General features: G+C 45.7%; 2 protein-coding genes across 4 annotated transcripts; both read right to left on the bottom strand.

Annotated features, from left to right (window-relative positions):
* Positions 1-23582: 23582 nt before the first annotated feature.
* On the bottom strand, positions 23583-113968 carry LOC139050598 (lipase member N-like). Of its 2 annotated transcripts, none has more exons than XM_070527167.1 (8): positions 86786-86878; positions 44888-45002; positions 43553-43703; positions 41688-41780; positions 39311-39463; positions 33358-33429; positions 31818-31886; positions 23583-23858 (listed from the first exon to the last, which is right to left on the bottom strand). In XM_070527167.1, the coding sequence occupies exons 2-8, from the start codon at positions 44962-44964 to the stop codon at positions 23604-23606; spliced, it is 870 nt and encodes a 289-aa protein (XP_070383268.1). In that variant the 5' UTR covers positions 44965-45002; positions 86786-86878; the 3' UTR covers positions 23583-23603. The 2 variants fall into 2 exon arrangements, with proteins under 2 accessions (XP_070383268.1, XP_070383267.1); XM_070527166.1 differs by lacking the exons at positions 23583-23858; positions 31818-31886; positions 33358-33429; ... (2 more) ...; positions 43553-43703; positions 44888-45002 and adding exons at positions 77264-79508; positions 88647-88739; positions 91109-91259; ... (2 more) ...; positions 103002-103117; positions 113518-113968 and having other exon boundaries at positions 86786-86938.
* Positions 113969-118958: 4990 nt separating this feature from the next.
* Positions 118959-129830, bottom strand: LOC139050976 (retinol dehydrogenase 7-like). 2 transcript variants are annotated; one of them, XM_070527897.1, is made up of 6 exons: positions 129634-129830; positions 128744-128956; positions 126463-126669; positions 123199-123381; positions 120572-120704; positions 118959-119632 (listed from the first exon to the last, which is right to left on the bottom strand). In XM_070527897.1, exons 2-6 carry the CDS (start codon positions 128946-128948, stop codon positions 119266-119268), a joined length of 1095 nt encoding a protein of 364 aa, XP_070383998.1. In that variant the 5' UTR covers positions 128949-128956; positions 129634-129830; the 3' UTR covers positions 118959-119265. The 2 variants fall into 2 exon arrangements, with proteins under 2 accessions (XP_070383998.1, XP_070383999.1); XM_070527898.1 differs by lacking the exon at positions 129634-129830 and adding an exon at positions 129316-129456.
* Positions 129831-144179: the final 14349 nt, after the last annotated feature.

Below are 144179 nucleotides of genomic sequence, written 5' to 3'. Positions count from 1 at the left end.
CTGTACCGTTGACTTTGACTTTATTGAAATTCAGACACCATACAATTGTCCAGGTGAAGAGGGCTAAACGTAACACGCGTGGTCACCTGACTAGGCCCTAGACACCCTGCATGAGACTCTCTTGCATAAGGCTCTCTGTGAAGCTCCTGTCTCATTGCACACTCGCCATTATCGTGTGCTTCGACAAGTAACTGACGTCACATACGACATCTAGCCGCAAGTCCCACTATGTTATCTACTACTTCGGCACAATATGTTCCATAGGTTCAAGGTCAAGCTATACCACCCTCCCTGTGTTTCCACTTCGAAGACGCACCGAGACGGTGCTCCTGCCACCGGTCTTGCGGTTACGTGAGTCGGCAATGAAATCGGTGTCTACCGAACGGAAAACTACACAGCCAGCGCCTTTGCACCTATTTGCTGGCCTCTGCATTGTGGCATAGTTTCGCTACCGTGCAGGCTTCCTTGTAAAAATATGAGTGGAAACAGTGCATCCTGCTGCCGATAATAATGACAGTGCGTTACAGATGTAACAGACATGAAGGACGACAAAATGACCTAGAAAGCAACATTTTTTTATGCTTTGGTTGCAGTTCTGCTCTTAATATATACGTATGTCGCATTGTATCACCATCGTTCCTTCCCAGAAATAAACCAGAAGACTACTCACTTTACTAGATAGGTGCCGCTTCTTAAAGCAGTCATGCTTGCAGTTCTGGCTGTGTTGGTGTGCAATATAGGGCTGATCTTTATGACACGATGCCTTTCACTCTTTCCTACACAGCTACGCTAAACTAAAGAACGAAGAATGGCAGAAGCCACTGCTGCCCAAACGAACGCTAACGCCCCTCGTCGAAGTGGTTGGATGCAGTACATTCCTTGCTCGACTACTGTTAATCATGTAAGTTTGCCAAAGCGATTCGTAATAAACATTTACCAGAATGGAAACTCAATGGCAGCTCAGTAAAGTTGTTCTAGGAACACGCTTCAGCATCCCAATTCTACAAATCATAAACTCTATCAAGTAAGTTCCCTATGCACACTTGCCGTGTGCGTTCAATGAACACGTTTAAGTGTTTATATATTTAAGTTACATTCGTTTGACATTAAGGGTTTCGGCCAATGCGCTTTCGAATGAGTTCGAGGGCAACATTATGCAAGATATCATTAGCCCTGTATCCAGTGGCGAAATCTAGGTGGCGGAAGGTCCGAACAGGAACCGCGTAGTTTAATATGACGTTCGAACCAAGAGCGGCAGCCATTGTCGACACGTCGGTTGCTCCAGCCAAGGTATCCCCGTGTGACCAAAACAAGGCCACCGGTAAACGTATGCGCTCCAGTGGGTACGGTGGGGCAGTTCTCTGCACATCAGAAGCAATACAACGAGAAGAACAAAACGACGTTTACATACTTTTCCCGTTCTTCTGATACATATGGTCGCCAAAGAAAAGGCGCTCAAACGCGTGCAATGTGGTGCCTTGCTGTGGCTCTTCGCAGTTTTTAGCAGAAATTACGATTGTGTCTGGCTCTCTCTCAATGTTAGCAAAGCATATCCCAAGTGCAATATAAGAGCAGCAGGAAGGAGAAGGGGGAGGGCTTGTGTTAATATATTGCCATTGCCATCAGCTTGAGTGCTTAAATGTCTGCAGGACAACAGTTTGTAAGAAGAATGTACTTTTGGGCTAGTTGGTTACAGGTGGTTATTTTTCGGTTGATTATGTTCGATTTTAATATTTTACTCCAACAATAAACAGCAGTCGACTGTCAGCACTTTGTCTTGTTCATTCGGTTGACCCGTATTTTCTGCGCCGGAAAGAAAGGCTATTACATATATCTTACGATGCATGAAATATTGGAACATATTAAGAAATAAGGATAACAGCCGATCACTACAGAAGTTATGTTGAGTAATGACATTACAGGCACTCCTTTTTGTCTCGGCAATACGTATCTGCACTGACACCTCTTCAGAGTCAAGTCTGCTGCGTAAAGTGAAAATTGTGAACGTTTGCTAAAAATCTTGGGTGTCATTTACCTGTCCATATCGACGAATATTCTCGGAGGGACCATGGTCGTACATGACGAAGTTCCTGGCTTTGTAAAGCTGAAATGAAGAATTCATTCTCTGAAGCACGACTGCCACATCATCCTATCTAGACTGAAGGTTTCAGTTTCAGTTTCAGTTTATTCTTCATTCAGGAAACAATGAGCAAATAACAAATAGTATTTCAAGTAGTACAAATAGTACAAATAGTAGTGTAGCCGCAGAAAGGATTTACAGATTCCGCTCAGCAGAGCTGTTGCTCTCTACTAAAGTGGACTAAACTGCGCCAATTGTATCAGCTTCGAATAGGATCTCAGGTAATAGGTATGCGCTGGCATTCGTTTTCCGCTCTTTCCAACGTGCCGCTTGTGCTTGAGGAGCACTTGCTTAAATATCTTTTGTTGTTTACTATGTTCGTTTCTTCTCAAAGATCGACCACCAGACGTGTAATGAAATAGCTCTTTGTGAGCAATGGATGTGGCGCCGAACCAATAGACGAGGTTTAGTAAACAAGGCATGCAAAGAAAGCTTCGCTTTCAACGATAGCCTTAATTGGCAGCGCTCAAGTGTCAACCACATGAACAAATGAATTTATATTGTTGCGTAGGTAGCCAAGACAGAATACGGTGCACGGAATTCGAGAGAATCAGTCCATTCGTTCTCTACGGTGATGGCAACCACTTGTGTTTCCTTAACTTTTTCACACATAAGTCTGTTTTTGGAGACATTCACCTCATGCTCATGATGAGACATTCATGCCGAACCATCCGAGTGCTTTGAAAGGGCATTGTAAAATATAACTCTACCACGTGTGGGTAGCAAACTGGATAAAGTCTATAGTTACCCACCCTGCCTTTTCTCTCTCGCTCTCTCTTTCTCTATAAGCAAATCAGCAAACTAGACTCGACGTTCCAAGGATATCTCTCATTCCTTTTACATTCAATTTCGGAAACCTGTGTTATCTGTCAACATGAAATTCGCATGAAGTAACCTTATCGTAACTTGTTCGCGTAAACAAAGCCATCTAAACCCTTGCACCACTCGAATAGAAAGCGAAAAAGATGTAATACCTGGTGGAAATGAAGAAGGTTTTGCACGGTTGTGCCCATCGGCATGTGACCCATGTATACTGGAACACGAGTCTGAAATCAAGCGAGGTTCACGAGAAGTAACCAGTGAAACGACCAAAATTGAACTATCAAGACTGCGTGCTCACATTAATTTTACATATGTGAAATGGAAATTTAGCCTCAACAATAACACTCAAGAAACCGAAATAAATTACCTTCTAATGATATATTGGTACGCATAAATGTTATATTGAGGCAGATTAAATTAATAACGCCGTATAGCTATAGAGTAGTTACATGAACTTGCATGACAAGTATAGCTAACTGAAATGCTGCATTGCTAGATGCGCTTTTAGAGAGCACCTGTGCTCTCTTCAACAAACAGGAATGTAGTCTATACCTTAAGTAAGCACAATTCATAGAACGGATGCAGCACTGATTTGCGTCAACAAATATGTTTGATGATAGAAGGTTGTTTGATCATTCACAGCATAAGCCGAACCGAGCATATTTACGAATCGTGTACGTTTCTCTCTTGTTGACACAATGCAGATGCGTCGATGTTAAAGTTCTAAGCAATTTACAGCGTAATCGCTCAGTTCTCGTCACCTTCTTTCACCTGCCTTTAACCTTCACTTTGAAGACTGACAAATAGTGCAGATAGAAAAACCGTGTCCGTGTCGTTTTGTTCATTCCGTTTCACGCATCATTATCACTGACTTGCCAGAGGCTACAAAAACATAAAGCAACGCCGGATTGTGACGCTAAACCTTGCACACCAAAAAGGAAAACACTGAAGTCTTGGCTCTCGAAAGCTGCATCAAACAGAAGAACTTACATTGGGTAGGGACCCATGGTTGAGGGGTTGGAGAATTACAAAGTGCTACCGAGTGTGATGACACTTAGTGTAGTGTCACATATTGTGTCACATTGTCACATTGTGTCACAATATGTGTCACATACATATTGTAGTAAGACATATTGAGGGTACTTCGCGCTTCTGCACACGTTCAAGCTGACTGGCGATTCGGTGCTCGTCTCAGCCCACCGGTCAGAGAGTTGCCACCAGACTCACTCTTGTTGACATCCGGACGTTCTTTCTTTCAGGTTTCTGATTTCCGACGGCCATGCGCCGCATGTAGAGCCCTCATAATGAGATGGACAACGCTGTGCTGGTGTTTTGCACGCTCCTGCAATCGTTTCTTGCAAGCGGCACTCTGTGACGGGCTGCGGCGAATCCTACAACTGCGATAATAAAGGCTATTTTGTTCACGCAACCGGCAGTCTTGACTGAATCGCAAGTTGCTTAATTGGTGCTCACCACGTTGAACTGTTCCGGGCTGCAAAAGTCGTTTAGCGTGAAGCCGAGAGCACAGAGTGCGCCTCCGCAGAGGGTACACGCCGCTGAGAAGAATGCCCTGAGGGTTTTAGAAGTACCAAGGTAACCTGCATCCGTGAACGGGTAGACAATTTTCTGCAAAGATCCATGAGGGGGTCGGCTTGATCACTTTGTCTTCCAAGAGGAGTCTACAAAATCTGTAACTGCAACCGTAGTTAAAGCCAAATTCCTTGCTGAAGCTGCCAAAATGTTAACATATGATTGGTAATGGTGGTTTGACATCTGAAGGTAGGCGCCTTCAAGAGTGCGTCTCCATAATTAAATATCATAACTAATAGTGAAAGCAGGAGGCACACATATGCCTGACTGATATACTTGCCTTACAACAGTTTTCCTCTTTGGTTAATGTTTTTTTCCTTCCCAAATACTTGAAACCTACATGCTGCCAATATTTTTTCCCCATGGAGTTTCTTATTGTAGCTAAAATATCCGCCTACTTCTTTTCTATCATGCAAAATCATGCTGCAAGTTATGTTGCGGGACCACCCAGTCCGATTTCAAGATCAACTAAATAAATGTGCACATAACTTAGAGGCGAAATACTACTTGTATGAACTGATTTAGTATGGTGCTTCTACTGTCCCACTAACTCCACCAAGGATACTATTTGATTCCTTGACAAAAACACATGACTTTATCGGAATGTTGGCACGCTACCACTGTTCCTCAGTTCTCTTTTCGATTCAACAAATCTGGACCATCATACATTGAAGCCAATCTTGCCTTATCGTCCTGGTGAACTGCTTGTTAGGTGACCTACGATTGGGCATGGTTAGCAGCTACCTTGGCTCGGGAGAGTGATTCGAAGGAAATACGATTAAATGTGCCAGTTCTTTAAATTTCTGCAAAGCTTCTCAAGGCTTAGACTAGCTTCAAGTAGCGACTGAATTCTTCAATAATTTTTGAGGTCTGATCACAGTGCAGCAAGTTCTTTCCCAGCACAAAAATGTAGCTGTAAGTTATAGCTACAAGTATGTTTCCTCTCTAGAAATCACTGCTTTATTTAAGGCGCAGTATTTGTCACAACTAAGAAAGGAGAACAAGTCAGTGCGTGCTAAGCCGTATCCGACTGCAATTATTCCATTAAATTACAAGTTCAATTGCCGTTGCTCGAAATACGTGCATATAAATTCGTTAACCATTGACGCATTTCATCTCCTTCGTTAAATGCGCTACTGCTTGGTATATAGTTTTTACTGTTATCACCCCGATCGCCGGCGGTTTCCAGCCTTGTGTTCATTGTGTCTGTTTGTGTTACAATGGCTTTACCAGGTATGAGAGAAGTAGTCTATGAAAAACTTATTTTGAGACACATTGCTCTACTTACAAGTAGTGCATTGCTGTACTTGTAAATCATGGTACCGTACTTAGTTAAAAAGCTCAAGTGCTAAATCTTTATTATACTTACGTGGTTTTACACTTGTATAAAAATAAAACAACTTGCCATGAGCGAAGGGACATGCGGTATTAGTAGTGAAGTTGGAGGCCCTATGTGGGTGAGATTTCCGACAGGACCATACGCCACGAGAAGGTCTACCTGCATGGGTCAAGTGGTTTTCTTGCATCTTTTCGATGTATTGGTCGCATACCATTGTAACAACAATATGCAAACTGTCTTTATGGTATCCAAATGGCGTCACTTATTTGCATGCGCTTTTTAATTTATTTCCCTCTAAGAACGTGCTATTGGATTTGCTGTAATATAACTGTTTATATCAAAGTCACCATAAAAGGCTGCTTGACTGCAGTTTTTGTTTAGTATTCTAAGTGTTTATTATATATCTGGTAAATTGTTGCCGGTAATACATGCTTACATTGTGTAAAGGGATGGCTCAACTTCTTGTTAGTCTTTTTTTCATCTTGGGCACCTTTGATATTATATATCGATTTTATAATATAGTCAAAATGCGTACTCGACATGCTCGAACACCACATCTTCACAAATTGGAAAGTCCAAACGCACAGGGAATTCTTTTCTTAGACCTTAAGCCAAAACGAATATCTACAATAATAAAGCGTGAGTTTGTTACCCCTCCTTTTGTTAACTTTTTAGCTGCTAACACGGGAGACATGAAGAGCTCAATGTACAAGCAGCCAATTTACTCGGATAGCAATGCTGAATTATCCTGTAGGATAACTCAACGCCGCTAACCAATAAATTGGCTGCATGTCACTTTCTACTTAGCACATGTATTCTGTTACACAAGTTCTACTTACTGCTATTAGAAGGCACAACTTTTGAATAGGAGGTGCATTTAGCAAGGAATGTCCTTCCAGGTAGGCGCCCGCTTTCGAGTTCACCTCCTGTCATCAGTGACACGAGGCGGATGCTTTTGCTGAGGTATAGCTGACGCACTTTCTCAGCGACGAAATAGCAATTTTGGCGTAGCAGTAATCTTTAAAAAAAGGGTTGTTAAAGTTTATTGATTGTACCGTCACTATATGCACTTTACTAATGGAATCATCAAACCTCCACCTTAATTGCGCACTGACGTCCGAGTTTTCTCGTATAAATATTGCAGACAAAGTACCTTCTTAGTTGCAGTGAGTACTCTGTGCATGTGTCGCGATGCACATTGAACGCACGTTGTCATATTTCTGTTTGTTCGTGTTTGTGTGTGTGTGCTTGTATGTGCTCGCATGTATGCGCGAAAACATAGCCGGAATAATTCACTGCGACCGTAGTCAACCGACGCCAACAAAATGTCGATCTGCGGTTTCTGACTCACGGAGGGTGGTTACACGTGACAGGGCACATCCATGCTTTAAATCCGACGCTCGCGGCCTGAGGTGCTTATCCTTACTGACTACGCATACCTGGGAGCGCCTTACCTTCGTGTTGTACTCTGGCCGTACAGAGTGCAGCACAAGGTTCGCCATTACACCCTGAGAGAGTGCCACTGTTGTAAGTTTGGGGGCGCCCGTGGCCTTAAGAACATGGTCGATGCAAGCAGCCAAGTCGTAGCGCCCTAATTCGTCGAAGCTGCAGCGATATTAAGCAATTAATGTCAAAAGAATATGCCATACGTTTCTGCTTTGCCTAGCTGCAAAGATACTGAGAAACGTGCGTGTTACCTCCATTGCCAGTGCTTAGGGTCCCTCTGCGAAAATCTCGTGCTGTTTGAGTAGGGCCTCGACTCCCTGTTACTCATGGCCCAGACGTCGAATCCGCTGTCGGCGAACAGAAAGCCTGGCAAGAAAAAAAATGGAGTACACCCCCATTAAATAGAAAAGTAAAAAGGAATGAATAATACACAAGAATAGGAAAATATAATGGGGCAGGTGGTAGTGATATATCTTCATCGGCTCGCATATTGTGGCAGCCATTTGTAGTCAGAACATTTCGGCGAAAGTGCAAGCGTTCGCAATCTACGGGCATTCCGAAGGAGAAATACGGATTCTGTTAAAATGGGTTGCTTGAACGGTCTCGTTAGAAATCACTTGCTGGTTATCAGAGGAACAGCTCGTATGAACAATTGGTACAGGCTCTCCTAAGCTTGTTGCTGCCACTGGAGAAAAGTGTACATTTGAATTATTTTGAGGGAAGTAGATCCCAGGGAGAGGCCTTCGTCCTGCAGTGGACATAAATAGGCTGATGATGATGATAACGATGATGATGATGAAGAACTTTCAAGACTTTCTAATCACTCAGATAAAGACATACGTCTAAGGTGTGCCGTGTGTCTCACCTAAGAATGCGGCACCTTATGCATGCATTATTTTACTGTGGTCTTCATTCCTCTTTTATTGTGATACACATAAGTGCTGAGCTTTAGCGTAAAACCCTGTCAAAAGCAAGAAACGTTGTCCGTGTGAGTGTCCATAGTTAAAAAGCCTCTGACAGTTGCACTGAACATTGAATAGCTGCATGCGGTTCACCTCAATAAAAATGGTAACTTGCAATAATATGTATTGCGTCGTTTCATACAGCTTCTTAACTCCCACTAAATGCATTGCGCCCTTACACTGTAGCCAACAGCAATAATCAACTGACGGCGAACAAACCATGTAGTTGGAAGCAACGTTTGGACAAGGGAACCTTTTCTTGTCAAGGGAAGTCCTGTTGTCCTAACGTTGACTTTATGCTGAAGTCTTTTTATTTGTCCACTGTTGATTGAGCGCTTTGTCTAGTTTGGACATGTGCAACAGTTATGCGATGAAAAGCGTCTGTGACGACGTAAATTCTTGGCGCCACATTATGTTCAACAAGCGACTCGGAAGTCTCTCTCAATTGTAATTTCAAGGAAAATCGGATGACAGCGATCTTAGTTGGTTTCTAATTTTTCATCCAGAATTGTCTGTACACACACTCCTGGACCCGTTATTGTCCTCTTGCCATCTAATGGCACTTGTAAAGCGTCGTCGAAATACTCGAATCAAAACCGGACTTCAAATAAACAAGATTCAACAAACATATGAAAAAAGCCACAGTTTCGCACGCAAGGCGTATCGTCGATTGCGATAGCAAATGCAGGGACACCTATATGAAGTAACGATACTAGTTATATCGGCCATATAAACTTGTAAATATAGGTATGCTAAATAAATCAACAAGCATGGGGTCACGCGCACACACGCCAACAAGGACACATCTCACTCGATGACAGCGGAAACTCGATGTCGCAATGGTGCAGTGAGGAAACGCAGCCGCAGCAGCGAGCGAATCGACTTTTCGTGCAGCCGCTCGCATCAACGCGAAGCACGCCACGATGACAGAGCACAGCGCGGACCCGGCCCCCGTCGCAGATGGCTTTCAATGCAGCCGGGAGCGCGCGACCACACGGGGCTGCATGTTTAAGCCGTAGGCCTTTAGTGGCTCATGAGTGTCCGGGCGCAGTCCGGGGTGGACGCACGAAAGCGGTGATCACCGGCGAGGGGAGCAAGGAGAGGAGGCGCCATGCCAGTAGCGCAGTGCAAGTGGACGCGTTGGGCTGCGTGCACATCGGCTCGACTCGACTACGCTCCGCAATGGCGGGACGCCTACGGACAAACGCGCAGAACACGCGCTAACAAACTCCTCCGTAATGCCTAGACTCTTAAGCAAATCTACACCCTTTGGGTCGTATCTTGCCACACAACGATAATCACCTTCTGTCTTGCTTGCGTTTCCTTTCTTGAAAACGCCGCGTTCACTACTTTCCTGGCGAGGATGCCATGTCATGGTGATAACGCGCATGCCGTTCGTGACTGCGAAGTACCGCGCTCGCAGCCTTAAAGGAAGGGAATGCGGGGAATACCGACGACGATTATCGTTGTGCGGCAAGATACGACCCAACGGGCGTAATTTTGTTTTAGAGCGTAGGCACAGTCATATATTCAAGGAGCATAAGCGCCCACGTTTTTCTCTGTCGCATCCGCTCTTACTCGCGCATGCGCGCGAACCTCCGGCGCCTCCGCAAGTGCCACGCCCCGCTGTACTTACTAGCAGTTGCAAAGTCGCGCCCGGGCCGCCCGCAGTAGAACGCGCCCTGCTTTTGTCCCCTCCCACCGAAGACATGCGCGACGGAAGGCAGTGCGCTTCATCCCCGCTTTTTGCCGTTACGTGCGCGAGATTGAGCACGCGAACGCCGGCTCACCCTCCCACCCGTTCACTCGCGCATACAGCTACGGCAAGCGGCGACAATTTTATCGCCCTTTCCCTTTACACGGAACCTCACGACGACGGCGACGTCCATGCCGACGGCAGGAATGCGCCTGAAGTGTCCATATAAGTGCTATCGCAATAAAAAGGAACTTCAATTTAGCGAACATAGTTCTGTCAGCGGAAAAGATAGTTGCCTAGACAGAGATAGATAGTTGCCTGGACTCTCCCAAGGGAAATTGATGAAGTAAACAGCGGACGTTTCGAGCAATGGTGGCACGAAGAGCACAGGATGTCGACGTGGTGTCTCGCTTCCTTGATCTGCGGCCCTTTGTCCGTCGGCGCGCATGCCGTGAGCGACCCTGATCACTTGGAGCATGTAGCCGTCGTCCGTGGTCGCGTAACTTGTCTCGCATGGGTAGCCACGGTACCTTATGAGCTCACACTGCGTCAGCGCAAACGTAAACGTAGGGCTATTGTCATCATCAGTCAGACTAAGCCCGCCTTGGCAAGACGAAAATCTCGCTGAAAGCCGAGATTTGAAATGTTCTACTTAACCTTCAAGCTTCACAAGTTTACTTCAGGGCTGAGGATATTAGCCTTTTGAGATCGAAAAAAACATACCTTCATTAGGCTTACATTTTTGCTACAGGGGCTGTTCTTCATTCGATAAACTTTTTTATCGAGGCAATGAAAAGGAGATTAGGCCGAAATAGGCCTCCAGTTACTCGGAGTCTGAGAAACCGTTATTATTGTGCACTTGTGCTCTTATGCCTTCTTTGTGCGCAAAGCTACTCCTAGCTAGCTACTAGTCTAGCTACTAACTAGACTAGCAACTCCTAGTCTCAAAAACAGCATTGTACACATTGGCTCTTATACGTACATAAACATAGCTTCGATGTCCTTGTACAGATACCCTATACATACAGTATATATTCTTATGATTTCAGTAAGAAGAACGCAGCGTTACAAATAAATTCTAGAAGTCACAGCATAGACAGAAACTACACTACCTCTTAACCTACAAGCGAGCGCAGAGTAGGGGCATGTACAAGACGCTTCTTTACTATTAGTTTTTACAAAACCACCTTAGCTGCACCATCTACCCATGGCATCTCAGAAATCGCTCAGCATTCCTTCATCGAAGCACATTCAGCACCGCAAGCACCATGCCACACCTGTCGTCATGGTCTTAAATAGTTAGTGTCTTCAAGTTGACTCACAATATTTAATGTTATCAGTACTGCAACAATTGTTAACTACAGTGACACCCTTTCGAACTCAGGCTGCCGAAAGAAGAGCGTAACAACTCCAACTCACGGGCGTCATGCTAGCCTCCAGTCTCATATCCTCTTTCCCGGTAATTACGGCAACGAAGGCCATGAGCCATGCTGCCGAAATCTGACGCAGGCCGTCCATGTTGAGGGATTGGTCGGTCGCTAGACAAATGCGAGAAACCTGGGGCGAGACTCGCATATAAAGATTCCTCATACGCGAACGCATCACTGGTTCGAGCACCAACGGTGCTTGAGATACGCGGTCGCATGGTGCACATCACCTCGCTTTCAAGCACTATGAGAAAGAAAGAACCTATTTGGTGACGTCAAACAACAGCATGGCGGCATCGTTGCCACGCGGAAATGTACGATGCCGCAGGGGGTATTTGTGTGGGCGTTTGCGAATATTTGCGAGTACTATCGTGCAGATACGCGCAACAGGTTGTTGCCGCAACGCAAGAAATCCGCGGGGTGATGCAGCCGCTGCACAAACGGTGCCCCCCTCCCTCCATAGTGCACGAGTTAATCAAAATCCCGTTCCCTGTATTTGACAACGTTTGTACAGCAGTCGTGGACAGACTGGCCAGGTTGCGTAACGTGGCCGCGAACAAGTTGGCTGATTTCAATCTTGTGGCTTGATTGAATGTCCTCGCCCAACGATGTTCGGTGGCCTGCTGTAGCGGATGGAGTCAGTGAAAAAAAAGGAAAGCTCGGCTTCAATAGAGGCTCACACGTGATAAGGCCACACGGGATATGTCATCCTGTCCGGCAACCTAGCAATGCTAAGTGAAAGCTGTGAAGTAACGATATTACTGTGTAGTATAGTAAGTGTAAGTGTTTTTATTTACAGTAAGCAGCATACAAAGCTCACTGCAGGGGCAGGGGCTAAAGGCAATCAAGCCTGACAAAGGTCCCTGTCCCTCCGCAGTTCATGGCAGCTCACACGCTTCGAGTTCAACAGAGTAAAAAAAAAAAGATTGCAGTACATCAGTTTCAGGAAAATGGACAACTAGCTACTTGCAAGAGTACACATAACAAATCACATGAACAAGAGAAAAATATACATAACATCTCTAAACAATCATACAGAAGAGGTCGCGCGCACGCCATAATATATAGCTACACAAAATAAATTCAAGAAATTTGAAACTAAGAATGCATGAGGATACGATGAAATTACATTATACATGGAAACACTCAAAATACTAATTCTTGAATGATTTAAGCATTGGTCGAGGCATGAAAATTCACAGGTTAATGATTATACTGTATACATGTGGTAATTAATAAGTTCTTTGCTTGTTTTTTAAATGCAGCACTACTGCCTGTAAAGTTCAATCTATCTGCAAGAATATTCAAAACATGATGTGTCTGGTAGGCAGCACTTTGTTTTCCGTAATTAGTTCTTACTTTAGGTGCTCGAATCCTTTGTTCTCGTAAACAGTAATATAGTTTTTCGGTGCGGCTTTGTTCATATAATTTATTTTGTTGAATTACTTGGAGCAATTTAAAATAGTATAACTGATCAACCCTGAGCATGGAATGTTTTATGAACAGTGGAGCAGTTGGCAGGTCTTGTAATTTTCCCCTGTACTTTTCGAAACAGCGCAATATTTTCTTCTGCATAGCTTGTATTCTGTATAGCTTGTATTACCCCAAAGAATGGAGTCTGTTGAAAGAGTTCTCTAATGTATGGTTGATCTGTTGTTCCTGTTCACACAATACATGGTTTCTAGAAACCATGTATTTGTACTAAGTGGGGTATTTTGCTAATTACACTTTTTAGCCTTAACTGAACCTTTCTGGACGAAACTGTTTTAAAGCGAAGCTTTCCTTCTCGACTTTCTAGAAGATTGGCTTGCTTAATTGACTGGTGGGGTTCTTGACAGGTAGGCTTAACGTAAGCTTAAAAGAAAATGCTTCTTAATATAAGAAAACGCCTGCGATCGCGGAATTCGAACTTGGACCTCTGCCACGATAGACCAATCTTCGACTCATACTAGGCCACAGACACAGGCTTCTAACGCAAGCGGCAGCTCTCCCTCTCTAAAATGTCTGAAACTCTCGTTGGCACTTACAAGCCAACGAAGTCGTCTAAATGCGTTATTTTTGGAATTAAATTTGGATTTGAAATGGTGCTCGCTACTGTCTTGTCGAGCAGACAACATGTATTTCTGGGCATGTGCCCAAATTGACCAATTGCTGCTAGAAGTCATGCTGCCCCAATGCAGTGCAGCGAATTGTCGGCTGCTTATAAGCACGTTGTGTTTGCAGCAGCACTGTAATTTATCGAAATTGACTGTAGCATCTAATCAGGTGTGGTGATCGAGCCGCCGTAAGTGATCCGGACTCACTCATGGTGCAGCTCCCACAAGACGCCAAGGCGGCGGGAGACCTTGCGTTCCTGCGTACATGTGGATTGAAGCTGCGACGCTGGCGCCCTGAAGCCTCTCTCGAGCACCCGCTGAGGTAGTGTGGTAGTATGGTATCTTGTTGGTGATGGCTAATGGACTAGCAGGGAACTTGGTTCATTGGATATGTGCCACTGAATATGTGCCGAAACAGACACGTTCGGCACAGCGTATGTGATATTGGCATGCGCCTATTTTTGGCCAATCCCCCAGAATGGATATGGCAATGTGACATAAGGGGTATGCTTCCATAAATATATTAACGCGATAGTACTAAATCCGTAAGAGACATCTCCGCGTAGAGTAGGCCATTTCATGGACAGCCACTGCAAACATGTTGCAGCCATGATGCTATGAACAAGGGAGAGTTGCTACGGTGTTTCAACTGGGGGGCAGTGGTTAGAAAAAAACTTACTGTGTCTTGGTAAGATTCAGCGTGCTGGTTAACCACAAGGTCTCCACTTCGTGTGTCTGCCGATGTATCCATAAGATTTCAAGATTAATGGACGGCATGGTGATAAAATATTCTTCATAGTAATCATCATAACATATAAAACATACCACCCAGCTAAAATTACAAATTCATCACAATAAAAGTTGCTGCAAGTTGCTGATCGCATTCTTGTCACCAATGATCTCCAAGCGAAGAATGCGCTGACACTTATTTCTAACGCGAAGCTGTTCTTGCAAACCCTGCCTCCTGAGTTGCACCACGCAGTAAAAAAAAGGGGTTACATACTTAATTAAGGGTTCGACACTGTGTTCCCCCAGCATAGCAGTTTGATGCTCAAGAAATTAGGTCACAATTGATGGTGAACTTACATTGCACCCACACTAACTAGCTCTTTCAGATGATCGGCACGTGTTGCGTGAACGAGAAGACATTCGCTCAAAAGAAGTTTGATTTGCGCCAAAGACGCAAGGATGAAATGCAAAAATTTATAAGCATTTGTATAATCACTTCAAAAAAAAAGAGAGACCATGGCTTCACATAGATTCGCAGACGTACGTTGGAACTGAGGAATTCTTTTGTGTACGTCGTCTTTCAGTTGTCCAAGTCCTATCTTCTCGCTTCCTGCTGTGTGGGAAAACTAAGCTCACCGAATGGACAATGCCTGCTTGTGACGGAAATGTGTGAGAAACTGCAGCACCATCTGCGCCCCACCACCGCACTTCGCTATAATAATTAAAGCCAGCTTTTGAACACTGCCTGTTCCTTTACCCACACCTTACTCTTTCCTACAGGCTCAGTGTCATTTCCTCTGGAATGAGAGGCAGCTGCTTAATAGTTGTCCTGGTAAGCAGTGCTTTTCCTAATGAAGACGAGTACGTTGCCTTTCTTGTCTGCCCCTGCGGTTTCTATAACAGTAACATGTATCAGTGATCAGCTTGAAGAAATGGGTACCAGCGAAACACAAAGGGACCCGCACACAAGGAAAAGGCGTTAGACACGGTTTCCTTGTGTGCGCATCGCCACTTTATGTTTCGCTGGTACCCCCTTTTTTTCAAGGTCATCATGCACCGACAGTCTCAAGAGCTTGCGCTAATGTGTTAGTGCCTTCGCTAAGCAAGGGACGAAAGAAACAAAGCATGGTCCCGTTTTGTAAACTACATTGTACAAACGCCGTTATCACCAATGCTGACATTGAGTTTGAAGGGAATGGTAAACTGACTTATGAAACGACCATTTCTTGCCGCTGTATACAAGGTACCCGCATTGAGAAACAACGCCCAGTGGAATAAAAAAATACCGTTTCACATTTCACAGACAAATTTAGAGACGGGCGCTGCGGACCCACAATTTCTGATACATTTTATGAAAGCACTGAGAGCGTTTGAGGGCACCATCGAATATTCTTCGCGAGTAATGAAGCAAGCGTACAGATACAGAATTTCAGTTCATTCACGTGCGTTCATTCATTGTGTTCGCGAATGCGCTCAATTTATGTGCTGCGGCTCATAATTTCAGTGCACTCAGTTACTAGGGGAGAAGTGGCTGGGTAGTGCTCTACGAGGCGCAATTGTTGAAACAGTTGCATATTTCCGAGCGCATCATCCAACAGTATAACCCAATTATTAAAACGAAAGCATATACTTACTCTTCATAACTACAATAATGTATTGGTATTCCTTATTAGATACTGCAGTGAATATCAATAAATTTCATTGTTGCTGTAACTACAACATCCTTATGAGCAGGTGGACAATTCGCTGGGCTGCATTAGTAACATGAGTTCAAAACATAAATTGTTAAGGTTGCATATACTTAGAAGAGTCATTAAAGGGCGGTAAGGACAACCAAGCAACATGAACATACTCTAAATATTTCCATTAATCTCAAAGCCTTAACTTGGTTGAAAACCACAATAAGGTCGCACTAATACTGAAAAAGTTAGCTTGTTTTCTTGTTTGGATGGGAAATCTGTACTAATTCTTTTTTTAATTGATGAGTGACAAAATTTATATCGTATAAGATATAGCAAGATTTGGAAAAAGGAAGGGGACGTGTTCTGGCACTGGTCTCGGACGAGAGAGAGACACGTTTATCCGTAAGGAAAAGCGAATCGCAACCATTATACAGACCCATCAGCGCAGCCTTTCAATAGGACGGTCGTATTGCACCCTGTGCTGTTCGGTAATTCATTAATTCACAATGGGACAGAGTGAATGCTCTGTTGTCGAGGCTTGCGTAAGGGCCCGCCTGCATTGCGGGTAACGTTAACGCGAAAGTCTACCCACCTGCGTCAACTCGTGCTCTTCGCAGGGACAAAAAGAGTTGACGCCACAGACTGTGCGCACAGGCAGGCAACAATTAGTGAGGAAATTCAGAGCCACCGCGACAGTCTGCTTGCATTATACTGATTGACGAGTTTGTTCGACAGGCACGCGAGGCCAGCTGTACGCGGGCGATAAAGTTACACCAGGCGGTGCCATCGAGATGAAACGCGCGAGTACAGTTGTGCTTAATTTATTGCTTTCTGTTTGAATCGCAGCTACCGCAGGCTCGTTTCTTTATGTTACCATTTTTCTTCGGAAGTGGGGAGGGGGCTAGGGGTGAAGGTCGCTATTGCACGTGAGAGAAACAATAAAATAGGTGTACCCTTTCTGCACTTACAAGCTGTGAAAATAAAATAGCTACTGCCGTCAGAGACTCCAGAAAAAATATGCACGTCCAACACACGTGTTGCAAATTATGCAAAGCGAACTTTTGACGACGCGGGTAGTTAGAGCTAAATTCGATTCGTGCAGTCGCATCCATTTTTCTTCTTAGGCAACGTGTAATCTCACGCAGTGTTTATCTTTATGCACAGGCAGAGGTCACAGCTTTTGTGCCGCCCAATTTTTATGCGCTACACCGTTCCCGAGCTGTAACGAAATGCAGATCTCTTCATGCGAATACAGTGTGGTATGTCGACGCAGTGATTTTACGATGACGAAGGCGATGTTTGATGCTTGATTATCAAAGAAAAGTCAGAAAGGGCACATTGCGGAAAGAAGTAGAAAGCTAAAGACTGCGTTGAGGTTGGCTACTAGTCTGTTTCATTCCATCGCGAACGTATGGAAACTAGTGTGCTGCGTGCATATGGAAAATAGCGTGCATGCTCCGCGATGTGATGAACGCGCAAATCATCTGAAAGAGCTACATGGGGTTGTCACGAGATCGGTAAGCACGCCATCACTTCATTTTATTACCTTAAAGGTCCCCAGGATTGGGAGTATTACATCAGGGGTGGGTAGCAAATAAAAGAAATTAAATACATAAGGAAAAGATGTTTAGGCACAAGTTTTCTCGTTATTCAATATGTTAATTATACAGTTCAAAAACGTGGATGGACAGGTGAATGTGGCGATTTCGTGTGCTCGTGGTCTAAGAGCAATTAAAGAAGAAAAAAAATTGTGGCCTATGGTTAATGGCCTCCGGCTCTTGTGATGCCGGGAGGTCAAGGTGCGATCTCAAAACCTGGCTCGTATTTTAGTTAGTCTTTGTACGTACACTATTCGGCAGGACAGCGGAAGGAGCAGCAGCCTTGGTAAGAACTCCTAAAGGCTCGATTTCGAAAGGTTCGCTTCAAAAATTTTATGGTGTGATTTTTGTCGCACCGAAACAACACTCGGACATTGAGGTGCGTTTTAGGGGGAGGACTGCAGATTTCTTTTCCACGTTTTGTGGTCTTTTAACGGGCACATAAAATCCATGTACGCGAGGGTTCTCGCATTCCATCTCCATTGGAATGCATCCGTCGGGGCATGGAATTGAACTCGCAACCAATCTCGCGGTCAACAACGCAAGACCGTGGTTACTTAGCTGCCGTGGTCGGTATATATCCAAGCTCTAGCACGCAGAAGAGTGCATAGGATTGGCATGCGGAATCTTGTTGCGCACCGACTGTTATGATAATGTTACGTGATTTTCAGGTGCAGCAAACGGTTCTACCCTTAATAACAAAGTAGTCCAACGGCCAGCACGGCGGAGAGGTGCTCAGTCTGGTCTAGCGGCAAATGCTAGAGCTGCGCTAATGCCAGGGACAACACACGAGCAAATAATTGAAATCATATTGCGCGCTAGGTCAGTTCACGTCACACCATGGCTTGCTTTGACTCGCTGGCTCCTTTAAGCCCTGTACTTGCACTTTAATACATAACCTTCAACCGAAAGGTTCCGAGACTGATTTAATAACGCGAACTCATTATATCTCCCATGAGGCAGAAAATACGGCGTGATCAAGCGATGGTTGCACAAATATGGCCGACGGCGCAAAGAGTACAAAGACGTCAAAGGAATGCGCCGAAGGGAAATTTGGTACAGTTAGGTCGGGGTCGAAATCAAACCTTCAGGTTGCCAGACGAGCGCGCTTCTGCGACGCCGCAGTGACTCCCCGGTTTTGGCTGACTAAAGGTGTACGTGCCTAGCGCGGGGGTCATTGCACATGTCCCGTCACAGGTATCTGACGGCGATGTTAGAATGAATGAAGGTGGGTACAATTTAGAGAAAGGTGGATTAGGGTTGATTAAAACGCATTCAGGTAGATTAAGATCGACACAAACTAGGGCAAGATAGATTGGGGTGCATTAAAAGGAATCAAGGTTCGTACAAATCAGAGCAAGCTGGATGAAGGTTGATTAACGTAAAGTTGTGAAGGACACGTGACAATTCATGGCGTCACGTGTCACGAGCGTAACCAATTCATTAGAGAAGTCATGATGATTTCGCATTTGAATCACGTAAGGATAGTTAAGTGACTGTAAAACTTTATCTCCTCAAGAACTGATCCCCCAAATTTTGTGCTGGTAAATCTGCGTAACGCCATACGCGCCGCGACAGCCATGAGGTCGACATTCTTTTCGAACAATATGTTAACATAAAATTCTTTGTGAAGCTACGCAGACGAACGAGTTGTTTCGTGACGCTTACGGCAACCGGACATTATCGCAGGCGTGGGTTGGAGTGGCCCAGGAGGTTCAGCTCTAGGACAACGTCACTGGAGGACCACACAATTCAGGGCTGTACTTTAAACTCACGGGAAGAAAATAACATGGATCGCTCAACAGACATCGTGCAGCAAGGTCACACTGCTAAAGTCCGAATGCCACCACCACATTTATGTAGTGGTGACAGTATGCTACCGCTCTTCGGGCGAGAACTTGGGGAAACGAAAGCTGAACGCCAGACTTCTTCACGGAGGACCAGAGAGACACGCGGTCGTCAGTTTGTGCTGATTTGCTCTCAAAGGCACAAGAAGGATGCTGCGTTCGTCGAGTGCATCCCTGTATATGTATGGACAGAATAGAAGTTGCGGCAACGCTGATGTGCGAGCATGTGATTGGCCTTGTTTGTGATGAATTTTCGCACCCTGCAGGCCGTGTTCGATTCACACTCAGACCCAAATGTTTCAAATTTTATCTTCAAAGCTGTTTATTCGTTTTGTTTACAGGACCTTCCATAAGACATTTGACACCAAACCGAGCACTTTTTACGTATTTTTACTCTTTTCGCCATCGGCCACATATTTCCAACCATCCCTTCATCAAGCCGGATTTTCTGCCTGACTGTATATACAGTGCTTTCGCAGTAATAATTCAAGCGAGGCAGGTAGAAGCGCATACGTTTACGAAAGACATATCCCTTGTGACGACCAGTCTGTCCTGCTGATTCACGCTGGTGCTATGCGTGTACAAGCACCCTGCACACGCGCGTAGTGCCTACGTGCACCAAAGAATGCCAATCAGACGAAACACTCAAGTTGCGCGGGTAGTCATAAGAGTCTTCTTCAAAGATTGCAGGAGAGAACTCTGCACTAGCGTGTAATCAAAATTCCATGATTGCTTAGAAATTTCTGAAGATAAAGCATAAAAATAGGCCTACAGGAATATCCCAACAGAAAAAGAGTATTTAAAAAATTCGTGTGCTACCTGTGAATTCCATCGTAGCTTGACGTTCACAATGCCCGTGTTTCATAGGGCACAATTCGGTGCCGTTTTATTGGTAGTTTCACGATCAAACGAAAGTAATGGATCTTCCTATTTTTTCGTGCACATGAGAAGGGCATTAGGTAACTGCATGATCTGCTTATATTTGTGGGCACAAAAAAGGTAAGGGGACGACAGCCGGCACATGGGTTAGTGATTTGTAAGTCCTGAGTCGGTTCCTTGGTTCATGACCTGAGCTGTTCTTATTAATTGCTTTGAGTTGAGTCAGCATACATAAAACAGCTTTCCTGCATGTGCAAGTACAAGATCAACGTTACTGTGACGCCACGCAGCGCACGGAATGGCATTCATTAAACTACCTAGGCTGAGCTTAGTTCAGCTGAACGGAGTGATCTGTTTCGGCTCTAGTCTAGTCATGATTTTCCACCTGTATTGAATGCACGCAGAGATATCTGTGGTAAAAAAAGAAAGCTGTACATCAAGAGATATATGTTTACTGGTCCTCAGTAAGCACCATATTGGTGGAAAGAAATAGTGTTCTAAACAGGGTGTTGAAGCTTAAAAACAAGTTAAGCGCCTGATTTTACCGAACATTCACAGAAATCAGTGAAGAACACAAATTAAATTGGACATTTAAGGTTATATTCTCCCCCCCCCCCCCTGAAAGAACCGACAGAGCAACACTATGCTACACTGCAACAAGCTCCTCTTTAGAGTCAGCAGCACCTGTAACATTCCGATAACTGTGCTCGAAACGTTGTCAAGCACAAGTGTACGTGGACGACATATGAGTTTGGGCGTCTGGAATGATACGCTTACATATGCGCGCAAGGTTCCAAAAAGCTACAACTCAGACTGATCTTTACTGCATAATGAAGGCTTGGCGATAGATGTGCACTTGTGGCATTTACGCGTAAGGCCATGATGCACTACAGTGTACTAATCAATGGCCAAATAATGCAATCTGTATGGTCATACAAATTCTTGGGTGTCATAATTGACACAGACGTCGCATGGAGGTCCCATGTAGTGTACATGAAAAAGCGGTTGACAAGGATCTGTCGCATTTTGAAGTTCTCCGCTGGGATGACCTGGGGAATGTCCACAAGCGCTATGCGCTATGCAGTATAGCTTGCCAGCATTGACTAACGCAAGTAAAACAAGCTTAGCAACTTCACTAAGTGGTCTGGCCCAGGCCTTCCGGATTTGTGTAGGTCTTCATCGAAGCACGTCTAAGGCGGCAAGTATTGCAATCGCTAGAGACCACCTTATCAAAACCCACATCGCAGTTAAAACGCTAAGAGTGCACGTGAGGCATCTTGCCCACTCTCTAAGCCAGCATCTAGCCTCTCTACCTGTAGAGAGACTTCGTACCTCACTCTGCCGGATGGTATCCACACATAGTGAGGCTATACCCCCTTGCTTCCCACCTGCCGCAATACCTGTGACTCCTCCTTGGTGCTTCACTCCACCAATGATCAATCTGACGATACCTGACGTCCGAAAAAAGGACATATGTCATCGACGGTTCCTAAATAGCTTACCTTACTCTTAATATATGAGAAGTACAGAAAAAACACCCCCTTATACACCAACCGCTGCGTCGTGCCGAGCAGCTCTACCTCAGTTGGCGTCATTCCAAAAACTTACTACTGTCACGTTGAAAACGTCTCACTTGACAACGTCGACGGCAGCGCAATTCGCAGTGCTTCGAATCGCACTAGACTATTTTAAAACAGACCAACACACAAGTGGTCGATTTTCCGCGACTCGAAGCCGGCACTCCAGTGTTTTGTCAGCCTTATGGCGCGGTCCGAATGAAGAAGTGGTTCCGCACAAAGCGTTGGCAGGCTAGTTGGTGGGGATCCATAAATACTTTGTTTAACGCAATACAACGGACCAAAGATTTTGCTTTCGTCTTTCTTGTGTATGTTGTATTGCACTAAACAAAGTATCTATGAACAGTTGGTATACGAAATGGCAGAGACCATACACCACTTGACTGAAAAAAAAGACATGAAATGTTTTTTCCACTGGCTACGATGCCACTGTGGTACCATCGGCAGTGAACGTGCCCACCAATCTGCTCGTTCAGCTCGTGAAGGCAACCCGTTATCAATCCCGATGTCTAAGACAGATGCTGCAAATATTATACGTGTACGTGCATGCCAGTGCACTCAATCAGAGTGCAATGAGCAACATTGTATACATGCCCGTTCGTACACCCTAGATCCAACCTTAAGCCTTCGACTTCCACCGAGGCTTCCCCGAAGGGATGCGACCTTTTTGTGCTGGCTATGGTTGGGCGTCGCCTTCACCAATGCCTACGCGTTCCTCATAGCGATGGCCGATACTGCAGCATGTGACGATTGCGGCGACGCGGAAACAATTCGGCATGTTCTGTGCGAGTGCCCTCAGCACAGTGTGCAGAGACAATCGCTTTCTGTAGTGCCCAACCAGCTGGACGACCAGCTTTGTCGGAAGAAAAAACTGTGCACCATCGACGCGACCTGAAATCGCATCAGAAAGGGGTGCAAGCGCTACTGCACTTCTTGAGAATAGTCGGTCTGTGTGAACGCCTGTGACTGGAAAACATTTTCTGTTACCTGTCCGTATTTCTCATTTTTCTTTCTCCCTTTCTTTGCCCTCCTACCAACCCCTACATCCCTCATTCCAGTGCAGGGCAGCAAACAAGTTTCTCGCCACTGGTTAACCTCGCTGCCTTTCCTCTCTCTCTTTTCAACTTTCCGAGCCGCTAAACAAGGGCATAACAAACCGGAGAAAAGCACGCCTGATTACTGTCACTTACATGAGCGATTGCACTGTTCTTCCATTCAAAGTACTGATGTTAGGGGACCGAATTGAGTCGATTCAAGGTCCTATTGCATCACGGCTGATGTCAAGGCGACTCTAGCAATAAACACCGAATCGGATTAAACTGAACAAGTACTCTCTCAAAGTTTTATTTCTCCTATTACTGTGGCAATCCAGTTACTACTAGAAGAGAAAACGGATGTCATAGTTTCGTTTTTACATTTGCCGCCGGAAGTCCAGCTCTGCTACGTCAGTTTGGCGTCTCGGAAGTGAAAGCATTCTCTCGTCTTTGGGCCGTAGTAGCTAAGTGAAAGTTATGCAAAACTGATAAATCAATTCTCTGACCCTTTTGAACCACAATGCAGCCTGTCCTTTTTCGTGATCAAAAGATAACCAGACTCAAACACACATAGAAAAATATGCGACGTCATGGCGGGCTGGTGCGAGAACTTCAAGAGGCGGCACCACAAGTTTCCCGTTTTTTAAGCGATTTCCGCATTGCTAAGCGCCTTCCCAAACTTTTTTTTGTAAAAGGGTTTAATGAACAGGCCCATTATATTTTCCTCTTGAGTGCCTCTTTAACGACCTTCAACGGCGTATTTCCGCATAAGCTCAATGGCAACGTGGTGCAGGATGTCGTTCGCCCTAATGCCGGTGGCGAAATCCAGGTGGCGGAAAGTGGGCACCGGAACCGCGTGCTCGAAGACGACGCTTTCGCCGAGCCTGTCAACCAGGTCTGAGACGTCAGCTGGGGTCGCCACCGTGTCTCCTGGTGCCGGGAACAAAGCGATTGGCACTCTTATGCGCTCCAACGGGTACGGCGGGGGCGTGTCCTGCGTGTTAGGATTTCGGATAGAAAAAAGTAAAACCATGCCAGCAAAAGCGGTCATGCACCCGAATGTACTCAAGGCTGCAGAGAAAGCCCATGCGTGTTCGTCAAAAACTTGTATAAGTTTCTGCTGAACTAGCTTGCCAAAAGCTGGTCTTCTACGTTAATCTAGCATACCAAGACAACAGTATTAAATATGACTAAGACGCACATGTCCATTTTATGAAAGGTAAAACTTGGATACAGTAGTTTGCACTTTTTTCCACGTACGCGATTAAGCGTAAAATGTTATGCAACCCAATTTTAAGGATTATCCTGCATATTACAATTTAAAACCAGAGGTTGATGTAATTCGTCAACATCGTCGACTAAGCCAGGTAAAATTATGAAGCCCTCACAAATGACGTTTCCTGCGTATTAAAGTTTAAATAGAAAAATTTGATCAAATTCTTCCATGTCATTCCGTTATGCGTCCTCATCTTGAACAAACAGATGCATATATTTTCCCTGGAATAGCTGGCAAGGCACAACAAAGGAGACAACCTTAAGGCTTCAAAGAAAAGAATCAAGCTCTCCAAGGATAAAGACAAAAATTTAGCATAGAAATTCAAGATATGGATTATGAACGATATGTTGGGAGGTCAACGGTACAAAATTATACACACAAATTAGAGATATCAGTTATGACATATCTTGAAAGTATCCTCAAATATAGGAGAGATAGGTGTCGCCGCAAAGCATGAATATCGTTTTGCATCGTTGGGTACAATATCGTGGAAGCTGTTGCTCAAAGGTTCACCATTTCATGTAGCACCGTCGAGCACCAGAAGATGATTACCTAGTATGTTAGGATATAATTTTGGCTCATGATATAAATGTGCGTTGCCACCTGGAAGGCAAGCTAGGTAAACTTTGACAGCACAGCGACCCTGACATTAAATTTGGCAAAATGGATCAGTTATACCAGAAAAAGAAAGAAACCGAACACAGCTTACATTTCCTACGTCGCAGTGACTAATACAGTGAGGCAAATCCTGGCTGCCAGTTCCATCACACCCTTTGCTGGACCTCTAGCTTTGCTTGGTATTCACGTGCACATAGGGGGGGGGGGGGGGGTTGAGGCGAGCGGATCAGAAAAGTTCTCGGATAATTCGTAGTGCTGAAGCTAAGCCCTACGTAAGCTGCGAACGTTTCTCATAGTGTCACCGTTTTCCTTTCTCGTGAGCGCAGCTGTCGCAATAGGAATGTCGTTCCAATGAACACTATGAGTTCTAATTATTTATTAGTGTAATAATGTTATGCAGATCCAACTCACAACTTGGAATATATTTAAAGTGTTACATTAATGCTATACAATTGATCATCTCCCGCAATGAATTTTGCAGCACAGTGTTTGCATGCCTGCTCTACAAAACCGCGCGAAGCAGTGACTTCCTTCGCGCGACTCAGGTGAGCCACGCGACCAGGAATCACACTGCCTCAGAGATCGGCCCCCCGCTTCATTGCACCATCTCCACAATCGGCTAAAATTTCCAATGCACTTTCACCGGCACCGGCCCGCTTGGCAAGAAGCCGACGGAGCCGACGCAACGAAATCCGACAACGATGGCATAAAACGATTCGCTTTAATCAAGGAATCAGGTGCTTAAATGCGTAAATTTTTTGTAGTAAGTTTCTTATGATGTATGATATTTTCAGTGGGTAATTCCGCTGAGAAAATAGCCGGCCACCAGAACAATTGCAGGAATGCTACACGTGGCTAAGACAAGGCGATTGCTTATACGAGTGCCATCCTGTGTGTGAACTACGCAGAAAATCAGCAGCACCACCACCCTGCAGGAACCACGGTCAGCAAAGCCCCGAGTGTTTAGAAAACAAAGCGTAGGTGTAAAACCTACGGTAATAGCCTTCGCGTGACAAGCTCCTTTATGGACAGCCTAGGCTCCATTGGGCACGAGATGAGTGAGGTACCACACATCGACAAAATTTCGGTGCGAAGCTAGGCAGAAAATTTTTCGCGTTAACATTCTCGGAATTCTGAAGGAGGAGGAGGATGAAAAGGAAAGAAGGAAAAGTAGGGAGGTTAACCAGATGCACGTCCGGTTTGCTACGCTACACAGGGGAAGAGGTTTAAAGGAAGAAAAGGAAGGAGAGGGAGGGAAGGTACTATCGGTGTGAATACGTGCGGATGTCCATAGCTTCACGCCTATAATCGCTCACTGAGGCCAGTCGCTTTCATGAAACGTAGCCCGCTTCGTTTTGAAAGCCTGCGACGCGTGGGGCTATGCTCCGAGAATCTTAGTCTCTTATCTAAGTGGTTTACCACCCTCTCGAGAACGTCCCGTTCGTTGTCATAGAGATTACAAAAACACAACACGTGCTCGATCGTCTCTTCACAGTTGCACGAGTCCCAGATCGGTGTGTCGGGCATTCCAATAAGGACTGAGTAGCCTTTCGTAAAAGCCCCCTCTAACCAGCGGCGGCACAGTAAAGTTGCATCAGGGCAGGAGAAGTTCGATGGAATCTGCAGCTTCAATGTAGGATCCAGATGGTGGAAACGCCAGTTGGAGAAAACCGGGGTGTTCCACAAAGTTTCAGTCTTGGTTTGAGCAAGTAAACGAAGACCCCACGCAGCATCTGTGCTTAATAAGGGTATATGAAACGTCAGGGTTTCTTTATGCGCTGACCAGGTGGCATCATCAGCAAGGTCATTTCTGACGAGGCCACAGTGCCCCGGAATCCATTGGAAGATGACGTCATGCCTGTTTATGAAAGCTTCATGGAGAACCTCTCTAGTCTCAAACACCAGTTGTTCAATGGCCTTGCGTCGTAAGGCCCATGAAGAGTCAGTAGACTCTGAAGGGCTGCCATGCAGTCTTAAAAAACAACCCACTTTCGAGGTTTGGCTTGTGCGATGTAATTAACAGCGGCAAATAGAGTGGCAAGTTCTGTTGCCATACAGGTTGTTATATGGGGCACTTTGAAAGTAATTGTAACTTGTAAGGCTGGGATGATAACAGCGCCTGTGGAGCTTGTGGCTGAGACAGATCCATCGGTGTAAATGTGCGTTCTTTGCTCGTATGCCTCGTTCAGTAATGACAATGTGAACTGACGTAGAGCCACTGTTGAATGACGGGTCTTCTTCATTATTCCAGGAATCGTGAGGCGTGCTTGTAGATCGTAGGAACCATAGGGGTAACGGTGGTCCTGCTGCTGGTGTAAAGCCCGAGGGAAGGTAGCCTTGATGTGTCGAAACAAGTCTGGAAAATATGGCTTGAGGTCTTTGTGCTGACAAAGCAGCAATTTAATGACTGGCACGCGGCACAGATGCCGAACGTGAGCGCTAAGGATGTCAAGCGGATATATATATATGTTGGAACCAAGTAGTCTCTAGCAATCATGATTGTTGCGTGAGTCGAAGTGCATCGTGGTAATCCAAGACATGTCCGTTAGCCTGGCCTTGCAAACTTTCGAGGGTACGAATGTTTGTTTTACATGTATTCGGAAAAAAAAAACGGCAAGCTGTTCCATAAAAAGCAAAGAAACAGTGATCTGTACAGCTGTAGCAAGGAGCGTACCGACGTGCCCAAGGTTTTTACGCACAGCAACCTCAGTAAATGTACCATCGAAATTAGTGTTCCCTTACGGTAGATGCTGGGGGCGGGGGGCTCCATGAAAGGTCCCTGTCAATAATCACACATAAGAAGTGGTGAGACTCCTGGTATTTGATAGCCTGGCCATTGAGAGAAACAGGGTATGGTGCCATGGGCTTGCGCGTAAACGCGTTTTACGCGCATTTTCGATGGACACTGTAAGACCTTGTTTACGGAGATACGAACAGGTTAGGGTGGTTGCCCACTGAATTCTTGCCCGCACTTGAAGACGAGTCACCACAGACGACCAAAGGCTAATATCAACGTACATTGATAGGTGCATTGTCTTGTGTAATATTTCAGCAAGGCCGACCATAGATAGGTTGAAGAGAATAGAGCTAAATACCCCGGCCTTTGGGACACCACCGTGTGCAAAATAGTTGGCAGTAGGGCCATCTTCGGTCAGCACAAGGAAGGGCGTTCTGCTAAAATAGCCGCGGATACAGAGAAACGTTCGGCCACCGATTCCAACAGCCTCCAATGACTCTGGGATCCCTTCATGTGTAACACTGTCGTGCGCCCCTTTCACGCCAAGAAAGAGCGCCATTGATATGCACTCGAGGCATTTTTGTTGCTGTATGAACGTTGTGAGGTTAATAACATTGCCTATTGATGACCTGCCTCGCTGAAATCCTTTCATGGAGTCAGGGTACACATTGTGGCGTTCAAGATACCATTCCAGGAGTGCAAGAATCCTCTTTTTCATTAATTTCCCAATACGGCTTGCCAGGGCAATAGGTCGATATGCCGTCAGGTCGAAAGGCGACTTTCCTTGTTTGAGTAGCGGTACGAGCCCACTAACCTTCCATTGCTTAGGAACGACGCCTTCAAAACTTGAGCGGTTGTAGCAATTTGACAGCTCTTGCCTGGCCTCTTGTCCAAGATGGGCAAGAGCTGCATAGGTGATACTGCCGGGCCCTGGTGAAGAGGAGCGTCAAGAAGCAGTCAAAGAGGCGTCCAGTTCTTCCATAGTAAATAGAATTTCCATTGCCGGCACGCGAGACACAGGGACAACACTGACGTCTTCGGCGCTGGGGGTGATAAAAACTCCAGCAATCCGCGCACAAAAATCATTCGCCACCTCAAGGTGTGTCTGGCCGTGATGTAGGGCTAAGGCCATGAAAGGATGTCGCTGTTGCGGAGACGAGCTCAGGCCACGAACAGTCCTCCAGATGTATGAAAGTGGTTTGCGAAGGTCCAATGCTTCACAAAAGGATTTTCAGAGTTCTTTCTGCAATTTCTCCAAACGGTGCTGGATTTTCTTCTCTGTTCTCCGTGCCCTTCTTAGCACAAACTGCCTTCGTGCGCTTGCATCTCCTTTCAGCTCGGCGTCGAAGTGCCGTTAGCTTCTCCACTGCTACGTCAAATTTGGAACAGTTTGCTGTCAACATTAGGAGGCATGAAGCTTTCTTCATTGTCTCTGTGATGGTATCCTCCAGGCTGCAGCCAAGGTCTTCTCTGCATGCTCTTCCATGCAGTCCATGGAATCCATGCTCTTCAGAAAACGTACATAGGACTCACACCTGCCACGGGATCGTCGTACGCGAGGAGACAATACGCGGGGGAGGCAAACCCCAAATTAGACAAAGAAATAACGTACGTGGAAGTGTATGAGGTGGCACAATCCGCAGCTAAAAACTCGGCACCGGGCCTAGACTCGATCACAAACGCAATGATTCGAAAGATGGATTCGGTAGCCCTAGCGAAAATAACAGATTTTTAATAGCGAATCCTGGGCCAAGGGAGACTTGCCCCAAAAGTGGAAATTGGCTAAAATAATCATGACCTCCAAACCAAAAAAGAAACCCTCGATTGATACACTACGCCCGGTGTTGCTCACGTCCTGCCTAGGTAAGCTCTATGAAAGGGTTATCCATAGCAGATTGCAGCGATACCTGGAAGAGCGGAGCTGGTTCCCGGACTCCATGATAGGATTTCACACGGGTTTATCTTGCCAGGACGCGTTCCTCCAAGTTAGAGACGAAATTCTTAATATACCGTACGGTCGCGAGAGACTAGTCCTAGCACTAGACCTCAAAAGAGCCTTCGACAACGTCTCTGACGCCGCAATATTGGAGGAACTCGAACTCGCGGGTTGTGGTGAGCGTACATACAATTACTTAAGAGCATTTCTTTCCAAACGCGAGGCGAGCATCAGTATTGGCCAAATGACTTCGGATTTATTTAAAATGCCAGACAAAGGAACACCTCAAGGAGCTATATTATCTCCTCTTCTCTTCAACATGGCAATGTGTTGCGTCGCGCGCGATCTGGATCAGATACCCGACCTAGGTTATACGCTCTACGCGAACGACATCACGCTGTGGACGAGCAGAGGTTCACTAATGGGTTAAGGAATACACGCTCCAAAACACAGTATTAGCGATGGAGAAATTTTCTACATGGAGTGGCCTGAAGTGCGCACCCGAAAAATCTGAGGTCATCCGGATACATGCGAAAGGCTACAAATCCAGAGGATGGATTAAAATCGTGGTTGAGGGCCAATTAGTCCGAGAGGTACCCACGATGCGAGTCCGGGGTTTGTGGCTTCAGAGCGACGGGAGAGCAGTACAGACCCTCAAGACCCTCAAATCCACAGCCCACAACATAGCCGAAATGATACGTCGCGTGACGTATCGAAAAGTGGGAATGCAAGAAGACGATACCTTAAGGCTCGTACAGGCCTTAGTGGTTAGTCGAATCACGTATGGCTTGCCGTACCAAATCCTGAACAGGGAGGAGGAAAAGCAGGCTAACACAATAATCCGAACCGCTTTCAAAGCTGCTCTGGGCCTGCCTAAATGTACTTCAACGGAGCGCATGTTAGCTTTCGGAGTGCACAATGCTTTCGACGAACTGAGGCAAGCCACCCTGATGCGACAGAGGGAGCGCCTCAGCTTCAGAAAAACTGGTAGGGCAGTATCGGCTAGACTGAATATCCCAGCATACCCCATTTATCTCACAGAGCAGGCCGTACCTCTCCCTCCTTCGATGAGATCCAAAATTACAGTAGTCCCAATTCCAAATAACATGCCACCTGAGCGCAACAAAGAAAGGCGCAAAGCACGCGCACAACACATTCAATCAGCGTACTCTAATAATCGTAGGTACAACACGTACTACACGGACGCAGCTGTGTATGAAGAGGCGACCGGGCAGCGCTACTAAAGGAGGTACGCCCTGGCAGTCGTACCTCAGTCGCGGAGCGTTCGCAAAGGGACTCGGTCGTGGTCACGAACTCCCAGGAGACATGTCGCATGTTTCTCAAGGGGCACGTCACAGCGGCTAGCCTCGCGATAATCCCCAAATCCTTCAACCACCATCATCGCCTACTCTGGTGCCCGGACCACGCGGGAGTACAGGAGATCGAAAATGCTAACGCGTTAGCTCGAGGGTTCACTAACCGAGTGACGGCGTCCTCTTTTAACCCCAACCACCCGCACTATCCCTCACAAAATTCCACCAATTTAAATGCCACAGACATCCTTGCTCAACAGCGCGGAGTCCGCAGAAAATACCCGCCGCCTCACTCACAACGTAGCGGCGAAGATGCCGCCGATTGGCGTAAAATACAGACCGGGGTATTCCCCGATTTAAAATTTCTAAATGCCATGTGTCCCACTCGTTATAGGGCCAACTGTCCTTGGTGCGGTGGCATACCTACCCTAATACATATAACCTGGGAGTGCACTAAGCACCCTCATAAGCCAAATACCAGTAACAGAATGGAGCAGTGGGAGGCACAGCTTGCCCACTCCGACCCGGCAGGACAAAAGTCCTTAATTAGCCAGGTCATGCAGGCGGCAGATGTCAGTGGGGCCCTGGACTGAGAGGCTCCGACCACCCCTCCTTCAAATCTTTTCCATTTCAATAAAGTTTCTATCTACCTCTACATGCATTTTCCATGTATAGCTTAAACTTAGTCCAGTCGATTCTTCATACTGCATACGACGAAGTAGAACTGTTTAGCCCCCTGATCCACAAATATGTAGGGATATGGTCAAAGCTTTGTGTTTCTATGACTGAAAACCACTGAACATATGAGCTTAAGTATCGTGATACCAAAGTCAAACCCAGGCAACTGCTGTACTTAAGACTTCGCAGGTATGTAGGACTGCCATCATTCATGACACAAAGGTCGAGATTAGAGGCGAACGACACCAGATTCATGCCTCTGGAATTGATTGCCGAGCTACCTCACAGTAAATTATGAGCGTTGAAATCTCCCGCTAGAGTCCTCGGAATTCTGAATGATGCTGGTCCGGTTATACAACTGGTCAAATAGGTTAAAAAATTGAACGTTTATTTACCTGGCCATATCGCTGACGATTTTCCAATTTTCCGTAGTCGTACATCACAAGGTTTTTCGCCTTGTAAATCTGTAAGAAACACTCTTTCTCATTTGAAACTCGTAGTACGTGAGGCAAAGTTAATATGTCCTCAGGAACATAGCCATTGCCTGCCAAAAAGCTGAACTTAAACCGAAATTAGGCATCTAAGATCAGTGTTATAACTACATGGGGCAGTGTCAGCCAAGAAGTTTCTGGACCAAGCGCACACATTTTTCTATTTGTTTGTTCAATATGTTTCCTAGAAAGGGGAAAAACGTTATCCGTTAATTATGTCAATGCAAACGTTCTTAAAAAGCTGCGCATCAGAATTATCCAGATGGAATATTTTGCAGTGATCAAAAATTATGTTTATACGGATTTGATTACATCGTTCCATCACATTACCATTAAAACGCAGAATAAACCTTATGGGAACACCAATTTACAGAACATATTGCAGGACGATGCTACTAAGTTGATGCTGGATCACAATTACCACATGCATTCTCCAGTAGGTGATCAAACTGACAATCGGTGTAAATGTGCCCGTTAGCGAACCCAGGTTGGAATATGTCGATAACTTATGCTCATTTCTTCAGGAACTAAATCCAATATGGATGTCTGAAATGTCTAGAGTTTAAGACTTTCTCTAAAATAATTACAACCTATGAGCGAGGAAAGTTGCACCTCGCCAGAAAGGCGAATCACTGACAGGTATTGCAAAGTGTTGGACAAACTTACAAATTAACGCTCGTATTCTTATAGGCCATATAAATCGCAGTGAAATTTCGCTTACTATCTATACAAACATGGTGTCAGGAGCGCACGGACAAACATGCACAGGTTTGCTTGGCGACCAGAACCACTCTCTGCTACAATGCTGGTGTGCTGGGGAACTCCGGCAGCGGGGAGTGCGAGTGCTCATTGTCTGGAAGTGAGCGTTTCTTGCTCTCGCTTGCTTCCCCCCTTAGGCTGCGCAGCGTTTCCTAAATGGAAATTATGCGACAACCACTAACAGGCACGTGGGAGGACAGCGCTCATGAGGTCACCAGCTATCTCGGCCGGCCCTTTCTTCTCTGGCTACCACAGCCGAAGCCCGATATACGGCGTGATATCCAGCGTTCAAATGTCTGAACAGGCCAGTAATGCTTTCAGTATTTATCCTTTAGGCTGGTATTCGCCATCTGCATTTTTGCCTTCATTGAAAAACACTACTTTCCAAGGCACGCTAGTGGTTTGTCGTAAACTGTGAATGAAGAGGATATTGTCAACACAGAAAAGGTGCGTGTCACTGAACAAATCAAATAATCATTTCAGTTGGCCACGCTATTAAGGACCATTAATGACCTGATTTCTATTGAAGTTCAGCGTATTGAAGGCAGAGATACCTTACAAGTTGTTATGCGAATGAGCTTCTCCTTTAATTAATTTCACGTGTATTTGTTCGCGGAATCTAGTGTTCAGCAGGCCTACACTGATGTCATCTAAAACGACGTCAGTTATAGAAGAGAACGTATACCTGATGGAGGTGCAGAAAGTTTTTATAGGTCGATCCGGTGGGAAAGTGTCCTACGTAGACAGGCAGTCTTGTCTGAAAGGAGGCGATACTTATTGTGACATCTTTGTGGGAGGAATCATCATACTATGCCGTGATGAGGGAAACAGAAAATGCATTCGTGGTGACAACAGTCCAGATATCTTCAACAGCGCAACTAAGAAACAGTATTTCGAGCAAAAAGTATCCTAATTTCGGTTTTACACAGCTACAGTAAACTAACCTAGGCCCGAATACACAAAAGCCCTTATAAACAACGATTGCTGACCGCTTAGGCAGTAATCTTAGCATAAACTTAGGCATAACTTAGGCATAACTTAGGCATAAACAGGAATTGTTCCTTGAAGAGTGATTGTGGCACGCTGCGAATTCTGAAAAAGAAACGCGATAAAGAATGCATTCATAACGTAGCGCTAGATTGCACGCTGTGTCCAGACTAGTTGTCATCTATCTATCTATCTATCTATCTATCTATCTATCTATCTATCTATCTATCTATCTATCTATCTATCTATCTATCTATCTATCTATCTATCTATCTATCTATCTATCTATCTATCTATCTATCTATCTATCTATCTATCTATCTATCTATCTATCTATCTATCTATCTATCTATCTATCTATCTATATCTATCTATATCTATCTATCTATCTATCTATCTATCTATCTATCTATCTATCTATCTATCTATCTATCTATCTATCTATCTATCTATCTATCTATCTATCTGTCTATATCTGTCTGTGTCTGTCTGTGTCTGTCTGTCTGTGTCTGTCTGTGTCTGTCTGTCTGTCCGTCCGTCCGTCCGTCCGTCCGTCTGTCTGTCTGTCTGTCTGTCTGTCTGTCTGTCTGTCTGTCTGTCTGTCTGTCTGTCTGTCTGTCTGTCTGTCTGTCTGTCTGTCTGTGCCTCTTTAGCCGACCCAGTGACCTAAGTGACCTGCAAACTTGGGCCACTAGGTATGTGGTCGTGGTGTCGCGATGCTATCGGGATCGTTTCATTGTCGTCATTCAAGCGTCCTCATGTCGCCGACGTCACGCCTTCTACGGCGACCCAGTGGCCCAAGTTGCCTAATAACCTGCACCACTATGTATCTACTCGTGATGCCGTCCAAGTCGCTGCGTCGTCGTCAATAAAACTTGGCAGTCCAACTCTCGTCATGCCATTGTCGTGGCGCTTTTGTCGTCTCAATCGGAATGCATGTATTCACAGTAACATCTTCGTCGTGACGCATTCGGGATCTTCCCGTCTTCGTTACTCTAGCTTCGTCAGTCGACTTTTGTCAAGCCGTCGCACTCGCGTCTACTGCCCTGACACAGTGGACCAAGTTGTCTACTTGCTTGGGCGACTATGTAAATTACCCTCGTGTTCCATTCAGGAGTGTTGCATCGTCGTCCTTCCAGCTTTGTCGTCTGACGCTTTTGATGCCGTCGTCGTCGCGCATCGTCGTGCAGTGGTCATGCCATCGTGGTGGGGCCATCATGATTGCTCCATTGTGGTCATTACAGTTTCTTCATGTGACTTTTTTGACATCACGAGTGCTTCGTGATCACTTTATTAGAGATCTTCGTCAACTTATCATCGTTATAAGTCTTTGTGACACAGTTGTGGTCTCACCATTGTGTTCATACATTTGTCTTCCCGCTCTCCTAATACGATTGTCATGTCATCGTCACCTGGCCTCGTCGTCCTGCGTTTTTGTCATACAATCGTAGTGGTGCCGTCGTCATCACGCATTCATCATTATACGATTATCATCATGCTATCGTCTTTACGCTCTTTCACCATGCTCAAAAATCTATAAACGTCATCTCACTGTTGCCATGTCATCATCGTCATAGAGCATTCGTCGGCCTATCGGCGTCATTCCATCGTTGTCACTCTGCCATTCTTATGCCGCCGTTGTTATGCTGTGGTCCTCAAACAGTCGCTGTCTTGCATCCAAAGTCCGAGCTTCGTCATCACGCTGTGGTCGTAATGTTGCCATCGTTGGTCGTAATGTTATACCATCGTTAGCATTTCGGAATTATCATCTAATGGGGATAATGCTGTCGTCGTTATACCGCCTTTGTCGTTGTATTGACATCATTCTTTTGTCACTATTCCCTCATTATCACTGCGTCGTCGTCGTCTCCTGAGTGACCTTGTCACGCGAGTGTCGGGAAAGTGGGCTAATGGCGAAGACAGTGCATGTCGCTCGTGGTTGATGAAGCCACAAATGAGCCACTACTGATTTTAATTAAACTTTACTAGAGCAATACGGACTTCCCTATCAGCTTACTGTCCGTTGCCCACAATGTATTTAGTAAGGTAATCGCAAATACAATCATGAACACCTTAGACTTCTGTCAACCAAGGGACCAGGCAGGATTCTGTAAAGGCTACTCAACAATAGACCATATTCACACTATCAATCAGGTGATAGAGAATTGTGTGGAATATAACCAACCCTTATATACAGCTTTTATTGATTATGACAAAGCGTTTGATTCAGTCAAAACCTCAGCAGTCACGGAGGCATTACGGAATCAGGGTGTAGACGAACCGCATGTAAAAATACCGAAAGATATCTATAGCGGCTCCACAGCCACCGTAGTCTTCCACAAAGACAGAAACAAAATCCCACTAAAGAAAAGCGTCAGACAGGGAGATACGATCTCTTCAATGCTATTCACAGCGTGTTTACAGGAAGTATTCAGAGACCTGGATTGCGAAGAATTGGGGATGAGTTAATGGAGAATACCTTAGCAACTTGGGATTCGCTGATGATATTGCCTTGCTTAGTAACTCCGGGGACCAGCTGCAATGCATGCTCACTGACCTCGACAGGCCAAGCTGAAGGGTGGGCCTAAGAGTAATCTGCAGAAAACTAATGTTTAACCGTCTCGGAAGAGAGCAGCAGTTTACGATAGATAGCGAGGCACTGGAAGTGGTAAGGGAATACATCTACATAGGGCACGCAGTGGCCGTGGATCCGGATCATGAGACAGAAATAATCAGAAGAATAAGAATGGGCAGGGGTGCGTTTGACAAGCATCCTCAGATGATGGACAGCAGGTTGCCATTATCCGTCAAGAGAAAAGTGTATAACAGCTCTGTCTTACCAGTACTCACGTACGGGCAGAAACCTGGAGGCTTAGGAAAAGGGTTCTACTTAAATTGAGGACGACGCAACGACCTACGGAAAGAAGTATGATGGGCGTAACGTTAAGGGGGATAAGAAGAGAACAGATTGGGTGAGGCACCAAACGCGAGTTACTGACATCTTACTGGAAATCAAGAAAAATAAATTGGCATATGCAGGGCATGTAACGAGGACGGAAGATAAACGATGGTCAATAAGGGTTACGGACTGGATTCCAAGAGAAGGAAAGAAATGACTGCTAATGACTACGAAAATACCAATATGTGTAACGACGGCTTGTAATGACCACAATTGATTAGAAATGACTAGAAATGTTTATTAATGAGTAGTTATAACTGAAATGACTACTAATGACTTGTAATGACTACTTATGACTACGAAATGACCAGTATGTGTAATCATGGCTTCCAATGACCACGTCTGATAACAAATGACTAAACATGCTTGCTAGTGAACAGTAATGACTAATAATGACTGATATGACTTGTAATGACTAGTAATTACTACTAAATGAATAATATGTCTAACGACGAATTATAACGACTGCAATTGATTAGAAATGACTACAATGCTTAGTAATGACCAGTAATAACTAATAATGACGGAAATGACTTGTAATGACTAATCATGACTATGATATGACCAACATGTGTAACAACGGCTTGTAATGACCCCTATTGATTAGAAATGAATAAAAATGCGAAGAGGCGAAGAGGCAAGGCAAAGAGAAGGAGGCGAATGATTAGAGGAGAAAGAGTAGGTTTTCACCGTTGACCGCCTAAGAGAGATCTTAAAAGACCCTGTAAATATATTTTGTGCATTATACTTGGACTATACAGGGTCTGTCCTGAAAGTAATGTCAGTAAGGCCATTGAAAATCATTGTTGGATTCATCGCTACAGGTGTTTAAAAATCTTCAAGATACTCTCCTTTTGGACCGATACATCGGCGTCAGCGAGACTTCGAGCTCTCTTCTTTTAGGTAGTGTGGTTAAGGGCGAAGCAGGGACAAGAGACGTAAGAAAAACGAGGACAAAAGCAACGATGCGCATGATCTTGATGTTTGATTTGCACATCCTGGCTTTCTTCTGGCGAGAGGACGAGTGCCCGTGCGACTCTGATGATTGTATTTTGGTCCCCGGGTCATATTCAGATACCCAAGTTTCGTCACTTGTAATGACGTTGTGCAAAAATGTTCGATCACGTTTGCACATGTCGAGGTTTTCTTGACACGTTTCAACGCGATGTGACCTTTGGTCGTCAGTGAGCACTTTTGGTACCATTTTTGCGCACACCTTCGGCATGCCGATATCGTTTGTAACGATTTCATGAACTTGACTTTTCGGAATGTTTAACATGCCGGCCACTAAGCGAAGACTTATTCGTCGGTCTGAGTTCAACAGTTCCCACCTTCGCGTCACATTGTCAGTCGTGGTGGTCGTGGTGGTCCTCGTCGTCGACCTCTTCGTGGCCCTCCATGAAAGCCTTGTGCTACCGAAACAGTTGGTCTGACAGACCATGTTCTTTGTGAGCGATCTTGAGCATAGTAACAGTTCCCGCAGCGGTCTTGCCAAGTTTCACCCAGAACTTGACCGCAAATCTTTGTTCTAACGAGTACTGCATTTTCATTTGCACAGGAATGAAAAACAACTCTCACGGACAGGCCCGTCCTGCACTCTCCGATAATCGGACGACAGTGAGCGACGGAGCGCTGCTTAGCTGGGTTCTCCCACTACTAGTTTCAACCAATAGACTGCGCTCCGACGTACAGTCGCGTCAAAATAAATTCACTGAGGTTACTTTCACGAGAGACCTTGTATTTTGCAATTCCAAGCCAGCACTTAAAGTGATCGATTAGGCCCTTAGACGAGGACCTTTCTATGTCCTTGCTCAAGGGGTGACCGAATCACACCATGTCACCCTAAGAGCTGGCCATTGCATAAGGTTTCAGTGGATTCCAGGACACTGGCTTACATGGAAATGAGCTTGCTTACGTGGAAGCAAAGATGGCGCACAGTAATGCCACGCCAGTGTCCATCCCATTTTCAGGACCAGACACTAATGCCCTAGTGTACAGATTTCTGCGCGATAATACAGCAGTATATTGGACCTCGCTAGCTCATGGTCATCGCCTCCTTAATGAACTCGACGCACAGATGAAAATGAGGATAGTCCGAATTGTGATGAATGCGGTATTCCTGAGACGACAGAACACCTCTTGTGCATCTGCCCGCGATTTGATGTACAGAGAAAATGACTGACACACATCTTGTATAAATTTGCCGTTGGACCATTAATTGAAAAGGTTTTATTGGGTCCTTTGCCTTAGCCTTGTCATCAGCCTGAGAGTCTGAAGGCTCTTAACAAATTTTTTCTATGGCAGTGGACTGGACAAGAGACTTTGAAGTGTCTTGGAGCGTGCAAGATTCTCACCACCATCTTCATCCTCATAAGCAACGTCATCTCTATTCTTTCTTTATACACCCTTCCCTCTTCCCCTAACGCCGAGTAGTAGGTCAGAAGATTGATTCAAGCCGACCTCTCCAGCTTTTCTATCATTATAAATATACATTTTTTTTCATGGTAAGAGGCAAATCTATATTCACACTCGACCTATGTCCCGGTTCATACGTTAGCTAGGTATACGAGACCGCCCTTCTCTGCCTGTCTATGTCCACGTCCCCTTAGTGGTATGCTCCAGCATATGTGCAGCTGCCGGTGTATGTTTCCAATGATCGCACGATCTCTCACGTGTTATTCTTCACTCTTACCTCGTTGAGTTGTTGCGGACTGGCAAATGCGGTTAGCGTGAAGGTAGCGACACAGAGGGGATTCGCGATTATTCTGCATACCGCCGAAATAAGCTCGTGCAGTCCTGAAGACAAACCCAGATAGCCGGCCTCGGTGAGCGGGTACAAAAGAACCTGCGCAGGGGACGTGAAATACTAAGAAAGCCGAAGCGTGTACGAATATGAACTACAATTTCTTCCGAAAAGAAAAAGAAACAAAATAACAGAAAGGTTAAAAGATCGATCTGGCTACAACACGCACAAAAGAAATACACCGAATCAAACACATCACATGGGCCCTAAGGAACAACGCTAAGACAGTCTGTATGAATAGGCTTTTAATGTGATAGCATTATTGGCTCATTGAGCGATTCCGCCGTCATCAGAAACTTGTGACAGAAAAACGGCCCAGAAATTACCTTATAATCATCTAACTAAAGAAATAACTGTAGTGGCCACGCTGAGGAGACGCGGGGCAGAGGAAGATCTGGCTTCAAAGAATCAGCCGGGCTGATTTAAACCATACACAATGGTCCTGGCTCTGTGAGGTAGGCCCGCTATTCTTCGCTCATCACTAATCTCATATGCTGCCACTTGTTGTATGCGGCTTCCTTAGTTTTTCGCTCTCCTAAGTGCCGCATGTTCGCAAATGCGTTTATTCGCAACTTTCGCACCGGAATTCAATCAATTCGTCGTTAAATGCACGTGCTTTTTGTTGACTCAGTCATACATTCGATGGCGTTCTCTTTGTTTGGCCTGAATGTATGCGAGCAGCACCTTTTGAGCGTATCGAGGTGCTTTACGAAGCGGTGACAGTCCGTAGGCAAACAGGTGGGCTGTTGAAGCTCCGATCAGTGTAAGCAGTTATCGCTCTTTAGCGCCTCATTCAACCACGTCGAATGATTATGAACCGTGACCAAACATATTCGGGCTATTAAAGCTCTCTGAGATGCCGAAAAAGAGTGCCGACTGCTGACATAGCTTCGCGCCTTGCGTTCTCGCCGCTTACTTAGCGTTGAAGAGAGACGCGCGGAGAAAGCGGAGAGCTTCTTTAGAGAGCGTCTGCCAGATCAGCACCGCGTAGGAGGAGCCAACACCGGCACAGGAGAAGGTAAGAGGAGGAGAGAGGAGATGGCGCTACATTTATTTCATTTAGCGGTTTTACTGTGGAAATTACTGCGGCGGGGGAGGTGGCGGCCACTCGTGTTTTTCGCGTTGTCGAGGGCCTGCAGATGCCGTCGCCGGAGCCCATGCACGACGACGAATAAATGCAACGTTCTTCAGACACCCATCGGGCGAGGACTACATCTCCCCGGGGTATGTGGTGGAGCTCACCTATGTACACGGATTGACCAAAGGAATGTAGGGCCAACACCGTGGTGCCACGTGGAATAGTACTGTCATCACTCGGATAAGTGGTGTCATCGTGCCAAAAGGTGGTGTAATCGAGAAAGAACACTCAATTCAATCTGCGTGGTACACTAATAGGAACTCCGTAAATAAAACTCAACTAAGAGATCGCAACATGCTGGCTTGTCGTCTTGCGTTGTTTTGACCTCCTAAGGAGCAACATTACACTCAGAAATGTAACGCAGCAGCACTGAACTCAGTAATATTTTGTCGCAACGCTAAACTCAGCAACCTAACTAAGCGACACACTCAGCGACAAGTAATGCTCCAGCATTTACACATCGCAAGAATTGCTTAGGTGCCCCCATACTTCTTCCTTCCTCTACGTTATCGATCCTTTTTGGCAAGTATATGACGTATCTCTGCCGATTCTTCTTCGCTGAGGATGCGTTTTAGCGGTATTTTTAACCTTCCATGGCGGAAGGGGGGGGGGGGGGCGTCACCAATCACCACAAGCTAAGCAAGGGGAAGCGGGGCAATTGCAGTCGCGGCTACAACCCTACTCATTCCGTTATCCACTTTCACTGCGCTATCTCGGACTCACCGAAGCACTGACCACTTGTGTGTGCACCTCGCCGCTAGTCCTCCACTCAGGTAAGAGAAACATGATAAGATATGAAAAGCTATTCATTTTGAAAACAAAGAGAAATGGCTTCCCGTGAAAGAGGAGACCATTTGATACAGGAGTTCTGATCACGCCGTGGGTGACCACCCAATATCTGCGTTGGCGGTTAAGTGATTTTGACGTCAGGAGATTGGAATAAAAACAGATCCGAGTAGTTTTGCGTTATCAGGCGCCAGCAACGTCAATGGTAACTGCCTGAGGCTCTTTAACGTTCAGCTAAATGTGAGCATATGTGTTATTTCAAAACTCTTTTTACACATAAGTGAAGTAGCACATTTTTTTTAACGGACGAGTAAACTACATTTAAAGAGTGAAGTGACTTACCTCAAGTTCCGGAATAATTGGCGCTATCCAACCCAATGGAGGCTTAATGTGGGTGATATTGGCCACAGGACCGTAGCCTACCAGAAGGTTGACCTGCAACGAGACTTACGGGAAAGATGTTGAGTCGCTTGAACAGGAGCTGTTGTCCTTAAACACTGTGTTGAAGGTATGACAATATATGCCTGTGACGATGTTGGGCTCTCTGGATTTATCTGAGGTCGACAGTTACCGCTACCTTGGCGTTATCATCAATAACAAAATAAATTGGTCGAACCACATTCAACAAACAACAGTCGATGCCTTAAGATCCCTTAACTATATCAAAAGATCCCTATCCTTGTCTCCTCCGTCGATTCGTAAACTAGGGTATGAAATTTTCATCCGTACCAAATTAGAATATGCGTCTACAATTTGGGATCCGCATCAAAAGTACTTGACACTTTAGAAGCTACTCAAAATCGTGCCTCCCGCTTCATCTTATCGAATTATGACAACACTATCAGCGTTACAAGCTTGAAGTTACCTTTGGTCTACCCCTTTTAGAACCAAGACGCAGGATTTCGCAACTCTGCCTATTCCATAAATTGTACTATATCTTTCCTGACCTTCGTTCCTCACTTTTATGTCCACCTGTGCGCTCATGACATCGTCTATTAAATTCTTTATGTATCCAACACCTTCATGGTTCTATAAGCGCTTTCAACAAATCCTTCCTTCCCTTTGCAATAGAAGGATGGAACTCGCTCCCTGAATCCATTGTTGTAGAGCGAAACCCTTCGAAATTTCGATTTACTAACCACCCATATTTGCAGCTAATTATGTAAAAACATGTTCTTTTTAGTGTCTTTTCAGTTGCCTTTTTTTGCTTTGTACATGACCATTCTTTCGATGTTTCTATTATTGTTTTGCCCCCCCCCCCCCTCCTTATCTAATACCCCACACGGGGCCCTTAAGGGAATAATGAATTAATGATGATGATGATGATGATGATGATGACGATGATCTAAGAAATATCGCAAACAAGCCTGCGTGCATGCTTTGGAGGAAATCGCGCAATACGCGAGTATGATTCCAGTCAGCAAGTCTGCTTACTTCTGAAGCCAGCAATTTTGCTGGAGATTCATTTTAAGCCTTTCAAATGCCGAGGTTGGAGTCCATCACGTGCGAGTTGCGAACGAGATTTTCTGCAGACTTTCGCTTCTTGGAATCTAGCTTTCCGCTGGAGATATACTACAAAAGAGGAGTACTAATACCTTGCTGGTGAAGCAGCGCACAGACACGGACACAGTGAACACAAACAGGAACAGACGACACTAGCTTTGTTTCGTTTGTCCGCAGCCAAGTTTCACAACGCAACCGTGGATAAATGATCCGGAACATGCTCTTTTTTCGCTTTTGATGTGTGTTTCTTCATACAAGCGCGCAAAAGGCCACGTTTGTCCGAACCTCACGCATGCGCATGAGGTTCGGGCAAATACGAAGACGAAGCTGTCGTCACCGCGGCGGCGTAGTTGCAATGGCGCTATGCTGCTGTGCACGAACTTCTGGGTTCGAATCCCGGCCGCAGCGTCCGCATTTTGGCTGAAGTGAAATGCAACAACACTCTCGTACCGTTCCTAGGGTGCTCGTTAAAGAATCCCAGCTGTTCCGAATTATTTCGGTGCCTTTCCACAGAGGCGTCCTCAATATGCAGTCTTGAATCTCGCAGCCATTAAAACCTTGATCGGATAGGTGTATACTCCCTTAATCATGCTATAGAGCGTGATAATTTATGAAGTTGAACCAATGAGACAAAGCGTTACTTTCCACACAACCTCGCATCAAGACGTCGCTGCTAACCATTTGAAGCGAAAAAAGTACCTTACCTTTTCGCTGTATTCGGGCCTGACTGAATGAAGAATGAGGTTTCCGAGGAATCCTTGGGAAAAGGCCACTACGGTTAGCTTGGTAGCACCGGTGGCGTTCAGAACGTGGTCGATGCAAGCAGGCATGTCGTAACGCCCCATTTCGTCAAAACTGCGTATAATCACATCATTGTGGCACCCTGCCGCTGCTTCATCGACTAGAACCGTGCGCACAAGCATAAAAATGACGATGCGTATATAAGTTCGATGATGTTGCATCTCAATGCCATGTATTTGAATAGTTAGTTGTGAGTGAGGAACGTGTACATTCGTTTTAACTTGTGGCCAACTTTATGGTGCGCTAAGGTACATCCATTATTCATGTATACTGTCGTCACTTCAGTGCACGCATTGCAATGCAAAGAGCTGGCACATGCAGGGTTATTATGGATGCCCATATATGGACGCCATAATGACTATGGCGGGAACTTTTTCAACATAAGAACTAAGCTCTTGTACGGCGGTCATTCATCATTACCTGCAGATTGAGTTAGCGGAATGACACAATGCTTGTTTTGAGCACTAGTCTCTTTTGGCCAAGTTTTGCGTATAATGTACTGCATTGATTAAAAATTCGGAGGCGTTTCGTGCAGGAAATACTTGTGAGCGCTGACGTGGAACTTTGACGCGCTGAGACCCACCACTGGCAGAGAGATAGCATTTAAATTTATCAAACACAATAAACGATAATTACGGCTCTCATAAAGCTGCGACTAGAAGGACTTGCGATAGCACGTAGCTGTCTTCCTTGCACACCGTGCTGCTGGTTTTTGTGCACTTGTTGTTTAATCGCCACTTAAGGTGCATGTTGACGAACTTGCGCTAGTAGAGTGCACATTGCTGTACCCGCTTTGATGAAGTCATTTGGTTTGGGATGGTATTTCGGCGCCATGAAGGAGGCACTCGGAAAATGAAGACGGTTGCCTGTGAGATTTCGGTGCACACTCTAGCCCTTTCTATTTCTCCTTATTTCGACAAATGACTCACAAGGGGCTTCGAACAAGCTGATAGGCAAGCACTAAGCATAACTTGATATCGCAGGTAATACGTTGTTAACTAGACATTTCGCAGGAACGTGTTACACAGAAGAGGCCTCAGACGTACGATGTGCTTCACGAACTTCACAAACATCGAGAAAAATTTCGCTATCGTAAGTAAAAGTTTAACTGTGAGGTTTTGAAATGTGTTGGCATTGGCAAGGCAAACCGTATGGCACAGCAGGCTGTCGTGATAGAGGAAAAGAATTTCACAAGCTTACTTACGCTATCAAGGAGAAAAGCGAAATTGACGCCTTACCTAAATCTCGAGAACTTCGGATCGTCTTGTGACAGCGTGATATGACTTGTGTACGGTCTGGCCTCTCTCGTGTTCATGGACCAGACGTCGAAACCATTGTCGGCGAACAAGAAGCCTGCGAACGTGAACGAAATGACAAGTTTTTCAGCCTACAACGGGGTTTGTCCAGATTCATCGAATATTATGGCAGGTCCTTTAATAATAATGGTGACTCATAGCAGCCTAAATTTTGCTCTAAATTCCATAGCGAAATGTTGCGGTGATAGATGTACCAGCCTGAATATCGGGAACGTGTTTACCCTAAAATATAAGAAACGCGGGAATGGTTGAACAAGGCTAAGTACAAGAAACAAGCGAAGGCGATACGTACTATTCAATGAGAGCAATTCATAAAGAAGTGTAGGGTTTAAAATCAATCTATCATATCCCTGTTGTACGGGACAGCTTTTCAGCCTCAACACCAATGCATCTCCAGAGGACTTGCTAATGCGATCCATGCGCCAGCGACCATTCTACTCTGATACATTGAATTTCCTGATCCTTTCGCAACGATGAAGTGCCGTAGGGGTGAATGACTGAGGTGTACTTGTGTTTTTTCTAGAGAACGTATACGTATTATAAACGCAAATTCATTGTCCTTTCACAAAAACAAACTCGTACACATGTAATAAATAATGGAGTGATATCAGCAGTATTTCTTAATCAGGAGGATGTTAACCGTTTACCAGACAGCAACCTAAAGTTACAAAGGCTGCTTCCAGCTTTCATTTAGAAATCCTCGAAGTTGGCAAAAAAAATCACTCAGAAACTCCCTTGGGCGTTGCCTAAGTATGCATAAGGATTGTGCCACCTGATCATCACCATGCAGCCCGGTGTCATTATCAATGTTATGAAACTTCATCCATCCACCAGGTAAATGCTTATCAACATCAGTCAACTTACCAGTCGCTATCAACTTATCGCTATCGTTATCGCAACAGTCGCTATCAACTTATCAGTCGCTATCAACTTTATCGCACTAGATCCAACCGTTATCGACCCCTATCGGTTCTCATCAACTTATCAGACTCGATCCTACTCTTAAAAACCCTTATCGGTTGGTATCAAACTCAACGCAACCGATCCGATCTTTATCAACCCTCACCTGTCCTTATCAATGTTGTCGGATATGATGCGACCCTATCAGCTCTTATCGGCCGTTATCAAATTTATCGGACTTGACCCGAAACTTATCAACCGTTATCGGTGCTTATTAACGTTAACAAAATTACAATCCCCTATCACTCTTTAGCACCATATCCAATCACGCTGGATCACTATCAACCTTGATGAGACCAATATAAGCCCTCATAACTCTTTATCAAGTCAATCACTGCTCATCTCTCTGTGTTATGGGACATGAAGCGCACGACACCTCATGGATCGGTGCCATCTTGGTCGGTGAAGGAAGGCCCAGCAGAAGGTGCATTCCGTGACTACCGAAATGCAACGCGTATGTGACGTGCTTGGCATTAGTCTTCCGCAAAATTAGATTTTTCCTGGTATCTACGTGTACAATGCACCATGTCGGGTCTACATGTGGTTCTTCAGATGGCTTTTATTCTACCATCCCCAACTATATCAACAAAGTCTTCATAGAAACATTCTTTTATACAATATTTTCTTTATAGTGGTTCGTCTTACGTGACCGACAGGTTTCCTTGTTGGGTAGGCATACAAATTGTAACGCGTTAAAGCAAAACAATGCAAAAACACGTTTGCCTGGTTTCAGATCACTAATTTGCCTATCGCAAATTCGACTTACGCAGAACTCTGTTCAATGCGCCTGCGCTTCGATATGGCAGATGCTCATTTCTCGACAGACCATCTGCTTTCAGCCAATTTTATTGTGGAACGCAGTGGTGCCTGCTTCGACCCCGGGTGCGCTATAACGGAAAGCTGCTCCAATTATTGTATATTTCATTTCCGCCATTATTCCTCCTTCATTGTTAAATAAATTTCGGGCCCCGCCACTTCGCCTGCCTGTCACGTGATGTTATGAAGCAGTGAAAACTCACTCTACCCAAAATAACGCCGGCACCCTGAACTTTCCCGATTATTTCAAAGAAAAAAAATCTTGACCATTCTACACCTTTGTCGCGATTAGCCTTCCGCTAGAGGCAAATTTTTTTTTCAGCCATGCCCACTGCACCCATTTATCACGCGACATCATAAGCCACGTAATCTCACCGCATAAAAACGAGGGGACGTACTGAAGGTGCATCATTATGCCGATCAAAACTGCAATTATTTTGGAACAGCCGGACAACGGCCAGTTCCGACAGGAATATAAGAGGGCTGCCCGCTCTGGTGTTGTCTGGTCAGTGCTACTGGTTAGAATGAAATTTTTTGTGTATAATATACCGTTGTAAGTGATAGCATAACACTGTCGATTCCTTTCGGCGCGTATCTGGCGTCGCTCTGCCAACACTTTATTTTTCGCTGCAGGTTTTGAACTGCAGCAAAAACTGCAGTTAGAATTGCAGGTTTAGCTGCAGTTCTAACTCGCCGTTGTGCGCCACCTCAATTTTCCACCAATCATTGAAAGCTAATCATGGAGAAGTGGACCGGTTGCAGACGTCGGCACCACTCTAATAATGCGCTTATTTATTCTCACCGCAGTACCCGGGGTACACCGAAATTCTCTCTCAACTTCTGCGCGCTCCTCACTTTTCTTTCAGGCAGTTGTGTAAGGACAATTTTTCAACGTAGGCAATGTTATTCGCTTAGAGAGAAAACGAAAATGACCTCTTAGAAACGAGGAGAGCGTTTCATTGCGCTGTTTGAACAACGTTGTGGGTCACCACCCGTACTTGCCTAGGCGGTGACGTGTATTTCACACGAGGAGACGGAAACAAAATCAGAATGAAAAGAAAAATCGCTGCCGAGCCCACGTCACGATTCCTGTCGACAGTAATGCGTTAGCATAAAATAATTACAACGACGCAACCTATTACGGCCGTCAAACCAGTTGCGCATGACACGTCTACTGCAGCGGGAGTCCTTTGTCGCGCTTCCCTGAGAACAGGTGGCGCCATGAGGTGGCGTTGCCATGAAATCTGCACGTGGCCTCAAAAATGCGCGGCGCACCGGTGCGCACGAACGCTGAGAATCGCGTAATGCTGCAACCTGGGTCCTCTCTCGGGCAACTTTTTCGACCTGCTGCGCCATCTAGTAGTACCGCCAAGAGGTTCAAGCGCGGAATGCGAGACGAGAGAATGCCTTCTTTACTAGATGCCCGCCGCGTTGCTCGCTTTCCCATTGTAGCGGCGGTTCCCTTAGTTGAAGTTAGTTCAGCATAAATTCAGTGAGGCGGCGCTCGTTGCCTTTTCAACTTCCGGCGGATGTGGCAGCGGCGGCTGAATGCATCCGCCGGAGCGTTATATGCGCGGGGGTCTGTTAGCAAGTGTTATCACGGGCCTCCGAGAATGTGATAGATGCCATGTTAATCTCAGAGGCCGCAGCACGTGATTGCAAGTTGCAGGCGTTCGCCAATGGAGGCGCTCATTGCCTTTTCGCGGAGGAGAGAAAAGGGAGAGGGCACGGAACTGAGCTACCGGACAACGCGGCAGGCATTTAGTAAAGGAGGCATTGGACGAGAACTGCGGTGCGTCGGTACCTGCGAACGCTGAGAATTGTTCCCTCACGTGCCACATACTCTTACTTTGTGGCACGTACTCAGTGAACCACGTTATCGCGACGTTCATTTAGGAGTGGCACATTTCCAGTGCCTTCGTGGTAAAGCTCTCTAAAGCATGTACGTAAGAGGCATTCATTAAAGCATGCGCGTACCCAGAGCATTTGTGGCGCACCCTGCGAATGCGTCAGGTTGATGTCCTTGACGAGCACTTGTGAGGTGGTTACGATTCCGCTCAGCATCGGAAAAAGAACTAAGGGATCCTTTTCGTCATTGTAGAGTAGCACATTTCCAGCGATACATACCTAGTTGCCTATATACTGTCGTGTAAGACATTCATTGAAGAGTGGCACACACTTACTGGCATATGCCCAGCGATCCAAGTTGACATCACAGAGAAGAGAGCGTAAACTTTTATTTTCAAATCAATAAGATCTGAGTCCAGTGTCTTTTTAGCACACGTCATATCGGTAACGGTATGAGAACATCGATATTCATGATTAGAGTGAATTTTGAGACAATATGTGAGGCTGATGCATGTTCTCTGCAGATGGAGTGACCACTTATTTTATTCTATTGATAAGGTTTCAATAAGGCTACTTTTGAAGGTGTCAGTGCCTAAGCGGATACCTAGATGGTGGACGGGATCTAGCATGTTTAGCACGCTCGAGGCAGCAGAGCTATATATGACGGCCCCATAGTCCAGTCATAATCGAATTAGGCTCTTCTAGACATTCCTTAAACACTTACTGTTGCTACCTCATGTTGTGTGCGATAGAATATTCAGTAAGTTAATTGTTTTTAGACATTTCTCTTTGCGATATTTTATGTGTGGAATGAAACTAAGCGTGGAGTCAAGTATAATACCTACTAATTTGTGATCTTTGCTGACAGGCCCTCATAGTTCTAAACAAGGTTCAATAACAAGGTCTCTCTTTCTGTCTCTATTTCTCTCTCTTTCCTTCTTGTAGAAAGAAGAAAAGAGCTTGTGTGGGAGTTAATCTTAAATCCATTTTTTGACTGCCCACTTATACAACTTGTTCAGCCCTGCAGTACCTGTTTCTCGCATACTGCGAGATTACAGGATTTGTAGCCTATTTGAATGTCGTCGATGTAGACAGAGTAATAATGGCCGCTGGTAATGAAGCACGGAGTGTGAACATTTTAACGATTAAGAGTGCAGCTTAGCATGCTTCCCTTTGGTACACCCCTTTCCTGTCTATATTAACGTGACAATACATTGTCGATTTTGACGCGGGATGTGCGATTGAACACAAAGCTTTCTGTTGGATCCCGACAAGTCTCTCAAGATTCTTTAGCGCCGCGTTGTGTCGTACGCCTTCTCCATGTCGAGGAATACGGATAACAAAAACTATGTGAGTACAACTGTGGACCTCCCTTCTCTGAAACTACACTAATAGTGATGATACATTTTGTTGAGTTCAAGGAAATGTATCAGTCGCCGTAGAATAATTTTTTTCAAACAGTTTACAAAGCAACTTGTGAGAGCTGTCGGGCGGTAACTTACCACTGAGGTAGAGTCTTTACGCTGCTTCAAAACAGGGACCACAATCGCTTCTTGCCATGCGGATTGAAGGCATCCGCCAGCCCAAATAGTATTTAAAAGGGCGAGTAGTGTAACTTGTGCCGAAGCGTGTAAGTTTCTGATCATGTCATGCATTACTCTGTCAGGTCTCAGTGCAGAGCTCTTGCATGCAATCAAGGTAGCTCTCAACTCGGCAAATCCGACAGTCTGGTCATACGGTTCGTTCTTTCTGCATTTACGTACGACTGGCTTGCATTCTTCTATTTGTTTGTATTTAAGGAAGGATTGAGAATAATGGATTGAGTTTGACACACGCACAAAGTGCTCCCTAAGAGAGTCTGCCTGGTCTTGCATGGTATTCCCTTGGTCGTTCACAAGAGGCAACAGATGGATTTATTGCGCTTTTTAGCTTTCTGAAGCCATTTCACTCTTTCGCATCCTGTGCGAGTGAATCTATATCCGAGAGGAACCTCACCCTGCATTCTCTCTTTGCCTGAAGGTATGTCCACGCTGTGATTTCATTTTTGAAATTGAATTAGATTTTCTGCAGTTGGCAATCCATGCAATATGCCCCATGCCTTATTCTGCCTCTTTCGCGCCTCTTTACAGTCTCCTTTTCACCAGGGAGCCCATCTTGTAAGTTTACCATCATTCGTTTGTGAGATAAAGTTTTCGGCTGCATCACTATAAATATGGTAAAATGTTTACAGCGCCATCTATATAAAAGCGTTTATAAAATCTCGCTGTAGATAAGTTTATCCTCAATAATTCTTCCACTTCGCCGATTATAATTTCCATCGAGGAATATGGGGAGGGTTTTCATGCAGAGTTATCACGTATACAGTTACAGCAAAGTGGTAACTTCCAAAAATTTATTGATGACGTTCCCAAAAGAGAAGTAGAGCCAATTGCTAAATCTATCGACGAATACATGTTGTGTTGGATGCTGTGTATGTCGGCTTGTTTTTATTAAACAAGCGGGTACTAGAGTTCAGAAGCAAATTTTCAATGAATCGACCTCGCGCGTCGTATCGCGAGTAGTCCCCACATCGTATCGTAGACATTAAAATTCTCCACGGTTCATTTATCAATCAGGTTATAGAAATCGCTTTTTCTGATATTACAGTTCCGGGCTATGTATAGAAAACACACAGTCACCGGTTTGTGAAAAAGGATTGCCAGAACTGATACTGCCTCAAGGGGCATCTGAACGGCAACGTGCTGACAAGCTACAGACTTGTCGGCAACTATTTCTACACTGCCGGCGGCGTTAAGCTCATCGGGGTCTCTCCGGAAGATGGTGAAATTGCGAATAAAGTTAGTGTTTATAGGTTTCAGATGTGTCTGTTGAACACACAACAACATTGGATTATGTCTGCGTAGTTCTCTAATATGGTAAAGGTTGTAAAGAAGTCCTCTAACCTTTCATTGTAGTATTGGTGTCTCCATTATGATGAATGTATTTTGTGTGGTCTGTTTAAAAGACGAATATGAGCTCACGGGCCCTTTTCAGGCGCTGTGACGCGAGGTATGCCTTTGATCGCGAGATTATCGCCGCGTCTTGGGCGTTGGCGGCGCCATCTGGCTGTACGTCCGGTCCATCGCCTCTTGCGAAGCGTTGGAGACGCACCCTTGTGAGCGCTATGCTTGACATGGAGGCCTCAACCCGCCAGACGACACCTTGAAAGCCACCGGCTCGGAGGTCGATGGCCCCCTTCTGCTGAGGTAGCGGATCAGTGCCAGCTGCAGCCGTGGGGGGAGGGGGGGGGGGCATATGACGTCACCGCCGGCTCACTGCGTTTGGGCCGAACAGCCGCCGGAAGCCGTTGTATCGCTGGCTCTTGCCGCGTCACATGAGCAAAAGTGTTCTTGGGCAGGTAGGATACCCGCCTGCGTGCCTTTTGAAGCTTATGTTTTCCTTTACTGAAATCGTTATAATTTAATTTTTGTTCCCGTGATGGGCACGACCGCGAGTATGCTGCCTTCTCCCCATCACAGTTTACACAGTGGAGACAGCTTTCACACAATTCAGGAGTGTACTCATGAGCACTGCATTTCGCACAGGTTTGGTGACCTCGACAGCTCTGTGAATTTCGTTCGAAGCGCTGCCATTTGAAACATTGGAGTGCATTTGGCAGGTATGGCCTATCACGAAGCTTGGTGTACTCGGCCTCGATGGAATCGGGCAGAACACTGAAGCAGAAGGGATCAGGTGCTTGGTCTGGATTTCCTTGCGGTCGCGGCTAATTTTAATTCGTTTAGAAATGATGACGTTCTGGCCCCTGAAGCCCTCCAGGAGTTGACCTCCAGGTAGCTCTAGCAGATCATCATCTGAGGCGACGCCATAGTGTGGTGAAGGGTTTTGGTTATTTTGCATCCCCAAATGATATAGATTGGGCAATTTTTCATATTGTTTCTGGTTGCGAAGCTTCAACAGGAGCCCATCATCCTTGCCCTCCTGGATGCTTTATAACCTGTGCTAAGAACTTCGGTAAAAGGCTTTGAAGCGTGGAATCGTGAGATTGTTTGCACTGGTTTGTCTGGCTTTGCAGAATGGAAACGGGGGAGGATTCCTTTGGACGACCAAGAAACTCAGGGAGTGATCAGGTAGCGGTGGGAAGGAACCAGCTACATGTGAGTGTGCTTTCCGGCAGTAACGCCAGCCACCCACCATCAAGCCCTACAAGGGGATGCTGCAGGACCTCCGAAGCAGGTCCTGCAAATTCCAGCTGTACGTTACCACTATAACCGAATATGACATAACCTAGGTGTGCTACTCACACAGGGTTAAGCCTTGCTGCCCAGAAAGCCGGAAGTAATGCAGAAGAGAGGAAAGAACAGGAAAGCTTATAATGTCGGAAAGAAATACAAAGATTCGAGAGGAGGATAGGAAGAGGCAACGACCAATTTGCCTCGGATGGGTGAGTCTGGAGGTGCCGCGTAGGTGAAGGGGCGTGTTGCCTCCGCTGAGGGTCCTTAAATGTCGAGGCACCCAGCATCAGCTCAACCCCCAGGATCCCCTTTGCCCCGGACACAGCTAAGCCGCGCAAGGTTAGAGGCTGGATGTTCGAACCCTCATGTACTCAGGTAGGTGGTGTCGCAACACGCCAAACGCCTGCAGACGCAGACGCCCTTGCGGGATGGAGCACTACGCATGTAACATCGTTGTGCGCCCATTGTTGCTCGATTCCCCAGAATGACTGTGCCAACAAGACACAAGGGGAATGCAGTGTTAAATACAAATGCAGTCCGCAACAGAAAACTCCGCCACAAGCGCGGAAACATGATGGGTACAGCAATTGCAACAAAGTTGCATTAAGGATATAAGCGATAGTGGGTGTCGCTACGGAGTTTAACTGGGTGGTACCGATTACAGCGAGGCATACCTAATCGTCGAATCATTTGGCATTGTGGTTGCCATTGATATTACCCCTTTCTTGTGTTGAGTGATGTGTCCATTGTGTCTGTAAGGTTTTGTGATTCACGGGCGGCATGGGTATGTCCATCAGGTTACAGAAGGCTAAAGCTTAATTTGACATCCATCTTCGATAATTTCTGCAACGATGTTCATATTATTCGCCTTCTGAGCTCGCGATTGCCCAAGCTTTATAGAGTTCTTTTTCCAGACCTCCGTGACATCTCCAGGTGCATTGTAACAGTTTACTTTATAGTGACACATTATTAAGCGGCTATTCTCTCCACCACGTTTGTCATTACAACATATTCACAGACTCAATATATACAAACCGGTACTTGCCTGGGCTTTGCCCCGGAAAGTTTAGGAAGAAAATGTCCGATGCGGTGAAGATAGCAGGCACTAACAGCACAGGCTGGCGTTTTGATGTCCTCTTTTCTCGGTCGGCGTTGGAGATGTCGTGGATTCCATAAGGAACCCTGTCCACTTGTATTATGTATCCATCCTCTGTGGTTACATGGGTGGTCTCGCAGGGGTAGCCGCGACGTTCTATCAACTCGCACTGCAGCATGGGAGATGTGATAATGAGCCGATTTCGTTCGTAATAGTACAGTAAAGATGTTTGTGCGAAGACTTGCGATTTCAAGGACATCCCTCTCTTTATGAGCTTTATTAGCCACCGTTCTTTAAGGGGCCTCTCACCAGGTCTTGCAATTTTGAGCTAACGAGTACCGCGCATACCATTCGTGCCAACGATCATGTCTGCGAGGTAATACACCCTTACTCACCACGGAAAGAGATGACATTGCAAACCGAAAGCCCTTTGCTTTTCTCCTTGTGGTCCACGCGTTCCCAGACGGGCTCAGAGTGCCTGCGTACTGGGAGCCCACCTACGTACTGGGAGCCCACTGCTGTGACGCCGCTCGTAGTGACACATGACTATGGTACATGACTAGTGACACAGACAACATATGGTATTTGTATAATCTGTTGCTTCAATGGGCAAATTGAACTTTAGCGAAATAATAAAACAAACACACCGAATGTCTGCACGTTCTTGTACTTCGCACCACGGAATGGGAAATATACTTCCGTTTTCTCTGCTTCATCCCACTTCGTGCACTCGCGCGCGCACACAACGAAAGTATGTCATCTTCTACGTGTTACAGCGCGCGACCATGCTTTATGACCCACTTAGGCCTGCCCCAGTTATTTGCGTAGCACTGATTTACACCGCTAGTCAGGCGGTCTCCTGCACAGCGCTTAAATTTGTGTGATGCGCAAAACGATACAAACACAACAGTTCGCGCGCGATGCCGTCAGCACAAGTGCGCCGCGTAACAAAAAAGCGACGAAAAAAAAATGAAGGCGGGGCCTGTGACGCTTGCGACATGCAATCCTCGCGCGGAGGACACGCAGCGCAAGAATTTCGCTTGCGGAGGCTAGATGGGACAAGAGGAGAGAGTTTCCCTCTTGGCAGCGACTCTCGCCTCCTCAAATCATGGGTTCGTGGCATTGGAATCTTTCCAGCTCGGCCATTAATGAATCAATTTTAACAATTCTTGCGGCAGAAGGCTCCCTAGAGGATACGTAACAATTTTCCGCATATAATCGAAATTTTCTATGTGCCCTGGCGAAGGGCCCTTTAAGGCCACTTCAGCACAAACTCGTTTGTGAAAGCGCTCCAGTAAGCTCTGTCATGGGATGATATCCTTGCTCTATTCCAGCCCATTCTGCATCGCGGTTCAAATCAATCCTCATCCTTAGCATACACTTGTGTTACCAGGTCTCCTTGTGTTACCAAACGCAGTGGAACCGGCTGCAAAGGCTACCTAAGTTAAGTCGCGATTGAACAGCGCAACTGCTGGCAGCTTTTCCAAGGCCAAGATCCGCCTACAGCTATGAACACTCCTGCTCTTCCTCTAAATTAGCATGATCTCCGGTCATTATGCCTTGCTTCATTGATTGCGTTTCCCTTCACTTCTTATCTGTTCTATTTCTATAAGCGACAACATCCTGTTTTTCTGAAGTAGATGAAAAAGGACGAATTGGGGAAAGGGACCAAAGGGAGCCTCGACGTCATTTCGAAAGGTGGGCCCATTCTTTGCTAAAGTGGCGACATTTTCTATAACGTGCTACCTTTATGTTCCTTACACTCTTAGGTTCAATCACGTTACGTGATGCCGCTAGGTGATTGCGTTAATGTAGCCCAGGCAGCTATGCCACTTGATGCATCTCCCCTAATCAGGTGAAGCAAAGCAGCCAAGAATAGCGAGACAACCTATGGCAAAAATAGATGGCCCTACTTTGAATAGGTTGGGCCAAATTCGCTATGTTAAATTAAATTGATTTTGGGTCAGTTGCCATGGATATATTGCCAACAATAAGTAAATCTACCCCAGTGCTCATTTTCCCGCATGTTTTGGCAACATTTAAGTGATCCTGAACGCCCCTGATTTAGCCCAGCGGAGCTCGGCTAGGTCAACGCAGTCGAAATTGAAGAGGACTCAAAGAGATGATACAGACACAGCCAGCAATATACAACTGAAAATCATAGCACAGGGCTACACGGGGCAAGAACCATAACGAAAGGCATTGTTACAACACACGGATGTCGCTCATCCTCTAAGCAGTTTTATTACAGCGAAGCTGTAATAGTTGGTCGGAATTTTCGTGTCCGTCAGCAAAGAAAAAAAGGAGAAAGAAAGCAAGAATATAATTGAACAATAAAATAGTACATATCTCCTTTGGAATCAGACATACAGCACATAGCTCCGTATTCATTAAAAAAAACAAAAGCACAAAACAAGTGCCGAAACCGCATGATGGATAATATGGCGTCTGTGAACAATACGAGGCACGTTTCTTGTCGCCGCGTGTGTTTCTAGGTAAAGATCACGGTTGCATAATCTGCTCCGATGGGAAAGGGGCAACAGCAGCATACAAATGAGTGAGTGACGTCACCCCACTTCATATATGAAAGGAAGACCTGCCCAGCTACACGTTCAGTTCATGCGCAGAGTGCGAAATCGTAATGCTCAACAACAGTGTCGTGCTAATACTGGGCAGAACAATAAAACATTTCATATCCCTATCGACGGCACATGAGTGTCTTTCTAAATGCTTCGCTGGCCATCCAATTTCGAAAGGTCAGGATGGCGAGTTCTTTTATCTATTTCGTAATAAGATGCAAAATTAAAAGAAATGAAATAACGACAAATTCGCTGTGTTTACACGCCTAAACAACGATTTGATTTTGAGGCACGCCGTAGTGGGATACTGCGAATTCATTTGGCCACCTGGGCTTCTTTAGCGTACCCATGAAGTAAGCGAGCATCATTTCTGCATTTCTTTCTCATTGAAATGCGGTTGCCATGCCGGATTCGGACCAGCTACCTCAGCTGGTACAGTGCAACTCCATTGGTACTGGGCAACCCTCGCAAGCGCAAAATGAAATTGGTGCGTGGCCCAATGAGGTTAGCTACTTGCACCATCTATGCGCATATATACCGTTACCGTTATTGTTTTCATGAAAATTTGTTCCCTAGGCTACACCACATTACAAGGCGTGGGCTTTCGTTAAAAAAACATAACCTCGCTTTCCCGTCACCCCTGAACACGACGGCAAGCACAAGCAAAGTTCCTCACCGGTGTTAGCCCAGCTTCTAACGCCAAGTCTTCACTCACTGGTGGAAGTAAGGCAGCTGCCAGGTTTACAAACACAAAGATCTACGTGAAAGTTCCGTGCGAACTCATGATTGCCGCTGGAGTAGTTTAAGATCCGCAACTTTAACGCGCATTCAGTCAATACTAACTTGCCTAGAGCTGATGTTTGACCGCGCGAATGAAACAGCGATGCGGCGTAACAAAAATCACAGACAAGTGCTGGCTGCCAAATGGAAGTTTATTTGAAGTGCGCCAGCCATTTTATACCTTTCCCTGTGTAAGCTTGCGTACGCGGGTCGCATATACACAAGCAAAGTCTGCAAAATTTCGCGCCGTTCAACCTCCTTTCATATTATGAGCCAATTAGCCCTCCTCAAAATCTCACCAACACATTCGTCCGTATTTTTTCAACTGCGAACTGAGTCGACGTTAGCAGCTGTGTAGCCTGCGCTGCTTTCTCTCACATGGCCATTTTCCTGTCGACCATCAGCGGCAAATATGTCGGCAATAAGCTTTCGCTGGCGGAAATGCAATAAAAGAAATCAATAAAAACCTATGAGTATAGTTTATATCACACGTGTCGATACGGGCTTTCATGTGGGTTTCCAGAGTTGCCGCTGGGTTTATAGCCCCCACTCTAGAAGAATCATGTACAGCTGGGCATACGCACACTAGCATTGCATACAGTTAGGGCTTCTCAAATACTACCTCTGTTCACGCCGCAGCCTAATAGATTGATAGCGTAACAACTGCGCCTTTCTTGACGTCCCATGAAAATTATAGTGGTGAGTGGTGGGAAACATCGGCTCTAAATAGAGATAGAGCGAAAACAAGATTCGAAAGACAGCGAGGTCAATCATATTAGGAGACTGCTTGGCTACTCTGCGGAGAGGGAAGGGATAAGGGCCGACATATGAGAAATTAAGACAGTGTAAAGAATAAAAAAAAACTACGTATTAGTACGCATACTCTGTAGGTTTCGATCTGCCCCTTTGCTTTAAAAAGCGCAGAAGAGCTTTTCAAGCGATTCGGGCATACTACTGCTTAATAATGCGTACTCCTACCTCATCGGATGGCCACATGTCTAGAATGTGAAGTTTGTGAGTAAAGAGAGACGATAACCCACCTTCTGTGTGATTATCGTCTTGTCAATTTACAACGAAACATTCTCAACAACAGGCCCGACAAGGTCGACAACAGTCTCCTAATGGAAGCCAGAATTCTCGGGCCCTAGTCCTAGCGTACGTCACGGCCAAGGTAACCCTGAAGCACACACGCGAGCAAGGATTTCACTAGAGCAGACGCTTCTGAACGCGTTTCATGTGAATAACCGCTGCGTCCACTATGATTCAATAGTTGAGTCGTTTCCTCTTGCTTTTGACGTGCATGTATTAGCTTTTGTTGCATCGTGTGAGCATTGGTTTGCTTCGACGAAAGACCTGAAGCTGGAAGCGCGTCTTTCCGGGGTAACTAACACTCACCGCTCACAACTGGCATGATAACTTTTTTTCTTTCTGAGATATTCCGTATTCACAATGTACTATCACGCTCACAACGAGCTACGACGCGCGTGCGCTTTGCCACGCGTTTTGCGTAGTTGCTCCTACGGAGCGCGATAGTACAGTCGAACGTTTCAAAAACGAATGCCTTAGCAACGGTTTGACCAGTACAACAAAGGATTTCGTATACGAATGCAAATGTTTCTCCCTCATTTGCGTTCGGAACGCGCCTACAGAGGAGACGACTACAGCGAATTTTCTTGCACAACGAAGGACTCGTCAAGTGAGTACTTAAGGTCACCTTTTGCCCAATCATCACGAAAGGCATGTGTTGTTAACAATAAACATAGGCATCCCCCACAGTTTATTTGTTGATTTACTAAGAGCGCAAGTTTCACCGCCGCCGCCACTTCCCCCGTGGCCACCACAGAGCTATGGTGCGCATAGGAAGGGCCGGTCGACGCCATCAACAAGGATCGCTTGGGAGGGTCCAGACACCACGTGCTAAACATTACATCGCTAAGCGCCACGGGAAGAGCTAAAATTTCAAACCGAACGCCGTTCGCTTTTTTCCCTGCGGCTGCCGCGTTCCCAGCCGGGCTGCCAGTGCGCCTACGTACTGGGAGCCCACTGCTGTGACGCCGCTGGTAGTGGCACGTGACTTCGGAAATCATTCAAGACAACATGTGGTGTTTGTATAATCTGTTGTTTCAATAGGCAAACTAAACTTTAGAGAAATAATAAAACGCACAGACCGAATGCCTGCGTGCTCTTGTTATACTTCGCACGGCTGCAAGAGAGATGTGCTTCCCTTTTCTATATGCTTGTTCCCGCTTCGTGCACACACGCGCCCAGGCCAGGAAAGTGTGTCATGTTCTACGTGTGAAAGCGCGCAACCGTGCTATATGACCCACTTATGCCGGCCCCAGTATTCGTGTAGCGCTGATCTATAACGACAGTCAGGTGTGTAACGACAATCGTGTGCTGCGCGAAACGAGACAAGCGAAGTAGCTCGCGCGCGACGCCTTCAGCACAAGTCACAAAAAATGGCTGTGGCTTAGCTAAGGTTAAGCCCAGGATGCGAAGCATACTAGCCTTCATTTTAGTTGTTGAACCACTGTTTAGCCTGGTGAACTGCTGTTGCTTGGCTATATTTGGTTCGGCTAGACGAAGAAACAACTCATGCAGGCGAGCGCACGAGCTGAGACCCGGCTATGTAGCTACGCGTCCGCAAGAGAGCGCGCGAGTTGAGCCTCCGCTTTTGCAGCTGTTATGCCGTCATATGGTAGCTACGCGGCCGCGCGCGGCGCAGCAAGGAAGAGCGTGGTTGTGCGGCTATGCTTCGCATAAAAGCCATCAGGTTATGTTAAACGAATGTTTTAATTTGCTGGACGTGATTAGCGTGCTCTGTGGTTAGCGGTATGCGGTGCGCGACATTTGCAGCGATGTTACCTGTATAACGAAAGATTTTATGGGTTCACAGGACTTCGTTGTAATCGCGTTGGAATCGCAGTTTCCCTTGTAACAGGTACCATCAAGTTTTCACAGCGAGTAAACCATCTAAACTTAATAATAAAGAAACGACTCGCCGTCGCTTTTTCAGTCGTGATTTGTCATCTTTAATAATAAATAACCCTCACCGATTTCGGTGCACAATAAATCCCAGCTACCACCCCAGTGTAACTCTTGCTAATAGCAATGGTTCTCCTGTTACTGAATCCTTATGTGCTAAGTTATTAAATGATTCATTTGAATCAGTTTTTACTCTTGAGGATATTACTATATGCCCTAACGTTGATGTTGCTTCCGGTATTAGTATGGCTGAAATAATGATTGATGAAGCTGGTATTTTATTTTTACTTCGAAAATTAAATATGGCTGTGGCTTAGCTAAGGTTAAGCCCAGGATGCGAAGCATACAAGCCTTTATTTTAACGCGACAGCGTTAAGGAGCTCGTGTCGCAGAAAAGCCGGTGTCATCGGCGTCGGCTCAGGCGTGCGGCGCTTGCTCAGGCGCACATTTCGTTGTCACGCCGAACGCTGCGTTGCTCGACGCTCACCGCGTCCGATGCGGGGGCCGACGCCGCGAGCGACGGCGCGAGTTGGAGCGCCGTTTCTCCGCTGTCGTGACGTCACGGTGTCACGTGGTATTGAAGGCGACACCGCCGCGCCTGAGGAGCTGGGTTGAGCTCTCGTAATATGCTTCGCATAAAAACTTCACCTGCATCTGATCGTAATGGCTTCAACAACAAAATACCTGAGCATATTTCTTCTGGTATCTATCGTTGCTTGGCAGCCATTTTTTCTCCATCATTATCATCAAGCACCATTCCTCAGGACTGGCTAAAAGCAAAAGTAGTGCCCATACTTAAAGGAGGGGATTGCTCCTCCCCGCTTAACTTCAGACCGACATCTTTAACTACTACAATCTTTAAACTCTTGGAACACATTATGCACTCACAAGTAAATACATATTTAGAGGAACACAATATCACCTTCAAGTACCAGCACGGTTTTCGCAAGGGCTTCTCATGCGAAACACAACTTGCAGGATTTACTGAGGATATACACTCATCATTGGACACCGGCATCCAAATTGACGCCATATTCCTTGGCTTCTTAAAAGCGTTCGATCGAGTTCCCCACCAGCGGCTCTTACTAAAACTTAGACACCCACTTGTTCTGGCGTGGGTACAATTAAGTCTTCCTCTCCAATAGACTGTGGTATAAACTTTTTTAAAACAGGGTTGAAGTGCCTAAACCGCTCCAATGTTATAGACATTTCTAAAACATTAAGTCAAAAAGAAATAGCCGTACTCAGCAAGGGCTTAAACTTTTGCCCCACGAACAACACAATAAATGAATTCGAGCTTCACAAGGACCTCTCAGAATTCTCCCGACGAATGCGTATCCGACACTTTTTTGCAGACACACCAGACACCGGGACGACACCACTTAGAGCCCAATCCACTTGGACTCCTGAATCAGAACAAGCCATAGAACTTGACATATACCTTAAAACTATCACTAAAGAAATTATAAGCCAATCCAAGACATCTAAGCGACCTAAAAACATAACTGCGTCGGAGAGTCATATCATTTCAAATCTGAGCTGCCGGAATGACATTGTTATTAAGGAAGCAGATAAGGGTGGAAGTATAGTTATTTGGCCAATAGAAAAATACAAGCACGAGGCTTACAGACAACTAAACAACCCAGAACATTACCGCAAACTAGATAACGATCCGACATTGTCCTATACAGTGACAATTACCAACAGGCTGAAATCACTTTTGGCTGATGAATTGATAACACCATCAGAATACAAATTTCTTAAACCAAGCAACAAAACTGCCGGACGTTTTTACCTCCTTCCGAAAATTCATAAAATTCCATCCGCTGAACTATACACTGCTATTATCCCAGGCCGTCCGATAGTATCAAACAACAACACCCCGACAGAGAGCATCTCCACATTCCTTAACCACTACCTTGGTAACTTGCCGAAAACACTTCCGTCATTTGTACAAGATACGCCCCACCTGCTGAGAATTATAGAAGACATTAATACTAAAGGCACACTACCCCACAACACAATTCTCGCAACACTAGACGTCACGGCGCTGTACACCAACATTCCAATCCCTGATGGTTTATCTTCGATAAAACAAACGTTGTCTAAACACAGTGCACAACACTCTACTGAAGTTTACCTGTCTCTCCTTGAATTAGTTCTCACACATAACTACTTCGAATTTGAAGAGAGTTACTACCTACAGATACATGGTACAAGCATGGGTACGCCTTTTGCACCAACCTACGCGAACATATTTATGGGGATTCTAGAAACAGATTTCCTATCGCGCTGCACTACCAAGCCCCACACATACCTACGATACATAGACGACATACTCATAATCTGGGGACATGGCCAAGACAGTCTAGATAAATATGTATCCTTTCTAAATTCAGTTCACCCAACAATAAAATTCACATCAGAATCCTCAACTGAGCGCATAAACTTTCTGGACACAACAATATACATTGACAATGGTGAACTAAAGACAACGCTGTATAGGAAACCTTTCGACAAACAACAGTACCTAGAATATACCAGCCACCATCCCAGACATTGCAAACAAGGCATCTTTAAAGGCCAAGCCACACGACTACGTCGCATTTGCGTTGAAAACCAAGACTACATAGATAGACTCGATCACCTTAAAGAAACGCTATCAAACAGGAACCACCCAAACAGTGACCTTCAAACAGCTTACATCGCTGCAACCAAACTTGATCGAGCCAAGGTCCTCAAGCCCCGCCCGAAGATCACAAGAACAACAACGCCTCTTCTTACTACTAAATTCTCAAACGCACTCCCAAACGTGAATAACATCCTAAGTAAATACTACCCGATTCTCACCAGCAACCAGAAACTTAAGAAGATTTTTCCCGACCCTCCCAGAGTAGCCTACAGACGCAACACTAATTTTAAAGATGTTCTTGTGCACGCCAAACTACAGAAAAAGAAGAAGTTGGGAACCAATCCCTGTGGTCGCCCCAGGTGCTCTACATGCAAACACATTCAATCCACTACTACAGTAAAAAGTACAGCGTCGAATTACACACACAAGGTAACTTCGGCTTTTACCTGCACATCAAGCAATGTAGTCTACTGTCTAGAATGCGCCGCTTGTAGCAAACAATACATAGGTGAGACCGGACAACAAATCAATACAAGACTCAATGGTCACCGCGCGGACACAAAACACAATTTACCCAAAGCAGTAGCCAGCCACTTTAATGAACATGGACATGTGTTTGACAAAGCAAGGCTCTATATACTACAAACAAATTTCCGTTCCCCTCGCGAAAGGAAGTACACGGAATCATACCTCATACACAAGTTTAATTGCCTACACCCGACAGGAATTAATTTGGCACGCGGCAACTTAGAATCTTTAAAAGCTGTAACTTAAATCTGAAGCTCTCATATCATCAACCAATACACAAAACACATTAGGCCACCAGCCAACTTTAATTCTTAACCTCACCTACTCTTTCATTTCGGAGGAAAGGGGGAGGGGAAAGGGAGAGGGAAAAAAAATTTCCTGCCTACTACTCAATTTAATGTACTCTTTCAGGATTTTACGTCTACACCAAGTGTACGATCCCCTTCTTCCATGTACACTTGTCCGCGCCCGCTTCTGCACGCGTCACCCTCCTGTTTGCTATACCGATTTCGCCCCCCCCCCTTCCCCCTGCCCCCTTTTTTAGTCCTTTTTTTTTTTTGAAATCCCCTCGACAACACATTCCGAAGTCAATATGCCTTTTTCGGCGCCTCAACCCGGAGTATCGCCTTCTGGATGCCGCCGTAACGACACCTACGTTAAGCGCGTGGGTCAGTGCCCCTTGAAAGACCATGCCGCTGCCTTTCAGCCACCCCCACACATTGCACCGCAGACTCCTCGCCGCCACCTTAACTATTTCAAAATTACTCGACCTATTGCTTGACCGGCCGTTCTAATGCCTCAAAAACATGCCGCCAACGACTCCCCTGAATACCTCCTAACCTTTCACGTCCCCAACACGCTCCCAAGCCCCCGTATTTCTTAAAAGAATTCATTTTTCTCTTTCTTTTTCTTCCACCCCCCCCCCCCCTTTGTTGTGTCTTGGTACGGCCATGGCTCCCCCCTGCTTTTTTTTTCCTTTTTCCCCCTTTTTCTGCTTCTATTTCTTTTCTTTCCTCCCCGCGTGCCCACTCTCACGCTCTTGTCCCTTCGTCTTGAGAATGAGGCTCACAGACGTCGGACGACAACGCCTTTTCCCTCTTGTAATCTCTCTCTTTAAAACCAGCCGCCAGCGACAACACCCGCACGTGACGTCACTGCACTAACCCTTTAAAACTAACACGCCGAGGATGACGAGGCCGCCTTTGACGAAGATAGGTCCACCTATCGAAACGTTGGCCAGCCTGTCTGAGGCACTTCAACCCTGTTTTAAAAAAGTTTATACCACAGTGTGCCATTCCATCTGCCAGCCCCTTTCTTGTTTTTGGATCTCCAATAGACTACAGTTCACGTCGGTCAATAACTTTCACTCTCCTTTCGTCCCAGTGTCATCTGGCGTTCCTCAGGGAAGTGTGCTTGGTCCATTGCTTTTCCTAATTTATACTAATGGCTTACACTCCTCCGTCAAATCCAAAGATAGGCTATTTGCTGATGATTGTGCTATTTACCGCAACATCTCTTCTGAAGCTGAGCGCCAATCTCTGCAAACTGAGCTTGACTCCTTAACTTCGTGATGAACAACCTGGCTAATGACACTAAATGCTTCAAAAAATAAGTTGGTGCCTTTCACTAAAGAAGCTTCTCGCATTACAACGTCTTATTTGCTGAATAATACTTCAGTGGAACTTACGACCATTTAGGAAAAATCTTGGAGTTAACTTTCAGTCTGACCTGTCCTGGCATTACCATATTAACGTCGCCCTTGCTTTAGCAAGCCGCTCCCTTGGGCTTCTTAAACATAACTTGAAACACACCCCATCGCACTTACGTAAACTGGCTTTATGCCTCAGCCATTTGAGATCCCGATCAAGACTGCATTATTAAATACGTCGAAGCCCTGCAGAACCTTGCTGTGCGTTTTATTTTTTCAAATTACTCGCGTAACACCACCGTCACTTCATTGAAGAATCGTGCTGAACTGCCACTGTTATTAGTCGCCGTAAAATCGCTCGCTTATCACTTCTTCATAAGCTCTACCATCACGCATCACTTCGCGAGGATTTCTTTAGGCCACCCCCTGCCATCTTTCCCCGCCGTGACCATCCTCGTAAGATCGAACGCTTTACGTGTCGCACACTAACTTACGCTAGATCATTCATACTGCGCGCAATAACCGAGTGGAATAACTTGGCATCAGACATCGCAACCATCACCGACATAAATGAGTTTCAGAAACTGCTAAACATGAATGAAAGCGCGTAAGCATTTTATGGTTCTTGTCTCCCCCTTTTTTTTTTACACTACAAATGGTGTTAAACACGTTCTTGACTTCTGTGCAACATGCATATTTTTATGGGTATTGCTCCTATGTTTATTGCGGTGACTTGCCTTTTCCTTTTCAATTCACGTGTTGTGTTGTTTTTCTGATTTGTTATACATTAGTGGATTTCGATTCATGTGTGCTTTCGATCAACCAGATTACCCTCCATTTTTGCGTGCGTGTGATTCGTATTGTTCAGGCCGTATTGTTCAGGTATTGATCGGGGTGAGCTCGGTTGAGTCAAGGCAGCCGAAATTGACGTAGACTCAAAGAGAAGATGCAAGTTCAGCCAGCGATGCACAACTGAAGATTACCTTGCCCAAAGCTACATTGGGCAAGAACCATAACAAAACCCGCCGTGGTTGCTCAGTGGCTATGGTGTTGGGCTGCTGAACACGAGGTCGCGGGATCGAATCCCGGCCACGGCGGCCGCATTTCGATGGGGGCGAAATGCGAAAAACACCCGTGTGCTTAGATTTAGGTGCACGTTAAAGAACCCCAGGTGGTCGAAATTTCCGGAGTCCTCCACTACGGCGTGCCTCATAATCAGAAAGTGGTTTTGGCACGTAAAACCCCAAATATTATTATTATTAACCATAACAAAGAGCATTGTTAAAAGGCAGGCACGCTGCTCATCCGTAAAGCATTTTATTTCTATTTCGTAATAATAAGGAATATCGAAATGTAAAATTAAGAATTATTCAGTGGTTTTACACGCCAGAACTACGATCCGATTGCGCGACCCGCCGCCGTGCGATACTACGAATTAATTTAGCCACTTGGGCTTCTTTACCGTATCCACTGGGTAAACGAGCGTTTCAGCATTTCTCCCCCATTGAAATGTGGCTGCCGCAATCGGATTTGAAGCAGCGATCTCGAGCTCAGCAGCACAATGCCAGACACTGTTCAACCATGGCCGGTGCAAAATTAAATCGGTGCGTGGCCCAATGAGGTGAGTTACTTGTACCACGCATAAGCGTATCTAGATGTACAATAATTGTTTTCAGGAAAATTTGTTGCCTAGGCTGCCACGTAACAAGGCGTGGGTCATCGCTTTGAAGAAAACGTTCCCTCCTCCCCCCCCTCCTCCCATCAATAGGGCGACAGGCTTAGGCTCTGAATGTTCTCACCGGTGTTAGCCGAGCTTCCAACTCTATGTCTTCACCCACGGCTGGAAGTAAGTGAGCGGTCAGGTTTACAAAGACAACGATCCACGTGAAAGTTCTGCACGATCTCATGATTGCCGCTAGAGTGGTTAAAGAGCCGCAACCCTACAGGCGCATTCAGTGAACACTAACTTTTCTGGATCTGAGGTTGGACAGCGTGTATAAAACAAAGACACGACAAACGAAACAGCAAGGACAAGGGGTCCCTGTCGACTAGATGCTTAGTTGAATTTCACCAGCCATTTCATACCATTCCCAGTACAGGCATGCATACATCAGTCACATATACACCGGCAAAATCAGCAAATTTTGCACTGTTCAACCTCATTTCATATTCTGAACGAAGAAGCACACATCGAGAGGTCACTAACTTATCTCTCTGCATTTTTCAACTGCTAACGCAGTAGACGTTAACAGCTGTGCAAGTTTCGCCAGTTTCTCTGTCATGGCCGTTTGTGTTTTAACATATAGCGGCACAGACTTCGGCAATAAAAGTTCACTGGCCAAAACGCAATAAAACATCAACAAAAAACGTTGGAGAATAATTTCGATCACACATGTCGAAGCGGGTTTTGATATGGCTATCGAGAGTAACTGCTGCGTTTACAGACCCCACTCCAGAAGAATGATGTGCAACGGCGCATACACACACTACCATTGCCTACAATTAGGGCTTGTCAAATATTACCTACGTTCATGCCCAGCCAAAGCAATTCATAGTGTAACAACTTGGCCTTTCTTTACGGTCACATAAAAATTGTAGTGATGAGTGGTGGGAAACATCGGTGCCAAATAGAGATAGAGGGAAAACAAGAGGTGAAAGGCAGCGAGGTCAACCAGATTAAGGGTCCGCTTGGCTACTTTGCAGAGAGGGACGGGAAGGGCCGAATAGATGAGAAAATAATAGAACATGAGCAATAAAATGAAAGAAAACGCTTGAGTTCAGATACTACATAGTCACTCGATCAGTCCCGTTTCTTTTAAAAAGCAGAAAAGTGCTTTTAAAGCGATTCGGACGTAGTAATACGCACTAATGCGCAGGAATGCGCACTCCTACCTCATCGTATGACCAGAAGTCCACAAAGTGAAGTTCATGTGTGATTGTCGTCGTTTCAATGTACAATAAAAAATTCCCAGCACCGCTCTTGGCGAGATTGACAACCGTCCCTTAACGGAAGGCAGAACGCTTCGACCCTCGTCCTAGGCGACGTTGGTGCCAAAGTAAATATGAAGCACACACACTAGCAAAAATTTCACTAGCGCACACGCTTCTGCACGCTTTTCGTTCAGGTCACCGATCCGGCCACCTTTATTCAATAGTTCAGTGGTTTCCTCTAGCTTTTGACGCGCATGTTAGGTTTAGTTGCATCGTGTGCGCATACGTTTGCTTCGACAGGAGACCTCAAGCTGGAAGTACGTCTTTCACCAGTGACTAACACTCATCACTCACAACAGGCATAATTTTTTCTTTTCTCAGACATTCTGCATTCATGATGTACAATCACTCTGAGAATTAACTGTGACGTGCGAGCGTTTTCCACGCGTTTTCGCGTTGCTGTTTGTACTGAGCGCGATAGTACAGTCGGACTCGTCGACAGCGAACGCTTCAGCAACAATATGACATGTACAATGAAAGACTTCGCATAAGAATGCAAACGCTTCTCCCTAATTTGTATAGGGAACGGGCTACAGCGACGAACGCTACAGCGAATTTTCTCGCACAACGAAGCAATCATCATGTGACAACTTAACGTCACCTTTTGTCCGAAGCATCATGAAGGCCATCTATTGTTTACCATAAATATAGGAATCTCCGATAATTTATGTGTTGGCTTACAAAAATGTACGCTGCGACACCACCAATTCCCCGCGTAGCCACCAAAGAGCAATGTTTTGCGTAGGAAGGGACCGTCGACATCATCATCGTTTGGGAGGGTCCTGACACCGCAGTAGACATATGGACACCAACACAACGCCTCCCCCTACTTTTCACCAATTAGATGATCTGCTCGGAAATGATGACTGACGACATGCTCGAGGCCATCCAGAATTAGGAAAGAATTTCGACGAGGCTGGCAAAAGCGCTATTTTGTCCCCTGTAGCTGCACCTTGTTCACTCTCCGGTTTGGTCACTGCGCGTGCCGTGAAGTTCCATTCCATAGCATCAACAGCTGTCACACAATCTGCCTGATAAATTGTGCAAAAAGAAAGAAGAGAGTCAACTCAAGAAGTACCTCATGATATTATGTTAAACAAAGGTTTCATTTTGCTGAACCTGCTTAGCGTGCTCTGCAGTTTGCGGCATCCAGTGTATGACTTTTACAGCAATCTTACTCATATAACGAAAGATTTTGTAGGTCCCAAGCGCTTCGTTATAATCGAGTTTGACTTGTGGTTTCCTTTCGAACAGGTACCATGAAGTTGCAACAGCGAGTAACCCACTTCCACAGGGCGCATACCGATGAAAAAGAGTTCTTACGAACGGAAGGCGTTCAGTGTTGGGCACGTGTTCCAGAAGAATATTGCCTCGCTCTTCGCTAGTTTTCGCTACGAATATTATCCTCATAACTACTGCAGGCACCATGATTCAGTAGTTAACTTCAGTGGTTTGCATAATCTTTCGAAGTGTATATCACTCACTCTTCAATCTGTTGCTGCTTCAAGTTCAATGCTGTGCTTTCCTGAAGTGCTTCTGACCATAAAGCCCGAGCGGACAGTCTGTACTTGTAGCGACCACGTGCACAGTGTGCACTGTTCAAGGTACTCCAGTGCCGTCTGCACAGTGGAGTGTGCAGGCAGCAAAATACTATGACACAGCTTTCGTGTGGTACAGGGCATTATCAAACCAACATAAAAAACACTCACTGGTTGTGAGCAACGTACAGCCCCGAGGGTGTATCACGGCCTACCGAAAAACACCTCAAGTGTGGGAAGGTTTGAACAAAGCGGACAACTTTCGGCTCCAGTGCTTCTGCAGCGGGAGATTCTCCGAGTCCACATGGACTCTGCTACCAGAATGCCGGGTCATCCGCTTGTTTCAGACAGCGGCCCTTTGTTGCGGGGCTTGCTATCGCTGCATTATGAAAGTTAATCTATGCTGACGGAACCGTGGCGGAAAATGTCTTCGTGGTCAGTTGTCCCTTTCGTACCTGGATTTAAGGGCAAGAGACATATACCCGGCTTGGCGCTGACATATTTTGCTCTAGAGCATGTCAACACTAACTACAGCCCTCGCCATCATATTTACATTGATGTTTTCGTCAGGCCTACCTTACTTGTCATTGGACAGTGGATTCCTTCATCGAGTGTTACCATCTCTTCCACTTAAGTCAACGCACATGAGCTACAGTGATCGAACTAACTACACTTCGGGAAGCTTTTAATAACATCACCGTCCAAACACCTGGGTTTTAGGCCATCTTCACCGACTCGAGAGTGGATCTGCCGTCCCTCAAGTCACCACATACGCAGGAACAACTTGTCATAGACATCAGCCGCCTATGAAATAAAGCCTGCAAAGTACATCACAGCGTTGTGCTGCAGCGATTACCAGCCTACTGGGGAATACAAGTCGACGTCCAGGCTGGCTGTGCTGCCAAACCTGGACATGACTCTCCGAGAAAAATAGGCCCGGCTACTTTCTCAGTACATGACACGGCGACAGTGGTGTGAGCAGACGTTTGGGGCCTTCAGCCATCTCTCTGGACAGATGCAAGCCACAAGTACGGAATCCTACATAACATAGATCCATCCTGTGATATTACTTGCCGCAAGGCCTCAACAGACGTGTTCAATCATGCCCACACAGCACGAGTCGCTAGGTCGCTTACACGAATTTTTCAGGTGCAAGATGCAACTGACGGACTCCTGAATTTGCTTTGAATGCAACGCCCCTACCAGTTTCAACGCATTCTGAGCAACTGCTGCCCCTATGAGTGAGAGAGACAGAGTTTGAAGGCAGCCCTACACGTTCAGCGGGTCTCGAGCTTGGAACCGCGTCACATGTCTGGCCCGTGGCAGAGCACCATATGTGTTTTAAGCGCCGCTATAGCGCTATATATATATATATATATATATATATATATATATATATATATATATATATATATATATATATATATATATATATATATATATATATATATATATATATATATATATATATATATATATATATATATATATATATATATATATATATATATATATGTATCATAGTCGTCACCCAGCGCCAGGAGTAACATGCCGGGTAAAACACCAAGCTAACATCTCCAGCCCATAATTAAAGCTTGTTTCTCTCACTCTCTCTAAAAATAACGCAGGTCGTCTCCAGGCTAATATTACTGAAGAGAAGGCAAGTAATTTCAAAGAACCTTCGACACGTAAAACTCCTCGACCCATGCACAACGTTTACTTTGCTCCTGAGCTCTATATTGGGTAAGACAGTTGGGTAAGTGAAACTTAGTAAGAGGCTTGCAAGAATAGTGCTTAGCAATTTACTTTTTCTTGCATCTTCCAAAAGCCAAACACACGATTTGAGCGCGCGAAGTATTAAGCGGATCAAGCGCTCGAGTTTTCGCATGATAAACTTCAAATGTTAATTGCGTAACGTGCTTCTGATAATGAACGTGCGACGTAATCCCGTTGAGTCGGGATATAACACGATGAACTAGAACGAGACACCGACCACGGAAAGTTTAGTAAGCTTAATGTAGCGGCTCCCACGTCGCAGCCTTATTCAGAAATGCGGTACTCTGCCATTATTGTTTATATTTGTTGTTTTGTTTTTTGTTCATATACTTATTTGTTGAAGTAGGAAAATACCAAAATTTTTGTTCTGATATCCAATCCGAGTCACTGTCATTGCCGTGAGGCTTGAGTCTGGTGTGCTATCTCAGGAGGTAAAGAAATCGGTGGCTTGCATGGCAAAATTTTTTTACGTGCAGGTCGCCGCCTATCGACATCTGTTGGTGATTTGCGAGGGAAATGCCTCCTAGCACTCCTCTCGCCCCAACCAGCCTTGGACACGACAGAAAGACACACATATGACGTAGATGGGCAGTGTGTTCCTTCATATTCAGTTCACTTGCGCTGCGCCAACTCAGTTTTCGAGAAAAATGAACCTACGACCCCGTGAACTGATTCTTTGGGCTACAGTGTGTGCCTGATCGAATTTCAAATGTACAGGACTGGACGAGTCACTTTGTTGTGTTGCTGTATTGTGGTTTTCTTGAGCAGCTGTAACCAGTGGGGCCCTAGAAGAGGAACTCCACCAACCATAACCAAACAACCTCTACTACAATAAACGTTTACTCTCTCTCTCTTCACATGGCGATTCACAGCAGTCTAAAAATTTCAAATAGGTCAGTTTGGGTAACTCTCGCCACGCGAAGCTCGACTCCAGAGTTTTAGCTAAGGAGCTGATGAAGATAACGTCGTGACCCTCGCGGTGACTGAGCGGGAAAAACTGAACCGAATGTCAGAAATTTTGTTGTATGGGGATCTGCATATCTGCATCTGTCGGAAACTTGTGAACGCTGCGGGACATATTCTCACGTGATCCAGAGACTTTCTTTCTGGCACCATATTGTGTGTGTTTTTTTTCGCACACGAAAGGAAACCCTCACGTGCAGGTCGTCGAACACCATCTCAATCTGAACCCTCTAACTGGCGAGATAAGAAAAACTTGGCGTGTAATTTTTATTGCTTTATTCTCTCATTATATTGCACAAATGCGTACGAAATGTAATATGAAAATGCCTCTTCAAAAAACTTGTCGTGATACAGTAGGGCCGAAAATATTCTTGAGCTACCGGTGAAAGGCAAATGTATGGTTAACGAGTGCAAATTTTTGGGCAGGTTGGTTTGTTGGATTATTGAGTTCATAGTGCTGGATTCACACAGATAAGAAAGACGACAGGGCGTGCACTGGATCGATTTTTGGTGCTTACTTTGCCAAAGTTAATGCATGTTCTTCAGATGCACTTCTATAGAGATAAAAAATAAGAGCTTGCTTAAGCAAAACAATTTGCGGAATCGTGAGAATATGATCACCAACAGCGCTAAAAACAGAATAACGAATGCGGCGAATTATATCGCCAAAACATTTGTTGCTGTTAATGAACGACAGTTTTGTGGCCATAACTGCTGAAGATATAAATCAATTCAGCTAAATTTAAAGGCACAAGCTAGCATTTCGCTTTGTCTAGGTTCTGTATACGTCTTTGTTTGGTCGACAAGAATTTGGAGGACACTTAAGCTTCGCCTTTAAGAGTGGAACGCGATAGCATTCAAAGGTCCCTGACAGCGTCTCATGATTACCGGCAACTGCAGCGTGTGTAACCGTAATGTCTTCCTGGAAATGCTGACGGCAAAAGCTATGCACAAAGCCCAGTTTTCTGGGGCGCGCCGCTCTACTAAGACAGACCACAAACGGCAGCTGAATAAGGGATTTGTGTTTGAGTTTCCGTGCAACAGAAGCATGTTGCCTCGTATATTAGATTTCAAGGCTGCGCTATCATGTCTTGAAGTTGTGTGTAAGCTGCACTTTACAAATTTTCTGACGCGTTTTAATGTGAGAAATTCCATTATTTCAGTAACACCTATGCGCCACGCGGAGGGTCCGCGTGGATGGAGATGCGTGGTTTGGGATGATTTTTCGGACACGGACAACGTCGACCGCCGCCGCCGCTGACGCTGGATTTCTGCGACACGGGGCCTTAACGCTTTCGCGTTAATATTGTTGAGCTTCCCGTAAAAGTTTTAAGCACTCTCTCTGCGCCTGTAAGCAGATGAGCAATCCTGGTGAGGAGTAACTTTGAGAAAACATTGTGTATCATCATATGTCTTGTTAGCTTGGCCTTTCCAACAAACGCAAATCGCTATAAAGTACTCTGCAATGAAGCTCTCTGCTCTATTTCTGGCCACCTGTAGTTCCTCGACGGGGACGCCCTTAATTTATGGGTGCGTATATTTTTGCATTATAATCATCCCGAGACCCTGAGTGCCTTTTCCTTCTTTATGTTATGCATGTTTATAACTTGCGTTGGCAAAAGTCAGTGTCCTTACATCTAGCGCGTGCCAAAACCTCAGACCTGTTCGCTCTCCCCCGAGGCTCAGCAGGTGGCTTGCGCAGTGCAATTTCCGCCAACGTCTTTCGCAAGCACCGAATCAAGGCTGTTCCACTGTCAGGAATATTGTTAACTATCTCCATTATGCAGCGCTTATCAATTTCTAAACCACGCATATAAAACAAATGCATTCTATACTTCCACGCGCCGCAGACGGTCAATACAACCACGAAAATTTCCTCGAGGCGTAACTACTCCTTATAGCCTAGTTTTTAAGAACTCTTGCTGCTTTATGTGTAGGCCTTTTTGGATTATAAACGCCACTACCAACAATCTGTCGGCACTTTGATAACATCGTAACCACCATCACGAGCCGCCAATAACTCTCCAAACAGACGAAGCAATAGCGTGCTTGGCTTATCCGCGGCGCCAAGGGATCCCAGTCGGGAAAGCCAGCCGTGTGAAGTCAGATGGTTCAGGCCGCCGCCCACGGTAGAGTCAAATACAAGGCCGATTTTTTTATTCAGATACCCTAAAGGCTCTTACGGGCATTGCATAGGGGGGTAACAACACAATATTTCAAACGCACTTTGGGGGCAAGGCAGCATAGAACTCGGTAGTATAGATCCCGGAATACAACAAGAAAATTTTTAAAAAAGCAGGAAAGAAAGAAATGCAGACGTGATGACACAACCACTTGGTACAATGCATGTAAATGCACTTACAATGCGTCAAAGGCACAAAATTCTGTGTTTACTCGACATGCGTATTTAAACTGCGCTTCAAGTGACTTGAAAATGAGTCATGATCATGTATAGAAGCGCTCGCAATAGAGAGATTGTCACTATTGTCCACCTTCATAGGAGTGTTACTGATAACATGGCCACCGCGATCGCTCGCAGTGTAACACAAAATGCAATAAATTACAAGTTATTCTAAAGCACATCCAGTGTCCATCTGGTACACTTTAAGATGATCATATACTACCATAAACTGCGTAATAATGTGCGCTAGAAAAAAAGATATACGCAGTTCTTCCCAAAAGGCCAAGCACCGATTGCGATAGCAAATTAGTAGATAGTTGTTTTATTGGCCACAGAAACTGGTAAACGTTCGCTTACTAACTTAACAATGACAGAATCTGTAAGCGTTACTCAACGAGGGTGTAGAAAGAAACAGACACGCAGGGTCTTTGTGTTTCTGCTTCGTTCTACGTCCATGTTCAGTCGCGCTTACACATTCTATCACTGATTTATACCAACTAGCCCGCCATCGGGTTTCAACCAAATTAATCAGCACAGTGTCACACGCGCACAGGTAAACATAAACACATCTCGCTCGATGTGCTGGAAACTCGATGTCAAAATTCTGGAGTGAGCAATCGTGGCAGCAGGAAGCGAATGGACCTTCATGCATCTCTCGCTTCAATGCGAACGAAACGTCGAAAGCACAGCGCACACGATGCTACCGGCACTACGCGCAGTTTGCAAACGTCGCAGGTCCCTTTGAAGGTGGGGCCCTTGCGGGCGCGCAATTTGGACACGTCGTAAATCGCTTTGAAGACAAACGAGCGCCGGCAACGCGTCCCTACGCGTCCCCCGAAGGCGTCTACTACGGCATCCACCCTGTCTGTACTTCGATGAAATTTGGGGCATGCTAGGGGTACTGTGATGGCAAGGTTTAAAGTGTATGGGTGCATTAGGTGACGCAGAAAAACATCTAAAGTGTCGTTTTCTGAATGTTTGTAAACGTCATACGAAACGCTTACAAAGCTTGTTCAACCCGCAGTGGTAGCAATGGCACTGCGATGGCGTTGGGCTTCTGGGTTCGAGGTGGCCGGATCAAACCGCGGTGGTGGTGTGTTGCATTTTGATGCAAGCGAAGTAAAAAACAACACCCATATACTTCGAGATTAGGTGCACGTTAGTCCTTTTTTGCATGAAGGGAAGTGGTGCATAAAAGCAGTATTCTTTCTTGATTTTCACATTTTGTGCGTTCAGAAGAAGCAAGAAATATTTTTTACTGGTGTCAAAACAACACTTCAAAGCGGACAACATGAATACAGACTACTAATACCCTGCTGATGCTGGCACATGTAAACTGACAAAAATTGCTATATGTGCAGCACACCACTCCTGCTTGTACAAGTACAAACACATGCACAAGTATATTTCGCACTTTCCGCATATGTACCTTGCCTTGCACCTGCACTGCAACATTTTACGCCTTTGTGACAAAGCCGCATACTCGCAGCAAAAATGATTGATCTGGTTGTAACTGATATCCTCACCAGCTAAGCTCGCTTTCAAAGGTGGTCTACGGTTTGCTGAAGGAGGAACTCCTGTGTGCTCCACAGACCCTTGAGCTTCTCTAGCGGTTGTCCTTACATCAGCACTGATCGGTCCTGTTAACAATGACAGCTTAAAAGTCTGAGACCACGAAGTCTGCGAAGTGGAAAATTACTCTTTTGTACCATTTTTTTGGTCTGCAAATGTATTGTGTAGAGTAAAAGGTGCATGCCACGCTTTTCCACGCCACCCATGTTGTCATCGGAAGTTGTAATGAGCGCAAGACATTAAACTTCGACCTGTTGCACGTTTTTTTCTGTCGTAGTGTTTCACCTTCACAAGTGCATAAATGCCGCGCGCATTGGATTCGGTTAATGACAAGCTTGCTATTATACCACTCGCACATAATGATGTTGTGTGCTTTGCCTACCTGGTAATCGAAAGAACCTCTGTCCTGTTGGTTCTATTTTTTTCTCTTACATCAGCGGGCATTTGGCTGTCCTATTGTCCATCATTCATGTGGCATGCAGACTTTCTCTTTAAGGCAAGTCGGAAGTTTTGCCGTTGCAAACTCATCGCCCAACAGAAATGCTGACAGGTACATTTCTGGGAAGACGCAGCACCACTCGACCCAACTAGCTTATTGTTTGCTGCGCTTCAGGTGGGTCAGTCCTCAAATTGCCACTTTTTTTTAAGACAGGCCAGGCCCGAAACAGACCATGTGGCACCATTTCTTGGGTTTCTTTGACATGTAGGCTTTGAAAGGGCGTTTCCCTTTGAATGGAAGTATTAGTTCCTCAACTGCCTGGAAAATCTCTAGCTAAGCCACACTTCTGAATGCTAAGTTTAGCTTTTCAATCACTGACCGAATCTTTTGAAGATGATTAAAGCCTTCATCACCCAGAGCGGAATAATTTAGGTGGAGGACAGATAGCATACTTTCCCAAAGATTTACAGTCATGGCATTAGCAATAGCAAGGTCTTGTGTTGGGTGGCCAATAAGTGTGCCTGAACGAGATTTCCACAACCAATATGTGCATTATCTGCCAAGAACACTTCCATACTGTCTTCATTTTTGGGCGACTCTGTGCGGTATCTGTTCGAATCAAACGTCAGTAGCTCGATAAGGTATTCACCAAACCTGATATGAAAAAGACTCAGAGGAGTTATTACGCTCATTACTGCAGCTGTAGGTGTAAGCCTATTGAGCACCTTCATGCAAGGAGGTGTGTCCCTACTGTGCAAGCACGATCTCTTTGGATTGCGTTATTGAATTCAGCCTTACTTTATCATGCCCTGTTAATTCACATCGTTTTCACTGCCACTGTCCCTCTTCGTATGGCTGTGCTTCGCGATATCACTCCATCCGTCTTAACAGCTTCATTACCATCATCCTCAGTCTGCAGTTGGTCATCATCACTGCTGGACGGTACACCTTCCTCATGAAACGCGTCTGTTGGAGCTTCCGAGAAAGGATTATGCAATAAACACCAATTTATGCCTTGTTCAACGTTTTATTTATAGTAGCTGGCGGCATTCTGGAACGAACACAGTATTTCTCTGTCAGAAAATGAAAGAAATAGAAATATTGCATGCGAAAGTAAAAGGACAGGCTGTAGTGTCCACTGCAGTGGACAAGTTACAAAATGCATCATGAAGACTGAGCTTAGCATTGCTTAATAACAAGAACTACAGTAATTGTTCGGGGAAGCCTCTTCTATCAGATTCAAGCAAACTTATCTACCAGGCTTGCTGCCACGCAAGTTATAAGCCGAAGTCTGGAGACAAATGTCACCTATATCTGCCGGAACACGAGCCTGCCATTTCTGAAGCGGTGTTGGGGGGACACGATTGGTGGCGCCATCTAGCACAGAGAATTGAAAGTTGTTTTGTCCACTGAAGTGGCCTTTATGCATATGGGCTTCCCTAACTGCAGGAAACTTGCCCCTAAAGTAGCAGGAATTTGCCAACTGTAGTGGGCAGCATGCAACAAAAAAGAACCCCAGGTTGAAAAAGTATTAATTCAGGGTCCCACAGTACGGCGTGCCTCCTCGCGCTTTCGCCACGTCAAACGCCATCATTCAGTCTATTTCTTTTTCATTGTTTTCCCTCTGAACAAGCAGAACTAAAAGTAGTATAAATATTATATTAACATGTAATGTGGTCCACAATACAGCACGCGTGCATCGAAAGTTAAGGCGTGCAGGTTAATTGCACCATTCTAGAAAATTACTTGCACAAGCACCCCAAAATTTAAAAGCGTATATTACAGGACGAACAGACAGCTTACCCGACGTTCTCAAAGCAAGAAAAACACTAAACATCGCAGAAAGTTGGATGGGCTAAATAGATCATCTCAAGCGTGATTTGTGCGCAACGTGTAAACATTGTAAGTTGACCACAGGCTCTGCAAATAATTATCAAGCAATTGTTCGAAACGGTCATACCGCCGTTACACCAGCTATGATTCCCAATGTTCCGGGAAAGCGGAACGACACACCTAGTTTGCGTTTAGTTGAAGTGCGTGCCATTTAGCTATAATGCGTGGCAAACATTTGGCGTTTTCAGCCTATTTGTTGCAAATGATTACTTAATTGTCGCTCTTTCTTCATTTTCGTGCGCTATATGAAATTTATAGCTGCTTCTGGCGATGTCCTCCGTAAACTGAAAAAACAGAGCACTTTCAATATATCGGTTGAAAATGTTTGAGACGTTATACGTGACGTGTAGACAAAGGTCGGAAGGCGTAGGCTAATTGCGGTTTTCGCAATAATCTGCGTGCGCCTGGTCAAAAAATAACCAGACTCGAACCAACGTATTAAAATTTGTGGCGTCGTGGTGGGCCCGTGCGAAAACTTCAAGAGGCGTCAGCGCAGGCTTTTCGTTTTTTGAAAAATTTCTGGGTTGCTGAGCTTCTTTTCAAATAACCTGTTTTTGTGTAAAAGGGTTCTAATAAACACGTGTAATATATTTTTTTCTGTTGAGCTCTCTTTAAAGACCTTCAAGGGCGTATTTTCGCATTAGCTCAATGGCGACGTTGTGCAAGATGTCGTTCGCCCTGTAACCGATGGCAAAATCCATGTGGTGGAAAGTAGGCACCGGAACCACGTGCTCGAAGATGACGTTTTTGCCGAGCGTGTCAACCAGGTCTGAGACGTCGGCTGGGGTCGCCACCGTGTCTCCTGGCGACGGGAACAAAGCAATTGGCACTCTTATGCGCTCCAACGAGTACGGTGGTGGCTTTGCCTGCGTATTAGATCACCGGATACAAAGAGTAGTACAATGAAAGGAAAAACTACGATGCACTCGAATTTACACAACGCTACAGAAAGCCCATGCGTGTTTGTCAAAAACCTGTATAAGTTTCTGCAGAACTATAACTTGCCAGAAACTGGTCTTCCACGTTAACATAGCATACTATGATAATAATGGGAAATCTAACTTGCTCGTTCATGCCAACTTCATGCAGATTCTGCAAAGTAGACCTTAGATAAAATATTTGGCAGATTCGTTCCAAGTAAGCGACTAAGCCTAAAAAGCCATGAAACCCAATTATAAAAATTGTACTGCTTATAGGATTTTAAAACCTGAAGTTCGCATAATTTGTCAGCGTCGCCGATCAATCCCATAGCGATATTATGAAGCCATCATCAATGGTTTTTTCTGCGCATGAAAGTTTGATCAGAAAAATTCGGTCATATTCTTCGACGTCTCTCAGATCTGCGTTCTAAACTTTAAAAAAAGGCAAGGCGTATATTTGCTCCGCAATAGCTGGCAAGGCCCCAGCAAGGAGACAGCCTCAAACCTTCACAAAAAAGAATGAAGCTGTCCTAGGACAAAGATACGGTATTATCAATCAATCAATCAATCAATCAATCAATCAATCATTTTATTTCCTTAAAGAAGGAGGAGTACAGGACTAAAAGCTTGGACAGCTTGACGAGGTCCCGACCCCTTGTAAGTTGGCATAACAGCAAGATGACAGCCAGTCATACACAAGAAATGAAAAAAAAAACATCACAATGTAACGGGTAATACAGAGTGAAACAAGACGGCAAGAAATAATCAACACTCATAAATAACAGTGGAAAACAAAATTAGGAGAAGGCAACGTCTAGTCTTGCAAATAAATAAGTTGACAAAAACGTTTAATGCGAGAGTTTCGGTTTCTGGAGGGATCAAAATTTTGTCGGTCTAATAGGTTTAAAAGCGAAGGTAATGTATAGGATAAAGATTGCTCATCATAAGAGGTTCTTGGGGTAGGTACGAACCACATTTCTTTATGTCGGGTCTGTAGAATATTTGTATTTTCCCGAAGTTTTGCCAGATGAATTGTATCATCAATGCCAAATTTTACGAAATCTTTGTAGCACAACATCAACCTATAATTGTAAAAACAAAATACAGGAAGAATTTCATATTTAGAAAAAAGTGATTTTGTGGAGTGCGTATAATGGACATCAGCTATGTAACGCACAACTCTTTTTTGTAGCAAATGTAGTTTGTGCAAGTTTGTCACACCAGTTGTACCCCACACCATGACGCAGTACTGCATGACAGATACCACCAGAGCATTGTACAGCATAATTTTTACCTTGGTCGGGAGTAAGCGACGCAGACGAGCAATAACACCAATGGCAGATGACAATTTAGATTGCAGATGATCAACATGCTCATTCCAGGTTAGGTGCTTTGTAAAACGCACCCCAAGGATATTAACGCAATCGACTATCTCTAACTGCTCACTGCCCAGACACAAATTCATATTAGTTGTCAACAACTTTCCTCTAGGCGCGTACAAGATAACTTTTGTTTACATACATACACATACATACACATTCAAGATATGGATTATAACCCATACGTTGGAGTTATTCTCTAGTGCAGTAGAGATCGCTGTCGCGACAACGGATGAATATCGTTTCGCACCGTTGTGAGCATTCTTGAAGAAGGTATTACTCAAAGGGCCACTATTTCAAATAGCATCGTGGAGTACCAAAAGACCGTCACTTAATATGTAAGGATGCGTTTTGGCTCATGGTATAAATGAGCGTTGCTACGTGAGTGCGCCCGAAAGGAAAACTAGGTAGACTCTGACAGCACGGTGACCCTGGCACTCAATCTGGCAACAAAGAACAGCTATACCAAAAAAAAAGAACTGAGAACAGCGCGCATTTCCTAGGTCTCAGTGGCTAGTACAGAGACGTGTCTCTGAGTGCCTGTTTCATCAAACGCATTGCTGGACCTCAAACGCATGCAAACGCATGCAAACGCATGCTCGCATCAAACGCATGCTTGGGACTCATGTGCACATGGGGAAGGGCGAGCGGGTCAGACGAGTTCTCGCATCATTCGTATTGCTGAAGCTAAGCCGTGAGTAAGCTGCGAATGTTCCTCGCAGTGTTACCGTGTGTCTTTCTGGTAAGCGCCATTGTCGTTCCAATGAACACTGTAAGATTTAATTATTTATTATTGTAGTAATTTTATGCAGATCCAACTCAAAACTTGGAATACGGGTGAATTGGCACATAAATGCTATACAACAGATCGTCTTCCACAATGAACGTTGCAGCATACTGTTTACGTGCCTGCTTTACAAGATGGGCCGAAGAAGTAACCGCCATCACGCGAATCGGGTGACCCACATGCCCAAGGATCTCACTGCTTACGACATCTGCTTCACTTTTCATGGCAACATCTCCAGATACGCCAAAATTTTTCTACTGCACTTACTCCGACATTGGCTCATTTCATACTTGGGAAGAAGCCGACGGAGCCGAGACACCAAACCAGAACCCGAGACCGGGAGTGGCGGTGGTGCGGCGGCGGATGGATGTATGGATGGATGTTATGAGTATCCCATTTGGGGCGCTGATCCAGCAGTAGCTGTAGCAGCAGCAGCGCAGGCAGCGGCTGCTGCTGCGGCGGCGGTGGTGGCAGCAGAAGCAGAAGCAGCAGCAGCAGCTGGCTTCTCCTCAAGAATTAGTAAAGCCCCGGGGGGCTCGTAAAGAGGGCATAGCTGGAAAATCCGCGGTAATAGCATTTACTTGACATCTGTCTTTATGGACAGCTTTCTACGGGCGCTCGGCGAGTGTGCTGCGGCACTACGACAAAATTTTGGTGGCAAGCCAGGCTGAAAATTTTTGCCGTTTAACATTCTCAGAATCGTGAATGATGCTGGTTCGGTTATAGGACTGCTGAAATGGGTAATAAAATTGAACGTTTATTACCTGGCCATATCGTCGACAATTTTCCGACTTTCCGTAGTCGTACATCATCAGGTTTTTCGCCTCATAAATCTGTAAAAAACACTCATTCTGATTGGAAACTCACAGTGGGTGAGGCGCACTTTAAATGTGCTCAGGAGCATAGCTTTGAATCATAGCCACATTGTTGAAATCGAACTTCACTTAAGCCGAATGTTGGCATCTGAAATGAGTGTTACTAATAAGTACATTGGGCAACCTCGGCCAAGAAATTAGTGGACGAAGCGCACACATATGCACCCGCGTGTGTTCAGTTCCATAAATTTGTTTCCTAAAAAGTGGAAGAACTGTAAGCGTTAATTATATGAATGTACACATTCTTAAAAAGCGGCACATCAGATTCATCAACGTATAGTATTCTGCAGTGGTCATGAATTAAAAATACACAGAGTTGAGTACATCTTTCCACAACAATATCTATAAAACAGAAGAATAAATCTTGTCGGAGAACCCATTTTCATAGCATATTGCATGACGATGACATTAAACTGATGCCCGATCGGGATTCCGACATGTGGTTTCGAGTAGGTGATCAAAACGGCAATCAATGAAAATGTGCCCATTAGCGAATTCCAGGTTGGAATATGTCGAGAACATATGCTTATTCTTTCAGGAACTAAAATCAACACGGAGCGTTTGAGCTGTGTAAAATTTATGATTTTCTTTAAAAAATAAAAGAAACATAAAGTGACAAAAGCTGCGTCTCAGTTCGAAAGACTAATCAGTGATAGCAATTGCAAAATAATAGGCAATATTACGAAAGAAGGCTCATATTTTATGGGCCCTGTAAATTTCAGTGAACTTTCACTTGCTAACTACACAAACGTGGTTTCAGGAGCGCACAGACAATCAATCATCAACAGGTCTCACTTGGCGACCAGAACCACGGTCTGCTACAACGCTGGTGTGTTGGGAAGCTCCGGCTGCGGGGAGTGCGAGTACCCAGTGTCTGAAAGTGAGCGTTTAGTGCTGTCGCTTGCTTTCCCACTTCGATTGCGCAGCGTCTCTTGAATTCACATTACGCGACCACAAGTAACAGGCAGGCGGGAAGACAGGGCCCACGAGGTCCCCAGCTATCTGGGCTCGCCATTTCTTCCCTGGCGCTCGCAACCGATGACCAACATGTGGCGCCAAGTCCTGCCTTTAAATGTGCGAAACAGGCCAGTAATGCTTTCAATGTTCATCCTTTAGGATGGTGTTCGCCATCTCCATTTTTGCCTTCATCGAAAAACACTACTTTCTAAGGCACACTAGTGGCTTGTCGCAAATTGTTAATGAAAAGGATATTGCCACCACAGCAAAGGTACATGTCCCTGAACAAATCAAAGTATCTTGACCTCAACTGTCCACGCTCGTAACAAACAGTTGTGACCTGCATTAAATTCAAGTTCAGGATGGAGTTCAAGGCATAAGTACCTTACATTATAGGTTGTTATGCGAATGGGATTCTTTTAACTTATTTCATGCGTAATTTGTTCACGGAATCTAGTATTCAGCAGATCGACACTGATGTCATTTAAAGGGTAGTCATTTATGAAAGAGAACGTATACCTTATGATAGTGCAGAAAGTTTTGAAAGGTCGATCCAATGGGAAGGTGACCTACGTAGACGGATTTGTCTGAAAGGAGAGGGTACTTATTGTGACTGCGTTGTTCTACAAGAAATCATCACACTAAGCCGTGATGAGGCAAACTGAAAGTGCATTCATGGTGACAAAAGTCCAGAGGTCGTCAACAACGCCAATAAGAAACAATAGTTCCAGCGAAAAACATCGTATTTTCTATTACACAGCGACAATAACACCAACTAGGCTAGCGATTTCTGACTGCTGAGCAATGATACTTCATATGTGGGCGACAACCTAAGTAAGAAACACCTATTCTTTGCAAAATGCTTGTTATCTTAAGGTTTCCATCGCAATAACGTAACTTAGACGCAAACACTAATGTCCCTTGTAGATTGACTGCGGCACGCTGCGAATTCCGAAAAAGAAACGCAACAAAGAATGCATTCGCAATGATCCGGTCGATTGCATGCTGTGTCTAGAATAGTCATATATTTATTTTGAAGAATGAGCCCTAATGCCTGAGATCGGCGGGACACTAAACTGCGCTTCATGAATCGCAACGAAGCACACGCCTAATGCGTTTCAAACTGACATATTTGCAGAAGCAGGTGCTTTTCGAGAAGTTGGTCTGATACTAACACATACAGTAAAGAGCGGAATATAAGGCTTATAACTTACTGAAACAGAAACTGAGTCACACCTCATTTTATGTAGCTATAATTTCCAGAATGTGAGTTACTGCCTCGCAACCTATGACGTGCATGTTGGTTACCGCGCAGGTAGCATGGCCGAAGCCACAGTCACATCGATATGCGATTGCTAAAATTTCGTTTCTTGTGGCTGTATTTTGTGTGCTTTTCTGATCGACCACGTGTGCGAATTGATGTTTGTTTTTCATGCAATTAGCATTCTTTGCCTATATACTTGAGCCTGTGCGTCCATCCGTCCATGAGTCGGTCTGTCTGTCTGTCTTTGTATCTATCTATTTTCAAAGAACACTACGTATGTGCTGGTGGTTGGGATGCCGTCGGGGTCTTTCCCTTGTTGTCATTCCCGCTTCGACACGCTGGTAGGCGTCACGCCATCAACGGCGACCCAGTGGCCCAAGTTGCCTAATAAACTACACCACTAATTACGCGCTCGTGCTTGTGATGCCGTCGAGGTCGCTGCATCTTCGTTAATAAAACTTTATCATCTGACTCTCCTCATACCCATGTCCCGACGCCATTTTCGTCGTATAGTCAGCATTCATTCGCGGTAATATCTGCGTCGTGACGCCTCCGAGATCTTCCAGTCGTCGTCACTGCAGCTTCGTCAGTGGGCCTTCGTCCCGCCGTCGCCCACACCTCTTCAGCGCTGACCCAGTGCCCCAAGTTGTCTAATATCTTGGGCGACTATGTTTATGATGCTTGTATTCCATTCATGAGTGTTCTATCGTCGTCCTTGCAGCTTTGTCATCCAAAGCTTGTCATGTCATCGTCGTCACGCATCGTCCTGCAGTCAGCATGCCATCGTCATAGGGCCATCGTTATCACGCCATTGTCGTCACTCCAGTTTCGTCTTGTGAATTTTTTTGACGTCACGAGGCAGTCGTCACCGCTCTACTAGTCGCATTCGTCAAGCCATCATTGTTATAGAGTCTTCGCTCACGGAATTCTCATACAATTGTCTTCCCTATCTCTTCATACCATTGCCATGTCATCGTCGTCATGGCTTAGTCGTCTTTCACTTCTTGTCATACCATCGTCGTGAGGCTGTCGATTTCGTTCTATCGCCGTCATTCTAACTTCAACATCAGACTCTCGTCATGCCGCATTCGTCGAACCGTCGTCGTCATGATGCCATTATCATAAGATTATCGTCATGCCCTCGTCTCTGTCTTTTTACCATGTTCATACATCTATAAACGTCATTTCATTGTGTCCTGTCATCGTCCTCCTACGGCCTTCGTCTTTCCATCGACGTCATTTCATCGCTATTTTATCGCAATCATGATGTCGTCATTAAGCCGTTCTTATGCCGCGGTTGACATGCCGTGATCCTAAGACTGTCGCTACAATGCATCCGTTCTCGCAACGTCCTCAATATGCCGTTGTGGCCATACCATCATCGTCGTCGTCGCATTGTAATCAGTAATCGTCACGCTGTCTTCGTTATACCATCGTTATAATTTCATAATTGTTATCGCATTTCGTCATGCTGTCGTAGTCATACCGGCTTTGCCGGTTTATGAACATCATTGCTTTGTCATCATTCCCTCGTTATCACTGCGCCGTCGTAATACAATCGTCGTTGTCGTCCCGTGGGTGACCTCTTCAAGTATCATTGAAAAGTGCGCCGATAGCGAAGGCAGTACATGTCACTGAAGCAGCCTGTCTCAAATCAGCCACTACTAATTTTAATTAAACTTTACTACAGCAATACGCCGTGTAGCTACTTTGCGTGAATGATAATCGCATTACTATTGTCACTCATTGCGAGATGTGTTCTGCAGTAATTTCTTTATCTATTTTTTGCTTCAAGGTAAGGGGCACATCAATATTCCCGGCTTATACGGTAGGTACATACAAAAGACCGCCCTTGTCTGTCTGTATCTCTAGGTCACCGTCACCTTAGTGGTATGCTCCCATAATATGTGTAGCTGCAGGTGAATGTTTCCCATGATCCTTCATGTGTTGTTCACTCTTACCTGGTTTAATTGTTCCGGACTGGTAAATGCGGTTAGCGTGAAGGTATCGGCACAGAGGAGGTTACCCATTATCTCGCATGCTGCCGAAATAAGCTCCCGCAGTCCTGAAGACAAACCCAGATAGCCGGCCTCGGTGAGCGGGTACAAAAGAACCTGCGCAGGAGACGTGAAGAAGCACTAAGAAAGTCGAAGCGTATACGAATGCGAGCTACAATTTGTTCCAACACAAAGAGAAAACACGAAAAAAGAAAGGTTAAGAGATCCTTATGGCAACAGCAGGCACAAAAGAAATGTACCCACACAGAAACATCAGACGCCCACTAACAAGCAACACTAGGAAAAACTGCATGAACAGGATTTCAATGAGAGAGCATTACTTGGCTCACTGAGAAACCCTGCCGTATTCAGCGATTCGGGGCAGAGAGACAGCAAAGAAATTACCTCATATTCATCTAACAAAGAACGGTGGCCACGGTTAGGATTCTATCCTCCGCACCCCGCCACTCTGTAAGCTGGGCGCGCTGACCACTGCGCCACCATCGCATGTTGCCAGCGTTGCAACAGGCGACAGGGATGGATATCTTCGAGCCTGTGCACGTGGCTGGGCTCTGTCTGGCGGACGACTGACTAGATGCTACGGCGAGTGGCTTCGGTTGTTAATGCGGAGAGAGCGCGGCGAGCTGGAGCCGTTCGCTCGGCCTTTCGCGTTGTCGGGGGCGCGCTGACGCCGTCGCCTGAGCCCATGAGAGACGGCTACGAATAAGATGTAACGCGCTTCATGTACCCATCGAACGACGACTACGACAACCCCAGGGAGTATGTGGTGGAGCTCGTCTATGTATACGAATCGCATAAAGGAATATAGGGTCAACACCATGGTACCGGTCGGAAGAGTACTCTCATCACTTGGCGGAGTGGCGTCATCGTGCCGAAAAGTGGCGTCATCGAGAAAGAACACTCAATGCAATCTGCGTGAGACACGGCTTTAATGTGAACTCCGCGAATAAAACTCGCCTAAGACATCACCATATGGCCGGTGTGTCGTCTTGCGTTGTTGCGACCTCATAAGGAGCAACACTACACTCGGAAATACAACGCAGCAGCCCTGAACTCAGTAATATTTCGCCACAACGCTAAACTTAGTGACAAAACTTAGCGACGCACTCAGCGACAAGTAATCAGCTCGCATTTACACATCGTAAGTATCGCTTAGATGCCCGCATAGTTTTTCCTTATTCTGTTTTACAGACTTTTTTTGAGGTATATGACATAGCTCTCCTGAATCATCTTCGGTGTGGATGCATTTGAGCGGTATATACAACCTCCTGCGGGGAAGGGGGGGGGGGGGTAATCGGCCGCCACTGCGATTTTCGACTAGTCACTGCAAGCCAAGGAAGGGGAAGCGGGCCAATCTCAGTCGTGGGTACAACCTTACTCATCCCGTTATCCACTTCGACAGCGATAGCTCGGCCTCACCGCAGCTGGTCTCTAATGAGCCACTTGGATAAGAAAAACATGTGAAGATATGCAGCGCTATTCGTTTTCAAAACAAACAAAAAGTGACTTCCCATGAAAGAGGAGATCGTGTGACTGAGGTGTTCTAATGACGCTGCGGGTAACCGCTCCATGTCTGCATCGGCGGTTACGTAATTTTGAGGTCAGGAGATTGGAATGAAAACAGATCCGAATTGTATTGCGTTAAAAGGCCACATAAATGCCAATGTCGTTTAACTACCTCAGGTTGTTTAACGTGCAGCTAAGTCGGAGCCCATGAGTTATTTCCACAATCTATTTCCATTTAGGTGAAGAAGCACTCTTTTTATTGAGGTGCAAAGCACATTTAAACACTGAAGTGGCTTACCTCAAGTATAGGAATAATCGGCAGTAGCCAACGAAACGGAGGCTCAATATGGGTGATATTGGCGACAGGGGCGTAGGCTACGAGAAGGTTGACCTGCAAATAGACATACACGAAAGATGTTGAGCTACTTGGAACAACAGCTGTTGGCATTACACACTGTGTTGCCGGTATGACGATATACGCCTGTGACAAAGAAACCTGCTAGCTTCGACTTATTATGCCGCTCAACCTGTAACTCGTTACCAAAAGTCCGGAGGTAGCAGAGGACGGGAACGTTTGTTCTGTCAGCTATACGCGCATAGGCTGAAATCACATATTGCAGTAAATATGCGCGCGTCCAACCAAGGGAATTCACTGAGATGATCCCTTGTTTCAGTGCTATGGTTGGATACCATTTTCTTCCCTCGATTTTAGAGTCTTACACACCCTGTGACTAACTCATGAAACAGAGTTAGAACTCATTAAAAAAGCTTATCAGCGTTACCAGTAATGACCATAGAACGGATGCCGTTCTATGACCATAGAACAATAACCACCTTTTTATGCAACAGCGAGAAAGAGCTGTTCCGCATTCCATTCGTGTATGTTTGTACAAGCGCCAAGGATTCACTAAAATGGACCTGAATGGCACCAGAGCTGAAAACGTTTTAGAATGGCACCAATGAGTCGAAGAAATTTTAGAAAACCTGTAAAAATCTGAGGCCCAGCTAGAGTTTTTTTTTTGTACGCATGTTTGTGTCACTGTAAGACCTTGTTTACATTGTCAATAAAAACAGAAATATGCGTTTCATGGTCTAGCGGCCACACTACTGCGCGTGTGATCGGGAGCTCCGTAGTTCGAATTGTATGTGCAGCAAGCTCTTTTTTTTCTTTTTTGTAATCTCTATTATTATATCATTTCCCCCTTAGACTTCCGCAGTCGTTGTTCTTTACCGATGGTTCACCACGACGCTTGAAATGAAGGGCTCCTCCCAAAGTGAGCGAAGCGACCCAGCACGGCGGAGAGCTGGGGAGAAAGGGGACAAAAAAAATTATGGGGCTTTGCGTGCCAAAACCACTTTCTGATTATGAGGCACGCCGTAGTGGAGGACTCCGGAAATTTTGACTACCTAGGGTTCTTTAACGTGCACCTAAATCTAAGTACACCGGTGTTTTCGCATTTCGCCCCCATTGAAGTGCGGCCGCCATGGCCGGGATGCGATCCCGCGACCTCGTGCTCAGCAGCTTAACACCATAGCCACTGAGCAACCACGGCGGGTGGAAAGGGGGATTAGGGGCGGGCAAGAGGGGTTAGGGAGATGCCACTTTAGCGACCACCGGCAAATAATGACACGTTGTCGCTGCAAACTTGTTTTATTGGAATGGAATGGAAAAAATTATTGAGGAGCATTGGAATATGCACTAGCACGTAGCGGGCCGCTCCCACGTCGGGACCGAAAAGCCTAGACGCCATGTCGCGGGCCCGTTGGAGTGCCTATTGTTGGGCTACAAAATAGGGACTACGTACGGCAGACTCCCACTTGGAACCGGTAACGTCTCCATCGCCCCATAACGTGGGGCACCGGCACAACGTGTGTTATAGGTTGACAAAGTCTGAGCAAAGCGCGCAAGTGTTGGACTTGAATTTCGGGATAGATCCGGTGTAAGAGTGCAGCGCTAGGGTATGCCCCGACTTGCAAGAGTGAGTGTCGATGCCTGAGACCTGTTACCTTTAATATGCTTTGACGGATACATCCGCCTCACCAGATCGTTGTTCATGATTCCACGTCGCACACACGGAGTCCTATGCACATGTGGCAAGTATGTGCTCCTCCCATCGCCGACCACCGCTATCACACAGATTGTTTGTACCCAAATTTAAGCATCGCTTACGCGGGAGCAAAGCTCGCCGTTCTCCAAAGTACCTAGGCAAATTAAAGTTAGAACCACGAGTCCTCACCAAAATGTCCCCCAGCTCTGAAAATGTTCCAGCAAAACGTCTCCAGGTGTCTCTCTGGTAATTCACGCGTGAGCATGATGCTCGGGCAAAACGAGTACGAAGCCGACGTCACCACGATGACGTAGTTGCACTGGCGTTCTAATGCTGAGCGCGAGGTCGTGGGTTTAAATCCCGGCCGCGGCATCCGCATATCGGCAGAAGTGAAATGCACGTACCGTTGTTTGTGTGCTCGTTAAATAATCTCAGGCGCTCGCAATTCATTCGGTGCCCTTCCATAACAGCGCCTTCAATAGCCTCAGTGTTGCTTAGCCCACTACAAGCTACCAGTCAATCTTTAACCTCGCAGCCACTAAAAATGCTTCCTCAACTATCGGATCTGTCTAAATTCCCTGAATCGTGCGACAGAGCCTGACAACCTACAGAGTTACACCAATGTGCCACACAGTACGTATCTGTCCACATAACCATGCAGCAAAATGTGTTGCTGATAATAATAAGATGCGAACAGAAAACAATATCCTACCTTTTCGCTGTATTCTGGCCTGACTGAATGAAGAACGAGGTTTGCAAGGACTCCTTGGGAAAACGCCACTATCGTTAGCTTGGTAGCACCGGTGGCGTTTAGAACGTGGTCGATGCAAGTAGCCACGTCGTAGCGCCCCATTTCGTCAAAACTGCGTGTGATCATATCATTATGTCGTCCTGCCGCTGCTTTATCGACAAGAATCGCACTGACGAGTATAAAAGGTACGAAGCCTTGATAACTTCTATGCTCTTGTGTATGAAGGCCCTGTATTTCAATGGTTGTTAGGGATGAACTTGTAAACTTGCTTTAACTTTTCGCAAATGTTATGCTGTTCCAAATTACATCCATTATTCATAAATACTGCCATCACTTCACTGCACGCATCGGAATGCAGAGAGCCGAGGCATGCAGATTTATTGGACATGACCATAAAAGGCATGACATGCAAACATAAAAAGCAAGCGGTTATTCAGCCATCATTCTTTGCAGCCTGCGGATTGAGCCCCCTTAATAACACAATATTTGTTGTTGTTAAAGACTTAATGTTAAAAACTTACTGTTAAATGTTAATGATGTTGTTAAAAACTTAAGGTTAAAAACTTAATGTTAACACAATGTTTCTTGTCCGCACAAGTGTCTTGTGACCGAGTGTTGCGTGTAATGTACTGCATTGCTTAAAAAGTTGGGGGCGTTTCGTGCAGGAAAAAATTGTGAGCGCTTTCGCAGGGCTTTAAAGTGTATAGACGCAGCACTAGCATAGAAATATCATTTAAAATTATCTCACACAATAAACAATAAGTAATTAACGGTTTTTATAAAGCTCTGTCTAGAAGGACTTGTGATAGCACATAGCTGTCTTTCTTGCCCACCATGCAGCTGATATTGGTGCACATTTAGATTAATCGCCACCTAAAGTGTATGTTGGCGAATTTTCCCGTGTATAGTGCAGGTTGTTGTATCCGCTTTGGTGCAGTCTTTTTTGCTTTCGAACGGTATTTCGGTGCCATATAGCGGAAACTTCGCAAACGAAGTCTGTTGTCTGTGAGAATGCGCTAAAGTGTTCTTTATTTCCCCTTATTTAGACAAATGACGCACAAAAGGCTTCGAACAAGTTCATAGGCGAGCAATATTCATCAGTTAATATCGCAGGTTACATTGTTTACTAGAAATTTCGGAGGCACATGTTACACAGAAGAGACATCAGACGTACGACCTGCATCAAAAACTTCACAAACATTGAGGCAAATTTTGCTTCCGTAGGTAAAAGTGTAACTGACAGGACCTGAAATGTGTTGGCGTTGGCAAGGCAAACCTTATAGCAAACAGGGTGTCCCGACAGAAAAAAACAACTTCACGGACTTATTTACGCGATCAAGGGGAAATACAATAATTGCGTCCTACCTAAATTTCCAGAACTCCGGATCCTGTTGGGACAGCGTGATATGACTTGTGTACGTCTTGGCCTCTCTCGTGTTCATGGACCAGACGTCAAAGCCATTGTCGGCGAACAAGAATCCTGCGAATGCGAACGAAAGAATAAGCTTTTGCTTCAGCAGTGGCCTTTGCCCAGATTAATTGAATCATATACCAGGCGCTATAGTAATAATTAGGTGGGTCATAGCAGCTTAAACATTGAACGAATCACTGTGCTAAAATAGTTCTTATATGTACCAGCCTGAGCACTGGCTAAGTTTTTATGCCTTTATAGAAGAAAGGTTGGAATGCTTGAACATGCGGAGGAGATACGCGTGATTAAATGAAAGCACTTCGTAAGCAATTGGCAGTGCAACCTATCGTAAAAGCTACCTAGCAAATGCCTGTTGCACGGAGCATTTCTTGAATCTAATGCCCATTGCATTTCGAGAGGGCTGGTTCTGCGAATCATATGCCCGCGGCCGTTTTACTGTGATGCCACGAATTTCCTGATCCTCTGGCAGCGAGAAGGACGCGTGAAGATGAAAAATCCAGGACTACTAGTGTATGGTAATGTATGGCGTGGTTAGAACGTATGGTTATTATGAATGCGAATGCGCGGGCGTGTGACAAAAAAAAAGGCTCCTACCCTAGCACAAAATAAGGAAGCGATACATGGAGAAATTCTTAATATGTAAGATGTTTACCGATATCGAAAAGATTTCGCTTGCCTGACAGCGGCCTGAACGTACGGCTTCTCATATGGAAATCCTCGAGGCTGAAAAAACAGTGTGTATTCTTAAATCACAACTTTGCCTATCACGATATTTGATTCCGCCGAACTCAGTTCACGCGTCTGTGCTTCGTGTTGTCGGCTGATATTTCTAGCTCTTACGTCTGCTAGATTACCGGCTAGCCCATTTTGTTAAGAAAAGCGATGTTGTCTACTTTGATGCCTTGGCCACTATAACGCAAAGCTGTTGGAATGTGTTTATAATTATTTTCTGCCTAGAGTCTTCTCCAAATGGCAAAATATTTGCGGTCCCCGCCAACCTCGCCTGTCTATCACGTGACATTACGAAACGGGCAAAACTCCCTGTTCCAAAATGACGTGTATACCCTGATTTTGTAAGGTTATTCCGAACAAAAGAAAGAAGCTTTTCACTATTCTACACAGAAGTCACCATTAGCATTCCGCTAGTGGTAGGAATTCTTTTAACCAAAGCCATATTCACCCGTCTGTCACACGACGTCCCAAAACCGTGAGAACTCGATCACCACATAAAAATTAAGGGATGCGCTAATGATGCATTATTATGGCGGTCATAACCGAAATTATTTTGGAAGAGCCGGAGTCGGCCACATTCCCACAGGAATAGAACATGCCGGCCCGCTGGTCATTCTGGTTTCGGCTGCGCATAGCTGCCGGTGAGAATAAATTTATTTGCGTATAACACGACATTTCGCGTGGCTCTGTGATGTTATTGATTCTTGTCGGCACGTATCCGACGCCACTCTGCCAACACCTTTTCAGCACATATGACAAGTCTTAGCAGCAGTTCTAACTCCCCGTTGTATGCCGCCGCGATTTTTGACCAGCCATCGCAAGCTAAGCAACAAGTGGACAAATAGAAGAGCGCGCACCACTGTAGTAACGCGGTTATTTATTTTCATCACGCTATTGCGGCTCTACCGAAACTCTCGGCCCTTCTGTAGGCTTCGCGCCTCTTTTCATCGAATTGTATAAGGAAAACCTCTCAAAGTAGGCGATGTTAATTACTTAGAAAGCAAATAAAAATGACCTCGTAGAAACGAGGCGAACGTTTTATTGGGCTGTTTGAACAACGTTGCGGATCACCACCCACAATCGCGTAGGCGCGCACGTAAGTTTGTCATCAGCAGGCCGGAATAACACAAGAATGTAAAACAAATTGCCGCAGAAGCCGTTTTACGATGCTTGTCAGCGGTAATGCGTTAGCATTGAATCATTGCAGCGGCACAACGTGATGTCGCTCTCGAAACGACTTACGTATGAGGTGTCTACTGCAGCTGAAGTCCTTCTTTTGCGGCTTTTTTAAGAACACTCGGCGCCATTTATCGCAGCTATCGCGAGATCTCCGCGTGGACTCCAAGATACATGGCGCACCCTCGCGTACGTGCTCAGAATCACGCGATGCGAGGTCTTGGATCATCTATCGCGTTGCCTTCTGGATACGATGCGCTATGTAATGGCACCACCCGAAAGCCCGCGCTTAGCCTGCGAGACGAATACCGTGGCACGTCCGAGCCTGTGAACGTTGAGAATCGTTCCGTCACTTGCTGCACACTCTGTCACATATACTCAGTGACTCTAGATAGCCAGAGTTTTATTGAAGAGGAGCACATTCCCAGCACACTCCTAGCGCAGCTCGCTAAGGCGTTGAAGGAAAAGGCGTTCAGTTGAAGGATGCGCCTACCCAGAGCATTTCTGGCACACCCTGCTAATGCGTCGAGTTGCTGTCCTTGAGGTACCGTTGTGAAGCGGGTTCAATTCTGCTCAGCATCGGAAAGAAAACTGATGGATCTTTTTCGTCATTGTAGAGCGGTATATTCATAATGACACATATCTAGATACCAAAGCTGGCACCAAAGACAATTATTGGAAAATTTTATTAATGGTGATGAAGATTTCCTTCTACCTCTTTTTTATTTTTGATCAAAAAGGTTGACTGAAGACTAGCCCAGACCGAGTGGCACATACACAGCGAATCCAAGTCGGTGTCACAGTGTTTATTCCAACAGCGATACCTATCCAGTTCCACATCTTAAAGTGTCCGATGTCGGCGTGAAAGAGCAGTTGATGTTAATGAAGAGAAAGGAGGAGAGGTAGGTCTGGAGAGCGTGTTTGTAGCTTGCTACTCCTCACTGGGGAAAAGGCAAGTGGGAAATACAGGGAAATGTAGGTGTCTGGTGATAATGTTATGGTACAATGAGCTACTATGTACACTTTGTCCAATACGCTGTATGCGCGATGTGCGCTGTAGACACAATACACGCAAGAGTAATCTATCTTGTCCACACAAAAAAATATCGCGCAAACAAATTTCGCACTGTCTGCACGTCTCACAAATTCTATAGACGATAAAGAGGTTCGTTGAAGAGCTGCACAGACATGCACATTGTCACATCATGAGTGACCCAAGTTGGTCCGAAATCTGCACACGAATGCTGTTACTTCAGCTCAGTGGTCCGATGCGCAACGCATTACACCACGAACTACCCAGCGAGAAAAATAGTGTGTAGGGCAGTCAGATGCGAAGAACGAAGCACAGACAGTCATACATACACAGGTCCCGAAAGATGCGTGAATTGCCCTAAGGATGCTAAAGAAATAATTGCTACGCTATGCATCCCCTGATATGCTTCGCGTTTTAACGCCAAAACCTTCTTTAGGTACTCTGGTTATTTCGTCTGGTTGGACGTTACGCCACAATAAACAGTCACGCATATGCAGTGATGCAAGTTGTCGACCAGCGTGTGCCACTAGGTATGTGGTGGCTGCTGCCTCTCCGAGTTGACATTGCCACTGGGTATGTGCGCCAATGGTAATCATGCCGCTGGATGCTGCATGACATAGTGGACAACTTGGGCCACTCTGTATGTGCCATTGAATATGTGTCCAAGCAGACAACTTCGACACTACGCATGTGACATTGGTATGTGCCCATTCTTGTCCGATCCCCCAGAATGAATGTGCCAAGGAGACACGACGGGTATGCACCCTTAAATGCATCAAGCGATTGCGTCCCAAACACAAGCGAAACATCCGCGTCGATCGGGTCTTTTGATGAATCGCTATGGCAACTTCATTGCCATGGCGATTGTGGTGCCGTGATTCTTATTGAGATCTCCCTTTCTTGTGTTTGCTGATCTCTACATTCTGTCTATGCTGTATCGTAATTCACGGATGGTTTCGGCATATCCAGAAGCTTAAAAAAGAAGGCTATCATATCACTTTGAGAATCATCTGCGATCGTTTCAGCCCCGATGTTTTTATTCACATGCTACGCTTCCGATCACCGAAGCCTCTTGTGGTTTTAGGCGAACTGTAACATTTTCATTCATCGTGACACATCATTACCAGGGTAATCCCCTTCCCCATTCATCATAATGCCACATGCGCTTATTTCGGTCGGTATCTGTTTCTTTGCGCAGGACCTTTTCCAACTCGTTTGAACGCGTAGCGTTGATAGTGCCTTGGAGAAGCATTCGATTAACCCGTTGCGTTGAGTTCATATGTTTCAAATATGTTTCAAACCAGAAATAAATTGCGCTGCATTTGTGTTCGCGTTGCACCCTTGTTTTTGCCCCATATGCCCAAGCATATTTGCGAGGGCATCCTGTTGCAGTAGACGAGTTAAGAAGTAAAACAAAAACTGATATTTTGTTGAGAGATCTTGTTGAGAGAACCAAATGAGGCGCATGAAAAATGAAACAGATTCGCTCGCCCAGAACATATGCATTATAATGTTTAATTGGTGAGCTAGGCTTACATTATACGTACCTTGATCACAAATTACTGCCTTGACAATAATTTTGACGGCTTTAATTCGCCTGATAATTGAGTTGAGTAAGTTGTCCATAGCGCTTGCCGATATCAATGTGTGTCCTACTGTAAACACGACTGGTTGACTATTTGACCATGATCGTTAATGACCATTTCATGCCATCATCATCATCATTTCATGCCATCAAATCCATGAACAATATCCTGACACACATCATAAGACAAGTTATTTTTTAAGGCTGTTTCATCAAAAATTAGGGTGCACACTCGATCGCGAGCATTCTATGCCTGAGTGCTAGCTGAAATACGCGGTATAATTCCAGCAATCACGAATGGTGAGATCTTAATGTTACTGAACCACCGCCTCAGAGACCGCTGTGTAGACAGAGAGAAAATTGGTACCAAAGAACGGTATGCTCGTGGTCCGCCAATATTCAAATGCAAAGCAAGCTTCTTAAGCCAAACAGGAAAGCGTTTGCCTTTGCTCCTGTGCTGCAACCGCATGTTTGTACACAGAAGCCTAAAAACCACCTGTGTCACATATGAACGGGTAATGCCTAGTTTCTTTCAATATATGGTGGTAGCTTGCGCTGGTTCTTCCGCAACCGTGTGACAGTCCGCCGGCAGCTTGCTACCATAGACTCGAGTCGTACGATGGTCCTCCTAAATTTCTCTGACGGAGAGCCCTTTGCTGCAGTGTAGCAAGCAACTGTAACAGACAAACATTATACATGCATTAATAAAGCCACTGTACAAGTACTTAATACAATACTAATTTAATGGTTACCTCATACTGAAGAGTTCAATAAGAGGTTGCAAAACACTTACATTTAAACACATACGATCATTATGATTCACAGACAGTGTTCCTAAATAGAGACACCATGAAAACAATTAACACTATATGAAAATTCCTTCATGTCTAAGCCGTACATATTAACTCATGAAGGTGCTTGAGTAAATAGTAAGAAAATCAAACAATATAATGATTGATTTGACTATTCTTCAAACTTCCTATTAGCGCAACGAACCAAATAATAACAGCCACTATCTTACAGAGAGAGAAAGAGGAATGTTTAATGATAGGAAAAGCAGAGAAGTCGGCCTGAAGTACATTCCTCTAGTCAGCTACTCTACAAATCTATTTGCTAGCATTACTTGAACCAAACACTTACCAGGAAATTCTCCTACTGAGCTTGCGGCTTAATCAATAAAGCTGCTGGCGCTTGGTGGAGACGCCGGACACGTCACCTACCCAAACATAAAGTACAAATTAATTAACCCCGCTGGCAGACAAGATGATCCTACAGGTAATATGCTGCAGTGGAAGCATTTTGCGCAGAATCTTATGCGTCACATGCATTCCCCGAGCTACAATGCTAACGAGAACACGCCTGGCACAATTTTGCGGTACTTCCCTCACACTGCATATATATAGGTGACTGTACAAAGCAACGGTAGATGGCGCGTTGGCAAATATTTGCTAACTCGTAGCGCAAGACAACCAAATCCAAAACATCAACACTTACCACCATGTTCTTCAAATGAAGTACACATTGCGTAGCTTTCTAGATGTTAGGCCATGTGTTTATAGATTTCGTTGTACAGAAATCGCCCTATGCATTTACAAAGGTCATGCTTCTGCAGAAAAGCATTTATTAAAGCTCCGTCAATTAGTGATACGAGAAGTAGCGTGAGAAATTGTGCCCCAGTTCCTCTCAATCAGACGATATTTTCACGTATGGATTGATTCATAGAAAAATACATATGAAAGAAATTGCGTCACAAGAAGAATCGCCCTCAAACATTTTGTACTTTTCGAGGGTACGACAATGTCATCAGCAATGCCAGTTAGGTATAGCATTGCGTAAAGATTGCACTTTGACCTTGCAATTACCGCGCATGTACAGTGCGAAGGCTCATGAAGATAGTGCTGAAACTTTCCATTTGTGTGCCTGAATTGCCTGTTGGCACGGCCCTCTTAGTGAGCCACGTCCGCCCTGCGTCCATGAAATCTTGTGCAGTAAAATTGTCGCTGCAAATCCTGTGCGATGTGCACAACACGTTGACTGGCTTTTCCATAAGGTCGGCCCTTCGGGTGTGTGTCACCCATGCCGTCGACCTGCGCACATGTTTTAAAACAGCTCGTCATATCGCTCAAACAGTGAGCATTAAATGTTTCATGACAGCCCAACGTGATTGTTTGCATGCATGATTCATCAGGCATTTAGGAACTGGTAGATTATTCTGAATGACACGAATTGTACACTGTTCTTGTAATTACCGAACAGATGTGGTGAGCTGCACCATCTTTGGCTCGGAATCATACGATATTTCATATAGCAAATTTTTTATTAAAAATTGTCAATAAATAGAAGCACATGTAACTGACATGCGCAAGGGTTATACTGCTCATACACAAAAAAGTGGATTTGCTGCAACATGAAAATACACACCACTTTTCAGACTCCCAAAATGATTCGTTATGCCTGTCACCGGATTGCTTTGACTCAATAAAGGTTATAATCGTGTGGAAGTGCTCTAGATAGCTAGGTATTTTCATTAAATCAGGAGGAACAATGAGCTGATAACTCGTAACAAAACAAACCTGCTGTCTCATGGGATGCGAAAAAAGCAGGTTCTGAGCTTCTTTCGCGTTCTTCCGTTGTTTGCGCACCACAGTACACAACAGTAGTGGCCGTACGAACTTCTTCAGGTGGCCATCTGTTTAAAAACGTAAATTACAAGCATGTGTCATTCTGTTATAAACTGCTTGAGGAGGAGACACTTGCGAAAGCGGGGAACGCCCGAGATTACGTACAAGGGCAATTAGCTTTGACAAAGTTTTAGCATTTCAGCCTTTTATTATAAAAAATAAATTACAATATTGCTGGGGTCAGAGAAAGCGTCACGAGCTTCACCCACTAAACTTCAGTTCACGTGCAACTAACTGCGTCACACGGTCGACCTACTCTTCCCTAACTAAGTACCCTAAAAAGTAACAAAATTAGTTGCAATAACGTTGGGGGCCAGAGAAAGCGCCAAAACTTGTCCCATTAGGATTCAGTGCACACGAAACTGCGTCACAACGCCGAGCTGGTTTTGGTTAACTGCGTCGAAAGCCGGGTGAGGCGAGCGTGCCCAAGAACGACCGAAATAAACTACCATAATGTTGGGGCTCATAGAAAGCGTAGCAAATGCCCCTGCAGTACGAGGCATTCACTCAAATTAACTGCACCAAGCCGGCCGAGCTGTCTTTCGCTAACGGCGTCACTAGGTTCGGTTTTGCGCAGCAAGCCTAAATTTGCTTGAGATGTGTCGCAGACTGTCAAATGAAATTTCTCACCTTGCCGTATTCCAATAGGTCCCGTGGTGTCGCGTCGAAATGCAAAAGGGGACGCAAGAAAACGCCGGGAGTCCAACCAACAGGGCACATCCAAAAGGGACGGGTCACCGAACAGGCGAACTTCACATGCGAAGCCGGCCTCGCTGGTTTCGGTGGCATGTCTGGCGTATGACGCATGCATATGGCGCGGCTGACGTGCCACTAGCTTGTTGCTAGGTAAGGCAAGAAAAATAAGTCGCTAAGCATGATTTCATTTACACGCAAAACGTTTTAGTTAAATCGATAAAGAATAAAAATAAAACGTTCTGTGCGAGTTAATTTCACATTCCTTTTTTTCCGATGCTCGCGTCAACTAACGGATGGGATTAACACGAGGCATGACGTGTTTCTAGTTGCCAGTTTTCGCCGAGCGTCCCCTTTGTTTCTTTCGCTATGCTAGTATGCTTTCTCTATGCGCCGAACAGTGCTTTTCAGAAGTTCTCTTACGGGCGCAAGTTTGCCTAAATAAAGTCCTATTTACTTCCCATGTCGCCTCGTACCTGTGCCTACGGACAAAATCCGGCACTTCAGCGTGACTCACGCAATATAAGCAAGCCGTCACTTGCCTGGGCTCTGCCAGGGAAAGTTGAGGAAGTAAAGGTCCGATGCGGTGAAGACAGCAGGCACTAACAGCACGGGGTGGCGTATTGATGTCCCGTTTCCTCGGTCTGGTTTGGAGACGTTTTCATGGATACCGTATGGCACCCTGTCCACTTGGAGTATGTAGCCATCCTCTGTTGTTGCATAGGTCGTCTCGCAGGGGTAGCCTTGATATTCTACTAACTCGCACTGCGGTGTGGTGCAAGTGAGAATGAAGAGATTTTATTTATAGCAGTGCGCTAAGACGTTTGCGCATAGAACATCTGGGATTTCAAAATTACTCGCTTGATTAGCTTTATTAATCACTATTTCTTTAAGAACACTTTAGCACCCGCCTCGGTGTATTAACGGCTGTGGTGTTGCGCTGCGAAGCACGAGGTGGCGAAATCCAATCTAGGCCACGGCAGCCGCATTTCGACGAAGGGGAAATACAAATACTCTCGAGTCCCGTGCATTGGGGCCATGTTAAACATACCGTCGTGGTGAAAATAATTCCGGAGTCCCTCATTACAGCGTGCCTCATAACTAAATCGTGGTTTTGGCACGAACAATCCCCGAATTCAAATCAATAAGACCACATCAGGAGGAACACGTTTGCCAAAACACTCAATTAGACCTGTTATGTGCAGGCTCATTATGCCTTATACCAGTATATTCTGCACTGCGGTTGATATCAATCCTTGTCATTAGTATACGTTTGCGTCACCTGGTTCCCTTCTGTTATTAAAGGCAATGGTACGGGTCGCAAACCTTAACGAACTTCATAAGTCGCGATTGGGTAGTACAAGTGCTGCCAACTTCAGCAAGGACAAGAGCAATCAACACTCCTTGTCTTCCTCTGTTATGCCATCCGTTCCTGTTGTGTCTTGTTACGCTTACAGGGTTTGGCCTGACTGCTTATATATTCCTTTATTCTAAGAGATCGTAAGTTTTCCAGGCACAGACGAAAAACGACGAACTGGGGAAAGGGACCAAAGGCTGGGTGTTATTTCGATAGCTGGGCAAATATTCTTCCCAAACGTGGCGACGTTTTCATTAACGTGTCACCATTATGTCCATTAGGTTGTTTGCCTCGATAACGTCCCGTGATGCCTTTTGGTAACGGCGTTAATATAACCCTAGGCAGCTAAACCATGGGATGTCTCTCCCCTAATCACGTGAAACAAACCAGCCAAGAATTAATTTTGGTCAACTGCCATGGACGGTTAAGCGACAACAAATACACATGCCCCAATGCTCATCTTCCCGCACATTTTGGTAATACTTAGGTTACCCTCAACGTCCCTGAATTAGCCGGGCAGAACTCGGTGGAGTCAATGCAGTGGAAATTGAAGTAGACTCAAAGAGAAGATGCAGGCACAGCCAGCAATATACAACTGGAAATTGCATACCACAGGGATACCAGGGCTACAAGGGGCAAGAACCATACCAAAGAGCATTGATACAAGGCACGCATGCCGCGCATTCTTTAAGCTGTTTCATTTATATTTCGTAATAATAAGCAAACCAAAATATAAACTTAAGATAAATAGGTGGTTCAGTAGGCCAAAATCACGATGTGAATGTGAGGCACGCCTTATTGGGATACTCCGAATTATTTTGGCCACCTGGGCTTCTTTCAGGCACCCATCGAGTACGCCAGCGTTTCTGCATTTCTGCCCATTAAAATGCGGCTACCACAGTAGGATTCGAACAAGTTACCTCGAACTCAGCAGCACAACACCAAAGGCATTGGGCAACCATGACCGGTGCAAAATGAAATCGGAGCGTGTCCCAACGAAGTGAGTTACATGCACCACACATGCGTATATCTAGACATTCCTTTATTGTTTTCATGGAAATTTGTTGCCTAGGCTGCCACATTACAAGACGTGGGCTATCGCTTTTGAGAGAACGCATTTCCGCCCTAAACAGGACGGCAAGTATAGGCGTTGAAAGGTTCTCACCGGTGTTAGTCGAGCTTCCAACTCTAAGTCTTCGCTAACGGCAGGAAGAATGTCCGTTGCCTGGCTTACGACCACAAAGAGCCACGTGAATGTTCTGGGCAAGCTCATGATTTTCGCTGAAATGGTTAAAGATACTGAGCCCCCCTTCATGCGCATTCACTGAACACTAACTTGACTACAGATGAGGTTAGACCGTCGCGAATACAACAGACACAACAAAATAATAACTACAGACGAGCGCTGGATACCGACCGCAAGTTGACTTGACGTTCATCAGCCATTTTATACCTTTCCCAGTGTGGGAATGCGTACACCAGTCACATATACAGCAGCAAAATCATCAAAGTCAGCAAATTATTGCGGCGTTAAACCTGAAATCATATTATCAAGCAGCTAGCCCTTTTCAAGGTGTCACTAACTTATTCGACCTTATTTTCAACTGCCAACTCAGCCGGCGTGAACACCTGTGCAAGGTGCGCTGGTTTGTTTGTAATGGCTGTTTTTGTTTTAACACTCAGCGACAAACACGTCGGCAATACAATTTCACTGGCGGAAATGATGCAAAAGATCAACAAGAAATGGTGGACTATAGTTCTGATCACACGTGTCGAACAGGTTTCCTTATCGGTTTCTAGAGCTGGTGCTGGGTTTCCAGCCCCGCTCTAAAAAAGTCATATACAACGGGGCATACACGCACTAGCATTGCATACAGTTGGCGCTCCACAAATATTGTATCGGTTCATGCCGCAGCCAGAGAGATTCATGGTGTAACAATTTAGCCTTTCTTTACGGACACATGAAAATTGTAGTGGTGTGTTCTGTGAATTATAGGTGCCAAAGAGAGATAGAGGGGAAACAATTGAAGCGAAAGGCAGTGAGTTCAAGTTTAAAGGTCCGCTTGGCTACTCTGCACGGGGGTATGGGATAAAGGCCGTAAAGGTCAGAAAAAAGATAAAATAAAAATAAGAAACAAAGCACGCTTTCACACTTCTATCGATTTCGACCAGTCCCGTTTCTTTTAAAGAGCTCACAATCAGTTTTAAAGTAATTCGGGCGTACATGTGCGTACTCCTACATCATCGAACACTCGACGAGACGGACAACCGTGCCCTAACGGAAGCCAGAAATTTTGGACCCTGGTCTTGGCCGATGTCGCTGCCAATGTAAACCTGAAGCAGACACACGAGCAAATATTTAACTCGTGCACATGCTTCCGGGTGCGCTTAGTGCGGGTCACCGCTGCGGCCACCATGATTCAATAGTTAACTTCAGTGGTTTCCATTGGCTTTTGACGTGCATGTTAACTTTAGTTGCGTCATGTGCGCATACGTTTGCTTCGATAGGAGACCTGAAGCTGGAAGTAGGTCTTTCACCAGTACCTAACACTCATCGCTCACAACTGGCATGATAACTTTTTCTTGCTCATAGCACCCATCATTTGTCATCGACATAATGTTATTACACACACATTATTACACAGTTGCTTGTCCACCGTCAACTAAATAAAGCAGCTTCTGTATATTTGTTGAAATTCTGTGGGGCGTTATAAGTGATGTGTACACAAAGCTCGATAGGCATTGGTTAACTGCGGCTTTCGCAATGATTTGCGCACCCCAGGACTCCAGATTGCGTGATTACAAGCAGCGGGAAATGCTGTGAGCTGCACCGGAATATCTGCTACTGCCACCAAAATCGCATTGAGTCAACATCAAAACAATACGACCAGAGTGCTCATTAAGCAAAATCTGTGCGGATGAATTACAGCATTTGTAAAAAAAATCCTGAAATGTTCAAAAGCGTTATATGCGGGTGAGGTGTGCAATGAGCGAGTCACATGCTGGAAGCATATTAACGTAAGTACCATAATTTCAGAAGCCGAAATACTTAACAGCTGCAAGGAAACACCCGGGCTGGAAATTTCGCCGTGATTCTTTAGGGTCCCACTGGTTTGCTGTCTTTCACTTATTATTTACGAAAATAGCAGCTGAGAATGCCTGCCACGCTTTCTCGAAACCGTTTTACTCGAGTTAGCAATTATGCCAACACTAGAGGCCGCCACCATCGCCGTGCTCTTACGCTATGGACGGTACATGCGCCCAGGGTCGCGCTTGTGCGTTTGGCTGCGAAACCAGCGAAGCCGCGCCACGTTGATTTCGGTAGGCTCGCCGGCTGCATGACCCCGGGCATGGTATACCGCTGCTGGCATCAGCGTTGTGCGCAAGTGCATTGTCCTCCCGGCTGAGCAGCTGTGCGCATGACATATCGCGGTTAGGCTGGGTAGAATATGGAGGTGCTGCACGCATTGGGGGCTGGCTGTTGGCTGCGCAAATCGCAGGGCCTGACGCGGTGTGCAGGTGTCGGCCTCGGTGCGTGGGAGCAGACTGCCAAAGCTGCTACTCGAACATTCATGCGTACTGTTCTCTCTTATCTTTATTTTTACAGCAATGCTGTGAATGCAACTGGAAAAGGCCGTAAAACGTTATCTACGGGCTTCCGCGGCGTCCTCAAACAGCGAGATCATTCAACGAGATCATACAAACAGGCTTATCCCTCAAGAGAAAAGTATATAATAGCTGTGTCTTACCTGTACTCACCTACGGGGCAGAAACCTGGAGGCTTACGAAAAGGGTTCTACTTAAATTGAGGACGACGCAACGAGCTATGGAAAGAAGAATGATAGGTTTAACGTTAAGGGATAAGAAAAGAGCAGATTGGGTGAGGGAACAAACGCGAGTTAATGACATCTTAGTTGAAATCAAGAAAAATAAATGGGCATGGGCAGGACATGTAATGAGGAGGGAAGATAACCGATGGTCATTAAGGGTTACGGACTGGATCCCAAGGGAAGGGAAGCGTAGCAAGGGGCGGCAGAAAGTTAGGTGGGCGGATGAGATTAAGAAGTTTGCAGGGACGTCATGGCCACAATTAGTACATGACCGGGGTTGTTGGAGAAGTATGGGAGAGGCCTTTGCCCTGCAGTGGGCGTAACCAGGCTGATGATGATGATGATGATGATGATGATGATGATGATGATGATACAAACAGGGAATGGCAGCGCTTGCAAGGGATGAAGTGCGCCGGACAATACTCGGCCCGCTGCCCCGTAGGACTAACGCGCGTATTCTTAAACCACCGTCGACTCGTAGTTCTTGCTCCGCTTCACCGAGTTGATTTAGCCGCCACCCTCCCGACTGACGAAGACGCCACGATTTTCGTGATTAGGCGCGAAGTGTCAACGAACCGCACTGAGACTTTAGTCCAGGGGCGGCGCGGTCATCAACTCTCACGAGCCGACCTCTTGCGTCGAGTGCTGGAACGTTCTAGAACGTGGAAGTTGCCAGCAGTTCTTTGTTTCGAGGGACTGAGTGCCATAATGTGGGTAACATGTACCGAAATTACAGAGTGTGAAGCTAAGCTACTGCCTAGCCTGCAGATTATTAACACAAGTGGTAATACAAGAACATTAATACAAGTGCAAGTTTAATACGAACCACGCAGGAAGCTTCCCCAATGTCCTGAAAGAACGGAGCGTATCACAATATTAAAATTTCAAGAGAACGGGGCGCGTTTTATGCGTGATCCGTGTGAATTGAGACGAAGTTAATTACTCACTTTGTGGAAAATAACTGGTTCCATTTTCAGCCCTGTGCGTCTTACAGCCGTTATCCAAACGTTTTCCGGAGTTCTAAAAGAGCTTAACATGACAGCAACTTCATATAAGATGAAAATGGGGCGCAAGTTTAATCACTGCAGATTTTTTTCTTTTTTTTTTTTTGCTGCCCAAACAAACGCAAACACACTGAAATGAACTCATGCGCCGCCGCACACCACGCTGTGAGCCACAGCGCCGGGTTTTCCCCTTGCGGCGTAAGTGCAAAAACGAGCCAGCTTCGCCAGTGGAAACGCGCCATGCCTCTGACAACTTCTCATTCTAGCCATCACAACATGGTGCCCGAGCTGAACGGATAATAGACAAGGTAAATGCGCCTGGTAACAAAGCTTCCATAGAAGCCCATACGTTCGAAACATGACGTTTCGTCGGCGATTCATTGGGCTTAGCGCCAGCTGTGTGAAATGGCAACCCTTCCGGCAGAAGAAAAAACAATGTGACGCCATATCCGCTAAAAAAACACAAATGACGTCATCTTTTTCTCAAAGGCGCGAAATTTGATTTGGTGTCCCGCCATTAGAGCTGTATATTCAAATGTCCCGCCGTTCGACTTGATAAGCGTTTGGAGCTTTCAGGACGGAAATCGCTTCAAGAAAAGGACAGTCGTACGGGTGTCGAAATCACACCCCTGAACAGAACATACTTTCCTTGGAGGCCGACAAAAGCTTTAGGTGCAGAGTGCTGGTTCTATCGTCGGACGTCAAGGCCGTTGGCGTGCGTAGCCACACGAAAACAAGTAAAGTAAGGAATTATCTGGCAGTCGCAACTCCCTACTTTTGAGTGAACAGGCTGAGAGAATATGAAGCTACCCGCGCCACCAAATTCAGACAAACGTCGACAAGCAAAACGGCACAACGTGTGAGGTAAGCGTATTATAACAGGCGAACTTTACGAACGCGCCTCTCTGCACACTTCACGAGCTGCATTGCTTTGCAAGCGACAGCGACTTCAACCCTGCGCCGAAGCGCTCTCTTCAACCCTGTCTTACTATAGACGCTGAAAAAAAGGTATTCATTATTAATGAGAAAATAAATTGGAGTTGTGTTTTCTCTACTCATCACGCATATTAGAAATTGATTAAGAATTTTATTTCGTAGAAAGCATCTGTGTCTGGCTTTAATTAAAAGGACGCTTTTTTTTCTTTCCCAATGCTTGTTCCCTCCAAACATAGTCGCGCTTAAATCGATCCTCCCATAACCAACCTCGCTGATGTCGGTGACAATTTGTTCTGAACCGCTTTTCACCCGAAGCTTCGCGACCTATTTGGATCGACCTTGCAGTAAACTTCAAGATATCTCGCCGTTGCTTGCGTTTGAACAAGCGCATCGTTTTATCAAAGCCCTTCTATGGCACATGAATTGCTTCAAGCAATCGCGGAGGAGTCCGCACCTATGCTGTTGCCTATAGCACGACCAATGAAGACGGGTTGGTATGGGAACCTTCGTGCATTCCAGCAGTGCTTGAACAATGCCCGCGTCCGGTCTCAATATGTATGCGGAGAAGAGTGGTGGCTCATTCGATTACACTCGACGTGATTGGAATCAGCCTCAACCAATTCACATATGTTGCGCAACGACACCCGCAAGCGACACGTGCGGAGCTAACGCAACACCGGGATGGTTTCCGAAAGATTTTACTTGTATGACAACGTATGGTGCTGTTAACACATCCAGATGAAAATACCCCATCATGCCGCCGCACCCGACTCCAGCAGAATAGTACGCACTAGACACACACATACAGGCGCATCGCATACAGTGGCCTCATCGCAAATTTCGCATCTCATCATGGCGCAGCCCAATAGACTCATAGAGTATGGAGTTGGCGTTTCTTTACGGTCGCATAGATGTCGAAGAGTGGAATTCTGTTAAATAGCGGCGCCAAAACGAGACTGAAACGCACCTAAGGGCTAAGTTTGCTATAATCTTCACGCGATTCTGGGCTCGTTTTATGCGGTTCACCACTGCGCCCTCCCAGATACAGCAGTAAACATGCAGGCTTTTCGCGCGCTTTCGACGTGTATGTTAGCTTTTGCTGCATCGTGTCTGCATTCGTTTGTTACGACGGAAGACCTGAAGCTGGAAGCTCGTCTCCCACCTGTGAGTAAGGCTCAAAGCTGAAAACTATGGCATGACGTTTTTCTTTTTCAGGCATTCTCTATTTACCGGGTAGTTTGTATTAGACCAGGTGCGATTTAGTTGTAGTGGCGAGAAACCCAGTTACGTTGGCTACATGCCGATGAAAAACAGCAATACGAATGAAATGAGCTGAGTGTTCGGCACAGAGGGAGAGAAAAAGAAGCGATAAATGAAAGGCAGGGAGGTTAACCAGGACAGGTCGCGGTTGGCTACCCTACGCTGGGGGAAGGGGACATGGTATATCGCCGACGTGGTAACAGTTTTCTGCTCTATGTGCTCTGACGGTCGCTGCGTCCGTATCACGTGTTTCCAAAATAGAATATGCTTGAGCTCTTCTCGCCTCATCACACACCTCTTTCGGTGCCAGATTCATTGTTTTACGGCGGGAGGGCTTTATTACTCCTACTTCTGTTGTGTCTTCAAATTCATTGTTATGCTTTCTCGATGAGCATATGACCACATGCCTGGAGAAGGGAATCTTTGCCACTAGCGACCACATACATCTAGTATGCACTGTTTAAGGCACTGTGTCATCGCTATTTGCTTGCACACTCAGGTATTTTAAGCAAAAGGCCCAATTCGCCTGCACAGTAAAATTGCTGAAGCGCGAACAAGTCATTTTTAAGGATTGTCGATACCCACCCTCTCGTACTATGCAGTAAGCTCACTCTGCTTGTGAACTTGCTCAACACTGCACTTCTTTTATTTAAGGTCATGAGAGTTTTCGTAAATGAAGCTTAGAGTCAGGTAATCAACAGTTTATTTTTGCTTAAACTCACGGAGAACCAAACAAACGGTATGCGACAAACTGGCGGGTGTGCAAAGCGTTATATGAACAGAGGGGATGCAATGTGCGTCTGGTCAAAGTAAAATGCATACACCATAATCAGTTGCTCCACTGTATTTTGTTCGCATTCGTTTTTTTTTAATTTTTACGTGCTGATTTATTGCGGTACGAAAATTTGAAATATCTGAGCCAATCGGAGTCACTGTCATCACGGCAGGCTTTATACTCCAGTCTTAGCTTAGGAGGTGACGAAGATAGCGAGCTGCTCCACGTAGTGGCTGACTAGGAGAAATGAACCGATTGTCCGAAATTTCATTGTACTGAGCACTGCCTATCCACCCTCGTTTGAGATTTGTGAAAGAAATGCATTTTCGTATCGTGAATTTGTTTTCTCCATTTGTAGGGGTTTTTCACTGTTCCGCATTAATATTGCCATGCAGGGAAGAAAACCTTCTCGTGCATTCTTGTGCTTCTGGTGCAGGTACACGCACACCTCCTCAGTCATTACACATTCTTTCAGCAGTTGAAAGCAGATGACCACTTCTGATCAGGAGCCACCCTGAGAGAGCATTATATATTATAAAACGTCTAGTTAGCTGCGTCTGACAACCGAAAGCGAATGGTTATAAAGTACGCTGCAATGATGTTCTCCGCTCTAATTTTAACCACCTGTAGTTCCATAACGGGCACATCGTTAATCTAGAGATCGATGTTTTTGCAAAACAAAGGGGTTGCTTTAAATTATGCGTGTCAATAGCTTACTTTTGCAAGATGTATTTTCTCGAAGAGCGAAACTACACCTGCCGTTTCAAGGCGCATCAATTTCTGTCGGAGCAGTTTGTTCATTTGTGCAATCGGATTGGGGCATTTTACCCTTCCGTCAGGAAGCAGGGGGCAATGCAGCCGCTCATAGCAATGCAAAGTAAAAGTGAAGCTAAATATTGAGGCATATAACCTGTTTCTTAGTGATCACAGAGCAAACAATTCTTGTTTGAGAGGACACCAGCGGTAAGCTTTCCTTAGTTCTGAGAACCGAGAAGCACTACCTGATGTGACATTCCTGCTAATACAACAACGAGAGAAAATAGGCAGAAAAGTAGTAGTAGTCTTTATAAGCATTTTTTTGCAACACAGATAGCTACGTTAGGTGAAATCGCAATAACAATTACAGAAAGACGGCTAGAGGATATTTTTGTGAAGTCTAATAGAGAGAAGTTGAGCGGGGCTCATTGCCTAAGGCATGTGGAGCAGATGTTCCATAATATGTTGGAAGGAAACGATCAGATGTCTAGGACAGTAAACCTATCCGGAGCTGCGAATGGTTTGGTGTTGTGCAGAGATAAAGTGATTTGCAAGGCTAGGATGCAGCCGGCTCTTACGCCACAAGGGTAACAGATCCCTAAGAAAAGCCCATGTTCAGCTTTTCTGGACACGTACCAACTAGCGCCCCTAGTGGCCGTGGCACGAAGCTAGCGCGTTCCCATGAAACAAGCAGGTTTTTCGCGATCGATCATTGAAAAAGACAGGTGACGGACATGTTCTACAAGAGAATCCGCGCAAGACAAAGGTAGTGATCACGCTGTGGAAAGCTAGAATTTTGTTCCCAGAGCGGTTAAACATTCAGCAATGGAAGCCTATGGAAACTACGCAAATTTTATTTGATTTTCTAGACGAAAACGGCAGCTGTGATAAAACTATGGCTGCTATCGTAATATACGCTACGCCGTATGTAGTCCGGGGACTCGGCTTTTCATTGATGCCTTTCGCGACTCTCTGCGCATAGCGTACCGCTGTTCCCAAAAGCAATTTTTGAAACATACTCGTGGAAATTGACATGGTATCTTGATAAACCCAAACGTATCGTTCCGGTAATGTAGCAAGCGATGGCCGAGTGGTTTAACGAGGCGCACCTATCCTCCCGCGTCACGCTGGCAGCGGTTTAGTACCGTGATATTTTTTTTTAGTCGACATAGGACTTAGTTCCACATTCTCTCATTAGATGGCAGCAACACAAGACTCAAGATTTGGTTTTGGTTTTTCAGTGGTGCTCTTCAAATATATTTTCTATTTTTCCTTCCCAAAAGTAACCAATGTGTTACTGATTTATTACGTCATCAATTCTATAATCAGATTTGATTCCTTGGACAACATAACAATAAGCATGTGCATGTCTTCGTACTACGTTAAAGAAATAAAGAAAAGAACTACCGTGCCTTGTAGAATGGACATACTCAGGAATTCAGGAGATTGCATGTTTGCCATACTGTGGAACTTCACGACAATGCACGTGGGTAATTGGATGGGCCAAATCCTAGAAAACTGTATTTCAGTATGTACGCCAAGTATCAAAGCTTCAACTGAGTGAGCAGAGAGCGTAGTCCCTTCTGACATCGTATACATTTATTCCACTTAGTCAGAACAATGGCGGTGTGTTGAAGCTGTGTTTAGGTCAGGGATGGGCGGTTATGTCACACGACAGGCACAAAGGGTTTTGCACCTTCTCGGTAGACGGCACACAGACTTGAAGAAGCGCCAAATTTAAACCAGAAAGTGCTTTATTATAGCTGTAGTCTGAACGGTGATTGCAGAGCGAGTGTCCTTCAGTCTGTTTGCACGTGCATATCCTTGTGAGGCAGCAGGGAAGGAGAGAGTGTATATGCGTGTGTTAGCCTTGGGCGTGCGTGCGTGTGCGCTTGCGCAACGTGCATGTTTTTGTCGCCTTATTTGAAAGTGCGTGCGCATGAGTGCGTGTATGCTCGTGCGAGCATACGCACGTTTGCGTGTGCGTTCGTATATTTTTGTCCACATGTGCACGCGTGGGCACATGTAAATGTGTGTGCGGGCGGACATGTGTCTCTCTGTGTGTTCGTTTGTTTATATGTCCGTGCGCGTACGTGTGTGTCTGAGCAGGCGAAGGCGCTTCTGGATACCTGCTTTCACCTACTCTCGTGGACGAATGGGATATAGAGTTTCTTCAAACCCATATTTAAACCTGCGTGACCAGAACGAATGACACTGCATTCATAGTATTATATCTTTCTGAAAGCGAAGTCAACGCGGGAAAAGAAAGCGCGCGTGTCGTCAATATCGCTGCCCGAGATTTCATCACGACGGCACCGTCGGCATCGGCACGGCTCCGTGAGCAGCTACCTAGCTCTTCCCCTGTGTTATCTTCCTTGCCTCGACCCGTCGTGGTTGCTCAGTGGCTACGGTGTTAGGCTGCTGAGCACGAGGTCGCGGGATCGAATCCTGGCCACGGCGGCCGCATTTCGATGGGGGCGAAATGCGAAAACACCCGTGTACTTAGATTTAGGTGCATGTTAAACAACCCCAGGTGGTCAAAATTTCCGGAGTCCCCCACTACGGCGTGCCTCATAATCAGAAAGTGCTTTTGGCACGTAAAACCCCATATATTTTTCCTTGCCTCGGCGACAGCGCGTTGTCTTGATGCCAGCGACACGCCAAACCTGCACCATCATTGCGTCATTCATCGCTTCTGGCCCCAAGCAAACTTTCGGTGGCACACGTTTATAGCTATATTAACATTAAAACGTTAAACTGCTTGCCTTCGAAAAAAACGGGCAAGCTGGCACTCGGTCACGCGAGGCATGGAACAGCGAAGCTGGTCGATTAGGGCCACCACATTTAAACGCGGTAGACCCGCTGGCTTGGGCGGATAGCTGGAGCCGTTTGTCACGTTGAACTGTGGCGCCTCCTGACTTAAAACCGTTTCTCAACAGGTCGTACACGGCCGTATCTCGTTGTGGTCGCTGACCTCCGGGAAGACGTCTTGCAGTCCACACATGGCTTGTGCACATTTCTCGACAGACCGAACCGTGCTAAACGTCGATAGGTTCGAGTTAAACCAGACTGGATGGCACACTCGGCAGGAGTGTCCAAACTCAAGCGAGAGCAACTCACGTTGAAACCGAGCGTTCGCACCCCCGGTTGAAGCGGGAGCTCGGCGTCGCTCGTACTCGGCCTCCCGCACTGCAGGGTCTTGGCGTAATCGTCCATGCTTCGCAGCGATCCTGGCTCTCTCTCGACTGCCCTATGCTGGGTCTTCGCGCAATCGCCACCTCTTGGCCTCCGCCTCTCTGGCCAAGCAGGCCGGATCGGCCCGTCGTTGCAGTTGTTTCTCCCGCATCGCAGCAAGCCTAGCCTTTTCTTCAGCAGCCTCTTCTTCGGCAGCACGAACTTTCCTAGGCCGCCCCATGGCGTTAACTGACCGCGCCCCGCCGACCACATGCCGCGCGCTTTCATATCGTTTTCAAGGTCATGTTCATGCGCATTCGTAACCTCTCTGCACTGCGCATGCGCAGATCTCGGCGCGGCGGCGAGACCGGCCGCGCGCATGTGTCTCTGTGGGTGGGCGTCGGGGAGTTTTGTGATGCGCGGTCGATTTTACGCCGAGCATGAACAGCGAAGCTGCTCAAACAACTTCGATAAAAATGGAAAGCGGACTGGTCACGAGGAACATGCTCACGGAGCCACACCTTTGATGAAAATATCCCAAAACCCTAAGTGCGGTCAGGTTGGCATTACAGACGTGCTTTTTCTGCCTCAGTTACGCTTTTAGAGAGCGTTTAATTTCAAAATGTTTTTTGGATAACTTTACAGAAGGCAGCTTAATCGAAATTCCTTCGTTCGGCAAGGTAATCTAGGGCACAGGCTTCATACTACTCATTTGCTTTAGCCACGTAAGTTCAGTTATTAGATAGCGTATTAACGTCGCTTCGTTAATTACGCACACTTAACTTAATCCGTATGTAGATGCAACCAATCGAAACAGTCGACTGATAAAATGATGACACTAACATTTGTATTTAATATTTTGTTGTAGTTAAAAGCAGCCGGTTTATTGATGGTGCAGTGGGCTTCCTTTAAAGCATGTGGTAAAGCTTGGACAGGCTTTCTTGGCACAAATCATGTTCATGAGCTTAAGCGCACGTGCCCAACCGTGCACTTCTTCCTTTACAATGAGACAATGGGACAATATATGAGACAATGGGATCACTTTTCATTTCAAGGAATGAACACTAACAATTAAAGAAAAACAAAACACGTGGACTTTAACAAGTAGGGAAACCTAGATGCAAAAGACCAGGCGAGCCCCGTATCGTTTAACCTGGTGAAATATTGCTAAACAGAAGAATATGGAAAAGCCTCAAGTAGTAAAAGTGCAGACCAAAAAGAGAACACAGGCCTCTCAGTGGCATTTTCTGGTATTCATTATACGTGGAGACACTGCGCTCCATTCTCTCTAAGCTTACCCTCAATCCCCACCTTGTGAACTCCATGGCGTCGCATTTCGCTGCATTGATTACAAGACGCTTGATTGTTTCACTTATCAATCATTTGTTCTTCAATTTGCACCTCTCGGTCGTACAAAATAATGCGAAGTGAAATGATTTCTCTCCAGCATAATTCATCTTACCTCAAACTACCTTTGTGCACTGAAAAAAAAATTGTAACATTGACTTGACTGATTGGCTGAAGGTTTGGCAGAATGATGCTTAGGCGTTAAACTTGTGACAAAAATTGGAGGCTTTACTTCGGCTCGCTTCTAATCACCACTTCTAAACCATGTGTACATTGAAGAAAAGAGAGACATGTCTGATCCCGGCTGCGTTACAGGTATACAAAGCAAAGAACTTAGTGATGTATGACCACGGTGAAGGGGAGAACCACCGGAGATATGGCCAGGTAAGTAATCATGACATTAACGTGTCGGGTTGATTCGAGTAACTCCACCTTTCTTTATGTGTGTGTGTGTGCATGCAGTATAAATATCGGTGCAAGGCATTCTTACTTTTCATGATATCGCAAAATATCTGTGGGCACACACTTCCAGCGCATCCACTAAAACACCGGAGGGAAGACACAGGGAGATCCCTTAAACGCATCGATTTCGTTCAGTTACATCTGAAAGACAGTTTCCTAGAAAGATTACTAGAGAGAACTCGGGATCCACGCCCATTGCGATCCCATGGGAACCATGATTAGTACATGGATTAGAGTAATCCTTATGCTTGCGACTTCAAAGGTGACTTTATTTATTCCGCCTGGAATTTCTAACCATTCATTGTTTTATAAAGATGACAAGGTACTTATATTATGAGCATGCAAACCCAATTTCGCTACTTTATATTGATCCCATTAGGATCCATCATTCAGTCCAGCCACATTCTTGTTTCTTCCTCTATTATCTTTTTATTGCTTGCATGCACTTGGCTGGCTTGACAGATGAAAAAAAGAAAAAAAGATTTGCTGCGTGCAATGGCTGATCTAAACCACCGTAGTAAAATGGTCAGAATGTTTTTGCTGTATCAGCAGAAATTACACTGTATCATTCTGTTTGCTGCTTTCAGGTTCGTTTAAGACCTACTTCATTATTGCGAATCGCTTCGTGCCTACAAGCAGACATTTATCAGTATAGCTAAGGCCATCCATGACTTCCTTTGAGAGTGCTCCATAGATAGTGGAGGGTGCTCCTTGGAGCACTCGCCAGACCTCCTGGAGCACCTTACAGAAATGTATTAGTTATATATAGCTCGGCAATATAAAGAACTCACTCAGACTTTCTCAGAAACTGTATATTTCACATAAGGTATGATTCGGACTCGGAAATCAGAGTCAAGCTGGCTGAGTTGACTCACGACAAACCAGACTCAGCTGACCTACTAGGACGCAAACTAATCAAAAGGAAAATCAGCCTGGCTTGCTCGGATGGAGCTTGAGTAAGTCTATTCATGAGTGTGCTTGCCAATTTTTCCCCATAGTGCATCAATTATACGACTATAGCAACTATATAGACACAGCAAGTGAATTTTTGTCGTAGCCGTCTCTGTCGGCCGCGACCGTCATGCTCCGAATAGAGTCCAATTGCGATAACATCCTAATACGCCCCACGCCGTGTGCCACCGGCGCGAGGTAAAGCTTCCGAGGAGGAGCTGACAATGGTGGTGGCTTGACACTCCCCATCTTCCCGCACGTCCATTGTTGGTGTGTTTTCGATTGAGCGCGCGCTAGGAGGGAGAGGGAGAGGGGAGCGCGTGGTAACGTGTTAAAGCGCCCTCTAGAAGGGGCAGGTGAGTGCGCGACTCCCCCTCAAGCCCGGCCGCGACTGTGCATGGCCGTCCTTGTGGCTGAGCGCATAAGCGGCTGGCGCGCTGTATCTTAGAAGCAATCTACAGCTGGAATGAAATCTAAGGACTAGGCGAGGTGGCTGGTTACTTTATGCACATGGTATTTCCGCGCGCACGGTGTTTGAGGTCGCACAATCTCAAGTTTCCGAGACGAGGTGACGCGAGGAGCATGACGAAGCCTTAGCTCTCTGCGCTTTTGTGACCGCCAGTGCTCGCGGTCATCGAACTATACCTGTTCAGCTTTGTCTGTGCGTGCGTTACACCGCGCTTATTAATCTGTTTATAACCGTATGTTTACTGCAATTTAGATGGCCTATAAAACCACTAAACTTGACGTTCACGAAGTTGTATTATACATCGCTACCAATATCAGTTCCTCCCCTTTCAGGCGAAGATACAACATTTGTATTAAATTTGCTTTGCTGCTTTCGCATCCCTACACGCAGGCAACTCCACCACAATACCCCAGGGAACGCATACGGCTACCAATAGCTCTGTTCTCGTCTCATGGAGACATACTGGCTGACACATCCGACGTGGCAGACCTGGCTTACAGACTCAGTTCCAACCTTGTGCTCAACTACATCGTTCCCCAGCCCAGTTTCTGCCACCAGGATTTCGTCAGCGGAAATAGGGCTAACGATATTCTGCATAACATTGTCATTGAACTCGCGAAGAAGTACTCTTCTCAGAACCCTTGAATCTCTAGAGTGTCAGTTAGCGTGGTTAAACCACGCTTCTACAAACAACAGATTCAAAAGCTCACGGGTACGACCGTAAAGCTTTACGGGTTAAGAAATTAGAAAAAAGAACCAAAATTTCTGGCTAATTTGTGACCATATCTACTACAAAAATGCGCACCAACCAACGTTGTGCGGTAAACGAAATTCTGGCGACATGTTCTCGTGAGGTTACAGATTTGGACAGCGTCTGCTTAACGTTCGCGAAGTTTTTGACAATAAAAATGATTGTAGATTGCGTTCAAAAACAGGGAAATAATCGTCGTTACAATTTCTTGGAATTATTCTGGCGTAAAAACTGCCGTTCAAGCGAAAATAAAGTTAAATTCCTCATTCCGCACTGACGCCGTCGGAGATCTACGCTGAGGCGGGAAATCTAAAACGTGTAAAAGATTGTTTGTCAGCTGCGGTTATAATCAACATTACTGATAAGCTGTAAAATACGCCAACCCTTTCTTTGTGTTCGCCATGAGGATATTTTACGCCTGGTGCAGATAGAAATCATCTAGCAATCGCGAATTACAGCTCTGTTGGGTGAGCTGCGTCTTCATTATATGTTCCTGTGAATGCCCTTATCTCATTACATTGCCGAATAAAAATTTTTAGACCTCCATGAGCCCTAATAAATACCGTGATTAGACTGTCTGAGTAGTACGTAATCTTCGCAGCTCCAATGTTTTATAGTAATATCAACAAGAATATCGGCTGCATCCGTTTCTTTTTTCTAATTCATATCAACATTTTCCTTCCCATTGAGATTGCACATGCCCTTTTTCGTGCAATCGTTGGATGCGCTGAACTTACTACCTCCTCAATTTCAATCGTTAACCTATCAAGATTTAGTTCTAAAGAGGGAGATAAAGCAAGGAGAAAAAGAGGCAGGAGGTCAACCAGACGAAAGTCGATTTTGTTGCCCTACACCGGGGCAAGGAAAAGGAGGAATAGCTCCATAAGTTAACATTAGAAGAATGCGTCGACCTTACAGTTCTAATCAGGTAGCAATAAGAGAGTCAAAGCGGCAAAAATTGTATGTGTCTGCGAACCCAGTCATGTTGTAGAGGTAGAGAGGGGATGGGAGAGCTGTTTGCATGCGTTTGTTCATGTATACAGGATGATCATTTACAAGTTTTATGAAAATTTTAAAAATTGCCTGTTGCAGACGGCTTAATTCTCGTCTTGAGCTGAATTATTCCAGAAGGCGCACATTACTGGCACAATAAATAAAGAAAAATTCGAGAGAAAAAGAGACTTCCCAAAAGCGCGATGTAGCTCTCGACTAATTCTCTTCCCCTTTAATTCAGTACGCATGCCCTCAAAAAGTGCGACAACGCGTTCATTGCCTTCGCTCCTGAAGGCGGTCTGAACCAGTGTACTGATGACCCTATCTTAGGACAGAGGTTGATTGTGCAGTGTATGTAGTGCGGTTTAGAGTCGATAGTTAACTACTTGTGGCATGTAGGCTAGTCTATGTGCATTTCGGTTTCTCAAAAAACATTTTATTGTGTGTTCTTTGTCCCCGGAAACGGCCGCAGCATGTGGCGAGCATTGGCGAGCATGTGGCGAGTTCCTTGGGCTGCTCACAGGGCCCTTACTTTCCCGGTATGCTGACCATGTATTGAAACACTGCATTCACAAGTACACAATGGAGCCCCTGAACCTATCCAGGAGTTTGTAGGCTGACACTTCTTGTTGGCAGTCATTGAATTGTTAGAATACAAGAGTCACTAGAGTGAAGAGATCTGCTTTTCCTCCCGTTGATCGGGAACCTTGTGTAATTTCCACTACGTCCAAATGCGGGACAACCTCCAAGTTCCATCGAACAAACCAGCTCTAGTTGCCTTGCGAAAGGCAACCAGCAGGAAGTCAATGAGTTCGGCTGGTGCTTCCCGACAGACTAAGTAAAAGACGGGCTCCCACAGACCCCAGGCGGCGTAGTTGGGCTTGGGTTCTTTCTCCCTGACGGCGAGCACCATCTGATCAACGACTTCATTAATGTCGTCGCGTCTCGTCAGATCTGCGATTGTCGCAGCTGTCTTCATCCAGTCGGCGACTTCCTGCTCCGTGAAGTCCTCGAGCGACTCGCGAGGCAGAAGGCTCAGCTGCTGACGGGTCGCCTCCATAGAACCAACGTCGGAGAGGATCCGCGTCCTGGTGAGTGGGTTAGGAACAAAAAGAAGATATGTAAGACATCGTTAGATTTATTATACGCAGTAAATGCTGAGAGGAGGGGGTAAGGCGGATCGCAGAGTGCGGGATTCCACAGCGTGGTATACCCACAGAGTGGATCCAACCCGGGATGGGAATCGATGTAAGAGAGACCTATTGTGCTGTTTGCTTTTACTGACGAAAGTTGGTGATAATTCTGACAGCATACGAGAGTCCTGACGTGATCTTTAAGGTTACCTTGCATGCACCGCTTGTGTTTACGTAAGCAGCACACAGAACGCACAGCGAGACATGCTTCCTGAAGGCACTGTGAGCCATTTGTCGTAGCCTGCGTGTCTGTTAGAACTGTCATTTTTCCTAACACGGCGCATCGTATCGTGGCTGAAATGCTGATTTGATGAAAGGCCGCTTGCACAGCCTCGTGTTGACGTTACGGTACCCTAAGGCGGCTTTGCGTTTGTACACCCTTTGTCGCTTGTTCGCGTACATAAACTGGCACGACAAATTGCCACTGGCACGATATTGTCAAATGATGCTATATTGTGAAATTCATATTACTCTCATCTGTGATTGGCTGGGCGGGCTGCTACATCCTCTCTGAATGTATCAGCATGTCAAGATAGCGCAATAGCGCATCTGAGAAGCTCGGCAAGTTCGCTTCGCCACACATCTCGTTTGATATACACAAGATTACGAACGTCACCTTAGAAATGAAAGTAAAGATGGAGCTCGAACTCGTGCCACTACCCTCACCCCCATCTGTTCCTTACTGTAACCTCGCTGTTTGCAAGCGTAGCTATCGCTACTAGCAAAGAAAAGCACAGGCATTCAAATCACGATAAAATTCCTTCTGAAAACATTTAATGTATCCGGAACTCCTTTGGGGAGACAAGACAATGATCTTGAGATGCACAATCTCACCTGTATGCAGTGGGCTCCACGGTGGCGACATACACACCCTTGTCGCCGCATTCCCTGCGCAGTCCATCAGCCAGCGAGATGACTGCGTGCTTTGTCATGCAGTAAACAACTCCCGTCGGTACCGTGCTTCGACCTGTGGTATTTCATTTTCAATCAATCAATCAATCAATCAATCAATCAATCAATCAATCAATCAATCAATCAATCAATCAATCAATTTTATCTTCAACATTACATGCGTGCACAAGCAAAGAGTCACCAATTTATTTTACCGCAACTTAGCCTTGACGCAATTTTTATGCAATGGAACATTATGTGACTGCCTAAAGACAGATGTTACCTCAATAAATGTTATTGAGGTAACATTTATGAGTCAATGCACCGACTCTACCAAGGCGAGTTACGTGGCCTCGCGCTATCCGGCAGACGTCCCGCTGTTTTAGAGTGTCCGAGAATTTTACATCGACATGCCCGACATCTAGTTCATCCAGCTGGTCAGTCACTTCTTTCCCAACAAGGTTCCAGGATCCGGTTGCCACCTTCCAGCCCGAACTTCTACGACGAGGGACGCCGTCCTTGCTCACTACGTCACCTCGAGCGCTCAGTCACAAGCGCTCTCGCCACTTCAAACAACGCGTCATTCCGCGTCTTGTCGTCCCACGTCGCCTGCGTCCACCCGAGCCGATCGTCAGCAGGCGCAGGCGCCAGCATAAGACCTGGACTTGGTTCGTGAGCCTGTTCCCTAGCTCAAAGGCAGCTGTGCGACGACTCTTTGAGGAATTCACGGGGCCAAACTCGAGTGCTTTCCGCCACTCTACGGCCCGTCACTCTCCTTCCTTGGCCGTTTCCGCAATCTGTCCGCAATCTTAGATGACTAGAGAAGGCCCAGTGTAAAACTAAACACATACTTCGCTTCACAAAGTGTGCCCAGTGTGCCGTATATGAGGTACCCATCCAGTGTGGCAAAGTGTACATCGGGCAAATCGGCCGATGCATTAATGATCGGCTTAGGGAAAGCCACAACAATGTTAACAACACGATTCAAGGTCACCTAGGCGTGCACTGCTGCGACTATGGATTCAACCCTGTCTTCGACAAATGCACTATTATATCTGGGAGAAGAAAAAAAGCCCTACTGCAGAAATTATCGAGGCTGTCGCAGTTGCACGCGCGGGAAATAACTGTGTCAGTTGTCCTTCGATAGCCTTGTGTGAAAAAGAGCTGACCTATATTTTCTTTTTCAAATGCCAGGGTGTGATAGCGGTACGAGGAGATTCTGTGCGCATGTGGGGTCTTGTTCTTTTGCCAAGTGGTCACTTTACAGCGCACCGGCAAAATAAACATTTCTTTTTTTTGTCAAAGTCAGCGCTGTGTCTGTGCACTTTGTGTGCCTCCTTTGTCTCCGTCGGTTACCACGATGTAGCTTTCCACTAAGATGTGTGCAAGTAGAAATCATCAATATTCTATCGCTCCAATATTAAGGGACCAAATAAATTCTGCCACATACACGTACACGCAATGTATTCCATTCGGGAACATTTCTAATAAAAACTGTGTAAATGTGTAAATGTGTTTCTGCTAGTGAAAACTTGAGCTAGCGATGTTCCGCGAGTGTATCCGCTGTTTCTTGCGCTGTGCGGCCTAGTATATCTTGGTAAGTCTAAGGAAACATTACGTATAACATAGCCAAACAAAAACTACAATCCTCAAATCCTCAAAATGAATGAATACGATGTTGCCGCATTTAACAAAAACGGTCAATCAAGTGTCCTCTATTTAATTAAAATAAACAGTACTGGTTTCCGCTGAACGCGCTCTAGCTGTCTATCTTTTTTGTTGTGTCTTTTTTTTTATTGTGCTATACATTCTTCTTATGGGGTTCATCGTGACATGCCATTTGTCAATGTTTGCTTGATTCAGATGGTAAAACTCTCTTGAAACAAGCTTTTAGCTGGAACTCGTCGGTTATTCAAGCTGTGGTTGAACAACCCCAAGAGTCCCTGTTCCCGCACCAAAAGATATTGTGCATACCACATGCTAAAACGCATCATACCGTTTGAAAAGCGCTAGGTGTAACATGATTCAATAATTGAATTCCTGGCCTTCCCATGCTAATACCCCAACCTGATTACGAGGAACATCATAGCGGGGCCTCTGGCTTCACTTTGACCCCCTGTGTTTTTGTTACCGTGAACCTAAATATAAGTACATGAGCGTTCTTGCATTCCACCCCCACCGAAATGTGGCCGTTGCGGTAGAGATCGAGCCCCCGACCTCACACTCGGCAGCGTCACGTCATAGCCGCTAAAACAGCACCGCCAATATAGACGTAATATTATGATGCACTTGCTTTAATTGTGCTTTAGGTATATATACGGTCACAGTAGGCTTGATTTTTCACGCAGAAATTCTGTGATATTGAAGCTTTTTCTCTCGTGGCTGCTACTGCCGATTCGCTGGTCGCATTCGCTAGTAAATAACATTTAGTTGAACTACTCTAGCACTTAAGGTTTTGTGGGCCTTTGTTCATGAAAGATACTCCAAGCAAAATTTCACTTTTTCTTTTACCTCAGTCAGTCAGCTTCTGCGCCTTGACCAAACTCAGATTGCCACACCTTCACACTCACCCAGGACACTTCCTGTAATGACGAGACGTCCCTTCGCTTTCCTCAAAAGTGGAAGAAACTTCTTTGCCACGCTGACCACACCGAAAACGTTGACGTCAAAGATTTTCCTGATGGACGACATGCTTGCCCATTCGAGAAGGCCGTGACTCGGTACGCCAGCGTTAGCCACCACGGCCCATAACTCTGCGCCAGCCAAAAAAGAAAAAAAAACATGATGTCAATTGCCTTATTTGTCATTTCTTTCTGCTGATTTCGTTCAGCCCAAAATAAAAGGACGATATACAATGTCCAGAAAAATATCGGCGATTCGTAGTCGCGCCAAACGCGAGGTTTGGGAAGCAACGTCTCATGCGGTAACGACCACACTGGTTTTGCAGTCACCAGATGAAGCTATGCAAGTGTTGGATGAAAAATCGTCTGGTGAGGACGAAATTTCGCAGCCCCTAATGGAAAATTCAAACACTGCAAAATTCTCGGCATTTCAGTGCCCGTATATATCGCTGATTTCCCAAGAAAGATGAAATGTACGAGAACCAATGCACGGAAATTGCCTATTATATTTTAGGTGTGTAGTCACGGTTGCCGTGAGTTTTGTTTGTGTAATAAAGGCATTATTATGACATCCCAAAGACCCACGTAAGCTTCATTTCGCATTGGCGTATGCATATTTTGTTTTAATCGCGTGACGTTATGCTCACGACAGAATTTCCTGCCCATACGGCAATACCTATCGAAAGTTCTATTCGTGTCCCCCAAGTACGCTCAATTTCAATCTTGTCAAACTCGTCTGAACAGTCAGCTTCCTTCTTACTGCGCCGAAAGTACTAAACATAAGTTCAGCATACTATTTTATCGGCATTCGCTTTTATCTTACCACAAACTCTACCAATCATAACTTAACGGCCCCATTGTAACGTGCTTTTTTTTTGAGAGGGAAAAACCAATGAATGCGCTAGGTGTTAACGCGAAATCCTCAAAACAACACCTTCAGAGACATAGTAATCAGGCTCTAACAGTTGCTATAAACGATTGTCGAAACGTTTCTTATACCACCACAAGTGGAACAATTTCAATGTTCAATGCTTGAAAAAGACTCATCGTCTTGAATTTCCATCTCCCGTGTTCCCCGCGGTTTTCCCCGCAAGTGGAACAGTAATTTAAATAAACAAAATCAAGAGGTTTTGTTCTGCGTGCGAGAATGTTGCTGATTTGTGCATTCAAATACCCTCTTCAATCATGCTATAACAGGTTCTTGAGAAATGGATCAAATTTGCTCAATCATACGTGAAGATGGTTGAGACTCCATCGAAAGCAAGTGAGCGAGTAGATGACTCATTTCGCATTTATAGTGACTTATCACAATGACAGATAATTGAATATGTATTGATTCTATATTCAGTCATGCTGCCTTTACTGTAAAAAAGAAATGAATGAACATATCCAAATCCATATAGAAACTAATTACCTGTTTTAAGTATTCCCAGAAAGGAAAAAACAAGCTCATTCGTAACTGGTATCAAAATGCCCTCCCGTTAAACACTGTAGTGCTTTCACCAAAGCTGTCATCTGTAGCGATAATATTCACTCAGAAGTGGAGGTACCTTAGGTAAGCGGAGTGTTCAGTTTAACTAAAGCTTAATGTTCGTGGTAAATACCTTGCCGCCACGCACAGAAATAGGAAAAATAAATGGCTTAGACAAATGTGTACGCCTTGACTGAAGGAGATGCATTTAAATTGATATTCTAAAGTCAAAATACTAGACCTTAATCGATTTCATTGCGCAATCCTCGAAACCTTTGACCAATGTCTTCCCTTGATAGTAAGGCACCACGAAGGCCATTGGTGGATATCAAGCGCTCGCACTGCAATACGTGTCCTCAGCCAGAGGACACCGCCTTGCTGAATGCAGGAATTACTGCCGGCGCTTTCAACACATCGGGAGTCAGGTGACGATTTCTTAGGCATAACGTGCTGACCCTCTTTCAGCTGTAGACAGGCCATATATGTTAAATTTAGCAAAAAGCTGCAGCTGTTTGCAAAGCTGACAGTCTGGCACACGAGTGCAGGTGGTGGTTGAAGTACACAATACAAACCATAATGATGTACACATAAACGCCAGATACAGCCATGAACACACGTTCACACAATCAATTATTCACGGAGCCACATTAAGACCTTTAGTTTTCAGGATACGTTGCGTGCAAAGAGCAGCCTGTGCTCCTCAGGCCGAGAATGTCACGCTGTTCTAAGTTCGCGTCGCAGCACATGTGAAATGCAAACTTCAGACATTGTTCTGTCGGATGAGCATGAATTACAGTCACATAAAACACGTTGCAAACTTGAAGAAACTTCACGCACGCAATACATAGTGAAGTCTGAAAAGCGAAGCTTTCATAGCTCATTACTTCGAATACCTGCATTTAGGCATAGCATGCCCGATGTCCGAAAAATTAACTGTGCAGTGGGGAAAGAAACAAAAATATTATCATAATCGCGAATGGCATCGCCCTTTCAAGTGCGATATGACAGCACGAGGCCTGTAGCTCGTCTGGTAACGTCTTTGGGGTGCGCTCGGACAATAGACGTACCAGAACAATCCTCACGCACGGCTGAAGCTACAAACCGCCCCTTATTGCTCATGTAACTCTAGCAATATTCAACCAAGTGTTCGACAACATGCAGCGTCGTGTGCACAGATGTTTTCAAGTCGGTGGTAGAGAGTGAAACAGATTTTTGCAGGTGGTAGACGTTTCGAGCAACTCCTGTAGTGATTCTAATACTATCGGAAGTAGAACTTCTTGGACACCCAGTATGTGATTAAAGATACACAAACATTGCGTGGTACATGCACGCAAAAAAAAAAACACGACATTTGTCACGAGCAGGTGGTCTATGAGGATTGCATTTGAAGTACAGTTCACGTACGTCATGTTGAGCCTAATACGGTCGAGGAACCTGAATTATTGTCTTGCTCAAAAGGTAATTGTGGTCTTGCTCAAAAAGGCAACAGGTTCTTGCTCAAAAAGTGTTTAGTATATCTCTACGGCGGCTTCTATCATTCGCTGAATAATCATGTTGCATGTGCTACCGAAAATTGGCACTGGCAGCACTTTACCATTTAAAGCAAACATATAAAAGATTACCTCTAATACGTGGGTCGCGCATAGCTCCATGCTACGTTCGTTGCGCTTGAGCAAGCAGATCATGCACCTTTTTAGCGTACGTTTCAGTCAACAGAAACTCAAGCATATATTTTCACTTGCTTTTAGTTCCTAGAGTATTCTTCACGGCCACGAGGGCGTTATCCATCTCCTCTTCTTTTGTGACATCCAGTTGAAGCACGTGGACGTTAGGTTCCTTGGCGAGCTCACAGGCATCCTCGCTTGAGGCATTCAGGCAGCCGGCGTACACCATAAAGCCATTGCGGGATAGCCGCTTAGCCAGCAGGTTTCCAAAGCCTGTGTCGCAGCCTGGCAAAGAAAAGGTAACGTGAGTGTCCAACCAGCCGCCGCATGGTGAGAAAACGGCTCAGAATCTCCACTGTTACTTCCCCACTAGACAGAACAACCATCTACAGTTAAAAAAGAACTACATATATAAATCGTGGGCTCCGTTTATGTAAAACAAGACTATAATTATGACTAACCATATTTTTCTCAATACTACATACCACTGTAAAGAACAAAGTCCAGTATATATCAGTACTACCAACCCATTCAATGATCATCACCAGTGCTACATATTTAATCCACAAAAAGGAAACAAAAAAGAATTCTTAAAGGTTCTGGAAAAGTGTTTTGAACATACTAAGAGGTTGCCGCTCCATAGAAGGCGTTCCTGCGAACAAGTGTGCCAAATATCATTGCAGTGCATACCGCAGGGAATTCTTAAAGTCGCGTCCAAAACAATGAAAAATCACTTGTTCTCGCCTATGCAATGTCCTCATGCAGCGTCATCGCAAGCAGAGACTCCCACCAATAGCCATTGACTGATTTGACTGATCGTGGGAACTGTCTCGGTAATACCATTACTTCTAATGTTGACCTAAATAAATGAAAAAAAATGTACATCTGCGATCTCCAAAAGAAACAAATTATTTTATCTGTGCACTGCCAGTCTACACACGACAGTATATATTTTGGCAGGGCCTACTGCGTGTGCCCCCCGAAACAGAGGCGGCATACTGTGTAGCGTAGCTTACCATGGCCGCCACTGGGTGGCGCGACCAACCCTCTCCCCGACGAAAAGCTCAACTTCTTGTGGAGCCTTGCTCCATGTCGGCTATCCTGTGTGGCTCCCTAAGCGCTAGTGAAGACGAAAGGAGCGCGAAAGCCTCCCAGCCGAGAGGTAACTGCTATAAGGATTCGAAAAAATTTCGCAGCAGTGTATTTGTGAGGTGGCGTTCTTCGTTAGTGAGGCCATTCTATGATTCATCAGAAAATTGTGTAAGGGACCCTTCAATGCAGGGTGCAGCATGGAGAATAGGACAACATTATTCATAGTCACAATTATTTAAATGGTGACAGTGCCAACAATGTGAAACTGACGCGCGATCCACATATCCTGACAGTAACAAATTCCCACTCAAATTATTGTTTAGCGTGACAAATTTTCGTTGATGGCAAGCTCTGAACTTGACAGTGTATTGACAGTGCTGTTTTCTTTTTGTCGCTCTTAAGCACGTGCCTGCCTCAGGAAAACCTATTGCTCGTCGAACTCGCATCAAATGCAGAACTGAGAACCAAACAGACGGGCTGCAAGCACTACGCGAACGCGCGTTTCTGCGTTCGCCTTCTCTCATTTGCCACTGTGTATTCGGCGTTCACTACGTTCAAATGAAAGAAGAGCAACATTGCAAACATGCGCTTCCGGCGACGTATTTCGAGGCATAAATAATTCCCCGTGGCAACGTTGTTGCCGGAAGCACAGAAGCAACTTTTTTGGGGCGGACATTGCATTGGGTGGCCTTCGCTAGTCCCACACAGGACGTTATGTCGGCAATGGCTAAGCATAGTACAGCTAACTCTTAACGTACCTCGTTATTATTCAGTCAAATATGGCTTGAACTTTCACTTCTACAACCCGGGAGAACTTGGTAGACATCACACCTAATGCAATGTATAGATTGTATGAAACAAACATTCATGCTTCTCTTCTTCTACATTTAGTATGCTATAGGCCCCTGAGTGCTCATCATGATCGTTACCCCATTTTACGTCCACTTAATTTGCAAAATTCCGGTTCAGCGATGTCCGATTTCGTCTGTATCACATCAGTCCACCTCTTTATATACACAAAAGCTTCCCAAACACTTCGTTTCACAGATATTTTCTTACACTCAGGGCTCTTGTACGCATTACGCCACCCGCCAAACCTTCCTCCTTTCATTGACTCTCAACCAGAAGACACACCAATTTCTTCTCTAATCCCTGCTGCTGTATTCGTACTTCAAATAAGAATCATATATTCTCCCTGAAAATATGCGGCCTTGTACACAGCTTACAGTTAGTGGGAGCATTCAAGAGCGAATAAGAATGCACTCACCCGTCACCAGCACAGCTTTGCCGTCACCGTCAACAAGCTTCCTGAAGAATCTAGACGACAACAACCGTGCAATCCCAAAACTAACCAGGAGCACAAGGAACCAGGAACCGAAGTAGGTACCCAAGTCGAGCATAAGGGGCAATCGCTTCCAGAGTTTCCAGATGGGAAGGATCAACGCGAAGAAAAGTATCCACCTTGTAGTCATGTTCTTGCCTGCGAGTGTTCCGAGTTATTGCTCGCGTATTAGAATAGGGTGGTAATAATGAATAATATGTGCGAGAAAATCAAATCCGTAATCTTAGGACGTTATATTACGCGTCACCTCAACAGCCAGCCAGCCAGCCAATCAATCAATCAATCAATCAATCAATCAATCAATCAATCAATCAATCAATCAATCAATCAATCAATCAATCAATCAATCCATTTCACTCTTTTCTATCTATCGACTAAACTTAATCGACGAAGTGCTTTCTGCCTGTAGCATTGTTTTTCTAAGCCCAAAGCGCTTGTCAAAAAATAAATTAGTAGTCTGTTCATCTCAACAAGTTATTCATAGAGTAAGTACACACGTGGACGAAGATAAATCTAAGAAACCATCATGTCGCAAACAATTACTCATTGAAAAGTCTTGTACCAATCCAGATAGGCATAACCCAGGAGTGATTGGCAATCTTTAGCTTCAGAGCGGTTTTACCTGCGTGCGAGTTTCCTCCGTAGCTTTCTCAAGTTCGCCATTTATACCGGCGAGGAAATGAAATTTTAGAGACGAAACAATTGGGCGTGGGGGGGGGGGGGCGGCAACGAATGTGGGCCGCGCGAAGGTGTAAAAAAAATGTTAAACAGATCGGATGCGTTTCTAAATAACAATTTTCAGCTCCGTATCTTACCTGCAACTCAAGGGGGAATTCGCGCAGTATATCCGACCACCGCTCCCGACTTCTCACGCGGCGCACCAGGAAAAGAGATTAAGCGAGCGAGCACATTACGTAAGGCGGCTTTCCGGCTCAAACTGCGCTCGGCGATTGGCCCCACTCGCGGTGAAACCAGCTCGCCGTAACACGTTCGAGACGGGGGCACAGCACGCACGAGGTGACGCTCCTTTCCTTGACACAATATTCGCCTACGGCCGCCAATACAGCTCGGAAATTGCGTGCTTCTGTGGCATTGAAACAGAGGACCGACCGATCTGGGTTCCGATATGTTATCGTTGTCCTTATAAGGCTGACCGGAAAGCAGGAGCAATGAGAAGGTGACTGAGGGAGAGGGAGGTCAGCGACAGAAGGGCATCGCGTTTTGGCGGTGTAAACAGTAACTGAATATGCAAAAAAATAAAATTTACAAACAGGAAATGAAGCAGTCAAGAGGTCGACGAATGAGCAAAAACGGCTACAGATGTCATGAAGTGCAGTGCTTGCGGTTCCTTGGCACGGCTTACTGAAGGGCGTAGACTTGCATTTTTGACGTTTTATGGGAAGACAGCGCGAGTCGGGGTTCTTTCTTTATTATGATTACTTTACTCACCCTTGTGTCTGTGTGGCTGCAGTGTTTTGCTGCAGAGCGCGAGGTCGCGGACGGAAATGCCGGCTGCAGCGGCCATATTTTCATTTCTCTCGTGGGTTCTTTCTCATACTCGTTCCCTGTGAATGCTTGGCCTAGTCGAATGTCGCTCCCTCAGAGCTTCAAGAGGTTAACACCCAATTATAAAACCTGGTTTCCTGCCAGGTCCATGAAAATTACCATACACCGTTTTCGATGCAATGCACATTATTTTTTTTTTCTGTAATGTACGTTGAGCGGCTTCTACGACATACACCTCTACGGCGAAATGGCTCGCATAGTGAAGGAATATTTATTTTTGCGGAATTCCTACATTTAATTGCTACACTAAATATTTCCACAACAAAGACCAATACAATGAAATTTCCTGTACAACGACACGATCAAGGCGGCCCATACGTTCGTCATATCAACTTCGCTGTGATTCAAAATGCACGTCTTGAAAACACAAGTCCGAGAGTCTCTTTTGCCAACCTTTCGTACGTTATGTTCTTCACCTATGTTTATTCCCCTTACTTCACACTTCATCAAACCAAATGCTTCAGAAATATGCATTCATACACAGCTTGTGAAATATTCATTCAACGTGCTGTAACGTTCTTAGCAGTGACTTTCGTGCAAGAGTTCAACTTGAAGGGGTCCTGAACCACTTTTTGGTCTTGGTGAACAAGCGTTCTGCGAGAAGCTTACGCTGCTGTGAGCATCTCAGCCGAATTTTGCAGTCGTGCTCGAAGCGCAGTTCACAAAGAGATCACGGAGACACCTCTTTCTCGAAAGCCAATTTTTCACACAGATCTTCTGCCAACCACTTTCAATGCTGTGGGCGGCTCTCATGTGTCGTTATAGGCACGATTCCCATAGACGGCTGCTATTGGTCGAAAGCTGACATCACATCAAGAAGGCTGATTGGACATGTGCCCTCCATGCTACTGTTTCTCTGTTAATTTATTGACGTAGTTAACTAAAGAGGCTGATGTAAGCGAAAGAATCTGGGCTTTGAACTTCGGTAGGAATAGTGCACTTCAGATAGAAGCCAACTAACGCCTGCCCGCTAGCGAAGCGGCCGCCAACGTAGGAAGTAAAACTTTGGCCCCAATGCTTATTGTTGTCGCAGGCGCGGGATCTTGCAAATTTCGATTTGGTTTGAGCACTGAACTAGCCTCGAACCACGCCAAACTTAAGCTCTGACCACGCGTACGCTAGGCCTTTCCGCACGCTCTGAGAAATGGCGGGCAGCATCTACGAGGGACTCGTGCCAGCGCTGGCTCAACTGTTGCCGCTCCGGCCTAGACGCCCTAGAAGACATCGCTTCGCATTGAGCTGTTCATTGTGCTTCGAAATGCGCAAATCTGGATTTGGCTGCTACACGTGCAGGACAAAGCAAGTGCGCATCACGGAACACGGCCAGACTGGAGTATAGGAGCACTGGCGTGCCCTCCAACCCTGCGGTGCACAAAGCAAACGTTGCGCTATGTGCACTGCAGTTGTGTGTAGCTGCAACTGCTGCCTAGCGTAGAAATACACTAGCCGTGCTAGCCGGCCAGGCGCTAGCACAACCGCATGCTCTAATTGGTCTCTGTGGCGGACGTGGCACCAGGCGGCCGGCGTCGCCTGCCAGCCATAGTAACCACATCCTGCAGACTCAGGTCGTCTGCTACCCGAGCCACACGAGTTCGAGGTGTGTCGGCATCGTGGTGGAAGCTCCTTAGGTTTGGAATTCATCCCGGACTTGTCTGCAGTTCGCATTGGAAGGATGATTTGATAATTATACGAATGTGTACTGCAATTCAAAGGAGTGATATAGCTATAAACCCTTTTTCTTGTAATGATTTACACTTTGCTATCGCTATTGCACCGGGTAAGTCTTAAAGATGCTTGTGCACTTGTAATCATCTTTAAACGGCCTGTTCTAATCGTGCCGCTGCGGCAGTGGCCTTGTGAATCAAATAAATGTTGTACATTCTAGTTATTGCTCCTTCAGTGCGTGTATTAAAATAAAGAAACATTATAAGTCAGTCATTATTAATTACTTGGAGAGCCAAGCGGCCATACCTGCTCCGACTGTTGTGCATATGTTATGCCATCATTCAGCAACCAAGAGGCACAGATATAAAAAGAAAAGACATGCGCTCCTACGCAAAACAGCCGCCTAAATGCCCGGGATACCTCGGCATCACTAACACACCTTTCCTCCATAATATCTTGTTGACGCATTCAACCACAGCAAAAAAATGTTTAAACGTTGCAACAAGACATAGCATGCGTTCCTTTATGCAATAATTTCCGCTGTCATTCTCATTGTATCAGATTGCATGTGTTGTGGGAAGGAAACCGCAAGATGCCGCCAGCCCGATGTACGTTCGCCGCTAAAGCACAGCAGCCAAATGACATTCGTCTTACAATGAAATGTATGTACGCGTCACGGCAAGCCTGATGGTATTGTAAAAATGGTACTCACAGAAATCACGCAGAAATCCCTATACAAGTTTGCACTATGCCTCACACAGCCACTTCAACGTCAAGTTTTTATCGGGTGTCAGCTCGAGCATTATTTTATATTGCCAGTGAACATTTGCACATACATGAAATCTGCAGGCCCCGTAACAACGTCTACATTCCGCCTAGGGTGCACTCTACACTCCTAGCATGTTCTTAGTACGCCAACGCATGAGTAGAATTATGTTGGGCCCATAGAAAATTTTGCTGTAAGAATATCAGCCTAGGGCTCCATCCCGGTGTAATTACAAGCGTCATGGCGCTCAATGGAGCACATCGACATCGTGTTTATTCGCGGCGACGCCATTCATAATTATCTATTGCCTGAACCAACAAACCTAAATTATCGCAGCCCCGTCTCACAGGAGGAGAGCCATGTTCATCCTCCCATCACTGCGCACACGGCCAGTTGCCATTTAGTTACAAATCTACAGCCACATTCGGCTGTCGGTTTAAGCAACGTAGGGTGCTACAGAGTACGCCCGCACCCTCTTAAACGCTGGCATAACATCGGGTGGCCGTTCGCCTTGGAGCCCACGACGCGACCCCTGTGGAAACCATCCGCGTATTTCTTGCGGCACGCGTCAATTAAGGATGCATTCTCTGGATGTTTCTCTACGAGGGCGCTTGGAGCCTCTCTGAGCAGCTCATTGACAAAAACGCGTCAAGTTTGTACAGCATTCGGCGAAGTGGGTGCACGATCACGGCCTGCAGCAGCTCAAGAACATAACGGAAAGTCGGGGATTCCCCGACACTCGTATCATGCTGCTGCTCGGCGGTTGCCGACATGGCGCACCGCACTTCTCGAGGATTGGTCTGGACACCTGCACCTTGCAGCTGCTCATGAGGAACGTCGCGAAGGGCATGGTAGACTATCGCCTCGACGGAGGCACCGTGCACTTTGTGACGCCTAGCGCCGGCTGCAGTGGGCCCGAAGACATGTTGGTACTGGCGATCCTGCTGCGCAGCCTGCGCGAGACGTTCGATAGATACGCCTTGTCGCAGCACAATGTCTCGGTTATCCTGGAGATAAAAGCTGGCAGCGAGCTTCTAGCGGATGGCGTAGCCGACGTGGTCGACTATTTTTTCCCTCAGAACACATACCCACCACTACAAGGGACCGGGTCCCTACCATGATATTTGCTCCGCCTTCAACCACCACGTGCACCTGGTGATCGCGAAATACACGAAAGCCGGCAGTCGCGTCAGGCTGGACCAGCTCTGCATGACCGAGAGCCTAGCCCCGAGAGCTGCAGAAGGTTACGAGGTGTATCCAAGTGGTTCTTGGATCGAAAAAACGCCCGTTGTCCCTAGTACAGCGCTGTACACCGGCTGCCACAGGACGGAGTTCTTCAGGAAGGACAAGGGCAGAGCCTCGCGCATCGCCCACCTGTCGTACCCTGGGCCAGTGGGCCCTCAGGGTCGAGACACGGAGCTTTTCCTGGTGCCTACCGCGGACACGCTCAGGTCACTAGTTAACTTCAGCGGCATAGCCAGTTATACGGGGCCGCCCACTGCGGTCCACGCTTGCGTGCTCGTCGCCGACTTGGACGCCGACAACTACGCAAACCAGTGCGGACCAAAGTACATGCAGTACGTGCTAATCGAACACCTTTACCACGGCGCGCTAGGGCAGAGTATCTTCGGTGGGTCTATAAGCGATGCTGCCCCGTGGCGTGACATACCAAAGTTTGGTTGAGCATGCGAACGGAACCTAATCCCTTGTGCAGTATAGTTACTGTTTCTCGAAGAATGTGCATATTGGCAGTTTATTTTACTTGTGCTTTCTGTTTTATTGCGCGCTTTCTTTTTCGCTGTAGTTTCTGCAAATTTGATAACAATATCTTCATAAAAAGCTTCTTTGCGAGCTTTCTGCGTGTACATGCTGGCAAAAAGTCGTTCTTATAGAAAATACGTTATTTCTGTAATTGTTTCCTCCGTTTAGTCGGCAACACAGTTGTTTCAAGCTAGTGCGCATGTCACTTCAGAGAGATAGTTTCGACTGATCGTCGTGATGAAAAACGGTAATAAAGAAAAAATGCTGGCCGCACCCTGAGAACCTTCACCCATATTTGACGCCATTTGTGCAAAAGCATCGTGCGTCTTTAAGCAATATTCTGTCGAAGTAGCACATCCTCCGATAGTTTTATATGATACCACCGCCCTTATGAGTTTTGTGGACGGTGGGTTTTCATTGTGCTGAATTTTGGGGAGAAATTTGTACATGTTCTACTCAATACACTTCGCACTTCTTGTGTGTAGTCAACCACAACCACAGCACGGGCTACCAGTACTTATTTTGTTTTAGCAGTGTAAAGCAGCCTTTCAGGCAGAAGTCAAAGTGCGCCACATTTAAGCGGAAAGTCATTAAGAAGTATTCTATCACGTGCTACCGTCGCTGGCAAGGTTCTCCAGCAGTGAAGGCAAAGCTAGAACCACGGAGCTTCTGCGCGTGTATATTATTGCGCCCAGCAATCCGGCTGAGTTAAGCAGCATGTCTGGATTCTTGAAAGAGATATCGACTCGCAGCAGTTTCCACACGCGCTTGTTTCGCATTTGCCCAATAGGAATGAAAAGCGCAAGGTTCTGTCTAAATTACCACACTAAACTTTCTTCTTTCAGAGTTTCCTGTTGTAAAGGAACTGTTCACGGTTTCCTTTCCCCAGTATAAGATAATGCGGATAAGAATGTAGGCCTATTTTTAGGACCATTTTAGCTTGCGTGTGCTTTGCCGCTGTAGTTTGCCCTTCATTGCCGGAATGTTTTCAGCTAGTACAGTTGGTTCATACTGACGTAATGAACTGCGCAAGATGCAAGATAATAATAATGAAAGGTGGTATAAAATTATTTCTCTTATCTTTATCTCGTACTTCACTTTTCGACTTCGTGAAGCGCATTACTTGTGGCCTTCCACGAGGCCACCGGCTTTTCTTTCAAAACACTCATTATTTCACTCTTAATGCGACTAGCACAATTGTGGAGCATTACACAGTTTGCGGCTTTTCCTTCTTTCTTTTTGTCCCTATCTAGCCTCTCTTACGACAGCGTCGATCCCTGTGTAGTTCAAGGACGGTAGAGCATTACCGCTGCTCCGCTGAGGTAACCAGGTTCGGAGGTAACCTTCAAAACTACTTGGGTCGCTCGTTATGTGACACTGGGTACGTGCGGTTCTTCAATGAACATATTTTCGACTAGGGCGACATGCAAGAACGCCCATGTGCAGTGCATTGAGATCACGTTTAAGAATACCGAGGTGGGCAGAATTATTCGAGAGCCAACATTACGGTGCGCTGCATAATCCGATCATGGCTTCAGCACGTAAAACCCCCGAATTCCAATGTTGTAACCTTAGCAGAATTAGGCAACTTCATGCACTTTCCCGGGTCTATCTACCTGTTTGTGTATGTATCTGAGCATTTCGCTGCCTACCTTAGTGACTGGGTAATCCATGGTCGAATGGGTACCGGATTGGGTGGCTATTCTCTGCAAAGACGGTTCTAAAACAACCGTTGGTCCAACTCAGGTTAATAAGTATATGAAAAAATACATATGTGCCACCCTTCTAGGAACGTCTTTCACACTGACATGGGTCACAATAGATGTGGTACTGGGTTGGTACCGCGATATTCGAAGAGAAAATAATTCAGTTTGAAAATAAGTAAAGACATGTTATGAAATTCTTTTTACAACGAAACTGCCCATGGCTAGGATTCCGGAATTTTTGCATCGATTAACTTCGCCACAAAACATAGTGCAGGGTAGAGTAATGGCTCATAAGCCCGTAAGGCAGGAGCCACAAGCAGGCACTCGTCAATGGCGCTTACCCGGTAAGCAGGCAAAAATGCAACTGCTCATACCCCGGTAAGGCAGGGGCGGCAAGCGCTCACCATAATAAAGTACTCAGCAGAATGAAGCGATCAGTGCATACAATTTTTAATCACGCGTACAACACACGCAACAGCATACCTTTGGATAAGGAACTAGCTCAAAGCAAGCATACGAACGACATAGTTGAAGATAAGGCGCAGCTCATAACAATGCGAAGCATGTAGCACCGCTCCACGCATACGCTTCCCGGTAAAGATTACTCTTGCACAAGCTGCTGCGGCGACGGCCGCTTGCGACGAGGGGTGTGAAGCCCCTAGCCTTTCCAATGTAAAATAACCAGCCTAGCAATTGATTTGTATGTTGCAGAAGAGCCGCACGGTGTGGCAGCCAGCTGTACAAATTGCCACTACTAGCATTACCCTAAAAAACATAGCTACCAGTATTCTAAAGCTTTAAAGCATTCGATATCCCACCTTGGCAGCTGTAGTGGGGAGCTTCAAGAGCTTTGCTGGACATGATCTATCGCAGGGCAGGGATGGGAAGTGAATTTTTCGAATCTTTAGATTTATTATCCTCATTTTCTCTCGATGGCTTACTTTTCTATTATTCGGTTACTTCTCCCTCGATTGCATGTCTTCTGTTTATATGTTTGCAACTACAACCCAATTCTACAGCTACCTCCAACTGTACGCTTGCTCCTTCTTTCTAAGCCGTCATCATTATCATCATAATGATCATCACTATGCGTCATCAATGTATAGCTTATTTTACCACATTAGGTTTTATTACGCCATGCATATAGTTAGCTGCCACATTTATTGTTTTCTGTTTGGGTTTCATGGCACTACGCAACCATTCTCATAACGTGTAAAAATTACAGATCAATATTTTCTGCATTCTGCAATCACGCGCCCGCCCAGCTGCCGCGAAAGCTGAAGCCAAAGAAGAAGGCATAACCCGAATCAAGCTCGGAAGCCCATTCGACTGCGATGTCTATCCAGGTTCACAAATCTTCTCTGGCCTCTAATTCACCGAAGAAGAGCCAGCCGGAGAATGCGGTCCCACCGGCAATCCAGCAGGCCAAAAGCGGCGGCGTCCTGTCAGACCAGGCGTACGCAGCTGTAGTGCCAAGGTTAACTGCCGTTGCTGCCCCGGGTAGAGATGACGTCGTCGTCCTGGTCGACACCACTGCCATGCGCTTGCCCATCAATCCACCGCCCAGTCCGGACCTCGAGGTGGGGACGTCGCCGACACATCGTTTCCTCGCCCACGAGGAAGAGACGCCCCAGGACGAACGCTTGTGTACCCACCTGTGGGTACTCTGGGCTGCCCTTACGTTTCCGCTCGTGCTTTCATGCTGGCTGCTGATTCTGCCCCTCCTATTGGGCAACGACCGAACAGACGTGCAGAGCGGCCTGGCATTTCACTTGACAACTTCTGCGGGAACGCTTATTGTTCCAATGTCAACGCCTAATCCAAAGGCCACATCCCGCATCATGCAGCCTACAACCGCCTCCGCCTCGAAAGGCGTACCACCTATGTGCCTCCAGCCGGTCGTTCCGCCTAGCCTACCATTATCGCTCAAGGTCGGCCCCTATCCTAACTTCACTGCGGCGCCTGGTCGCAGACAGCGGCCCATATTTTGCTTATACGACAATGCCAAAGTCACCGATCCTAACACCAATCGAGCTCCCCCACAGTGGTCAAACTACCTGTTCGAAACACTGCCGTTTGCTCTCTGTCCCAACGTCGTGTACTCGTCCGTGGGCATCGTCGACGGACAACTTACGAGCCGCGTACCACGCTTTGACCACGACCACGGCCTGCAGCAGCTCAAGAACATCGCGGAAAGCCGGGGATTCCCCGACACTCGTATTACGCTGGTGCTCGGCGGTTACCCAGAAGACGCACCGCACTTCTCGAGGCTTGGTCGGGACGCAGGTACCTTGCAGCTGCTCATGAGGAACGTCGCGAAGGGCATGGTAGACTATCGCCTCGATGGAGTCACCGCGCAGTGGGTGACGCCTAGCGCCGGCTGCAGTGGGCCCGAAGACATGTTGGTGCTGGCGGTCCTGCTGCGCCGCCTGCGCGAGACGTTCAACAGCTACGGCCTGTCACACCACATCGTCTCGGTCATCCTGGAGATAAAAGCTGGCAATGACTTACTAATGGACAGCGTCGCCGACTCCGTCGACTACTTTTTCCTCGGCACGCATGTTCTGCGCAACAGAGGGATGACTTCCTACCTTGACAGTTGCGTTACTTTGAACAGCGTCATACACCTGGCGATCACCAACTACACGAAGACCGCAAGGCGAGTCAGGCTGGACCAGCTGTGCATAACAGAGAGTCTGCAACCGAGAGCGGCAGCGGGTATCGAATACTATCCAAGTGGCGCTTGGGTCAGAACATTTTCCAATCTCAGTAGACTTCCGATCTACGCCGGCTGCCACAACACAGACTTCTGCAGGAAGGATACTGGCTGGAGGTCGTGTATCGCGCACCTGTCGTACACTGAACCGGTGGGCCCGAAGAACCGCCCCATAGAAGTCTTCCTGGTTCCAAAGGCGGAGGCGCTCAGGTCACGTGTTGACTTCAGCGGCATAGCCAGTAATACAGGGCGGCCCACTTCTGTCCACGCTTGCGTTCTAGTGCTCGACTTGGATGCCGATAACTACGCCAACCAATGCGGGCCAGGGTACATGCAGTACATGCTCATGGACCACTTCTACAGCGGCACACTAGGCCAAACTAACTTGGGCGGGTCTATAAGCGACGGGGCCCCCTGGTGTCAGATACGTCAATTTGTCTGAGCATGCGAACGGAACTAAATGAATGGTGCACAATATTTACTTTTTATCGGATCATGTGCATATTAATTTTGTTTGCATTTTGACTTATATTGCCGGGTCTCTGTTTTATTGTAATTTGTGTCAGTTTTATAGCAATAGCCCAATAAGAAGCTTCTTCGCGAGCTTTCTATAAGCGAGTGCTGGCAAAGGTTCGTTTCATGAAAAATACATTATTTCTGAATTTATTTTTTCACCTCGGGGTGTACAGTAAGAATTGTTGGTTCAAGCTGGCGCATGTATCAACTTCAGAAAGCTCGATGAGACACATAGTTGATGTGACAACTAATCAGACTAGTCAGAAATATGTTGAATGTGGTGCCCACCTCGACGTGTCAAATTTTCATGGACACCGTGAGAACGTTGTTGTCTTTCTGACAGCGTTTGTGCTAAGAGCGGCTGGATTCGCTTACCGAGATTCGCCCGCTAAGGCAATATGCTGTCGAAGTAATGAATGTTGTCATCGTATTTATCGCCACTGGGAAATGTGCCACGCTACAATAACAAAAACGATGCTTTCGATTTCTACTATACTAAACGGAATCAAACCCATTTCGCAAGTTATCGTCAAGGACAGAAACCAAACGTTTTCGCGCGCTACGCCTCCAATCCACCGGGTATGTGCAGCGTTCCAATGAATTGCCCTGACGCCAACGCTTTATCGAGCAGCACCATCAGTGATCTGGGTATGGGCCGCTCTTGAATAAATGTCTTGACAACTTGAATCACTGAATATATGTGCCACTGAGCATGCGGCAAACGAGGGAAAAATCCTCAGCGTTCACAGGCCCTTGAACGCTGTGGCCTTTAGCAGTCTTCGCAACAAATGCATCGCGCATGTGCAGGTATTAAGAAACGCCATTGGCGTCAACGCTTTAGCGAGCTGCGCCATGAAAACATTTCGTATTTTTTCCTCTTCAACGAACCTGTCGCCAACTTGGGTCACTGAATGTGTGCCACGGACTGTACGGCACGCGATTCTGCCCTTGAAATTCGGGCTTTTGTCTCTTATACTTGCACGCTCGCGCTCTTGCCTTCCAGGTTCACGTGCATATTCGCGCTTTTGTCTTACAAGCTCACGCTCTTTTATATGCGTAAGCATTTTTATGCCCACACGAGGAAATCCGTCCGTGACCTAGGGAGATCGCACTCAAGACAGGGCCCGAAGCAGCGAGCGAATAGACCTTGATCTAGCCTCTCCCTTCAACGCTACGATAACACAGCGCGCAATGAAGATATCCAAGATCGTTTCAAGTTAGGGCCCGCGCGGCAGTACCGCACACAGCTGTTGCCAGAGTACTGTCGGTCACGGTGGATAATGATTCGCGTCGAGAGGAGGCAGTGTCATGGAGCACGTCTACGTACGAGGTCGAAAAAACGTGACAATGTTCCATTACAGCACGTACCCCAGCACGCATTGGCCAGAGCCCACCTTGCCCGAAGCCAGCGCCATCACCGAAACAAGCCATCTTCCATTTTGAAAATAAATAAATACAAGAAGAAGAACCGAACAGGAGACAGTCAACATATTAAATGTTGGATTTATTTGCTTCATTTACAAATCCCCCTCGTGGCTTCATCCCACGTCAACATCCTATGCGAGTTATCGATTACATGAGCGAACACTGCTACAACTCGTTGCTTTTTCGTCGTCTCACGCTTGTCTTTTCCGTGCAACATTTCGCGGTTGCAACATTTCGGTGTTGTAACGGCGCTTTTCCACTCATGACCTTTCGCCGTGTTTCTAGCAGTTATAGCAACAACAGTAACGTAGCACGAAGAAAGAGCAGATGATTAGCAGCAGATACTTGCGCCTCATTTTGATAACTCACATGATATTCTGCCTGTAAATTTTTCACGTCTGTCTGCCTACCTTTTAGGTGAGGGGTACGGTAGGAGGGTGAGGGGTAGGGATGGATCGGCCATATGAACTTGTAAACATACGCTTTCTAACTAAATTAACCAGTCTGGCGTCAGGTGGGACCAGGCAAGTATGAACACATCGAACGCGACAATCGCGGACACTTGCTGTCAAAATGCTGGCGTAAGGAAGTGCGGCAGCAGCCGCGAGCGAAGTGACCATTGTGCTGCATGTCGCTTTAACGCAAACTCAGCGACAAGAACACAGCACACACGACCCTATGGGACGTCGATGCTTCTAAGGCGCTATAGGGTAAATGTATAAGAAACTTTTCTATTTAAATCCTGCAATCAGTCCTCCACGATTAGTCAAAAAAATTTGACCACCCCCACTTCGCCTTTGTCCCGCGACGTCACGAAAACCGCAATAGCTCTCCATCTGATATGACTTGTATACACCGATTCTAAATGAGTAGAAAGAACAAAAGAAGAAGAATTATTTCTGATCTGACACCTTTCGCCGTAAGCCCTCTACTATAGGTAACAAGTTTTCGGGCTGCAGCCACTTGACCTGTCTCTCACGCAAGTCACAAAACAACGAAATCTCATGGCGTCAAATTGACGTGTACGCACTAAAGAAACTTTAATGTGGCAAAAACAACTTAATTGTTTTTTTTTCTGAATAGCGATAGACTGCCTCGTTCCGAAAGCAATAGAATATGGCTGCCCGCCCATCGCTCAGACAATGGCTACTCGGAGCTGCTGCAGAGCATGCATTTATTTGCGTAAAATATACATTTGTGCACCGCACTGTAGCGTTATTGAAACCTTTCGGCACGTATGCGACATTGCTGTGCCAGCTCTTTGAAGAGGATCCACTTTAGCGGCCTTTTTAATCTTCCGTTGCACGCCGCCGCAATTTTCTACCAGGCACCGTAAGCTAAGTAAGGAGAAGCGGACCAATCGCAAGACCCGGCACCACACCTCAAACGGTTATCTATTTTCACTGCTCTGGCTCGGCGCCATCCAAACCCTCTCCACTTGAGCGCGCTCTACGCCTCTTTCCAACCAGCTAGATAAGAAAGACAGCTCAATGTAGGCAATGTTATTCGCTTTGAAAGCAAATAGATGTGACCTCTATAAACCAGTCGAGCGTTTGACTGGGGTTTTCAAACTACGCTGCATGTGAGGGCATCATGCTTGCGTCGGTGGTTACGTAAATTTGCCATCAGGAGATTGGAACAAAAACAAATTGGAATAGTTCTACGTTATAGGGCTCATAGACTCTGTCCTCTATAGCAGATCACTTTTTAAGACTGGGCCCACGCTCCCCTGCCATACGCAGTGGCCGCCAGAGTAGAACACCCTCCCCTCACCCTCTCCCCTGCGCCCCGTGCACTGCGCGCGATAGAAGTCGGCACGCTTTCTCCCCACTTTCTTCCCTTGCGCACTCGAGATTCAGCCACCACTGTCTGCTCACCTTCGTACATCTCCACATAACATAACGGCGAAGCCGACAGCGGCAAGGGCGGCAAAATGCACCTGGAGTGTCATAATCGAAATTTATTGTGAAACCAGCGACACACAATGCCTCGAAGAACACTTCGCAGTGGCTGCAGTAACACATGACACGACACCGTAGTCAAGGCTGGTGCTTGTAAACAGGATGAACAAAATTATTTACACAACACAGCGGACACATCGAACATCACTGCATATTGCAACAATGAATTAGGCACCTTCTCAAACAGTACAAGCTTAAATTACGTAACCTCATCTTCGCTACAATACTCGTCGCAGCACATTAACTTCGCAACAATCGATATCACATGAATTCAAGGAAACACGAACAATTTATATTATTTGGAGACAGTGCACAAAGCGAAAAAAAAAGTGCAAGACAAGCAATACATTCTGCGTGTCTTGAACCCTGAATAAATGCTACTTCAGTCGATGATTAAGTAGTTATCCAACGGCACGTGCTTAACATGAGGTTAGCTCATACATTGCGAAATTAAAAAATGCACCTTAAAGAGAATGTGCGTACCCGTACAATAATCGCCTCTCTTAGTCACTTATTCTTTGGACTGAGATAAGTAGAGATGTGGAAGCGAAGATTCACGCGGAGATGTACATGAATCAATCAAGAGCTCCTGGTTTGCCTGTGATGCAATGTGCACCCTGTAGTTCGCTACCTAGAAGACGGTGCAGATATTTTTTTAGCCATCTCTGACGATTATAACCCTGCTACTTTTACTAGTAACCCCTTATTGCGCAGATGTGTTTGTACTGTCAGCTACCTAAAAACCATGGCTACTTTATCTGTTGTCCCACTTTGGCACGCTCATTGATGTCATGGAAATGGCTCTCCTAGTTTTCATATTTATCTGTGGTTCACATAGAAACATATACTAACCACAGTGGGATGGAGAATAGATGCAACATGCATGGCAGAAAGGACCTCTCCTGGCTTGACCAAGAACTGACAACTGTGGTGGTGACAGAGCTGAGGTTGTTTGGTAGGATGTAATACACGATGATTTGAACGTTTGCATTGCAGGTAACAAAATGAGAAGAAAATTTTTGAAATTTCGACATGGGTTTACTTTACAAGTCTGCATCATGTCGCAAAGAGGAGTGGCGTTGTCTCAATCACATAACAACGCTCAGGAGGCAGCAGTCTCAACAGTGAAGATTGAAATTTCTGCACTTGGGCTGGTTATAGCAAGAGCTACACAAGTTAATCAAAATTGTCGATAACGAAAGTTCAGGAGCAGTAAATGTCACAACAATGGCTCACTTTACGAATGATGCACATTAGAAAGGAAAACAAGTGTCATAAT

Source organism: Dermacentor albipictus, chromosome 10 (assembly GCF_038994185.2).
Source record: "Dermacentor albipictus isolate Rhodes 1998 colony chromosome 10, USDA_Dalb.pri_finalv2, whole genome shotgun sequence".
Classification (NCBI taxonomy): Eukaryota; Metazoa; Arthropoda; class Arachnida; order Ixodida; family Ixodidae; genus Dermacentor; species Dermacentor albipictus.
This window is presented reverse-complemented; position numbering and strand designations above follow the sequence as displayed.

Coding starts and splice junctions, on each gene's coding strand:
- LOC139050598 (XM_070527166.1), bottom strand. CDS start 103,109: ATGAGCTTGCCCAGAACATTCACGTGGCTCTTTGTGGTCGTAAGCCAG. Junction 91,260..92,512: donor CCGGAGTTCTGGAAATTTAG/GTAGGACGCAAT, acceptor GATCACACGCAG/TTTTGACGAAATGGGGCGCT. Junction 86,939..88,646: donor CGATTATTCCTATACTTGAG/GTAAGCCACTTC, acceptor TCTCCTGCGCAG/GTTCTTTTGTACCCGCTCAC.
- LOC139050976 (XM_070527897.1), bottom strand. CDS start 128,948: ATGACTACAAGGTGGATACTTTTCTTCGCGTTGATCCTTCCCATCTGG. Junction 126,670..128,743: donor CAAAGCTGTGCTGGTGACGG/GTGAGTGCATTC, acceptor TTTCTTTGCCAG/GCTGCGACACAGGCTTTGGA. Junction 119,633..120,571: donor GTGGAGCCCACTGCATACAG/GTGAGATTGTGC, acceptor CCCACTCACCAG/GACGCGGATCCTCTCCGACG.